This window comes from Bombina bombina, chromosome 3, assembly GCF_027579735.1.
Source record: "Bombina bombina isolate aBomBom1 chromosome 3, aBomBom1.pri, whole genome shotgun sequence".
NCBI lineage: Eukaryota > Metazoa > Chordata > Amphibia > Anura > Bombinatoridae > Bombina > Bombina bombina.
In genome coordinates this window covers 1,122,358,045-1,122,502,223 of record NC_069501.1, presented here as the reverse complement: position 1 = coordinate 1,122,502,223, position 144,179 = coordinate 1,122,358,045, and the positions used below count along the sequence as shown (strand labels likewise).

The 144,179-nt window shown below is 39.1% G+C and overlaps 1 protein-coding gene across 2 annotated transcripts; it reads left to right on the top strand.

The window, feature by feature from the left end:
- Window positions 1-28,473: 28,473 nt before the first annotated feature.
- Window positions 28,474-93,489, top strand: POLR1D (RNA polymerase I and III subunit D). Of its 2 annotated transcripts, XM_053708489.1 has the most exons (4): window positions 28,474-28,582; window positions 40,766-40,840; window positions 89,865-90,061; window positions 92,475-93,489. In XM_053708489.1, the coding sequence occupies exons 1-4, from the start codon at window positions 28,560-28,562 to the stop codon at window positions 92,480-92,482; spliced, it is 303 nt and encodes a 100-aa protein (XP_053564464.1). In that variant the 5' UTR covers window positions 28,474-28,559; the 3' UTR covers window positions 92,483-93,489. The 2 variants fall into 2 exon arrangements, with proteins under 2 accessions (XP_053564464.1, XP_053564463.1); XM_053708488.1 differs by lacking the exon at window positions 92,475-93,489 and having other exon boundaries at window positions 89,865-90,414.
- The last annotated feature ends 50,690 nt before the right edge of the window (window positions 93,490-144,179 follow it).

The window sequence follows — 144,179 nt, the reverse complement described above, 5'->3', positions numbered from 1 at the left end:
ATGCATATTGATTATTTTATTCAAATACAAAAGCGCATCTTTAGGAATTATATAAATTCAATACAACATATTAATTATTTTGTAAATTTGTTGACAAACATATTAAACAAGATGGAATATATTCATGGATTTGCACTTGCCTCAAAATTTATTCTGCATGAAAAACATATTGCCTTCATTTCAACGAGACAGCCATCAAAAGATATTTTTGTGTTCTTTATCAGCTATGGTTCAGCAATGTACATGATTGACACAATGCATAATCCAAGAAAGTCATGGTTTTAAACATGTGTTCACATTCATAAACGTGGGTTACGTGGAAATTCAAATATTGCAGGAGAATGTAATCCAATCAGACAGATTTAACACCTTGGCATGTGGCATGTGACGTCTTAAGCAACATGGCGCATCTGAGATCGCGTAAAAATGTCATCCTATCAAAGGACGCATTTTACAGCTTTGCATGTGACGTCTTAAGCAACATGGCGCATCCGAGATCGCGTAAAAACGTCATCCTATCAAAGGACGCATTTTACAGCTTTGCATGTGATGTCAAGCAACATGGCGCATCCGAGATCACGTAAAAACGTCATCCAATCAAAGGACGCATTTTACAGCTTTGCATGTCAATAAGAAACGTATTTATATTTTAAAAACTAGTATGTGCTATATTGTTATCTATGAAGTTTGTTTGTTTCATGCAATGCAAAGCTTCACATAATGTCACGCTAGATAACGTAATACTGTGATATATGAAATATAATACATTGTTGGTAATAAGTATATATTTCATTAGAATAGGAGTATTCAGAGCTATTTAGGAAGCAGCAGGGTTTAAATGGACATGAAACCCACATTTTATGTTACACGATTATGTAAGAGATTGCAATTTTAACTACCTTTAAAATTTACTGATATTATTTAAATTTGCTTCTTTCTCTTGTTATCTTTTGATGAAATGTGTTTCAAGGTAATCTCAAGAGCAGAAAATAACCTATGTTCTAACTGCTGATTGGTGGCTGCATATATATACCGATTGTCATTGGTTCACCTATGTGTTCAGTTAGAAAGCAGTAGTGCACTGCTGCTCCTTAATAAAATGATACCAAGAGACTGAATCAAATTTGAGAATTGAAGTAAATTTTAAATTTGTTTAAAATAGAATGTTATACCTAAATGAGAAAATACATTATTGGGTTTCATGTCCCTTTAACTGAGAAAGAATGCTACAAGATACATTATGAAAATGTGGATTGGTTATACATTATATGTTACCTATAGCTCTGGTGACCATCTTTCTGCTTTAAAAAAGGGACACATGAGAAATACATATGTCAGGGATGTTTTCAGAGCTGTTGAAATATTTTTTGGAATAAGAATAATGACAGATGTATTTATCATATGTGTCACTTATTCAAGCGGAAATATGGTCAGCCTACCTATAGCAATATATCGTTGGATAATTAAAGATAATCAATAATAATACAAAGATATTAATCATCTAAAATATGTGCATTACACACAGGGATTTCTTTTGTTATACTACTACAATAAGCTGTAAGTGAAATTGGAATACATGTGCTGTCAACATTCAACTAATAGTCTGTTTTAAACATATTATATGTGTATGTTGATGTCAAAAGAAAAGAAATACATTAGAAAGGCATATCCATAAATTAATAATTGTGGTAAGCATCACTTAAAGGGACATGAAATACAAATAATTAATTTTAGGATTCACAGAGAGGATACTATTTCCATCAACTTCATAATTTACATCGATTATCTCATTAGTTTAATCATCTTGGGATCATTTGTTAAAGGTGCATCAATTCACTAATGGTTTCAAAATGAACACATGGATGAGCCAATAACAACCAATATATACTGTATATGCAACCAACAATCAACATCTGGAGCTTAGGTTCTCTGCTACTCATGATCTTGCAAAGATAAACCTTTCAGCAAAGTATATCAAGAAAATGAAGCAAATTAAATAATAGATGTAAATATGAAAGTTTGTTAAAATTGTATTATATATCTGAATCATGAAAGACCATTTTTTGGTTTCATGTCCCTTTAAGGATTAACCACATACAATATATTTTGTAATAAATGACATGAATAAATAAAGATGAAAAATAACATATTAATTACTTTATTTTTATTATGATGAATATGATATAGGAATGTCATAAAACATAAAGAAATAAGATAACTTTAAAACAAGTCAGAATGATAAATCAGTCCCATTGGAGCCATCTGACAAAGTGACATAGTGCATCACAGTCCTTGGAGGGAGTTGACAAAGCAGAACAAAGGCCAACACAGCCCCATTGGAGCAATCTGACAAGGTGACATAGTGCATCACAGTCCTTGGAGGGAGTTGACAAAGCAGAACAAAGGTCAACACAGCCCCATTGGAGCCATCTGACAAGGTGATATAGTACATCACAGTCCTTGGAGGGAGTTGACAAGGCAGAACAAAGGCCAACACAGCCCCATTGGAGCCATCTGACAAGGTGACATAGTGCATCATAGTCCTTGGAGGGAGTTGACAAGGCAGAACAAAGGTCAACACAGCCCCATTGGAGCCATCTGACAAGGTGACATAGTGCATCATAGTCCGTGGAGGGAATTGACAAGGGAGCCATTTCAAAATGGCGTCCCTTGCATTACTATTGGCTGATTTGATTTTGGAAATTCAAATCAGCCAATAGGATAAGAGCTACTGAAATCCTATTGGCTGTTCAAAACAGCCAATAGGATGAGAGCTTCTGAAATTCTATTGGCTGTTCAAATCAGGCTTTTCATAAAAGAGCTAAATGCCCTTTTCAGGGCAATGCAAAAGAGCTAAATGCCCTTTTAAGGGCAATGCCCATACAAATGCCCTTTTCAGGGCAATGGTTAGCTTAGTTTTTTTTTAGTTAGTGGGTCTTTGTATTTTTTTTCTGGTAAAAGAGCTGTTTAACTTAGGGCAATGCCCTACAAAATGCCCTTTTAAGGGCTATTGGTAGTTTATTCTAGATTAGCTTTTTTGTTTTGGGATTTTTTTTATTTTTTATTTTTTTTTTAGTTTTCAAAAGAACTTTATTGACCATCGTACTGGGTATACAAATAACAGTAGAAAGTATACCGAGCATAAAAATCACCCATGTAACATTAATGGTCTGGAGACCCAGATAGGTGGTTTAACAAAACAAGGTAATCATAAGTACTAATCAGGTCATTATAAAATAGAATAACAACTAAACTTCTCTGTATTGTAATATGAAGACTTATAAGTAAAATTAAAGTGCAAAGAGGACTTGTAGTTCCTCAGCTTATCATATTCGCTGATTTAAAGGAGGGGGGAGGGAGGGGGAGGAAAAAAGGGGGGGAAGGGGGACAAGAAGTGGTACTATAACGTACATTAGTCTGTAGTGTTACTGCCACACTCTACATCTCTAAACCCAACTAGGGGTCAGAAGTCGATATATTAGGTTTCCACTCAGTATCATGACACTCCTTCCAATCTACCCAGACGAGTTCAAACAAGTCTGAGTTGTTAAGTTTATACAAACTATCCTTACCAATGTTATAAATATACGCCATGGTGTTGCAGACTGCGGACCAACTTGGAGGGGACTCCTTTTTTCATGCACATGCTATAGCGTTTTTAATAGTCGTAAATACAAATGTATGAGAGATGTTTGGGTATGGACCCCTATATGTAGTAAAGCTATGGACGGTGATTTAGGGAGGGGTATGCCCAAATTGGAGAGGACTGTAAAACATTGCTGCCACAAGGGCTGAATTACAGGGCACTCCCACCAGATATGCAACACGTGGCCACTTTTTGTCCGAGAGCAAAAAAGTTGAAGTTAGTAGATGGGTGCGGAGTAGTGTCGGTAGGCCACAGAGGCCGCGTGGTGTGTCCTTGTTTCAGTGCCGGCTAGCACCTGTTGGTCACGGTGGGGAAGATACCCCTCGTCCAGGTCTCCAATCACAAGTGGCGTCTAAGCCTCCGGAGAGCGGGATCCTCCGCAGAGTCACACTCAGATCCACCACTTCAAGCGGAGGTGGATGGCACAAAATCTGTTCAATAAAATCCGCAAATATGGCCAAAAGTCCCCTGGGTGCTTTATACTACTATTAGTAGTTCTTAGTTAGCCAATATTTAGGTTTTAAACACTGAAAAATGGGTAAATAGTGATTCCCAGAGTGGAGCTGGGGTTTTTTAAAATGGGTATTAGAATAGAAATAATTTTTATTATTTTGTTTAATTTCGTTTGTTATTTTGTGTAATGGTAGTTTTTTTTATTTTTTGTAATTTTAGTGGTTTTTTATTTTTTGTAATGGTAGGCTTTTTATTTTTGTAATGTTAGATTTTAGTGTAAGGCAGCTTAGGTTTTATTTCACAGGTAAGTTTGTATTTATTTTAACTAGGTAGTTAGTAAATAGTTAATAACTATGTACTAACTAGTCTACCTAGTTAAAATAAATACAAACTTACCTGTGAAATAAAAAACATAATTTATGTAAGAACTTACCTGATAAATTAATTTATTTCATATTGGCAAGAGTCCATGAGCTAGTGACGTATGGGATATACATTCCTACCAGTAGGGGGCAAAGTTTCCCAAACCTCAAAATGCCTATAAATACACCTCCCACCACACCCACAACTCAGTTTAATGAATAGCCAAGCAGTGAGGTGATAACAAAAAGAGTAAAAAAGCATACAAAAAGAGGAACTGGAAATATAATTGTGCATTTATACAAAAAAAAACATAACCACCATAAAAAGCGTGGGCCTCGTGGACTCTTGCCAATATGAAAGAAATGAATTTATCAGGTAAGTTCTTACATAAATTATGTTTTCTTTCATGTAATTGGAAAGAGTCCATGAGCTAGTGACGTATGGGATAGAAATACCCAAGATGTGGAAGTCCACAGAAGAGTCACTAGAGAGGGAGGGATAAAATAACAACAGCTATTACTACTGAGAAATTAAATCCACACAATAATTAAGTTTTCCTTGAAAAAACCTAAATCAAAAGCAGTAGAATCAAACTGAAACAGCTGCCTGAATAACTTTTTTTTTTTTTACCAAAGACTGCTTTAGAAGAAGCAAAATACATGAAGATGGTAAAAACAATAAAAGTATGCAAAGAAGACCAAATACTGCTTTGCAAATTTGATCACCCGAAGCTTCAATCTGAAAAGACGACTGACTTTAGCAGATTGAGCTGTAAATCTCTTATGCGGAACCTACCCAGCCTCCAAATAAGCTTTGAAAAACAAAAAGCTTTAACGAGGATGCCAAAGAAATGGCAGAGGCTTTCTAACCTTTTCTGAAACCAGAAAAACAACAAATAGACTAGAAGTATTCTGAAATCCTAATAACCTCGATAAAGAATTACAAAGCTCTTACCACATCCAAAGGATGTAAAGAACTCTCAAAGAATTCTGAGGATTAGAAAACAAGGAAGGAACAACAATTTCTCTACTAATGTTGTTCAAATGCACAACCTTAGGAAAAAAAGAAGTCCACAAAACAATGTATCTAGATGAAAAAAATCAGATAAGGAGACGCAGAAGAGTGAGCTGATAAATCAGAAACTTTTCTAGCAGAAGAGATAGCCAAAAGAAACAATACTTTCCAAGAAAGTAGATAATCTTTAAAGAAAATACAGTCTCAAAAGAAAAAGCCTGCAAAATCCTTGAACCAAATTAAGACTCCAAAAAGGAGAATTAACAAATGAACAGGCGTGATACAAACCAAAAAGCCTGAACAAAACAGTGAATATCAGGAAGTTTAAACAATCTTTCTCGGAAATAAAACAGAAAGAACAGATTTTTGTCCCGTTAAACAAATTCATCCAAACCATCCTGAAGAAACTGAAAAACCCTAGGAATTCTAAAAGAATGCCAAGAGAATTTATGAGAACACCATAAAATATAGGTTTTCAAAACCTGATAAAACATGTTCTGTGAGACAGACTTATAAGCCTGCAACATAGTCATAAAAACTGAGTCAGAGAAACGTCTATGACTAAACACTAATCAATTTCCATACCTTCAAATTAGTAATTTGAGATCCTGATGGAAAAATGGCCCCTGAAACAAGAGGGCTGGCAAAAGAAAAAAATGGCCAAGGATGGCAACTGGACATCCGGACAAGATCCACAAACCAAACCTGTGAGGCCATGCTGATGCTAACAGAAACACATGAGACTGTTCCAATAGGATCTTGAAAATCACCCTTGGAAGAAAAAAAACAGAGGCGAAAGTATGTAGCCAGGTTGCAAAACCAAGATACTGCTAATACATCTACCATTTCCGCCTGAGAATCCCTGGACCTGAAAAGGTACCTCGGAAATTAAAAAAACACATCTGTATATAGATACCACTCTCCCGGATGTAAAGACGGCTGAGATAATCCATCTCCCAAATGTCTAAACCTGAGATATAAATCGTAGAAATTAGACAGAAGATGAATTCCACCTAAGAACGTATTCAAGATACTTCTTAACCCCTGAATAAAACGATGATAGTCTAATCACCAAATCAGAGAGAGTTAAGTGTTGGGATTTAAGAATATCAACTGTGATATCTGAAAACAATACCTACACCATTGAAACAGAATGCAAAGCAAAAGAGGTCTCAGATGAAAATGAGCAAAGGGAACCACGTCCAAAGCTGCAGTTATGAGACCTAAAACTTCCATGCATATAGCCACTAAAAGGAATGTTCTAGACTGTAAGTTAGACAGGCTAACGCCAATACAATTGACTTTTGTCCGATAAAGACAAAATCATGAACACAGAATCCATCTAGAAACCCAAAAAGAAGTGACCCTTGTCTGAGAAATCACGAAGCTCTTAGGTAAAATAAATCCTCTAACCATGTCTTGAAGAAACAAAACTAGTTGATTCATGAGAGATTCTAATAAAAGAAAAGATTTAGCTAACACCAGGATACCATCCAAATAAGGAAACACCACAATACCCTACTGTCTTATTACAGAAAGAAGGGCACCCAGAATCTTTCGAAAAGATCCATAAAGCTGTTGCTAGACCAAATGGAAAAGCAACAAATTGGTAAAGTTTATCTAAAAAAGAAAATCTCAGAACCAAAAGTGGTCTGAATGAAATAAAATATGAGGATAAACGTACTGTGAAATTGAGTGGACATGAAATGACCTTGTTGAACAAAAGGCATAATAGTCCTTATAGTCGCCAACTTGAAAGTTGGGACTCTTACAAAACAATATAAAATCTTCAGATCCACGATTTGACTGAATAAACCTTTCTTCTTTGGGACAAAGAATAGAATTGATTAGAAACCCAATCCTGTAAAAGAACTAGTATAAACACTCCTGAAAAATATTCAGAGTGTACTGAGAAAGAAGAATCTTCCCATAGAAGGTCTCATTCTAAAAATCTATTCAGACCCTAAGAATAATAAAGATTTTGGACTGGAAACATCCAAAAACAATTTAATCTGCCCCCCACCAGAACTGGTTTGAGAACCGTACCTTTATGCAGTTGAATAACAAGTAATTATATAGCGTTTTCTCCTAGAAGGATACAAAACAACACTTTTTTCAGTGCTTGCACTCGGAGTTAACCAAATTATCAGCTGAAAAAAATAAATAGTTGTTATTATTACCCAAATAAATGGTACACAATAAATTGACCTCAAAAAGGCCAAAGGACTGCATTAACCATGCCGGGATATGAATCTAAGACCCTTGGATCTAGAACAAACATTTGTAGTCAGGACATTCACCAACTGATCTACATCAGCGGACTAAAAGTAGGGCAGAAAAGACTCTAAACCTCCAGAAATAGTGGAGATAATAGAAATCAAACAAATTATTATAATAAACAAGCTAGAGATAATAAAATATATTTGAAATCATAATAATAGATATAGTAAACATAATAAAATGAATACATCAGAAGTAAATAAACAGAGTTATATACTTGAGAATCTGAAACTGCTTATGTTAACTGTTCAACAACAACAAAAGGTTGGAAGAACAGTAATGTCAGCCACAGATAAAGGCTGAGCTAAAAATATAAACAGTACATGAATATGCTCTACTAAGGTTATACTCAAACTGAAAAGAATCCTAAAAATAAGTACCAATTTCCATAGAAATAATAGTACCGTCCCAAAAGGGAATCAGGATAAACCATTCTTTAGAACATAATACAGATAGTATCTTGAATAGGAAAAACCTTCAGAAGCAAATTAAAATCTTAAAAATCACACTTTTTCCTTAACTTAGAACAAAGAATGTTCAAATGAAAAATAAGGATAATTTTTAATAAAACTGTCTCTGATACAGGATTCTTTGAGCCAAAGAAAACCTTCATCAGTAGAATAAACTTAAGTATGCTGTCGGTCAGAACAAAATTAAATTAAATCTCAACAATTTTGAAAAGACCTTGTAAGTTTACTTAAAGGCATAATAGCAGTCATAACCTTTATGATAAAAGCAATAACATGTGATGTTTGCAAATGAAATCAAGTACATGAACTGAATAAGTAAAAACAGTAAATGTCATTGTACATGTAGAAACATTTTAAGCATAAAATAAATAAATAAATAAATGCCACAAAATTGAGCTGAAGAAAATAACAACAGCTTAATAATAAAAAGAACACACTTAGCTTTGTAGAATTGTGTTTCAGTGGATCATAGTTTCTACAGTAACATCAGAGTCAGGATCAGAATGAAACATCTCGCAAAATGTAACAAAAAAAAATAAAAAATAACGTTAGACAAAACATTCAATTTCCACAATGTAACAGTTTCAGTAGATAGGAAAATAAAGATAGTATTTTTTAAACAAAAAATAGAATAAAAAAGCAGGCATAATAGTTTCCAAAAATTCATGAAAACAGCGAGCAAAAGAGGGAGAGGAGTAAAATAAATAAATTTTGGCGCCAAAAATGAAGCATTACGCAAAAGGAAGTTAAACAATTTTTTGGTACAAAACTAACACCAGAAAATGACGCAACTCGCGTCATAACAAACACAACTTCAAAACAACTAACATCAACAAAGACACAGGAAATTATGAAATTTGTGCCATCAAAGGCGCAACTTTGCGGCAAAAAAATTTTGCACCAAGAATGACGCGATAAATAACAGCATTTTGCGTCCTCGCAAGCCTAGAATTGCCCACAAAAATAATTGAGAAACAAGTTGCTCTGGTAGCATCTTCCGTCAGTAGGTTATCTAACTCTTTGCTTTTTTGTTTTAATAATTGGGCTGTCTTCCTACACGGGTGGTCAATTTCGCTACGTCTTAAATCTTCAATCTCTCTTTTTAGTGTCTCTAGTCTATGTCTGTGAGCTTTATTGAGTTTGAATGACTCATCTATAAGGTTTCCTCTGATTGAGGCCTTTAAGGCTCCACATGTGAATAGTGGATTAGTAGTGGTACCTGTGTTGGTTTCTAGAAACTGGGTTATATTTTTATGAATGTTTTGGACAATCAACTGATTCCCAAGTAGCCTGGGGTTGAGGACCCAATTTCGTGTTCTATTGTGGTCAGTGAAACCATTTAAGGTCGCTCCACTAATGCGTGATCAGACCAAGTACAAGTATGAATGTTTGCTGTAGTTAATAATGGGATTAGGATTTGGCTTATGAGGATGTAATCAATACTAGAATAGGATTTATGAACTGGTGAATAAAATGTATAATCACGTGTGTGTTTGTTGGTCGTTTGATTGTGAATTGGTGTCTGTGAGGCTTGTGCTGCATTTCTAGCCCTATCAACTTGATTGTTAAGAGTTGAAATCGCCTCCTATGATCATTTTATATTTTTTTCATAATGTTAGTTGCTTACAGACTTTAGACATGAAAGAGGATTGGTTTTCATTCAGAGCATATACGTTACCTAGGATTACTGGAGTATTGTTAATAAGTCCTCTGACTATTAAGTACCTACCCTCAGTATCAGTAATTACTTCCTCTTCCTTAAAGTTAAGAGATGCATAGAAAAGGATGGAGACACCCCTGGTTTTTTTTTTAGGGGTAATGGCATGAAATTGTTGTGGATATGATTTGTCCCAGTATTTGGGGGTACTGGCCCTGGTAAAGTGTGTTTCCTGTAACATTATGATTTGTGCGTTTAGATATTTGTACTCTGATAGTGCCTTTTTCCTCTTAATGTTAGAGTGGAGACTCCGTACATTGTGAGAAATTATTTTAATTGGTGACATAATGTATTCGTAAGGTTTGTTTTGCTAACAAATTTCTGATAAACCTAGATAGTTTGATACCTCCTGCGGGAATCAAAGGCTCAGAATGAACTCTCGCTAGGGCCTGCAATGGAAAATAATTAGTGTTGTAGTATAGGACCCGGGCATAAGGCTCAGGAAATGGGTGTAAAGATACCTTTCTCTCTGTTTTTCCTGGAGTAATCAGGCGAAATGGGTTGTAGAGCAAAAACGCAATGTTTATATTGCAATTGAGATAAAATATGACAATATTCCATATAATAAACATATATATATATAAACAATCTAACCATATTAAACAGGTATGTGAACAGTCGGACAGCAGCAATATACCATTTGCTATTAACTTAGTAACCAAAGATAGTAGGAATAGTTAGGGAGGGGGTAGGGGTTTAGTGAGGGGGGGGGATTAGAAACTATGATAGAGGTCTCCCACAAGCAATAAACCTATGGCCTAGAAAGAAAGTATAAGGTTAGTGAGGTGCAGTTTTGATCCTTACCATTTAACATAAGAAGAAGGTATAGGATTGGTGAGGTGAGATTGTGGCTCTAAACATATAACTCTTAACTAACTGTCAATTTTCCCTAAAAGGAATTCAATGTTACATCACAACAGATTTATCTAACTATAGATATTACTTTAACAGTAGTGATAACATTTATATCTAGCCTCAGAGAGGCAATTAAGAGTATCTTAAGCTAGTCTTTTAATACTCAGATCAGGTAACCTGTGCTTCAGCTTCTAGTGTTTGAGCTTCCCAGTCCATGGTTGTGGGATCTCTCAAGTCTTTATTAGTCTTCTTCTGTTTCCCAACTTGAGTCAAATCTCGTTGGAACAATTTTCGTTGTGGCTTTGGCTGGGGGTTTGGACTTTGCTGGTCCGGTAGTAGTCGTAGTCTTTGGAGGATGTGCTGGCCTTCTTCCAGGGTGGAACAGGACTGGTCCTTGATATGAAAATAGTGAAGTTTCACTATGACATCTCTGGCCAGAGATGATTGTGGAGGTTTAGATAAGGCCCTATGTGCTCTGTCCATAAGAAACAGGGAGGCGTCTGTGGCAGGAAATAGGTGTTGGAAAATCTTCTTAAGGGTGTCTGGTAGATTAGAGTAACTTTCTGGCAGGTTTCTGATGCGCAGGTTCGCTCTTCTGAATCTATTTTCAAGATCCTCTAATTGATCCTTCAATCTCTTAATCTGTGCAGATTGATCCTGGATGGCAGTATGGATATTGGTGATCTCCTCCACTATGTCATCAAACTTCTCCTCGATCTCAGTGGTGTGCCGTCCTATCTCTAGTATATCTTGTTTCAGCTCGGCTAACGCTGTTTTAAGCTCTTCTTGAAAAAGTGCTTTTATTTGTACAAGTAATTCTTTATTTGGAGTGGTTAGTTGAGTAGGCTCATTAGATTCTTCAGTTGTCGGGGAAGAGTGGGTTCCCGCAGGTGATAGCGAGGCTTCCAGTGTCCTCTGCTTCAGTTCGGAGCAGGAGAGGCATTCCTTCACCGATTGTGATTTATTTATATTGACGATATCGATAAACCCAGTAGTTGGGATAGTATTGGAGGAGGAGATCTGCTCACGTTGCCTGGAGGAGTCCTCAACTTTTTCTTGTTAGTGCATTAAGTAGTCAGGATGGGTTATATTGGAAGGTTACATTAGGTTCAGATTTTACATCTTATTGCCGCTGATCCTATGCTGCCACCTTTAGAACAAAATATATATTGTACCATGGTGACTTTGACCTCACTTATGCTTTCAGTGAGGAGTATTGTCTACTGTGCTTCTTCACTTGAAGTCGGAGCAGCTACTAAGAGCTAGTTGTCCTTTTCCAATGTCTCTTCTCCTAAGTTCCCACCCCTATCACTTAATGTTTCAGTAGCGGGGCAGGGGGAGCAGTATTTATTTCCCAAAAGGACAACCCTGGGGGCTGCTGATCTAGCAGAGCATATTCTCTAATAAACTGTAGGTTATGTATCAATCACTTATTTCCTTTCCAACAGATACATTTCAATGAGGTACAGTTTCTACAATCCATTCAAAGGCTTTTGTGTCTATTGGTATTAAAGATGCCACTTTTCCCGCCTCTCCAAGTCTCTCCTGTGTGTGGGCACAGATAATGCTATAAATGACTGATTCCTTTCTGCTTGTTAATCTTCCCCCTGCTTTCATGCAATATTATTTCCTCTAAATCTGCTTAACAGAGAGGGATTAATGCTGGGCCTCAAGTGACACTAAGCTTACTGCTTCCTTTAGGCTGCCTAGATTTGCAAGTAGTGGATGTTCTGCTTAAATGGAGATCCTGGCCTGCCTCTGTGAATTCGTTATATTCCCTGCAATCTGGTGTTTTGCTGTGCTTATCCCTTGTAATCTGTTGTGCTCCGGGTGGTGCTGGGTGCTATCCTGAGGTTTTGCAGAGTCTAGGCCCACTTTCGAGTTCCGGTGTAGGCCGCAGCCAGGGTCTTTCCTAAGGCTGTATCCGCCTTGCAGTACCAGGAGTTTTCGTAGCGCTTTTCCCCCCACAAATATCGCTACCAGATCGTCCAGCCTGGTAATAAGTGTAGCTGCCACCAATTTCTCCTATTTACAATTGTTTTTCGTCGCCTATAAAAGGTTTTTATATATTTTTTTTGTAGAGCTCTGTCTCCTTGCTGCTATTCACTCTGACAGTTAGCTCCGCCCCATTGAGAAACAAGTCAATTTAGAAAAATACTGAACCCCAGGTAAGAAAAAAGTTTAAATAAACATCCCAAACATTATTCCTATACTGAAACTGTTTAGACTACAAAAGGGAAATATACATAGACCTGACTCATGGCAAATATAAGTAAAAAATATATATTTAAAACTTTATATTAATACATAAAGCGCCAAACCATAGCTGAGAGTGTCTTAAATAATGATACATACTTCCGGAAAGACACCCATCCACATATAGCAGATAGCCAAACCAGTACTGAAAACTATTGTAATGGTATATAACAGTATATCGTCGATCTGAAAAGGGAGGTAGGAGATAAATCCCTACGACCGATAACAGAGAACCCTTGAAAAGATTTCCCATGAGAGAAACCATAAAATCAATAGGCGATACTCCCTTCACATCCCTCTGACAAACACTGTACTCTGAGAGGAATTGGGCTTCAGAATGCTTAGAAGCCCTTATCATAGAAAGAAATCATAAAAACTAAGCACAAACTTACTTCACCACTTCCATAGGAGACAAAGTTTGTAAAACTGAGTTGTGGGTGTGGTGGGAGGTGTATTTATAGGCATTTTGAGGTTTGGGAAACTTTACCCCCTCCTGGTAGGAATGTATATCCCATAAGTCACTAGCTCATGGACTCTTGCCAATTACATGAAAGAAATAAAACCTAAGCTAGCTACAATATAACTATTAGTTATATTGTAGCTAGCTTAGGTTTTATTTCACAGGTAAGTATGTTATTAGTTTTAAATAGGTATTATTTAGTTAATAATTGTAAGTTTAAATTAGCTCTATTTTAACCCCTTAATGACAACACCACTTTTCCATTTTCTGTCCGTTTGGGACCAAGGCTATTTTTACATTTTTGAGGTGTTTGTGTTTAGCTGTAATTTTCCTCTTACTCATTTACTGTACCCACACATATTATATACCGTTTTTCTCGCCATTAAATGGACTTTCTAAAGATACCATTATTTTCATCATATCTTATAATTTACTATAAAAAATATATAAAATATGAGGAAAAAATGGAAAAAAAACTCACTTTTTCTAACTTTGACCCCCAAAATCTGTTACACATCTACAACCACCAAAAATTACCCATGCTAAATAGTTTCTACATTTTGTCCTGAGTTTAGAAATACCCAATGTTTACATGTTCTTTGCTTTTTTTGCAAGTTATAGGGCAATAAATAAAAGTAGCACTTTGCTATTTCCAAACCACTTTTTTCCAAAATTAGCGCTAGTTACATTGGGACACTGATATCTTTCAGGAATCCCTGATTATCTCTTGACATGTATATAATTTTTTTTAGAAGACATCCCAAAGTATTGATCTAGGCCCATTTTGGTATATTTCATGCCACCATTTCACCGCCAAATGAGATCAAATAAAAAAATTGTTCACTTTTTACAATTTTTTTTCACAAACTTTAGGTTTCTCACTGAAATTATTTGCAAACAACTTGTGCAATTATGGCTCAAATGGTTGTAAAAGCTTCTCTGGGATCCCCTTTGTTCAGAAATAGCAGACATATATGGCTTTGGCATTGCTTTTTGGTAATTAGAAGGCCGCTAAATGCCACTGCGCACCACACGTGTATTATGCCCAGCAGTGGAGGGATTAATTAGGGAGCCTCTAGGGTTAATTTTAGCTTTAGTTTAGTGTAGTAGACAACCCCAAGAATTGATCTAGGCCCATCTTGGTATATTTCATGCCACCATTTCACCACCAAATGCGATCAAATAAAAAAAAAATCGTTCACTTTTTCACAATTTTAGGCTTCTCACTGAAATTATTTACAAACAGCCTGTGCAATTATGGCACAAATGGTTGTAAAAGCTTCTCTGGGATCCCCTTGTTCAGAAATAGCAGACATATATGGCTTTGGCGTTGCTTTTTGGTAATTAGAAGGCCACTAAATGCCGCTGCGCATCACACTTGTATTATGGCTAGCAGTGAAGGCGTTAATTAGGTAGCTTGTAGGGAGCTTGCAGGGTTAATTTAAGCTTTAGTGTAGAGATCAGCCTCCCACCTGACACATCAGACCCCCCTGATCCCTCCCAAACAGCGCTCTTCCCTGCCCCACCCCACAATTGTCACCGCCATCTTAAGTACTGGCAGAAAGTCTGCCAGTACTAAAATAAAAGATATCTTTTAAAAAAATATATATATTTTTTAGCATATTTACATATGCTGATGTGTAGGATCCCCCCTTAGCCCCCAACCTCCCTGATCCCCTCCAAAACAGCTCTCTAACCCTCACTCTATACCTTACTAGGAGCCATCTTGGGTACTGGCAGCTGTCTGCCAGTACCCAGTTTGCCAAATAAAATGCTTATTTTTTTCCCTTTTTCTTTTTTTCTGTAGTGTAGCTTCCCCCCCAAAGAACAACCCCCCTCCATCTCCCCGATCACTTATATTTTTTTAAAAAAAAATGTTTTAACCCTGTTTTTCTTTTTACAATTTTTACATTTTTTCTGTAGTGTAGCCGTTCCCACCCGCTTCCACCCCGTGCGCGCTCCCCGGCAATCCCGTCCACCTTTACTCCACACAGCCCATCGATGGCCGCCCACCCGTCTCCCAGACTGGCTCCCACCCACCAACGATACCGGCCATCGATGTCCGGTGCAGAGAGGGCCAATTACATGAAAGAAATAAAACCTAAGCTAGCTACAATATAACTATTAGTTATATTGTAGCTAGCTTAGGTTTTATTTCACAGGTAAGTATGTTATTAATTTTAAATAGGTATTATTTAGTTAATAATTGTAAGTTTAAATTAGCTCTATTTTAACCCCTTAATGACAACACCACTTTTCCATTTTCTGTCCGTTTGGGACCAAGGCTATTTTTACATTTTTGAGGTGTTTGTGTTTAGCTGTAATTTTCCTCTTACTCATTTACTGTACCCACACATATTATATACCGTTTTTCTCGCCATTAAATGGACTTTCTAAAGATACCATTATTTTCATCATATCTTATAATTTACTATAAAAAATATATAAAATATGAGGAAAAAATGGAAAAAAAACTCACTTTTTCTAACTTTGACCCCCAAAATCTGTTACACATCTACAACCACCAAAAATTACCCATGCTAAATAGTTTCTACATTTTGTCCTGAGTTTAGAAATACCCAATGTTTACATGTTCTTTGCTTTTTTTGCAAGTTATAGGGCAATAAATAAAAGTAGCACTTTGCTATTTCCAAACCACTTTTTTCCAAAATTAGCGCTAGTTACATTGGGACACTGATATCTAAATGCCACTGCGCACCACACGTGTATTATGCCCAGCAGTGGAGGGATTAATTAGGGAGCCTCTAGGGTTAATTTTAGCTTTAGTTTAGTGTAGTAGACAACCCCAAGAATTGATCTAGGCCTATCTTGGTATATTTCATGCCACCATTTCACCACCAAATGCGATCAAATAAAAAAAAAAATCGTTCACTTTTTCACAATTTTAGGCTTCTCACTGAAATTATTTACAAACAGCCTGTGCAATTATGGCACAAATGGTTGTAAAAGCTTCTCTGGGATCCCCTTTGTTCAGAAATAGCAGACATATATGGCTTTGGCGTTGCTTTTTGGTAATTAGAAGGCCACTAAATGCCGCTGCGCATCACACGTGTATTATGGCTAGCAGTGAAGGCGTTAATTAGGTAGCTTGTAGGGAGCTTGCAGGGTTAATTTAAGCTTTAGTGTAGAGATCAGCCTCCCACCTGACACATCAGACCCCCCTGATCCCTCCCAAACAGCGCTCTTCCCTGCCCCACCCCACAATTGTCACCGCCATCTTAAGTACTGGCAGAAAGTCTACTAAAATAAAAGATATCTTTTAAAAATATATATATATTTTTTAGCATATTTACATATGCTGATGTGTAGGATCCCCCCTTAGCCCCCAACCTCCCTGATCCCCCCCAAAACAGCTCTCTAACCCTCACTCTATACCTTACTAGGAGCCATCTTGGGTACTGGCAGCTGTCTGCCAGTACCCAGTTTGCCAAATAAAATGCTTATTTTTTTCCTTTTTTCTTTTTTTCTGTAGTGTAGCTTCCCCCCCAAAGAACAACCCCCCTCCATCTCCCCTATCACTTATATTTTTTTTTAAAAAAATGTTTTAACCCTGTTTTTCTTTTTACAATTTTTACATTTTTTCTGTAGTGTAGCCGTTCCCACCCGCTTCCACCCCGTGCGCGCTCCCCGGCAATCCCGCCCACCTTTACTCCACACAGCCCATCGATGGCCGCCCACCCGCCTCCCAGACTGGCTCACACCCACCAACGATACCGGCCATCGATGTCCGGTGCAGAGAGGGCCACAGAGTGGCTCTCTTTGCATCGGATGGCCAAGGGGGGTTATTGCAGGATGCCTTCATATCGAGGCATCACTGCAATAACCGGAAAGCGGCTGGAAGCGATCAGGATCGCTTCCACCGTTTTCCAAGACCAAGGACGTACGCCATACGTCCTTGGTGATTAACTGCATTTTTTTTGAGGACGTATAGCGTACGTGCTTGGCCGTTAAGGGGTTAATTATGTTAAAGTTAGGGGGTGTTAGGTAGGGTTGCCACCTCAGCTTTGTTTCCTGGACACTTATTAGTTACACATACTGCAGGGTGTGCAGGGAGGAACATGTATTGTGTTTCTGGACAGCACTATTCATATTCCTCCCTGCACACCCTGCCGCATGTGTAACTTATATAAGTGTTCTGTATTTTAATGGACGGGTGGCAACCCTAGTGTTATGGTTACATTAGGGTCAGGTTTAGGGTTAGGTTTAGGGGTTACTAGTTTAAATTAGTTTATTGCGATGTGGGGGGCTTTCGGTTTAGGAGTTAATAGGTTCATTTAGTATATTTCGTTGTGGGGGGCTTGCCGTTTAGGGGTTAATAGGTTTATTATAGTGGCAGCGGAATTAGGAGTTAATAACTTTAGTATAGTGGGGCGATGTGGGTGGACGGCAGATTAGGGGATAATAATATTTAAATAGTGTTTGCGATGTGGGAGGGCGGCGGTTTAGGGGTTAATAACTTTAGTGTAGTGGCGGTGATGTTGGGGAGTGGCCGAATAAGGGTTAATAATTTTTAATAGTAGCGGCGATGTCGGGAGCAGCAGATTAGGGGTTAATAACTTTAAAATAGTGTTTTGCGATGCGGGAGGGCCTCGGTTAGGGGTTAATAGGTAGTTTATGGGTGTTAGTGTACTTTGTAACACTTTAGTTATGTGTTTTATGTAACAGTTTTGTTGCATAAAACTCATAACTACTGCTCTCAGATGGCGGTACGGATCGTGTCGGTACAAGCTGCAACGCAAGCTTTTTAGCCTCACCACAAAACTCATAATGGCAGCGTTATGGAAGTCCCATGAAAAAACGTCATTTTTATGTGTGCGGGACTGACTTTTCGTTACAGGCTAAAAGGCTTGCGGTACAGCTATACCAACATGACTTGTAATGGCTGTGGTGCTGTTTTAATGCTGAAATGGCCATTTTTTCAGCGTTAAAACACGAACGCAAAACTTGTTATCTAAGTGTTTATCTCTCTTTCTCTTACACCAACTAGGATATTAATCAGTACTATTGTTTCCTGTTTACATATCTTTTCTACAAAAATAAATTTGTTATTCATATTTTCACTGTAGGCGGTGTTTTCTAAAGGCAAATTCAGCCATTACAATTAACAAAATAAAGGTAAATAAATTATTTTCAAACAACTAAATACACTCTGCAGGTAAAGCAGAATACATTGTCTCTTTAAAGTGGACTAGAAGGCAGACCTGCTATGTTCTTGATTAATCTGCATATTGTTTAGGCACTCAAATTCTCAATTTATGTGCTTTGTTTTCTTAAACAATATTATATGTGTCTAGGTGTGTGTGTTTGTGTATGTACAGGCATGTGTGTTAGTGTGTACTGATCTGTGTATGTTACTGACAACCAAGAAAAGGTGTAAAATACTGATCTGTGTGTTTTACTGACAACCAAGAAAAGGTGTAAAATACTGATCTGTGTGTTTTACTGACAACCAAGAAAAGGTGTAAAATACTGATCTGTGTGTTTTACTGACAACCAAGAAAAGGTGTAAAATACTGATCTGTGTGTTTTACTGACAACCAAAAGTAAAATTCTGTATCCAGCGGTTTATGTGGGCTTGTAGAGCCTTACAGATATTTCCTTCTACCCTTGTCTGGAGTTTTACTTTTTAAAGTGATATGCATTAGTCTACATCAGGTTATTTCTACCACTCTGCCTATAACAAAAGCTAAAGACTACAAAGAAATATTTTCATTCACCAACATACAGTAAAATTGTTATTGTTTAAAAAGTTATATAATGCATTTACTACACTTTCCCCAACTTTGCACAACCAACATTGTTATATATTAATATACTTTATAACATTTAAACCTCTAAATGTCTGCCTGTTTCTAAGCCACTAAAGACAGCCTCTTATCTCATGCTTTTTTATTAGCTTTTCTCAACATGAGACTGCTAGTTCATAGATAATATTGTGTTCATGCCCGTGGAGTTATTTAAGAGTCAGCACAACACAGCACTAATTGGCTAAAATGCAAGTCAATAGATAATAAATAAAGTCATGTGATCAGGGGGCTGTCAGAAGATTCTTAGATACAAGGTAATCACAGAGGTAAAACGTATATTAATATAACTGTTGGTTATGCAAAACTGAGAAATGGGTAATAAAGGGATTATCTATCCTTTAAAACAATAAAAATTCTATTGTAGACTGTCCCTTTAAATTTCTAGAGCTGTGCAATTAATCGCATAAAACAATTAATTGATTGAGGCTATGCAATATCTAAATAATCACAGGTAGCTGCATTTTTTTTTATCAGGGGAGCAGACCATGAAGTCTTAAATGATGCAATGGGGTAACTTTCACTTAGTATAGCAGAACTGCCCAAATTCTCAAAATTGAAAGCCAAAACTATATATATTTTTAAAGCCGACAACTAAAGGTACTGATCTAGTCCCATTTTGGAATATTTCATGAAACTATTTGGCAGTCAGATGTATGCAAAATACAATCATATAAAAAAATCATTAACCTTTTTTATAGACACTTATGGGTTTACCATTGATTTTGGTGATCAGGAGGCCGCTAATTGCACCTGCACACCACACTTCTGAAAGAGAATTTTTACACAGGTTATGGCAAAGGGTGCAGGGCCCCTTTGGAATGACATAACGGCTGGAATTCTCAAAATTGAACCTCAAAATGGTAGGTAGGGCCACCAACCAAACGTTTTCTTTATGTAGGGTCCCTTCCACCCAAGCATCAGTGTATTAAGGGTCACTGCCTCCCATCCAAACATCAGTGTGAGGGGCAATCCCTGTAATACATCAGAGTGAGAGTCCCTCCCTCCCTCCCTCCCACACAAGCATCACTGTGAGGGCCGGTCCCTTCCACCCAAACATCACTGTGAGGAGCTGGTCCCTTCCACCAAAGCATTATATGAGACATTGTTCCCTCCCTTCCTCCCAAGCATCATATGAGGGCATGGTCCCTTCCTCCCCCTTCCAAGCATAATATGAGGGCATGGTCCTTCCTTTGCAAGAATATGAGGGCATAGTCCCTCCCTCCCAAGCATCAGAATATGGCATGGTCACTCCCTTGACAGCATTATATGAGAGGATGGCCCCTCTCAAGCATCATATGAGGATATGGTCCCTCAACCCTTCTTAAGCATCCTATTAGGGCATGGTCCCTCCCCCAACCAAGCATCCTATGAGGGCATGGTCCCTCCCTCCTATATATCATATGAGGGCAGGGTCCCTCCCAACCATCATATGAGGGCATTGTCCCTCCCTCCCCCCAAGCATAATATAAGGACATAGTCCCTCCCTCCCCCTGCCAAGCATCATGAGGGCATTGTCCCTCCCTCCCCCTTCCCAAGCATAATTTAAGGGCATGGTCCCTCTCTCCCAAGCATATGAGGTCATGATCCCTTCCTCCCTCCCCCCTCCAAAGCATCATAATAGGGCATTGTCCCTCCCTCTCCAGCATCATATGAGGGTATGGTCCCTCCCTCCCCCTCCCAAGCTTCATACCAGGGAATGGTTCCTCCTTCCAAAGCATCATATGAGGGCATGGTCCCTCCCCCTCCCAAGCATCATATGAGGGCATGGTCTCTCCCTCTTCCAAGCATCATATGAGGGCATTGTCGGTCGCTCCCTCCCCCATACCAAGCATCATAAAAGGGCATGGTTCCACCCCCATCCCAAGCATCATAAAAGGGCATGGTCCCTCCCTCTCCATCCCAAACATCATATGAGGGCTAACCCTCCTTCACACCACCTAAGCATCATAATAGGGCATGGTCCCTCCCTCACACCTCCCAAGCATCTCTCAGTATATGGCCGGGTTATAACACAATATATTTAATAATTATCCTTTAAAACCAACTCCGATAAAATGCATATACTAAGACAATAAAATTAATATAAATTCCTAAGTTCTTTTTATTAGTTAATATTTATAGACACATTAAAATACATTTGTAGGAACCAGGATATGAGTCACTATATTTTAAACTATACACGTTTAAAACTATTAAAATATGCTATGCAAAGTTCATAAAAGTTGCCTTATTCACAATAACCTCCCAAATCAGAGTTGCATTTAAAATATCACAATGAGACTAAGATATAAGCTACTAACATTCAGCAATACAATCAGCTATTAGCTACAATTGATTCTAATACAATTCTAATTAGGACACTAAAAGTAAATATATTCTTAATGTAAACAGTCACTTTAAATGCCCATTTATCTAAGCTGAAATAAATTCTTAGATACTTACAATTAAAACCAATTCTGAGTTATAAATCTATATTTGCAAAGATAAACTACTTAGTATTAAGAATATATGTTTTAAAATACACAGACTATGAATGTAAGCTAATATACAAACGGTTCTCTTTAATCTATTACCTACAGCAACAATGAATGTTTGTTTTAAAATATTACTTATAATTAGTAGCCTTTTATACTTTACCAAAATGACCAAAAATCGATAATTCAGTTTCCAAAAACTTCTTAATTCATCTCAGAAGACAAATAAGTATATTTTGCAATCAATGAGAAACGGTAGTCAGCTTTGCTTATAATAACTGTATTTCAAACGCCCAGCAATCAGTTATCAGTAAAGGTCAGCAGCATCTATTTAAAATGTTACTATTAGTCATTGCTTTTTAGGTCCACTAAATATCCATTAACCATTTCTATGCTTAAAAATACAGAGACTCTAAGTGCCAATTTGTCTGGGATCTTCACATGGGAAACTCCACAGGGGATCATTTAACTTGTGGTTGTTAAAAGTTACAGTTATTTGAAGATGTTTGTATTTTCAAACATTCTCCCAGACGGAGCGGCTCCTTCCGTGGGCAGGAAACCCATATATGGGCACGCACCCCTGAGGCTCCATCATGCCAATATTACTTTCAAATGGTTCACTGATATTATCTATACAACAGTTTTAAGCTTTTGTTCTTTTCTTTGAAATGACTGTTTAAGTTAAGTAGACCAAATGTTTTATTGCCCTCACTTGGTTGTATTGTAATTTTGCAAACTGAATGGGTGAGGATTGAATTTTGGTCAGTCAAAGCATTTAATGTCTTATAAATGAATGAATCATTTGGTGCTGATAGCCAAATATATAATAATATATATATTAATCTTTACATATACCTTGACACATTATATGAGGGCATGGTCCCCCCCCCCCCAGCATCATATGTCACTGTGTGTAACAATCTGGCATCTGCCTTCATATGGAAACAGAGCACCAATCAAGCTCAGTTTCCATTTATAGACAGATGCCTGCAGCTTCAGCAACAGCAGTCTCGGATGTCAGCTTACAGCCTAGGCTGCTCTAAGCTCCTGAAGCTGTGATATATATACAGTATACTAGTCCTAAAGCCCGTTTACACGGGCCATTTTTTGCAGTACAGCGGTCCCACCCCTTACTCTCTCTCCCTCCCCCTCTCTTTTGCTCTCTCTCCCCCTCTCTTTTGTGCTCTCTCCCCTCTCTTTTGTGCTCTCTCTCGCTCCACCTCTCTTTTGCTCTCTCTACCCCCTCTCTTTTTTCTCTCTCTATCCCCCCTCTCTTTTGCTCTCCCTACCCTTTCTTTTGCTCTTTCCCCTCTCTTTTGCTCTCTTTCCACCCTCTCTTTTGCTTTCTCTCCCCCCTCTCTTTTGCTCTCTCCCCCTCTCTTTTGCGCTCTCTCTCCCCCCTCTCTTTTGCGCTCTCTCCCTCCCTCTCTTTTGCGCTCTCTCTCTCCCCCTCTCTTTTGTGCTCTCTCTCCCCCTCTCTTTTGCGCTCTCTCTCTCCCCCTCTCTTTTGTGCTCTCTCTCCTCTCTTTTGTGCTCTCTCTCCCCCCTCTCTTTTGCACTCTCTCTCCCCCCCTCTATTTTGCGCTCTCCCCCTCTCTTTTGCACTCTCTCTCCCCCTTCTCTTTTGCACTCTCTCCCCCTCTCTTTTGCGCTCTCTCCTTCCCCTCTCTTTTTGTGCTCTTTCTCCCCCCCTCTCTTTTGCTCTCTCTCTCCATCCCTCTCTTTTGCTCTTTCTCTCCATCCCTCTCTTTTGCTCCCTCTCTTTTGCTCTCTCTCTCCCCTCTCTTTTGCTCTCTCTCTCCCCTCTTTTTTGCTCGCTCTCTCCCCTCTCTTTTGCTCTCTCTATCCATTCCTCTCTTTTGCTCTCTCTCTCCATCCCTCTCTATTGCTCTCTCCCCTCTCTTTTGCTCTCTCTCCCCCCTCTCTTTTGCTCTCTCTCCCCCTCTCTATTGCTCTCTCCCCCCTCTCTTTTGCTCTCTCTCCCCCCTCTCTCTCCCCATCTCCCCCCTTTCCTTTTGCTCTCTCTCCCCCCTCTCTTTTGCTCTCTCTCTTCCCCTCTTTTGCTCTCTCTCTTCCCCTCTTTTGCTCTCTCTCCTTCCCCTCTTATTTTCTCTCTTCCCCTCTCTCTTCCCCTCTCTCTTCCCTCTATTTTGCTCTTTCCCCTCTACTTTGCTCTCTCTCTCTCCTCTCTTTTGCTCTTTCCCCTATCTTTTGCTGTCTCTTCCCTTCTATTTAGCACTTTCCCATCTCTTTTTGTCTCTCCCCCGCTCTTTCTATCTCTCTCCCCTCTCTCTTGCGCCGACCGCACCTGCCCCTGCCCCACCACGCCCCCACAACACACGGCCACGCCACGCCTGGCCATGCCCACATTCGCTGCACCGTGCCACAAACAGAAGATCAGCTAAGGCCAGGTGTGTTTGTCCTGTGCTGTCTCTACTGCGCATGACAGCTTTGGACAAACATACTTGGCCTTTTATATTATAGGATATATATATGCACGTCATGCAGTACGATGGGCATGACCTATATATACGTCATATTGGGTGAAGGGGTTAAAGGAACATAAAACCCAAAAATGTTCTTTCATCAGTCATGCAGAGAATGTAATTTTAATGAACTTTTAAATGTATTTCTATTATCATATTGTCTTCATTCTCTTGATATCCTTTGTTGAAAAGTAGGAATGTAAGCTTAGGAGCGTGCATGTGTCAGCAGCTCTATATGGCAGAAGTTTTGCAAGTAGGTTATACATTTACTAGAGCATTAGATGGCAGCACCTTTTGCCATGTAGTGCTCCAGACGTGCATATTACCTACCTAGTTATCTGTTCTACAAGGAATACCATGAGAATGAAGCAAATCTGATAAAAAATGGGTTTCATGTCCCTTTAAGCAATTTGCAGCATTCTTAAAACCTAGAAAACAGTGTTTAGCATTTTGGCCTCTCTGGAGAGCATCAGACAAAGCACATTTGTTTACATAAAAGCAAGAGGTGTTTAATGTCCCCAACATCTTTATTTCATGATTCAGATAGAGCATGCAGTTTTAAACAACTTTCTAAATTACTTCTTTTATCAAATTGTCTTTGTTTTCTTGGTATCTTTTGTTGAAAACCAGCTCAGGAGCGTGCACATCTGGAGCACTATATGGCAGCAGTTTTGCAAGAGCGTTTTTCATTTGCAAGAGCACTAGATGGCAACACTATTTAAAGGGACAGTCAACACAAAAACTGTTATTGTTTAAAAAGTTTGCTCAACATAATTAAGTTTAAGATTGCAATTCATTAGGACTTTCATTCATCAAATTTCTTAATTTTTTTTCAAAACGAAGTTTTACCGGTTTTAAAATCCCAATATCGTCTTCGGTAATAACAACCCGTTTTTCTATCATGTTCCTACTTCCTTATTACGTATTTCTCTTGGCCAATTGAAATCCTGGCCGTTAGGCGGCCGTGACACTACGTCATCTTCATATTTGCCCATCTGCGCATGCGTCCCATCTAATCTGCATATTCTAAATCACTAAGCTCGTGGCCGATTCGCGCATGGCAAATAGCATAGTAATGAATGAATACAATATCGTGATTCATTCATTACTATGTTGCGAAGTGAGGGAGATGCATGCGCATTGGAGCCCAGCAGTATTAACAATCGCATGCGCATTGCGGATATAATCCTTAAATCGCGCATGCGCAATTGTTATGGCTTGTTGTGAACGCGCATATATGATACGTATAGAGCGGGTGGGACGGCTCTATACGTAAAGACTGACAAAGCAAGGAAGTATAGGATGGGAGGAGTCAGGACGAAAACGCTTCCATAAAAACGTTAGTAAAAAAATGCAGATATTAATATTTTTAATAAAAAAAAATATGACGATTATGTTTATATAGATGGGGATAATGAGTTAATGCGTTTTAACTGTGATAAATTTACTTTCACTTTAACTCCTTTACTACCCATTCCCCAGCTTTGTACAAAAAACATGGTTATATTAACATATTTTATAACATTTAAACCTCTAAATTTCTGTCTGTTTCTAAGTCACTAAAGACAGCCTCATGATCACGTTTTGTATTAGCTTTTCACACAAGGGGATAGCTAGTTCATGTGAACCATATAGATAACATTGAGCTCATGCCCGTGGATTCTAACAACACAGCACTAATTGGCCTAAATGCAAGTCAATAGATAGTCATGTGATCAGGGGGCTGTCAGAAGATGCTTAGATACAAGGTAATCACAGAGGTAAAAAGTATATTAATATAACTGTGTTTTCTGTGCAAAACTGGGGAATGGGTAATAAAGGGATTATTTATCTTTTTAAACTATAATTTTGTTTGCGTTGACTGTCCATTTTATTCTATGTAGTGCTCCAGACACCTACCTAAGTATCCCTTCTACAAAGACTACCATTTGATTCTATGTAGTGCTCCAGACACCTACCTAAGTATCCCTTCTACAAAGACTACCATTTGATTCTATGTAGTGCTCCAGACACCTACCTAAGTATCCCTTCTACAAAGACTACCATTTTATTCTATGTAGTGCTCCAGACACCTACCTAAGTATCCCTTCTACAAAGACTACCATTTTATTCTATGTAGTGCTCCAGACACCTACCTAAGTATCCCTTCTACAAAGACTACCATTTTATTCTATGTAGTGCTCCAGACACCTACCTAAGTATCCCTTCTACAAAGACTACCATTTTATTCTATGTAGTGCTCCAGACACCTACCTAAGTATCCCTTCTACAAAGACTACCATTTTATTCTATGTAGTGCTCCAGACACCTACCTAAGTATCCCTTCTACAAAGACTACCATTTGATTCTATGTAGTGCTCCAGACACCTACCTAAGTATCCCTTCTACAAAGACTACCATTTTATTCTATGTAGTGCTCCAGACACCTACCTAAGTATCCCTTCTACAGACTACCATTTTATTCTATGTAGTGCTCCAGACACCTACCTAAGTATCCCTTCTACAAAGACTACCATTTTATTCTATGTAGTGCTCCAGACACCTACCTAAGTATCCCTTCTACAAAGACTACCATTTTATTCTATGTAGTGCTCCAGACACCTACCTAAGTATCCCTTCTACAAAGACTACCATTTGATTCTATGTAGTGCTCCAGACACCTACCTAAGTATCCCTTCTACAAAGACTACCATTTTATTCTATGTAGTGCTCCAGACACCTACCTAAGTATCCCTTCTACAAAGACTACCATTTGATTCTATGTAGTGCTCCAGACACCTACCTAAGTATCCCTTCTACAAAGACTACCATTTTATTCTATGTAGTGCTCCAGACACCTACCTAAGTATCCCTTCTACAAAGACTACCATTTTATTCTATGAGCATTAGCAGGAAATGCCAAAGGGTCAATGAGTATAAGTACAAAGAACAAAATTGCGACACTGAACCCAAATTTTTTCTTTCGTGATTCAGATAGAGCATGCAATTTTAAGCAACTTTGTAATTTACTCCTATTATCAATTTTTCTTCGTTCTCTTGCTATCTTTATTTAAAAAGAAGGCATCTAAGCTTTTTTTTGTTTCAGACTCTGGACAGCACTTTTTAATTGGTGGATGAATTTATCCACCAATCAGCAAGAACAACCTAGGTTGTTCACCAAAAATGGGTCGGCATCTAAACTTACATCTTGCATTTCAAATAAAGATACCAAGAGAATGAACAAAATTTTATAATAGGAGTAAATTAGAAAGTTGTTTAAAATTGCATGCTCTATCTGAATCACGAAAGAAAAAAATTGGGTTCAGTGTCCCTTTAATGGAAATAAAAATATAAGGTAAAGGTGTAGTTTGGCGTCCCAAATTCGTAAGGTACCAAATCCCGCTGGGGGTGTGTGTGTTGTAATTTTACAGTGGGAATTACTTCAGAAAGGTAACATGAGGGGGGGGGGGGGGGGGTTCCATGGATAGATGGTTGCGGCGCCCGGGGCAGACATTGGAACAGACCGCTATTTTCCAATATTGTTCCCGGGCGCCGCAACGCTCTGTTCCAATATTGTTACCGGGCGCCGCAACTGCCACTGGGAACCTTTTCATGGTGTATCCCCACCCGCAACGGGATGTGGACTTCCAGATTTGGGACGCTAACCTAACCTAACAGAACACATCTGGTGAGCCAATGAGAAGAGGCATAGGTAAGCCGCCACCAGTAATGCATTTAATCTACCTAGGTATGCTTTTAACAGTCTTCCAAGAGAACTAAATACATTTTATAATAGAAGTAAACAGAAAAGTCTCTACAAATTGCATACTTTCATGTTATCTTTTTTCAACTTAATTTTTTTTTAATAGAAAGTTTGCCCACGTGTTTGTTTTACTCATATTTGTTTTTTTATTCTGGTAACTAGTTTAATTTAGTAGTAAAACGCAGTTGTTTTTCTATGCTGTCGCTTCTAATTTGGATAACATAGTTTTTTTCGCTACTAGCCAGTATTCTTGTTTGCTTTAATCTGCAGTCACTATGTAAAGTATCAAATCAATATTTATTACGACATATTCTATATCAGTCCGCCGCCTCGTAAACATACAAAAACACACAAGCGAAGCACAAGAAGCTGGATATCAATCAAAGCAAGTATGACGTCACGCGTTTTTATACGCAACTCGCTTGGATCCCGGAAGTTGGCGTTGCGTGAAATATCAAGTGGTTGGCAGTATCTAGTTTCAAACCTACCCGTGACCGGATTCTAAAGAATACAACATGGCAGAGGCTGATTTGGAAAGGTAAACGGTATTTGGGTTTATGGGATCGCTTTAGAGTATTCGGCGTATTATTTGTTAATGAACGGTTTGACGCTGTTTGTAGTCTTTGAGTTGTAGCGAGCTCGAGCATATATTTTGTTATTGAGGCCTACTAAAATATATCCGTGGCACCCCTGGAAATTAACCTTGCGTTTAGATTTTGTACTTCGACATTTCTAATAGGTCAATTCAATTATGTTAGTCATTGTCCTAATAGCACTGTTTTGCTCTTCCCCCTTTTTTTTTTTTTTTAATTTTTATTATAGTTACGTTTACAGCTGTTTGATTCAGTAGCCAGATTAGGCGTTTATCTAGATTTAAACAGTTTCTGCTTTTTTATATCAATGTGCATTTCAGTGAAATATGTGTGAAACAGTATCCATCAAATATGAGTTCCGTAGTTACAGCGGTTATAATTATTTATAATTTAAGCGAGTATATACTGTATTAAATACTCCTAATGGGATTTGCTACATATTTTCCTGGTTCCTTGTTCAATATGGCAATTTACAATGTATATTTTATTGTAAAAACAAATATTCGTGTGCTTAATAAACCGAAATGCCATATACTTTTATAAGCTTGTCCCAACCAATACATAAGTATTTCTATTTTAAAATTAAACCAGTCAATCATAGGCAAGATTTAAATAGTTCTGTAAACAAATGCACAACAGGAACAATGAAACAGAAGATAAGTGTGTGTGTGTATATACAGGTGACCCTCGTTTTACAACGGTTCAATTTACACCATTTCAGAATAACCTTTTTTTTCCAGTCATGTGACTGCTATTGAAAAGCATTGAGAAGCAGTGCATTGATTAAAATAGCCAGTAGGTGGAGCTGTCCACTTGTGTTGCAGCAAAGCCAAGCAAGCTGAAATTAATCAGTTTAACCAGACCTGAGCTATCGAGCAGATTTTAAAGGAACAAGATCTTCCTGTCTATAAATCAGTCCAGATTGGAATGCATAGAAAGAACTGTTTGCAGAAAAATGCAAGTGAAGTCTGTGTTGTGATTATTTTATTAGGTTTAAAATGCTGTTTAGCAAATGTTTTTTTCATTTAACTTAGTTTAATTATATATTCTGTGTTGTGTGATTATTTTATTAGGTTTATAATGCTGTTTAGCATTTAAAGTCTTCATTTCAAAGCTTTAAAAATAATGTTATAGGTGTTACTTATGACAATTTTGAGAGGGGCCTGGAACCTAACTCCCTCACTTAACATTGACTTACATTATAAACTGGGTTTCGATTTACAACCATTCCTTCTGGAACCTAACCCCGGCGTAAACTGAGGGCTACCTGTATATGTGTAGAAAACAAGGTAACAGCACCACAGTACACAGTCTTCTTTTAAAAGGTGAAAAATCTTTATTTGAGGTTTAGCAACCAATAAAAAGCGACGTTTCGGACCTACATAGTCCTTAATCATGCATGATTAAGGACTATGTAGGTCCGAAACGTCGCTTTTTATTGGTTGCTAAACCTCAAATAAAGATTTTTCACCTTTTTAAAAGAAGACTGTGTACTGTGGTGCTGTTACCTTGTTTTCTACATGGACTGTATATGCTGGAGTTTGGCTGATACTCTTTGGTAACGTGCACACAGGTGGGAAAGAAATCTTACTAAAACCTGGTGCTGGATTCAACTCACTATAAAAAATATATATATACATATACACACACGCAAATACTTTATAATAGATCTCAACCCAAGAGAAAGTATTCAGAACATGGAGAAATCTGCTCCATAATATATCTATCTTGTCTTTAAAGAGAAAATATCTTGCAGTAATGGTATGATTGATATATATATATATATATATATATATATATATATATATATATATATATCAAACATTTTATCTCTGGCTTTGGTTTGGCTTTAGTCATGGAAAATGTCAAGGCAGCACTGGCACAGTGGCATAAGGTTGTGAGGTTGTAATAGAAATTGTCACTTGCTTTCTGAGACCTGCACTTGGATTTCAAGGCTGCATGGGCAGGTTGCTGGTGGAGCAGGATGCTCTGGTATACATTGCTGAATACCAAATCACATGAAAAAGACATACAAGTAAGGAGGAGGATTTGGGATATTATCTTCTACCTTTTTATTTTTTTATCCTACGTTATTAAAGGGCCAATATACACCAATTTTCATTTAAAATGAATGTACATTTTCAGCAATGAGTGCCCTTTCATTGCACTGAATTTGTAGAAATACTTGCCAAATACTTCTCCAAAGCCGGATTGCCGATCCCAGCCTCAGTTCCTCTGTACTGACGTCAGAAATGACAAAACCGGCTTTCTCCGAACATGGCTTCTCCCCCCCAGAACGTCCATCTGGGGATTCCCGGCTGTGATTGGAGGGAGACGGTTTTGTCATTGCTGTGTTTGTACAGCAGGAAGAAGAAGGCGGGGGATCAGCGATTCGGTTTTGGAGAAGTAAAAGGTAAGTATTTCTACAAATTCCGTGCAATGTAAACTTTCATCAATGAAAGTGCCCCTGTTTTTAAAAGTAGCTGAAAATTGACATTCACTTTAACTGCATGTAATATACACTGATATAAAAATCCAGTATAAAACCTTTTAAAAACTTACTTAGAAGCTCCCATTGTAAGCACTGTTGATGAGATTAGCCTGGGACACCCACTGAAAGGGGCTGACAGCAGAACCTCCCCTTTCTCCTGCATATGAAAAGACCCATTATACAAACAGAAGAAATCTGTATACATCAGTATACATCTAATATTTTGGGGCTTGGTTATGAGTCTGAAAATCAGCACAATGTTTTAAAAATAAGCAAAACTAATTTTTTATAAAACACCCACATAGGCTATAAAAAATGGATGAGCGTGTGATGTCACGTTGTGGGCGGAGACCAACCTTCTGAACTGCAAACCGTAATCATAGACATTTGTTTACAATATACAGTCTGTGTAATATACGGATGTTCTAGCTGTGGTTGTTCTCTGTAAACCCCTGTGATTTTTAACATTCATCTGAGTTCACTTCTATCTGTTCCTGCTGGAGTCTCCCATTGCTTTTATATCTAGAGCTTGATGTGAAGCTCTGCAGTATGTGAGTATACAACTTACATGTCAATTAACCCTGTACTTTCACAGGACTTCACCATTGGCAGAATTGATCTGTTTTTATTTGAGGTTAACCCTTGGAGTTTGACTGCAGCATTCATTTCCACTGAGAAGTAATCCCTGGGATCACTTATGCACATTTTGAGTTGGTATTTAGTCTCCAATTGACTTTTTTGGACATATCCTTTTTTTTTTTTTTTTACACAATAAAATATAATCCGGTTATATATTTATTTAACACCAGCTATCAAAGGCCAGCAATTAGGGTACAGATTAGAAATTGCATACAATAAATACCAATTAACTGTGGTAACATTAGACTGTTTGCTTTGATCTGGCTGCACTTTATAAGTTTTTCTTAAAGTGAAAGTCTAGTCCAAAATCTTTCATGATTCAGTTAGGGCATGTGATTTTAAACAATTTTCCAATTTACTTTTATCACCAATTTTGCTTTGGTCTCTTGGTATTCGTAGTTGAAAGCTAAACCTAGGAGGTTCATATGCTAATTTCTAAGCCCTTGATGGCCGCCTCTTCTCTCAGGACATTTTGACAGTTGTTTTTCATCACTAGAGGGTGTTAGTTCATGTGTATCATATAGATAACACTGCTCACGCACGTGAAGTTCCAGGGAGCCAGCACTGATTGACTAAAATGCATGTCTGTCAAAAGATCTGAAATAAGGGGGCAGTTTGCAGAGGCTTAGATACAAGATAATCACAGAGGTAAAAAGTGTATTTATATAACTGTTGGTTTCACAGAGGTAAAAAGTGTATGTAACTGTGTTGGTTATGCAAAACTAGGAAATGGGTAATAAAAGATAGATAATCCCTTTAAAACAATAATAATTCTGATGTAGACTGTCCCTTTAACATTGCATCCAGAGCAAAGTGCCATTTGAAGAGAACAGCCAAATAAGGAGCAGCTCTGCAAAGCAGCAGTGCATTTATCGTTGACTGGCTCTCAGGGATTTTTTGGACCCCCCACCTCCTAGCCTTTGCCAGTCTGCTAAGCTGTGTCTTCTGAATGTAAGATGTTCGTGCAAGCAATTCACTTTTTTTTTTTTTTTTTTTTTTTTTTTTTCTACATATCTACCTTGTGATGTTAGACAAAGAATGTAATGTTAGACCAAGAGAAAATGATAATTCACTTATTTGGGAAACATTCAGCCTCTGATGTACACACACACATTTATTAAAGAACAAAACAAAAAATCTGGCTCCTAGACTTAAAAGAAATTTGTTAAAGGGACAGTCAACTCAAAAATTGTTGTTTTAAAAGATAGATAATCCCTTTATTACCCATTCCCCAGTTTTGCACAGAGACATGGTTATATTTATACACTTCTGTGATTACCTTGTTATCTAAGCATCTTCTGACTGCCCCCTGATCACATGACTTTATCTATTGACTTGCGTTTAAGCCAATTAGTGCTTTGTTAGAATCCATGGGCGTCAGCACAATGTTATCTATGTGGCTCACATGAACTAGCTTCCCCTGATGTGAAAAGCAAATACAAAAGTATGTGATCATGGGGCTGTCTTTAGGGACTTCGAAACAGACACACATTTAGAGGTTTAAAGGTTATAAAGTGTGTTAATAAAACCATGGGGTTTTTTTTTGTGCAAATCTGGGGAATGGGTAGTAAAGGCATTATCTATCTTTTTAAACAAAAACAATTTTTGTGTTGACTGTCTCTTTAAGCCCTGACTTACTTTTTCAGCCATTGCTGTTACCATGCACCGCACTGGAGTTCAGTAAGGGGGAGGAAATTGAAGAGAGAGTAACTTAGTAAATATTTACATTGAGAGAGAGAACGGAACAGTGACACCTACAGGTAGAAATGACAAGTGCTGGCACACTTTTTTATTTTAACTGCCACCGCTTTGTTCTTTCTGCAGACATGCTGCATTTTCTGACATATTGCAGCATATTCTGCCTTGGGGGATTAGCATCTCTCACATATGTAGGATCATCAAAGTCAAAGGAATCCTTTTCTTAAAGGGAAAGTCAAGACCAAAAAAAAACTTTCATGATTCAGATAGGGCAAGTAATTTTAAACAACTTTCCAATTTTACTTTTATCACCATTTTTGCTTTATTCTCTTGGTATTTTTAGTTGAAAGCTAAACCTTGGAGCTTCATATGATAATTTTAGACCTTGAAGGCCACTTCTAACCTGAAAGCATTTGGACAGTTTTTCACCACTAGAGTGCATTAGTTCATGTGTTTCACATAGATAACATTGAGCTCACACACATAAAGTTACCGTGGAGTGAGAATGGATTGGCTAAAATGCAAGTCTATCAAATGAACTGACATAAGGGGGCAGTCTGCAGAGGCTTAGATACAAGGTAATTACAGAGGTAAAACATGTATTATAACTGTGTTGGTTATGCAAAACTGGAGAATGGGTAATAAAGGGACTATCTGTCTCTTTCTGGTTTTGACTATTCCTTATTTTTATTTTTTTTAACCTTTTTGTGTTGAGAGAGCAGGAAATAGTGCTGCCATCTAGTGCTCTTGTAAAACGTTCCCATTCTTGCAAACTGCTGCCATATAAGTCTCCAGAAATGGTCTGGCTCCTAAGCATATGTCCCTGCTTTTCAAAAAAAGATATAAAAAGACAAATTGATAATAGAAGTAAATTAGAAAGTTGTTGAAAATTGCATGCTCTATTTGAATCCTGAACAAAATTGGGTTTCATATCCCTTTTTAAATTCAAATGCATCCATGCACTTTCAATTTTGACCTTTTTATCCCTTTAATGTTGAGTAAATTTAAACTAAATAAGAGAGGACACAAACAATTTCCGTTGCTTTATGGCAACATATTTTATATCATCCTGAACCTCACTGTGTTCCCAATTTCATGTACAGCTGTACTTCACAATTATTTACTACAGTGTTTTAAATTTGTTTAACAAATAGGAGCCAGTAATTTTATAATTACAGGTGGCCCTCGGTTTACACCAGTTCAATTTGTGCCGTTTTAGAATAACAAACTCTTTTTTTTTTTTTCAGTCATGTGACTGCTATTGAAAAGCAGTGCACTAATTAAAATAGCCAGTAGGTGGAGCTGTCCGCTTGTGTTGCAGCAAAGTTATGCAAGCTTAGCAGACTGAAATGAATCTGTGTACACAGATCACAGATCTGAGCTCTCGAGCAACAAGATCTAGCAGCCACTTCCCTATTATCTTCCTGTCCAGCTGCTGGAGGCGAGGGTGCCTAACTGCTTATTAATTACTCCAGATTGAAATGCATAGAATAGGTGCAGACCCAATATTATCTAAGACGCCAACAATGCAGAGAACTGTTTGCAGAAAAATGCAAGTAAAAAAATGTTTTTGTTCATTAAACTTAGTTTGATTATGTTTTCTGTATTGTGTGATTATTTTATTAGGTTATAATGCTGTTTAGCATTTAAAGTCTTAATTTCAAAGCTTTAAAAATGTATTAGGTGTTACTTATGTCAATTTTGAGAGGGGCCTGGAACCTAACTTCCTCACTTCCTATTGACTTACATTATAAACTGGGTTTCGATTTACAACCATTCCTGCTGGAACCTAACCCCGGCGTAAACTGAGGGTTACCTGTATTGGGCAGCAGCATGATAAATAGATGAATATACATCTATACATTTTTAAACAAATTTCTAATTTACTTCTGTTATCAAATTTGATTCTCTTGATATCCTTTAAAGGGACATTATACACTCATTTTTTCTTTGCATAAATGTTTTGTAGATGATCTATTTATATAGCCCATAAAGTTTGTTTTTTAAAAAAATGTTTAGTTTTGCTTATTTTTAAATAACATTGCTCAGATTTTCAGACTCCTAACCAAGCCCCAAAGTTTTTTGTGAGTACTGATGTATACCTTCTCCAGCTTGCTCCTGTTTGTGTAAAGGGTCTTTTCATATGCAAAAGATGGGGGAGGGGGGCAGTGTCTTATTTGTCACTTGCAGTGTGCTTTCCAGCTACCTTTTCAACAAAGCTAAACCGACAGCTTCTAAGTACGTTTTTAAACCATTTTATACTGGATTTTTATATCGGTATCTGTGCATCTTGTTCTTTATAGTAGTGTCTATTACATGCAGTTGTATGAAAATGAGTGTATACTGTCCCTTTAATGAAGGAGCAGCAATCGACTGCTGGGAGGTAACTGAACAAATCCAGTGATCCAATCACAACTGAAAGTCGGTACACTGTAGAATCTGACAGCCACTGCTGAGACGCACTTTGGTCAATTAACCTTCTTCAGGAAATCAAAATCCAGCTTATAAACGTGGAGATCCTTGCTCTGTTAATGCTTGATATTAGCGACTGCACCACCTCCTCCTAGGTGGGTCTCCAGAAAGAGTATTCTCCACATCAACTACATGTGCTTCTCTGGCTCTGTGATCTATTGAAGTGAGCCATAATTTGAAGGTCTCATGGTACTAGAGCAGGAGTTTTCAAAGTCTTAGGTGGTGGGCCTCCCCTCTGACGAAATTTACTAGAGACTAAAATAATCACTGTACAGGGCAGAATGACTGCTCTCATTCTGCTGACCCAATGTTACTCTTTAGAAAAACAGCAGAAAAATGTACCTAAAAAGGTGATTACTCTCCCTTTTAAATCTTGCAGGGAAATAATTGTAAGTTATATGGTGATTTGCCTTAACTAATTTTACAACTGATATATAAACAAATAATGACATAAATCAAATGGCACTATTGTAATAGTCACTGGGAAGGGGTACCATTTTAATAATGTAAGAACAGAGAAAAGCGCAATTGGGATTGTAATGACCATCATCTATTGTCCTGGACAGGTCTAGCTGCAGTAGAGGATAAATAATTGTCCAGAGCTTCAGAAAGTTAAAAATACATTATCAAGTCGATATACATTACACACAGGCAAAACGCAGTGGAATCATTTAATAAGAAATGGAATTATATCTTTGTTGAAAGCCAAGAGAGTTGTGTGTTTGAGCCTTTTAGGCAATGGTAGATCCAGTCAAAATAAGAGCAGTGTCCATTTACATTAATTTGGGATAAATGAACATAAACAAGATGAAGGCCGTATAACTTCTAAATCACAGGCTTTAACCAATGAGTCAACAAATGCGTTTAGCAAGGCTCTGATCAAGGATACCACACATGGAAATTTTTCAAATCTAGTGTCCTCTACATGTTCTCACGCCTTATGAGTATTAATAATCTATGAGAATTTGTAAGAGATATAGAATATCAATAATAAAATCCTGTTATGTGCTAGATAATTTTTCTTATTGCTCTGTTGCTTAAACAGTACCATTAGTTTAGCCCACTTCACTTTAAAAGCACAATTTACTGATAAATTGAATTTCTTTTTTTTTTTTTTTTTTTTTTTGAAGTTGTGGTGAAAATTAACTAACAAGATTCTTCCTTGAACAATCATTACATCAGAATGATATACACATTGTCTATAAACCAATAGACCACAAAACAAAATGAATATGCAGAAATAAAATTACATATTGTGTCTTAAAATGGCATTAGACAGGGATTTGGACGAGATAGGATGGAACTTCAGTTTATATTATGTGATGAATGATCCCCACAATGAGAGAGAAAATACTCTTTAAACTATCTAATTCATTGGTGCCAACATGTGGTGAGTTGGCTTATGTATCGGCCGCTCTTGGACCAAATTATATAGGGGGAGAGGGAAAGTCAGCGGGCAAGAGCCGCTCAAAATGTAAGGGGGTGGTGGTGGGACGGAGCCTTCTAATGGGGTAGGTGAAGCTTATAATGTAGTTAAATATTAAATGTTTTCCTCGGCTGTTAACTACTGAGGATAATAACAGGGTTATTAGATTCCATATCGGAGTTAACTAAACTTATTCCCACACATGTAGGGTAGGAGTATATACTGTAGTTTGACGGGCATATTAGGAGGTTGATATATTGTATAGTTATACAGCCTATGTGCATTATGGAGGTCTGATATAGCCACTTCAGTTGGAAATTTGGCAAGAGCCTTTGGCCAGTCCACCCTATATCAGGGGGAGATCTAACATTACATACGGTGTATACTATCATGGTTAGGTCTGATTACCCAACTTATAGAATATGAGTATATATTGTAATGAAAATGGCTCATCTTCTGTAGGGAATTTGTTATAATATGAACCCCCGTCATAATACACAGTGTTATGTGTCGACCACTCGTATATAAACAAAGATATACTACCAACTAGGTCTAGAATGGTGGACTATCCTTGTAAAGGTAATTGGATAGGCTCCTTAGAAAGGATTGTGCTTTCCTGTACAGTACTAGGAGTGCGCAGCCCCGGCCGTTGGCCGCACACCCCATCCCGCATAAAACCACGGGACGGGTCAATAATACATTTTAAAAATAATTTAAACAGCTACCTTAAGAGGTCAAGGGAGTTAAAGCAATAGTACCGGTGCCCGTTAGATATTAGCGTATCAACTGAGAGTCTCCTATGCAGTGTGCAGTCATAACATGTCAGGTTTCTGCTAGTAGTTGAGTGACAGTATTCAGCTAGTTGTATGCAGATTTTCTATTTTATTATAAAAAAACCCCATGTGAAGTGTTGAAATAGGGTTGGTAAGAATGCATATACCTGTCTAATGTATAGCTATAAAGTGAGTCCGGGGGGGCTTTATTTCTACTCATAGCGGGCATAAATTGTATATAGTCGATATATATACTCTGATTTGGGTCATAGAAGTACTGATAGAGGCTCCTCTTAAAGTGAGTAACTCCCAACTGGGCCATGAGTCAATTTCTACCAGTATATGACCAGATTAGTGTTGCTTTAAATTTACAAACATGCGAATCAGAGGTGTGTTATCAGGACCCACTATTAAAGCGAGTGCCATGACCCAACTATCTTTCTGTCAGCAGCTCATTAACAATATTTGTAAATATTGAGGTAAAGTTTTGTTTAACATAGTAATTGGCTATATTTAAATAGGGTTGTAGATATGGAAATCAGAAAAGGCTATTAGGCTCTAAGAAATGAGGCTGACTGAGGTGGCTGAAGGGTTCTCAATGAATGCCTTCCACTGTTACATGTGAGGAATATAGTAATGTGGGGACATATTTGTTCTAATAGGGAAGCAAGTTAAAGGGCATGTGTAGGAAAAGCTTGTGGTAATATTATCTGTGGGCATGTTTAATGGGGTCTATTAGTGAGAATAAGAACTAATATTGTCATATATAAACTTTTGAGCGCAGCAGGAAGAATAAGACAAAAACAAGAAATCAACTCTCCTATAACAAAACATATATAGAAAACAAAGTTAGCTGCAAACATATGAAAACTGACTGACTGCTCTATGTTGTAGGCCAATAAACTGAGCTAGAAACTAGACCATTAACCAATAACTGCCCCAACAAGGTAGGAGATCAATAGGTGTCAGACATTATCCTATGCCTGCTCTGGTACCCGCAAGCTTGAACCCTTGCTGAGTGTCCCTAAAAGCCGAAATAAGGGTAAAGGAGCTACTTGTAAACAATTTAATACATTCCAGCAGGTAAAATGGATAATTGGGAACAAATTAAAGGGGAGAAAATGTTTGGGTAAACTGTCCCTTTTTAAATATATAGTTAAAGGGAAAGTCTTTTTGATGAATATTTGTATAAAATATAGATAATTCCTTTTATTACCAATTCCCCAGTTCTGCATAACCAACACTCTCATAATATACTTTTTACCTCTATGGTTTACCCCTATCTAAGCCTCTGCAGACATCTCAGTACATTTTGCATTTTAGCCAATCAGTGCTAGTTATTGTATAACAACATTGTGCTCACTTCGTGGATAATTATCTATATGACACACATGAACTAGCACTGTCTGGCTGTTGTGCAAAATTTAAAAAGTAGTGAAATAAGAGGTGGCCTACAGGGGCTTAGAAACAGGCAAACTTAGAGGTTTATAAAGTAAATTAATTTAACAATATTGTTTAAAGTTGGGGAAGGGTTAGTAAAGGCGCTATCTTTTTAAACGATAAAAAAAATCAAGTAGCTGTCCCTTTTTAAAGTGAACTCTGGAACGGCAATGCACTACTGGCTGAAGCTGAACACTGCCAGGTATGGTGGTTACAGGTTTGTCACTCCTGGTTTACTTATTGACCTTTTTCAGTTCTGAACCAGAAGTGTGTTGCCATTCTGGAGTTTACTTTAAAGGGACAGTCGACTCCAAAATGTTTATTATTTAAAAATATAGATAATCCCTTTTATTACCCATTCCCCAGTTTTCTATAGCTAACATGGTTATATTAATACTTTTTACCTCTGTGATTACCTTTATCTAAACCTCTTTCGACAGCCCCTTGATCACATGGCTATTATCTATTGACTTGCATTTTAATCAATTAGTGCAGTGTCAGCCACAACTCCATGGGAGAGAGCACAATGTTATCTATTTGGCCACATGGATTAGCAGTCTCTTGTGAAAAGCTAATATAGCTGTCTATAGTGGCTTAGAAACAGGTAGAAATTTAGAGGTTTAAATGTTATAAAGTATATAAATATAAATTTTTTTTATATTTCATGTTTGTACCTTTTAAAAAACAAACAAAAAAAAAACTGTTCGTGGTCCGCAGGATTCAAAATTGTGAGTTTAGCGGTCCCTGAGGTCCGAAAAGGTTGGCAACCCCTGCATTAAAGGGACATTATTCACTCGCTTTTTCTTTGCATACATGTTTTGTAGATGATCCATTTGTATAGCCCATACATGTTTTTTTTTTTTTTTTTAAATAACATTGCTCTGATTTTCAGACTCCTGAGACCTCATATCTTTGAGCTCTTATAACTTTTTTGTGTGCAACATTTTTTGTAATATTTTTTTACTAGTGTTATAAATGTAAATGTACTTTGTGTTTTGTAACTTTTGTGCAACTTTTTTTTGTTTGTCAAAACATCCAGAGTTTTGAGGACGCGTAAATCGCAGTTGCGCTCGTGCTCCGCTTGTATTCAGGCCCTAAGTGGGCAAACATGTTATGGTACATTTTTATTAGCTAGTAACCTCCGAAATACTTGCTTAATATAATGCATACCCTTTTGTTTTTAACACAGGAAGGCAATAGAGGAGCTTCTCAATGAGGCAGAGCGTGGAAAGACTCGAGTTGAGACCATGGGACCAATGGGATGGTATGTTCTTCATGTTTGTTTGCGTCTGATCTTCTAAATAAAGTTGAGTTTACAAATTATATTCCTTCTTTGGGTTATGGTTAAATGGGCACTAAAGTCAAAATTAAACTTTCATAAACTCAGTTTAAGAGCATGCAATTTTAAGCAACTTTTTAATTTACTTCTATTATCACATTTTCTTCTTTCTTTTTGTATCTTTATTTGAAAAGCAAGAATGTAAGCTTAGGAGCCGGGCCATTTTTGGCTACATTTGGACACCAATCGGCAAGCTTTACCCAGGTGCTGAACCAAAAATGGGCCGGCTCCTTTGGGGTGTACAATAAAAAAAGTGGGGAAAAATATTTTAAAAAGTGGGGAAAAAAGGAGACCCCCCCCCCCCCCCCCATTACATTTTATAAAAATAAATATCCAGTTTAAGTATTATAGCTAAATGATCACTATGGTAATGATCGTTACCACAGTGATATAGCTGAGAAATGTTGCATTCCCTTTTACAATACAGACTGATTTTATATTTGTAATCCCATGATCACCTGGATAATGTGGTTACAAATTAATAAATGGTAGAGGAATAATATATATATATATATATATATATATATATATATATATATATATATATATATATATATATATATATATATATATATATATAAATAATTATTTTTTTTTTTTTTTTTTTTTTTTTTAATCAGTCTTGGCTTGCACAGCTCTCACCATTTTTCAAAACTTCTGTATTTTTATGTTTAAATCTTTTTAGTATCATTAACAGATTTAGTGATACAAATACATCAAGGGTTGTGTAATAAATTCCAGAATATATAAAAGGTACAACATGTTCCCAGAGATGCCAGATCTCAAATTCATTGAACTTAAATATTCCTAATTCTGACAACAGTATTTTGTAACTATGATTTAATACAGTACAATTGTCATTACTAACCATCGTCATAAACCTATCGGATATTAAGGCATTGTTGAGGGGGAGGGAAAGGAACATTAAAGGGGATAGTGACAACAAAATCAAATCAAATAGTTCGCTCGTCAGGAAGATAGTCCGCAATAATAAGGTCAAAACTTCTGTATTTTTAAAGAGACCGTTAACACCAAAATTTTTGTTGTTTTAAAAGATGGATAATCCCTTAATTACCCATTCCCCAGTTTTGCATAACCAACACCGTTATAATACACATTTTTCCTCTGTAATTACCTTGTATCTAAGCTTCTGCAGACTGCCCCCTTATTTCAGTTCTTTTGACAGACATCCATTTTAGCCAGTCAGTGCTCACTCCATGATAAATTCATATGCACAAGCTCAATGTTATCTATATGGAACTAATGCACTCCAGTGGTGAAAAACTGTCAAAATGCATTAAGATTAGAGACGGCCTTCAAGGTCTAAGAAATTAGCATATGAACCTCCTAGGTTTAGCTTTCAACTAAGAATACCAAGAGAAAAAAGCAAAATTGGTGAAAAAAGTAAATCGTAAAGTTGTTTAAAATTATACGCCCTATCTGAGTCATGAAAGTTTTTAATTTGGACTTGACTGTCCCTTTAATTCAAAGAAGCTGATTTTTTGCAATAAAAATTTTATATTTTCTAGCGACATAATTCCTTTAAAAATATATATCTATTTCTCCAACATTGGTGTGTCCGGTCCACGGCGTCATCCTTACTTGTGGGAATATCTCTTCCCCAACAGGAAATGGCAAAGAGTCCCGGCAAAGCTGGCCATATAGTCCCTCCTAGGCTCCGCCCACTCCAGTCATTCTCTTTGCCGTTGCACAGGCAACATCTCCACGGAGATGGTTAAGAGTTTTTGGTGTTTAAATGTAGTTTTTTTATTCTTCTATCAAGTGTTTGTTATTTTAAAATAGTGCTGGTATGTACTATTTACTCTGAAACAGAAAAAGATGAAGATTTCTGTTTGTGAGAGGAAGATGATTTTGGCAGACAGTAACTAAAATCGATTGCTGTTTCCACATAGGACTGTTGAGATGAAGTAACTTCAGTTGGGGGAAACAGTTAGCAGACTTTTCTGCTTAAGGTATGACTAGCCATATTTCTAACAAGACTGTGTAATGCTGGAAGGCTGTCATTTCCCCTCATGGGGATAGGTAAGCCATTTTCTTAGTGTCAAACAGAATAAAGGGCTTAATATGGGCTATAAAACTGGTAGACACTTTTATGGGCTAAATCGATTGCTTTATTTGGGCATTTTATACATGTTTATGCTGATATTTCACATTTATAAGCTTGGGGAACGTTTTTTAACGGCAGGCACTATGTTAGACACCTTTTCCAGTCAGGGAGGGCCTTCCCAGTTGTAGGCTGAGCCTCATTTTCGCGCCATTACTGCGCAGTTGTTTTTGAGAGCAAGACATGCAGATGCATGTGTGAGGACCTGAAAATAGCTGGAAAAGTTTCTAGAAGGCGTCATTTGGTATCGTATTCCCCTCTGGGCTTGGTTGGGTCTCAGCAAAAGCTGTAGCTGGGACTGTATAGGGGTTAAATTTGTAAACGGTTCCGTTATTTTAAGGGTTAAAGCTCTGAAATTTGGTGTGCAATACTCTTAATGCTTTAAGACACTGTGGTGAAATTTTGGTAATTTTTGTACAATTCCTTCATAGTTTTTCACATATTCAGTAATAAAATGTTTCTGTTTAAAATTTAAAGAGACAGTAACGGTTTTGTTTTAAAACGGTTTTTGTGCTTTATTAACAAGTTTAAGCCTGTTTAACATGTCTGTGCCTTCGGATAAGCTATGTTCTATATGTATGAAAGCCAATGTCTCCCCATTTAAATTTGTGTGTTAATTGTGCCACAGCGTCAAAACAAAGTAAGGACAGTACTGCCACAGATAATGAAATTGCCCAAGATGATTCCTCAGATGAGGGGAGTAGACATGATACTACATCATCTCCTACTGTGTCTACACCAGTTTTGCCCACGCAGGAGGCCCCTAGTACATCTAGCGCGCCAATGCTTATTACCATGCAACAATTGACGGCTGTAATGGATAACTCCATAGCAAATATTTTATCCAAAATGCCTGCATATCAGAGAAGGCGCGATTGCTCTGTTTTAAACACTGAAGAGCAGGAGGGCGCTGATGATAATTGTTCTGTCATACCCTCACACCAATCTGAAGTGGCCATGAGGGAGGTTTTGTCAGATGGGGAAATTTCAGATTCAGGAAAAATTTCTCAACAAGCTGAACCTGATGTTGTGACATTTAAATTTTAAATTAGAACATCTCCGCGCACTGCTTAAGGAGGTGTTATCTACTCTGGATGATTGTGACAACTTGGTCATTCCAGAGAAATTATGCAAAATGGACAAGTTTCTAGAGGTTCCGGTGCACCCCGACGCTTTTCCTATACCCAAGCGGGTGGCGGACATAGTGAATAAAGAGTGGGAGAAGCCCGGCATACCTTTTTGTTCCCCCTCCTATATTTAAGAAATTATTTCCTATGGTTGACCCCAGAAAGGACTTATGGCAGACAGTCCCTAAGGTCGAGGGGGCAGTTTCTACTTTAAACAAGCGCACTACTATTCCTATCGAGGATAGTTGTGCTTTCAAAGATCCTATGGATAAAAAATTGGAAGGTTTGCTTAAAAAGATTTTTGTACAGCAAGGTTACCTTCTACAACCCATTTTGTGCATTGTTCCTGTCACTACTGCAGCGTGGTTCTGGTTCGAGGAACTAGAAAAGTCGCTCGGTAGAGAGACTCCATATGAGGAGGTTATGGACAGAGTTCACGCACTTAAATTGGCTAACTCTTTTATTTTAGATGCCGCCTTACAATTAGCTAAATTAGCGTAGAGCGCTTTGGCTAAAGTCTTGGTCAGCGGATGTATCATCCAAGACAAAATTGCTTAACATCCCTTTCAAAGGTAAAACTCTCTTCGGACCAGAATTGAAAGAGATTATCTCAGACATCTCTGGGGGAAAGGGCCACGCCCTTCCACAAGATAGGCCGTTCAAGGCCAAGAATAAGTCTAATTTTCGTTCCTTTCGCAATTTCAGGAACGGACCGGCCTCTAATTCTGCATCCTCTAAGCAAGAGGGTAATGCCTCACAGCCCAAACCAGCCTGGAAACCTATGCAAGGGTAAGCAGGTCAAGAAGCCTGCTGCTGCTAACAAGACAGCATGAAGGAGTAGCCCCCGATCCGGGACCGGATCTAGTAGGGGGCAGACTCTCTCTCTTTGCTCAGGCTTGGGCAAGAGATGTTCAGGATCCCTGGGCACTAGAAATAGTTTCTCAGGGTTATCTTCTGGAATTCAGGGAACTACCCCCAAGGGGAAGGTTCCACATGTCTCACTTATGCTTAAACCAAATAAAGAGACAGGCGTTCTTACATTGTGTAGAAGACCTGTTAAAAATGGGAGTGATACACCCTGTCCCAATAAAAGAACAGGGAATGGGATTTTATTCAAATCTGTTCGTAGTTCCCAAAAAAGAGGGAACATTCAGACCAATTTTGGATCTGAAGATCCTAAACAAATTTCTCAGGGTACCATCGTTTAAAATGGAAACCATTCGAACGATTCTACCCACTATCCAGGAAGGTCAATTTATGACTACCGTGGATCTAAAGGATGCGTACCTGCATATTCCTATCCACAAAGAACATCATCAGTTCCTAAGGTTCGCCTTTCTGGACAAACATTACCAGTTTGTGGCCCTCCCATTCGGGTTAGCCACTGCTCCAAGGATTTTCACAAAGGTACTCGGGTCCCTTCAAGCGGTTCTAAGGCCGAGGGGCATTGCAGTAGTACCATACCTGGACGACATTCTAATACAAGCGTCGTCCCTGTCAAAAGCAAAGGCTCATACATTGTTCTGGCCTTTCTCAGATCGCACGGATGGAAGGTGAACGTAGAAAAAAGTTCTCTGTCTCCGTCAACAAGAGTTCCCTTCTTGGGAACAATAATAGATTCCTTAGAAATGAGGATTTTTCTGACAGAGGTCAGAAAATCAAAGCTTCTAAGCGCTTGTCAAGTTCTTCATTCTGTTCCACGTCCTTCCATAGCTCAGTGCATGGAAGTAGTAGGGTTGATGGTTGCAGCAATGGACATAGTTCCTTTTGCATCTAAGACCATTACAACTGTGCATGCTCAAACAGTGGAATGGGGACTATACAGACTTGTCTCCAATGATTCAAGTAGATCAGAAGACCAGAGATTCACTCCGTTGGTGGCTGACCCTGGACCATCTATCCCAGGGAATGAGCTTCCGCAGACCAGAGTGGGTCATTGTCACGACCGACGCCAGTCTAGTGGGCTGGGGCGCGGTCTGGGAATCCCTGAAGACTCAGGGACTATGGTCTCGGGAAGAGTCTCTTCTCCCGATAAACATTCTGGAACTAAGAGCGATTTTCAATGCTCACAGGGCTTGGCCTCAACTAGCAAAGGCCAGATTCATAAGATTCCAATCAGACAACATGACGACCGTTGCGTATATCAATCAGGGGGGAACAAGGAGTTCCCTGGCGATGAAAGAAGTGACCAAAATAATACAATGGGCGGAGGAACACTCCTGCCATCTATCTGCGATCCACATCCCAGGTGTGGAAAACTGGGAAGCGGATTATCTGAGTCGTCAGACTTTCCATCCGGGGGAGTGGGAACTCCATCCGGAGATCTTTGCCCAACTGACTCAATTATGGGGCATTTCAGACATGGATCTGATGGCGTCTCGTCAGAACTTCAAGGTTCCGTGTTACGGGTCCAGATCCAGGGATCCCAAGGCGACTCTAGTAGATGCACTAGTAGCACCTTGGACCTTCAACCTAGCTTATGTATTTCCACCGTTTCCTCTCATTCCCAGGCTGGTATCCAGGATCAAACAGGAGAGGGCCTCGGTGATCTTGATAGCTCCTGCGTGGCCACGCAGGACTTGGTATGCAGACCTGGTGAATGTCATCGGTTCCACCATGGAAGCTACCTTTGAGACAGGACCTTCTTGTTCAGGGTCCATTCGTACATCCGAATCTGGTCTCCCTCCAGCTGACGGCTTGGAGATTGAACGCTTGATTCTTTCAAAGCGTGGGTTTTCAGATTCTGTGATAGATACTCTGGTTCAGGCCAGAAAACCAGTAACTAGAAAGATTTACCATAAGATATGGAAAAAATATATCTGTTGGTGTGAATCCAAAGGATTCCCATGGAATAAGATAAAAATCCCTAAGATTCTCTCCTTTCTACAAGAAGGTTTGGAGAAAGGATTATCTGCAAGTTCTCTAAAGGGACAGATCTCTGCCTTATCTGTCTTACTACAAAAGACTGGCAGCTGTGCCAGATGTTCAAGCATTTGTTCAGGCTCTGGTTAGGATCAAGCCTGTTTACAGACCTTTGACTCATCCCTGGAGTCTAAATCTAGTTCTTTCAGTTCTTCAAGGGGTTCCGTTTGAACCCTTACAATCCGTAGATATTAAGTTACTATCTTGGAAAGTTTTGTTTTTAGTTGCTGTTTCTTCTGCTAGAAGAGTTTCAGAGTTATCTGCTTTGCAGTGTTCTCCGCCTTATCTGGTGTTCCATGCAGATAAGGTGGTTTTGCGTACTAAGCCTGGTTTTCTTCCTAAGGTTGTTTCTAACAAGAATATTAACCAGGAGATAGTTGTTCCTTCTTTATGTCCGAATCCAGTTTCAAAGAAGGAACGTTTGTTACACAATTTGGACGTGGTCCGTGCTCTAAAATTCTATTTAGAGGCTACATAAGATTTCAGACAAACATCTTCTTTGTTTGTTGCCTATTCTGGTAAAAGGAGAGGTCAAAAAGCGACTGCTACCTCTCTTTCCTTTTGGCTTAAAGCATCATCTGATTGGCTTACGAGACTGCCGGACGGCAGCCTCCTGAAAGAATCACAGCTCACTCCACTAGGGCTGTGGCTTCCACATGGGCCTTCAAGAACGAGGCTTCTGTTGACCAGATATGTAAGGCAACGACTTGGTCTTCACTGCACACTTTTGCCAAATTTTACAAATTTGATACTTTTGCTTCTTCGGAGGCTATTTTTGGGAGAAAGGTTTTGCAAGCCGTGGTGCCTTCCGTTTAGGTAACCTGATTTGCTCCCTTCATCCGTGTCCTAAAGCTTTGGTATTGGTTCCCACAAGTAAGGATGACGCCGTGGACCGGACACACCAATGTTGGAGAAAACAGAATTTATGCTTGCCTGATAAATTACTTTCTCCAACGGTGTGTCCGGTCCACGGCCCGCCCTGGTTTTTAATCAGGTCTGATGAATTATTTTCTCTAACTACAGTCACCACGGTACCATATGGTTTCTCCTATATATTTTCCTCCTGTCCGTCGGTCGAATGACTGGGGTGGGCGGAGCCTATGAGGGGCTATATGGCCAGCTTTGCTGGGACTCTTTGCCATTTCCTGTTGGGGAAGAGATATTCCCACAAGTAAGGATGACGCCGTGGACCGGACACACCGTTGGAGAAAGTAATTTATCAGGTAAGCATAAATTCTGTTTTTGTAAAGAGAATTATGGCGAAGCGGCTGAGCTCTCTATGAACTCAGACTCTGATTCCTTTACTGATGATGCATATGGTGTAAACACTAAATTATTTCTAGAATGTACACACAAAGCCACATCAAATGAAGGGCCACATGTATTGCTAGCACAAAAATAGGCAATGTAATAAGTGGAATATGGCTCTTTGCTAAAAAAAAATAAAATCCACTAATTGTTGTGCACCTCAATTATGTGCTAGAGGTACTTGTAGCCCCTCATTTGATGCGCCAAAGGGTGTACTTTCTACAAAAGTGTGCTTTGTGTGCGGTATTTTAATTTTCCAAGTGGCTAGAACTGTTTAATTGCAGACATGGTAATCTTGAAATCGTCTTAAAAAAAAAAAAAAGTTGAAAGGCTTTTTTTTTTTTTTTTTTTTTTTTTTAATGGGTTATGTCTGCAATCAGACAGCTGTAGAAACTTGGGAAACTAAGATACATTAAATTTAAGTGCACATTTTTGGAAAGTTCACCACTTGGCGCGCGCATCAAATGAGGGGCTACATGTTTTGCTAGCACAAAAATAGACAATGTAATATTAAGTGGAATATGGCTCTTTGATTTAGAATTATTATTTTTTTTTTTTTTTTTTTTTAAATGCAACTTATTCCATTAATTGCTGTGCTCACCCCAAATTCATACTAGGAATACTCGTAGCCCCTCATTTGATGCACCAATGGGTGTACTTTCTGCAAATGTGTGCTTTGTGTACCCCCATTTTAATTTCTCAGGTGGCTAGAACTGTTTAATTGCTGAACAGTACAGTACATTTTAAGATGCTGATTTTGAGAATTTATTAAATTGACATGCCTGCAATAAAACAGTGGGGGAAAAAACAATGAAATGTTCTTAATTTCTGCTTATTTCAGACAGGTTACCTTCTAAACTATTTATCCACACATGTTTTGATGATAGAGCTTAGACAATTAAAATTACTTATTTATTGTCGGGAGTAAAAAAAAAAATCCTTTTTTTTTTTTTTTCACATTGTATGCAGTATTTTTATTAAATCTGATACATACATAGAGTGCAGAATTATTAGGCAAGTTGTATTTTTGAGGATTAATTTTATTATTGAACAACCATGTTCTCAATGAACCCAAAAAACTCATTAATATCAAAGCTGAATAGTTTTGGAAGTAGTTTTTAGTTTGTTTTTAGTTATAGCTATTTTAGGGGGATATCTGTGTGTGCAGGTGACTATTACTGTGCATAATTATTAGGCAACTTAACAAAAAACAAATATATACCCATTTCAATTATTTATTTTTACCAGTGAAACCAATATAACATCTCAACATTCACAAATATACATTTCTGACATTCAAAAACAAATCAGTGACCAATATAGCCACCTTTCTTTGCAAGGACACTCAAAAGCCTGCCATCCACGGATTCTGTCAGTGTTTTGATCTGTTCACCATCAACATTGCGTGCAGCAGCAACCACAGCCTCCCAGACACTGTTCAGAGAGGTGTACTGTTTCTTCTGTTAAGTGTGATCAGTCCACGGGTCATCATTACTTCTGGGATATTACTCCTCCCCAATAGGAAGTGCAAGAGGATTCACCCAGCAGAGCTGCATATAGCTCCTCCCCTCTACGTCACTCCCAGTCATTCTCTTGCACCCAACGACTAGATAGGATGTGTGAGAGGACTATGGTGATTATACTTAGTTTTATATCTTCAATCAAAAGTTTGTTATTTTAAAATAGCACCGGAGTGTGTTATTACCTCTCTGGCAGAGTTTGAAGAAGAATCTACCAGAGTTTTGCTATGATTTTAGCCGGAGTAGTTAAGATCATATTGCTGTTCTCGGCCATCTGAGGAGTGAGGTAAACTTCAGATCAGGGGACAGCGGGCAGATGAATCTGCATAGAGGTATGTAGCAGTTTTTATTTTCTGACAATGGAATTGATGAGAAAATCCTGCCATACCGATATAATGTCATGTATGTATACTTTACACTTCAGTATTCTGGGGAATGGTACTTCACTAGAATTACACTGTAAGAAATACATAAAGCTGTTTAATAACTAGAGATTATGTTTAACGTTTTTGCTCGAATGTAAAATCGTTTTCATTTGCTGAGGTACTGTGTGAATAAATGTTTGGGCACTATTTTTCCACTTGGCAGTTGCTTAATCTGTTTTTCTGACAGTTTCTGTTCTCCCTCACTGCTGTGTGTGAGGGGGAGGGGCCGTTTTTTGGCGCTTTTTCTATGCATCAAATATTTCAGTCAGCAACTCGTATTCCCTGCATGATCCGGTTCATCTCTACAGAGCTCAGGGGTCTTCAAAACTTATTTTGAGGGAGGTAATTTCTCTCAGCAGAGCTGTGAGAATTATAGTTTGACTGAGATAAAAAACGTTTATTCTGTAATTTGTTTCCTGCTTTCAGAATTTGTTATCTTTGCTAATGGGATTAAACCTTTGCTAAAGTTGTGTTGTTTACAAGGATTGAGGCTATAACTGTTTCAATTTATTAATTTTCAACTGTCATAGATCTTCTGTGCTTCTTAAAGGCACAGTACATTTTAATATTATTCTAATTGAATTGTATTTCCAAGTTGCAAGTTTATTTGCTAGTGTGTTAAACATGTCTGATTCAGAGGATGATACCTGTGTCATTTGTTGCAATGCCAAAGTGGAGCCCAATAGAAATTTATGTACTAACTGTATTGATGCTACTTTAAATAAAAGTCAATCTGTACAAATTGAACAAATTTCACCAAACAACGAGGGGAGAGTTATGCCGACTAACTCGCCTCACGTGTCAGTACCTACATCTCCCGCTCAGAGGGAGGTGCGTGATATTGTAGCGCCGAGTACATCTGGGTGGCCATTACAAATCACATTACAGGATATGGCTACTGTTATGACTGGGGTTTTGGCTAAATTACCAGAACTAAGAGGTAAGCGTGATCACTCTGGGGTGAGAACAGAGTGCGCTGATAATATTAGGGCCATGTCAGACACTGCGTCACAGGTGGCAGAACATGAGGACGGAGAACTTCATTCTGTGGGTGACGGTTCTGATCCAAACAGACTGGATTCAGATATTTCAAATTTTAAAGTTAAACTGGAAAACCTCCGTGTATTACTAGGGGAGGTGTTAGCGGCTCTGAATGATTGTAACACAGTTGCAATACCAGAGAAAATGTGTAGGTTGGATAAATATTTTGCGGTACCGACGAGTACTGAGGTTTTTCCTATACCTAAGAGACTTACTGAAATTGTTACTAAGGAGTGGGATAGACCCGGTGTGCCGTTCTCACCCCCTCCGATATTTAGAAAAATGTTTCCAATAGACGCCACCACAAGGGACTTATGGCAAACGGTCCCTAAGGTGGAGGGAGCAGTTTCTACCTTAGCTAAGCGTACCACTATCCCGGTGGAGGATAGCTGTGCTTTTTCAGATCCAATGGATAAAAAGTTAGAGGGTTACCTTAAGAAAATGTTTGTTCAACAAGGTTTTATATTGCAACCCCTTGCATGCATTGCGCTGATCACGGCTGCAGCGGCATTCTGGATTGAGTCTCTGGAAGAGAACATTGGTTCAGCTACTCTGGACGACATTACAGACAGGCTTAGAGTCCTTAAACTAGCTAATTCATTCATTTCGGAGGCCGTAGTACATCTTACTAAACTTACGGCGAAGAATTCAGGATTCGCCATTCAGGCACGCAGGGCGCTGTGGCTAAAATCCTGGTCAGCTGATGTTACTTCTAAGTCTAAATTGCTTAATATACCTTTCAAAGGGCAGACCTTATTCGGGCCCGGGTTGAAAGAGATTATCGCTGACATTACAGGAGGTAAAGGCCATGCCCTGCCTCAGGACAAGGCCAAAGCCAAGACTAGACAGTCTAATTTTCGTTCCTTTCGTAATTTCAAAGCAGGAGCAGCATCAACTTCCTCTGCACCAAAACAGGAAGGAGCTGTTGCTCGCTACAGACAAGGCTGGAAACCTAACCAGTCCTGGAACAAGGGCAAGCAGACTAGGAAACCTGCTGCTGCCCCTAAAACAGCATGAATTGAGGGCCCCCGATCCGGGATCGGATCTAGTGGGGGGCAGACTTTCTCTCTTCGCCCAGGCTTGGGCAAGAGATGTTCAGGATCACTGGGCGCTAGAGATAATATCTCAGGGATACCTTCTGGACTTCAAATACTCTCCTCCAAGAGAGAGATTTCATCTGTCAAGATTGTCAACAATCCAGACAAAGAAAGAGGCGTTTCTACGCTGCGTACAAGAGCTCTTGTTAATGGGAGTAATCCATCCAGTTCCACGATCGGTACAGGGACAGGGGTTTTACTCAAATCTGTTTGTGGTTCCCAAAAAAGAGGGAACTTTCAGACCAATCCTGGACTTAAAGATCCTAAACAAATTCCTAAGAGTTCCATCGTTCAAGATGGAGACTATTCGGACAATTTTACCTATGATCCAAGAGGGTCAATACATGACCACTGTAGATTTAAAAGATGCTTACCTTCACATACGATTCACAAAGATCATTACCGGTACCTAAGGTTTGCCTTCCTAGACAGGCATTACCAGTTTGTGGCTCTTCCATTCGGATTGGCTACAGCTCCAAGAATCTTCACAAAGGTTCTGGGTGCTCTTCTGGCGGTACTAAGACCGCGGGGAATCTCGGTAGCTCCATACCTAGACGACATTCTGATACAAGCTTCAAGCTTTCAAACTGCCAAGTCTCATACAGAGTTAGTGCTGGCATTTCTAAGGTCACATGGATGGAAGGTGAACGAAAAGAAAAGTTCACTCTTGTTACACTCACAAGAGTTCCCTTCCTGGGGACTCTTATAGATTCTGTAGAAATGAAGATTTACCTGACAGAGGACAGGCTAACAAGACTTCAAAGTGCTTGCCGCACCCTTCATTCCATTCAACACCCGTCAGTGGCTCAATGCATGGAGGTAATCGGCTTAATGGTAGCGGCAATGGACATAGTACCCTTTGCACGCTTACACCTCAGACCACTGCAACTGTGCATGCTAAGTCAGTGGAATGGGGATTACTCAGACTTATCCCCTTCTCTGAATCTGGATCAAGAGACCAGAAATTCTCTTCTATGGTGGCTTTCTCGGCCACATCTGTCCAGGGGGATGCCATTCAGCAGACCAGACTGGACAATTGTAACAACAGACGCCAGCCTTCTAGGTTGGGGTGCCGTCTGGAATTCTCTGAAGGCTCAGGGACAATGGAGTCAGGAGGAGAGTCTCCTGCCAATAAACATTCTGGAATTGAGAGCAGTTCTCAATGCCCTCCTGGCTTGGCCCCAGTTGACAACTCGGGGGTTCATCAGGTTTCAGTCGGACAACATCACGACTGTAGCTTACATCAACCATCAGGGAGGGACAAGAAGCTCCCTAGCTATGATGGAAGTATCAAAGATAATTTGCTGGGCAGAGTCTCACTCTTGCCACCTGTCAGCAATCCACATCCCGGGAGTGGAGAACTGGGAGGCGGATTTCTTAAGTCGTCAGACTTTTCATCCGGGGGAGTGGGAACTTCATCCGGAGGTCTTTGCCCAAATACTTCGACGTTGGGGCAAACCAGAGATAGATCTCATGGCGTCTCGACAGAACGCCAAGCTTCCTCGTTATGGGAAATGCAAACAGACAGCTCGGGCTGTGCAATTCAATACAAGGATCAAAAGCACAAAATAATGTTAAGTAAGCAGCACATTATATTCGTGTGTGCTAGCTGAGACAATGTATCGCTTTGTCCAATTATGAAACAATTGTAGTAAACCTGTGTTGGTTGTTGCAATTGATTACCAAGACCGTTAACCCCTTACATTCGCAAGACTCATCGTTATAAATAAAACATAAGCTAGACAGTTCTAGCAATAACAAACTCACTTGATTCTGAGAATGATATCTAATGTCAGATGAGATCCAGGAAAACGGAACTGTTATATTCACTATTAGTAGCGCAATTTGTAGCAACAGTCACAGATACTGCCTGTGTTCATAGCAGCATCACGGCTTGTTCCACAGGTGTTGAGAAGGGCTCCCCTGCTAAGCCCTCATTTGTAATAAGTAAACAGAAATTAGTTCAACACCTCTGAGTGAAACAAAAATAGAACCCAATAACTCTTAGTGATAAACTATCCAAGTTTGGTCACCCGGAGAGCAGGCAGTTTATGTCTTTTGAATGTGTTTATACTTTATAGCATTTGACTTTTATATGATGTAATACACATTAGTACACTTAACTGCTTATGCTCTCTGTGTGTCACCTAATACATGTTTATACAATGTACATTTTACATCGTTCATTTACCAAGGTTGATTAGAATATCAGAACCCTCTGTATATTTCCATATTATATGTTTTCAACATGTTTAAATTAACTTCAGTAAACTGGGAACTTATTAATTGACGAATATTCATGTATTTAGTTATAGTAAGAATCGTCATCCCCCACACATTGAATTGTACTATCGTTTTTAATGTGCCTACTGAATGATACAATTTTATATGAAAACATAGTCTTAGTGTATAATAATGTATATATTTTTTTGTTTATGATCGATATTTTCAAGTTTATTTATTATGCATAATGTTTATTATTGTTTTACACGTTTGATTGGATGTTTATTTCACAATACACACAATTTCCATTTTTTGTTATAATTAATTATGCAGCAGGTGTGCAGGGCTTATATCCTGTTTTTAAGGAGTCCTTACACACCTGTTAGGTAGCTCTGATGAAGTGCCCAATAGGGCAGGAAACGCGTCAGCGGTAGTCAGGTCTGTGTGCTGTGCCTTTGTTTTTTACTCACGGAATTTCAATAAAAGGTGAAGTTTTAACACTTATTTCATCAGCCTTACTGTTTTTTCGATTATTGGGTTCTATTTTTGTTTCACTCAGAGGTGTTGAACTAATTTCTGTTTACTTATCATTACAAATGAGGGCTTAGCAGGGGAGCCCTTCTCAACACCTGTGGAACAAGCCGTGATGCTGCTATGAACACAGGCAGTATCTGTGACTGTTGCTACAAATTGCGCTACTAATAGTGAATATAACAGTTCCGTTTTCCTGGATCTCATCTGACATTAGATATCATTCTCAGAATCAAGTGAGTTTGTTATTGCTAGAACTGTCTAGCTTATGTTTTATTTATAACGATGAGTCTTGCGAATGTAAGGGGTTAACGGTCTTGGTAATCAATTGCAACAATCAACACAGGTTTACTACAATTGTTTCATAATTGGACAAAGCGATACATTGTCTCAGCTAGCACACACGAATATAATGTGCTGCTTACTTAACATTATTTTGTGCTTTTGATCCTTGTATTGAATTGCACAGCCCGAGCTGTCTGTTTGCATTTCTGATTTCGATATACACCTGCAGGGACTGTGATTCAACTGATTTAAGGCTTTAAATTGAAACAATTGTTATCTGCATATTCTTATTTTTGGAGACTGATACATTTTCCAATAAGATATGGCTGCCCAGGATGAAAATAACAGAAAAAGACTGTTTGATAACTTATTTAAAGGCACAGCGCCAGACATTGATTTTAAAGTAGACTTGGGATCATTGTTTTCAAAAAAAGAAAAATTGCACATTAAAGAGCTAAAATTGTGGTGGGACATTGAATTTTTAAGTCTGTATATCAAAGAGAAAAAAATTCCCAGAGGACTGAGGTTAAAAAAATTTCCGGCATTTCATAAAGAGTTTCCTCTATTCATGATGGAATGGAGCCAAGCTCTTTCAGATTGTTCTATCATCTTAATGGAAAAACTAGTTACCTTTAAAAGAGAACAAAGGGACACAACACTGGGAGAACTGGATCAGCTGCATTTACAGCTAGATGTATTTAAGGAGGATTCGAAATATACTCCATTTGAAGAACAACTGAAAGAAACTGTGGACAAGACTGCAGAAGAATTATCCACTAATAAATATAAGAAGTATGGCAGAGATTGCAAAGATTATGATTTGGAAGTTGTTTATAATTGGAACACCACAAACAGAAATTCTAACAATAAATCCAGTAATAATGGCAAAAAGAAGAATGGCAAAAAGGATAAAGGAAAGAACAAAAAGGTTACTTTTACAAGTCTGGATACCATGGACTCACATAGTGAAAGCACAAATAGTGTGGCTCCTAGTACACCTAAGTTGACATCTACACCTATTAAAACAAAATCGAGATCTGAAGAAGAGATGGGAGCACGGTCAAAAAACGGGGAGGTGATATCACTATCAACAGAAGACAAGAGCAAAGTGCCTATCCCTTCACAGGCACCAAGGTATCCAAGCCGTCAGAAATTCAAGAAGAACAAAAATTACAAGAACTAAAGATCATTAACCTTTCGGACCATCCATTAAATGAGTTTGAGAAAGTAGTGTTATCTAAAGGTCTGGGCTTTTCACCTACACAAGACTTTAATCTTTTTGACACCATTATGGATTTGAACAAATTTGTCCGTAAGATAACACTAAAGAAACACTTTAGCAAGGACCCAACATTGGGTAATGATGAGAGTCCACTAGATCCTCCTGTAACTATGTCTTTGAATGAAAAATGTAATTTCTCAGTTATGTGACATTGCTTCATTATGTGATCTTAATATGGATAATGAGAATGAGACAAATAAAACTAAACAACAGGTAGTTAAAAATTTAAAAAAAAAAGTACCTTTTATCCAGTAAATTCTCGTACAGACCTCATAGAGGTCTTTCATGCCATAGTGGAACAAGATTTAACAGAACTAGCTGAGAAGAATTTAAAAAGTAGTTCAAACAAACATAGAAACTTAAATAAGAGGGAATGGAATGCTCTAAAAAAAATATCAGAATCCACTATCACCAGATCTTTATTATTAGTTAAGGGAGGTTCAATTGTTTTAAATAAAGAACAATATCTTAAGGAAGCTATGAGACAGCTGAGTGACACCGATACTTATAAAAAATTAACCTTTAATCCTACAGTCAAATTTCAAAGGGAACTTTCTTCTTTGTTAGATGATGGTATAGAAAAAAACATTTTTACTAACAGTATATGTGATACATTATATGTAGAACACCCTAGAATCCCAATTTTCAAGTTCTTGCCTAAAGTACATAAAAGCTTAACCAATCCCCCAGGGAGACCTATTATATCTGCTATTGGCTCTCTGGGGGAGAGGTTGGGGGAATGGTTGGATGCACAATTACAGCCAGTTGTCCAATCTTTACCAGGTTTCTTACGTGACACCAAACACCTGATCAGGTCTTTGCATGAATACAAATGTGATACAGATTGTAACTTTGTAACAATAGATGCTGTGTCCTTATATTCTTGTATACCACATGATCAAGGTTTATTGGCTATGAAAGCTATGCTGTCTAAATACTCGAACTATGAGTCAGGCCTAATTGAATTTATGTTGCAAGTAACCAGCTTCTTGCTACATCATAACTATTTCATTTTTGATGGCATGTATTTTCTACAGCAGAGAGGCACTGCGATGGGGGCTAAATTTGCCCCCTCGTATGCTAATCTCTATCTAGCTGAATTTGAGGACAAAAAATTGTTCAATGTTGCAAATCCATTTAAAAAGCATATCACCTATTATACACGTTTTATAGATGATATGCTTTTATTATGGAGTGGAGACGATAAAATCTTAGTTGAATTTGTGCAATATCTAAATCAGAATGATGCTAACTTAAGTTTTACATTTAGTCACTCTAAGGATGCCATACCATATTTAGATGTTAAACTTAGTCACAGTGCAGAGGGCATTATTACTGAGGTCTTTAGGAAAGAGATCTCGGGTAATACTATTCTTAGAGCAGATTCTTGCCATCCATTTCACTTAAAAAAGGGGATACCAAAAGGTCAATATATCAGATTACGGAGGAATTGTAGCAACATAGAGAGTTATAAGAAACATGCAGAAGATCTAACTATTAGACTGAAAGAGAGAGGCTATGATGAACAAAGTTTGTTGAAGATATCGGAACAAGTGAGTAATTTTGATAGAAATAGTCTACTGAAAGATAAGGTTAAAGATATTGGATTAAAAGATGGTGTGAATTTTATTACATCTTACAGCAGACAATTTGATGACATCAGTAGAATTATTAGGAATAGATTACCAATCCTAGATAGGGATTCAGATCTAAAACGCATCTCTAGTAAATGTAATTTTATCTCTCGAAAAGCTAAAACCATTGGTGATATGGTTAGAAAGGATTTTAGCAAGAAGAGCTTACATACCACACAGTCAACAAATTGGTTAACATCTAAACCAGGTTTCTATAAATGCAATGTCAGACCTTGTAAGAGTTGCAGCTATGTCACATGTGGCGATACTTTTACCTCGACTTGTACAGGTCAAACATTTAAGATTAAAGAGCATATTACTTGCACTTCCACTTTTGTCATATATCTTTTGACCTGCAAGTCTTGTAATTATCAATATACAGGGTTAACATCTAGAATGCTCAAAGATCGCATAAGAGAGCATTTACTTTCCCTGGAAGCAGAAATTCCCAAAACCCCTGTGGCCAAGCACTTTGCTTTACATGGAAGTAGTTCAGCTGGTTTTACATTTCAAGGGATTGAGGTAGTTAAACTAGGACCCAGAGGTGGTAATAGATATGCAGCACTGAGTAAACGAGAAGTTTACTGGATTCACACTTTAAAAACTGGTGCTCCTTTTGGTATTAATAAAATAAGTGACATCAAATTGTTTATTGACAATACATAGACCTAGGATCTGGATCTTATAATAGATATAAATTCTGATTTCGCCCAGATTAAATAAACTCTTAGTGATAAACTATCCAAGTTTGGTCACCCGGAGAGCAGGCAGTTTATGTCTTTTGAATGTGTTTATACTTTATAGCATTTGACTTTTATATGATGTAATACACATTAGTACACTTAACTGCTTATGCTCTCTGTGTGTCACCTAATACATGTTTATACAATGTACATTTTACATCGTTCATTTACCAAAGTTGATTAGAATATCAGAACCCTCTGTATATTTCCATATTATATGTTTTCAACATGTTTAAATTAACTTCAGTAAACTGGGAACTTATTAATTGACGAATATTCATGTATTTAGTTATAGTAAGAATCGTCATCCCCCACACATTGAATTGTACTATCGTTTTTAATGTGCCTACTGAATGATACAATTTTATATGAAAGCATAGTCTTAGTGTATAATAATGTATATATTTTTTTGTTTATGATCGATATTTTCAAGTTTATTTATTATGCATAATGTTTATTATTGTTTTACACGTTTGATTGGATGTTTATTTCACAATACACACAAAATTTCCATTTTTTGTTATAATTAATTATGCAGCAGGTGTGCAGGGCTTATATCCTGTTTTTAAGGAGTCCTTACACACCTGTTAGGTAGCTCTGATGAAGTGCCCAATAGGGCAGGAAACGCGTCAGCGGTAGTCAGGTCTGTGTGCTGTGCCTTTGTTTTTTACTCACGGAATTTCAATAAAAGGTGAAGTTTTAACACTTATTTCATCAGCCTTACTGTTTTTTCGATTATTGGGTTCTATTTTTGTTTCACTCAGAGGTGTTGAACTAATTTCTGTTTCCTCGTTATGGGTCCAGATCCAGGGATCCAGGAGCAGTCCTGATAGATGCTCTGACAGCACCTTGGGACTTCAGGATGGCTTACGTGTTTCCACCCTTCCCGTTGCTTCCTCGATTGATTGCCAGAATCAAACAAGAGAGAGCATCAGTGATTCTAATAGCACCTGCGTGGCCACGCAGGACTTGGTATGCAGACCTGGTGGACATGTCATCCTGTCCACCTTGGTCTCTACCTCTGAAACAGGACCTTCTGATACAGGGTCCCTTCAAACATCAAAATCTAACTTCTCTGAAGCTGACTGCTTGGAAATTGAACGCTTGATTTTATCAAGACGTGGATTTTCTGAGTCAGTTATTGATACCTTAATACAGGCTAGGAAACCTGTTACCAGAAAGATTTACCATAAGATATGGCGTAAATACCTATATTGGTGTGAATCCAAAGGTTACTCTTGGAGTAAGGTTAGGATTCCTAGGATATTGTCTTTTCTACAAGAAGGTTTAGAAAAGGGTTTATCTGCTAGTTCATTAAAGGGACAGATCTCAGCTCTGTCCATTCTGTTACACAAACGTCTGTCAGAAGTTCCTGACGTCCAGGCTTTTTGTCAGGCTTTGGCCAGAATTAAGCCTGTGTTTAAAACTGTTGCTCCACCATGGAGTTTAAACCTTGTTCTTAATGTTTTACAGGGCGTTCCGTTTGAACCCCTTTATTCCATTGATATAAAGTTGTTATCTTGGAAAGTTCTATTTTTAATGGCTATTTCCTCGGCTCGAAGAGTCTCTGAATTATCAGCCTTACATTGTGATTCTCCTTATTTGATTTTTCATTCGGATAAGGTAGTCCTGCGTACTAAACCTGGGTTCTTACCTAAGGTAGTTACTAACAGGAATATCAATCAAGAGATTGTTGTTCCTTCTTTATGCCCAAATCCTTCTTCAAAGAAGGAACGTCTACTGCACAACCTGGATGTAGTCCGTGCTCTAAAATTTTACTTACAGGCAACTAAGGAATTTCGACAAACGTCTTCTCTGTTTGTCATTTACTCTGGGCAGAGGAGAGGTCAAAAAGCTTCCGCTACCTCTCTTTCTTTTTGGCTTCGTAGCATAATTCGTTTAGCTTATGAGACTGCTGGACAGCAGCCTCCTGAAAGAATTACAGCTCATTCTACTAGAGCTGTGGCTTCCACTTGGGCCTTCAAGAATGAGGCCTCTGTTGAACAGATTTGCAAGGCTGCAACTTGGTCTTCGCTTCATACTTTTTCCAAATTTTACAAATTTGACACTTTTGCTTCCTCGGAGGCTATTTTTGGGAGAAAGGTTCTTCAGGCAGTGGTTCCTTCTGTATAAAGAGCCTGCCTATCCCTCCCGTCATCCGTGTACTTTTGCTTTGGTATTGGTATCCCAGAAGTAATGATGACCCGTGGACTGATCACACTTAACAGAAGAAAACATAATTTATGCTTACCTGATAAATTCCTTTCTTCTGTAGTGTGATCAGTCCACGGCCCGCCCTGTTTTTAAGGCAGGTAAATATTTTTTAATTTATACTCCAGTCACCACTTCACCCTTGGCTTTTCCTTTCTCGTTGGTCCTTGGTCGAATGACTGGGAGTGACGTAGAGGGGAGGAGCTATATGCAGCTCTGCTGGGTGAATCCTCTTGCACTTCCTGTTGGGGAGGAGTAATATCCCAGAAGTAATGATGACCCGTGGACTGATCACACTACAGAAGAAAGGAATTTATCAGGTAAGCATAAATTATGTTTTTCCCTCCTTGTAAATCTCACATTTGATGATGGACCACAGGTTCTCAATGGGGTTCAGATCAGGTGAACAAGGAGGCCATGTCATTAGATTTTCTTCTTTTATACCCTTTCTTGCCAGCCACGCTGTGGAGTACTTGGACGCGTGTGATGGAGCATTGTCCTGCATGAAAATCATGTTTTTCTTGAAGGATGCAGACTTCTTCCTGTACCACTGCTTGAAGAAGGTGTCTTCCAGAAACTGGCAGTAGGACTGGGAGTTGAGCTTGACTCCATCCTCAACCCGAAAAGGCCCCACAAGCTCATCTTTGATGATACCAGCCCAAACCAGTACTCCACCTCCACCTTGCTGGCGTCTGAGTCGGACTGGAGCTCTCTGCCCTTTACCAATCCAGCCACGGGCCCATCCATCTGGCCCATCAAGACTCACTTTCATTTCATCAGTCCATAAAACCTTAGAAAAATCAGTCTTGAGATATTTCTTGGCCCAGTCTTGACGTTTCAGCTTGTGTGTCTTGTTCAGTGGTGGTAGTCTTTCAGCCTTTCTTACCTTGGCCATGTCTCTGAGTATTGCACACCTTGTGCTTTTGGGCACTCCAGTGATGTTGCAGCTCTGAAATATGGCCAAACTGGTGGCAAGTGGCATCTTGGCATCTGCACGCTTGACTTTTCTCAGTTCATGGGCAGTTATTTCTTTCATGTAATTAACAAGAGTCCATGAGCTAGTGACGTATGGGATATACATTCCTACCAGGAGGGGCAAAGTTTCCCAAACCTTAAAATGCCTATAAATACACCCCTCACCACACCCACAAATCAGTTTTACAAACTTTGCCTCCAAGGGAGGTGGTGAAGTAAGTTTGTGCTAGATTCTACGTTGATATGCGCTCCGCAGCAAGCTGGAGCCCGGTTTTCCTCTCAGCGTGCAGTGAATGTCAGAGGGATGTGAGGAGAGTATTGCCTATTGAATGCAGTGATCTCCTTCTACGGGGTCTATTTCATAAGGTTCTCTGTTATCGGTCGTAGAGATTCATCTCTTACCTCCCTTTTCAGATCGACGATATACTCTTATATTTACCATTTCCTCTACTGATTCTCGTTTCAGTACTGGTTTGGCTTTCTACAAACATGTAGATGAGTGTCCTGGGGTAAGTAAGTCTTATTTTCTGTGACACTCTAAGCTATGGTTGGGCACTTTATTTATAAAGTTCTAAATATATGTATTCAAACATTTATTTGCCTTGACTCAGAATGTTCAACTTTCCTTATTTCCAGACAGTCAGTTTCATATTTGGGATTATGCTTTAATTATCATATTTTTTCTTACCTCAAAAATTTGACTTTTTCCCTGTGGGCTGTTAGGCTCGCGGGGGCTGAAAATGCTTCATTTTATTGCGTCATTTTTGGCGCGGACTTTTTTGGCGCAAAAATTCATTTCCGTTTCCGGCGTCATACGTGTCGCCGGAAGTTGCGTCATTTTTTGACGTTATTTTGCGCCAAAAATGTCGGCGTTCCGGATGTTGCGTCATTTTTGGCGCAAAAAGCATTTAGGCGCCAAATAATGTGGGCGTCTTTTTTGGCGCCAAAAAATATGGGCGTCGCTTTTGTCTCCACATTATTTCAGTCTCATTTTTCATTTGCTTCTGGTTGCTAGAAGCTTGATGTTTGGCATTTTTTTCCCATTCCTGAAACTGTCTTATAAGGAATTTGATCTATTTTGCTTTATATGTTGTTTTTTCTCTTACATATTGCAAGATGTCTCACGTTGCATCTGAGCCAGAAGATACTACAGGAAAACCTCTGCCTGCTGGATCTACCAAAGCTAAGTGTATCTGCTGTAAACTTTTGGTAGCTATTCCTCCAGCTGTTGTTTGTATTAAATGTCATGACAAACTTGTTAATGCAGATAATATTTCCTTTAGTGATGTACCATTGCCTGTTGCAGTTCCCTCAACATCTAAGGTGCAGAATGTTCCTGATAACATAAGAGATTTTGTTTCTGAATCCATAAAGAAGGCTTTGTCTGTTATTTCTCCTTCTAGTAAACGTAAAAAGTCTTTTAAATCTTCTCTTTCTACAGATGAATTTTTAAATGAACACCATCATTCTGATTCTTTGGACTCTTCTGGTTCAGAGGATTCTATCTCAGAGATTGATGCTGATAAATCTTCATATTTATTTAAGATGGAATTTATTCGCTCTTTACTTAAAGAAGTACTAATTGCTTTAGAAATAGAGGATTCTAGTCCTCTTGATACTAATTCTATACGTTTAGATAAGGTTTTTAAAGCTCCTGCGGTTATTCCAGAAGTCTTTCCTGTTCCTAATGCTATTTCTGCAGTAATTGCTAAGGAATGGGATAGATTGGGTAATTCATTTACTCCTTCTAAACGTTTTAAGCAATTATATCCTGTTCCGCCTGACAGGTTAGAATTTTGGGACAAAATCCCTAAAGTTGATGGGGCTATTTCTACCCTTGCTAAACGTACTACCATTCCTACATCAGATGGTACCTCGTTTAAGGATCCTTTAGATAGAAAAATTGAATCTTTTCTAAGAAAAGCTTATCTATGTTCAGGTAATCTTCTTAGACCTGCTATATCATTGGCTGATGTTGCTGCAGCTTCAACTTTTTGGTTGGAAACTCTAGCGCAACAAGTAACAAATCGTGATTCTCATGATATTATTCTTCTCCAGCATGCTAATAATTTCATCTGTGATGCCATTTTTGATATTATTAGAGTTGATGTTAGATTTATGTCTCTGGCTATCTTAGCCAGAAGAGCTTTATGGCTTAAGACTTGGAATGCTGATATGGCTTCTAAATCAACTCTACTTTCCATTTCTTTCCAGGGAAACAAATTATTTGGTTCTCAGTTGGATTCTATTATTTCAACTGTTACTGGTGGGAAAGGAACTTTTTTACCACAGGATAAAAAGTCTAAAGGTAAAAACAGGGCTAACAATCGTTTTCGATCCTTTCGTTTCAACAAAGAACAAAAGCCTGATCCTTCGTCCTCAGGAGCAGTTTCAGTTTGGAAACCATCTCCAGTCTGGAATAAATCCAAGCCTGCTAGAAAGGCAAAGCCTGCTTCTAAGTTCACATGAAGGTACGGCCCTCATTCCAGTTCAGCTGGTAGGGGGCAGGTTACGTTTTTTCAAAGAAATTTGGATCAATTCTGTTCACAATCTTTGGATTCAGAACATTGTTTCAGAAGGGTACAGAATTGGTTTCAAGATGAGACCTCCTGCAAAGAGATTTTTTCTTTCCCATGTCCCAGTAAATCCAGTGAAAGCTCAAGCATTTCTGAATTGTGTTTCAGATCTAGAGTTGGCTGGAGTAATTATGCCAGTTCCAGTTCCGGAACAGGGGATGGGGTTTTATTCAAATCTCTTCATTGTACCAAAGAAGGAGAATTCCTTCAGACCAGTTCTGGATCTAAAATTATTGAATCGCTATGTAAGGATACCAACGTTCAAGATGGTAACTGTAAGGACTATATTGCCTTTTGTTCAGCAAGGGAATTATATGTCCACAATAGATTTACAGGATGCATATCTGCATATTCCGATTCATCCAGATCATTATCAGTTCCTGAGATTCTCTTTTCTAGACAAGCATTACCAATTTGTGGCTCTACCGTTTGGCCTTGCTACAGCTCCAAGAATTTTCACAAAGATTCTCGGTGCCCTTCTGTCTGTAATCAGAGAACAGGGTATTGTGGTATTTCCTTATTTGGACGATATCTTGGTACTTGCTCCGTCTTTACATTTAGCAGAGTCTCATACGAATCGACTTGTGTTGTTTCTTCAAGATCATGGTTGGAGGATCAATTTACTAAAAAGTTCTTTGATTCCTCAAACAAGGGTAACCTTTCTGGGTTTCCAGATAGATTCAGTGTCCATGACTCTGTCTTTAACAGACAAGAGACGTCTAAAATTGATTACAGCTTGTCGAAACCTTCAGTCACAATCATTCCCTTCGGTAGCCTTATGCATGGAAATTCTAGGTCTTATGACTGCTGCATCGGACGCGATCCCCTTTGCTCGTTTTCACATGCGACCTCTTCAGCTCTGTATGCTGAACCAATGGTGCAGGGATTACACGAAGATATCTCAATTAATATCTTTAAAACCGATTGTTCGACACTCTCTAACGTGGTGGACAGATCACCATCGTTTAATTCAGGGGGCTTCTTTTGTTCTTCCGACCTGGACTGTAATTTCAACAGATGCAAGTCTCTCAGGTTGGGGAGCTGTGTGGGGATCTCTGACGGCACAAGGAGTTTGGGAATCTCAGGAGGTGAGATTACCGATCAATATTTTGGAACTCCGTGCAATTTTCAGAGCTCTTCAGTTTTGGCCTCTTCTGAAGAGAGAATCGTTCATTTGTTTTCAGACAGACAATGTCACAACTGTGGCATACATCAATCATCAAGGAGGGACTCACAGTCCTCTGGCTATGAAAGAAGTATCTCGAATTTTGGTTTGGGCGGAATCCAGCTCCTGTCTAATCTCTGCGGTTCATATCCCAGGTGTAGACAATTGGGAAGCGGATTATCTCAGTCGCCAAACGTTGCATCCGGGCGAATGGTCTCTTCACCCAGAGGTATTTCTTCAGATTGTTCAATTGTGGGGGCTCCCAGAGATAGATCTGATGGCCTCTCATCTAAACAAGAAACTTCCCAGGTATCTGTCCAGATCCCGGGATCCTCAGGCGGAGGCAGTGGATGCATTATCACTTCCTTGGAAGTATCATCCTGCCTATATCTTTCCGCCTCTAGTTCTTCTTCCAAGAGTAATCTCCAAGATTCTGAGGGAATGCTCGTTTGTTCTGCTAATAGCTCCGGCATGGCCTCACAGGTTTTGGTATGCGGATCTTGTCCGGATGGCATCTTGCCAGCCATGGACTCTTCCGTTAAGACCAGACCTTCTGTCACAAGGTCCTTTTTTCCATCCGGATCTGAAATCCTTAAATTTAAAGGTATGGAGATTGAACGCTTGATTCTTGGTCATAGAGGTTTCTCTGACTCCGTGATTAATACTATGTTACAGGCTCGTAAATCTGTATCTCGAGAGATATATTATAGAGTCTGGAAGACTTATATTTCTTGGTGTCTTTCTCATCATTTTTCTTGGCATTCTTTTAGAATACCGAGAATTTTACAATTTCTTCAGGATGGTTTGGATAAGGGTTTGTCCGCAAGTTCTTTGAAAGGACAAATCTCTGCTCTTTCTGTTCTTTTTCACAGAAAGATTGCTATTCTTCCTGATATTCATTGTTTTGTACAAGCTTTGGTTCGTATAAAACCTGTCATTAAGTCAATTTCTCCTCCTTGGAGTTTGAATTTGGTTCTGGGAGCTCTTCAAGCTCCTCCGTTTGAACCTATGCATTCATTGGACATTAAATTACTTTCTTGGAAAGTTTTGTTCCTTTTGGCCATCTCTTCTGCTAGAAGAGTTTCTGAATTATCTGCTCTTTCATGTGAGTCTCCTTTTCTGATTTTTCATCAGGATAAGGCGGTGTTGCGAACTTCTTTTGAATTTTTACCTAAAGTTGTGAATTCCAACAACATTAGTAGAGAAATTGTGGTTCCTTCATTATGTCCTAATCCTAAGAATTCTAAGGAGAAATCATTGCATTCTTTGGATGTTGTTAGAGCTTTGAAATATTATGTTGAAGCTACGAAATCTTTCCGTAAGACTTCTAGTCTATTTGTTATCTTTTCCGGTTCTAGGAAAGGCCAGAAAGCTTCTGCCATTTCTTTGGCATCTTGGTTGAAATCTTTAATTCATCTTGTCTATGTTGAGTCGGGTAAAACTCCGCCTCAAAGAATTACAGTTCATTCTACTAGGTCAGTATCTACTTCCTGGGCGTTTAGGAATGAAGCTTCGGTTGACCAGATCTGCAAAGCAGCAACTTGGTCTTCTTTGCATACTTTTACTAAATTCTACCATTTTGATGTATTTTCTTCTTCTGAAGCAGTTTTTGGTAGAAAAGTTCTTCAGGCAGCGGTTTCAGTTTGAATCTTCTGCTTATGTTTTTTGTTAAACTTTATTTTGGGTGTGGATTATTTTCAGCAGGAATTGGCTGTCTTTATTTTATCCCTCCCTCTCTAGTGACTCTTGTGTGGAAAGATCCACATCTTGGGTAGTCATTATCCCATACGTCACTAGCTCATGGACTCTTGTTAATTACATGAAAGAAAACATAATTTATGTAAGAACTTACCTGATAAATTCATTTCTTTCATATTAACAAGAGTCCATGAGGCCCACCCTTTTTTGTGGTGGTTATGATTTTTTTGTATAAAGCACAATTATTCCAATTCCTTATTTTATATGCTTCGCACTTTTTCTTATCACCCCACTTCTTGGCTATTCGTTAAACTGATTTGTGGGTGTGGTGAGGGGTGTATTTATAGGCATTTTAAGGTTTGGGAAACTTTGCCCCTCCTGGTAGGAATGTATATCCCATACGTCACTAGCTCATGGACTCTTGTTAATATGAAAGAAATGAATTTATCAGGTAAGTTCTTACATAAATTATGTTTTTGCGCCTTGGTTTTTCCACACGCTTCTTGCGACCCTGTTGACTATTTTGAATGAAACGCTTGATTGTTCGATGATCACGCTTCAGAAGCTTTGCAATTTTAAGAGTGCTGCATCCCTCTGCAAGATATCTCACTATTTTTGACTTTTCTGAGCCTGTCAAGTCCTTCTTTTGACCCATTTTGCCAAAGGAAAGGAAGTTGCTTAATAATTATGCACACCTGATATAGGGTGTTGATGTCATTAGACCACACCCCTTCTCATTACAGAGATGCACATCACCTAATATGCTTAATTGGTAGTAGGCTTTCGAGCCTATACAGCTTGGAGTAAGACAACATGCATAAAGAGGATGATGTGGTCAAAATACTCATTTGCCTAATAATTCTGCACTCCCTATATGTATATATATGTATATGTGTGTGTATATATATATATTTTATTCATACAAACTTCTAAAAGTGTTTAAACGTGAATTGCAGGAAAAAGCTCAAAACCGGCTTAGCAGCCAAAGGGTTAAAGGGGCACTAAACTCCTCTTCTTCTTTTGTCTAAAAATTGTGCTTTGTTCCACTGGCTAGAAAGACTGCAAAGAGAAAAAAGCCAGTTTAGGCACTTTGTAGCATTTTGAACATCTTTTTCATTTATAGCATTTGCGGGTACAGAATTTGCTTTTTGGCTTCTAGGGAGTGTAATGATGCAAGTAAACGCCTTAAGATTTGCATATAACATGTTTAGATATGTATAATGAAACCACTTTGCTATATACTTTAGTTATTTATTTTCCCCCTTTTCATGAAATTTAGCTCTGAAAATTGAGCAATTTCTAATTCCCAGAACTTAAAGGGACACTCAAGTCAAAATTTAAAGGGACAGTATACCCCAATTTTCATATAACTGCATGTAATAGACACTACTATAAAGAATAGTATGCACAGATACTGATATAAAAATACAGTATAAAACCATTTAAAAACTTACTTAGAAGCTTCCAGTTTAGTTCTGTTTAAAAGGTTACTGTAACACCCACTGCAAGTGGGAGATATTCAAGTACCCCCTCCCCCTTCCTTTGCATATGAAGAGACTTTATACAAACAGGAGCAAACTGGAGGAGGTATACATCAGTATTCTACTAAAACTTTGGGGCTTGGTTAAGAGTCTGAAAATCCGAGCAGTGTTATTTAAAAATAATAAAAACTTTGTATAGGAGACTACGAACAATTAGTATAGAATTTATACATGACATACCTGTGTAATTATTGATTCAGTGTGATCGTATTCTTCCCTAATAAAAATTATTTCAACATAAAAATAAGCAAAACTATCAATTTTAAACAAACCAAGCTGTATAGGCTATATAAATGGATCATCTACAATACATTTATGACAAGAAATATCTAGTGTATAATATCACATTATACACTAGATATTGCAAAGGGAGGGGGTACTGTCTGGTATTTCCCACTTGCAGTGGGTGTTCCAGTAACCTTTGAAACGGCAAAACTGGAAGATTCGTAGTAGTAGTTTTTTTTTTTTTTAATTAATGGTTTTATACAGTATTTTTCTATCAGTATCTCTGCATACTATTCTTTATAGTAGTGTCTATTACATGCAGTTATATGAAAATTGGGGTATATTGTCACGATGAGTCCACGGATCATATAATTACTATTGAGAATATCAATCCTGCCCAGCAGGAGGTGGCAAAGAGCACCACAGCAAAGCTGTTAAATATCACCTCCCTTCCCTCCAACCCCAATCATTCTCTTTGCCTACGTTAGAGCAAGGAAGTGGTAAAGTTAGGTGTTAGTAAAAGATTCTTCAAGCAAGATTTTTTTTTTTTTTTTAAGTAGTACAAGATTGTGCTGCTTTGTTCTGGGGTGTAGCCGTAGTCCATATCAGTCTCCCTTCAATAGCGCAGTGGTGGCTTTAGCGCAATGGGAACTTGTGAGACATAATTCTCACTGAGCCTCCCATGTAATTTATGCTGCCCTAACTCTGAAAGCCTGAGTAAGATTACAAAGTCTTTATCTCTTTTTTTCCACAGGTCTATGTGAGGGAGAGGACCTCTCAAACCTGGTGAGCTGCCTTGCTGTCTGGAAGATTTATTAGGTAAGTGCTGACTTTATTTTTTCTCGGTCTGGGAAAAAAAAAAAATTAGGTGTGGGCACTTTATTCACATGGGACACATACATTCTCCTATTGAGGGAGTGTTGTAGACATTGTTTTATGCAGGCACTGGGACTGAGGAGGTATATTAGGCTCAGTTTTTTCTGTGGTTTCACTGCTCCCGGCAGCTTAACTTTAGAATAAGATGCCGACCGGGAGATTCTTTTTTGAGATGCCCATGATGGGCGGAGCTATGTGAGGCAGCATTTTGGGTTGCGCGCTCCACTTTTTCCTCACTTCCTGTTACCGGACAGAATGAAAGAGTTATCTCGGTCAGGATTATGCATGTTTGGCTAAAGGCATGCGTTTCTAGGACCGGACAACGGTTCATTGTTGACTACAGCAGAGTCCCGGATCTTTTGCTGAGGGGATTTGTAGCCGGTGTCAGCAGGGCAGGTAGGCACCTCAGCAAAGTTAAGCTGAGGTGTAGAGGTGATTGACAGTACTTGTGTGGCTATTTAGTCTTTCTTACATAGAAAAAATAAAGTTAAGTTTTAAAATTTAAAGAGACAGTAACGTATTTTTTTTTTATTTGATAATTTGATCCATTGTGAGTCAGAATGGACCAAGAGGCCCTGCAAAATGTCACTTGTTCTTTGTTTTGATGCCAATGTGGAACCACCAATCCCTTTCTGTTCCTCATGTATTGAGTGAACTATTAAATTATAGGGATAGACTTTTTTTTTTTTTTTTCTGAGCCAACATTTTCTCAAGCGTCCCAACTTTTACCGCCCACACATGCAGTGCCCTGCGCTTTCTCTCTAACTCCTGGAGTTACGTTGCAAGACATCTCTTCTATCATGTCCTCTGCAGTTTCTGATGCGTTGTCTGCCTTTCCCATGCTCCAGGGAAAGTGCAAGAGGAAAAATAATCATTCAGTAAACAAGGTTACTGATGCAGTTGTTGCTATTTCGAATGCCCCTTCCCAGAAGCCTGAGGGGGAGGATACTTCGGTAGCATCTGAGGGTGAAATCTCAGATTCCGACAGTGTAATTCCTCCTGCTGATACTGAAGTTGTATCTTTCAGGTTTAAGCTAGAACACCTCCGTCTGTTACTCAAGGTTTTAGCTTAATTGGACGACAGCGACACCATGGTCGTAGTTAATCCTAAGAAATCCAGTAAGCTAAACAAATATTTTGATGTACCTTCCTTGGTGGAGGTTCTTCCTGTACCAGATCGAGCTACTGAAATCATTGCTAAGGAATGGTAGAGACCGGGTATCCCTTTTTCTCCATCCCCCTATATTTAAAAAGATATTTCCCATAGCGGAATCTATCAAGGAGTCTTGGCAAACAGTACCCAAGGTGGAAGGGGCAATTTCCACCCTGGCTAAGAGGAATACTATCCCCATAGAGTATAGTTGTGCCTTAAAGGATCCTATGGACAAAAAAATGGAGGGGTTACTCAAAAAGATGTATGTACACCAGGGTTTACAATGGCAACCTGCAGTGTGCATTGCTACCGTCACTAGTGCGGCAGCATACTGTTTTGATGCGTTGTCTGATTCTATTAGGACAGACACTCCCCTTGAAGAGATCCAGGATAGGTAAAGGACCTTAAGTTGGCCAATTCCTTTATTATGGATGCTTCCCTACAGGTTATTAAACTGGGAGCAAAGATTTCATGTTTTGCTGTGCTAGCCCGCAGAGCTTTATGGCTAAAATCTTGCTCTCCGGACGTGTCATCTAAGTCTAAACTTTTGGCGATTCCTTACAAGGGAAAGACCTTGTTTGGACCAGGTTTGACGGAAATAATTTCTAACATTACGGGAGGAAAGGGCCATTTCCTTCCTCAGGATAAGAGAAACAAACAAAAGGGACGGCAGAGTAATTTTCATTCCTTTTGAAATTTCAGGGGAAATCCTTCCTCTTCCAAGCAGGAACAGTCCAAACCTTCCTGCAGACCCAATCAGTCTTGGAATAAGGGAAAACCATCCAAAAAGCCTGCTATTGAATCAAAGACAGCATGAAGGGCCTGCCCCCGATCCGGGACCGGATCTTGTGGCGGGCAGACTTTCCTTCTTCACTCAGGCTCGGGTTCGAAATGTTCAGGATCCCTGGGCGGTGGACATCTTGTCCCAGGGATACAAACTAGAGTTCAAGAACTTTCCTCCCAGGGGCAGGTTTCTGCTTTCAAGATTATCTGTAGACCAGACAAAAAGAGGCGTTCTTACAATGTGTAAGGGACCTCTCCGACCTGGGAGTGATTAGTTCCTGTTCCGAGGCAGGAACGGGGTCTGGGGTTCTATTCCATTCTGTTCGTGGTTCCCAAAAAGGAGGGAACCTTTTAGACAAATTTTAGATCTCAGGAGTATAAACAAATTCCTCAGAGTACTGTCCTTGAAGATGGAAACTATACGTTCCATTCTTCCTTTGATCCAAGAGGGTCAATTTATGACAACTGTGGATTTAAAGGACTCGTACCTGCATATTCCCATCCAGAGGGACCATCACAAGTTTCTAAGGTTTGCATTTCTAGACAAACACTTCCAGTTCATGGCTCTTCCATTCAGCCTTGCCACAGCTCCCAGCATTTTCTCAAAGGTTCTGGCATCCCTGTTGGCGGTGCTCCGATTGCGGGCATTGCAGTGGCGCCTTATCTGGATGACATTCTGGTCCAGGCGCCATCCTTTCAACAAGCAAGATCCCACACGGAAATGTTATCTTTCCTGCGATCTCACGGATGGAGTTCCTTAGTTCCAAATACAAGAGTAATTTTCTTAGGAACCATAATAGATTCCTTATCAATGAAGATTTTTCTGACAGAAGTCAGGAAATCAAAGATTTTCGATTCTTGCCTAGCGCTTCAGTCCTCTCCTCGGCCATCAGTGGCTCAGTGTATGGAGGTAATCGGTCTGATGGTAGCGGCAATGGACATCATCCTGTTGGCCCGTTTCCACCTCAGACCTCTGCAGTTAGACATGCTCAGTCAGTGGAACGGAGATTATGTGGATCTGTCTCTGCGAATACAGCTGGAGCAGGAGACAAGGGATTCTCTTCTTTGGTGGTTGTCTCAGGATCATCTCTCCCAGGGAACCTGCTTTCGCAGACCTTCTTGGGTGATGGGTGATTGTGACAACAGACGCTGGGATTGGGAGCAGTCTGGTGCTCTCTAAAGGCTCAGGGAACTTGGACTCGGTACGAGTCTGTTCTGCCCATAAATATTCTTGAGCTGAGAGCAATCTTAAAAGCTCTTCTGGCCTGGCCCCAGTTAGCCTTGGCCCGGTTCATTAGGTTCCAGTCTGACAACATAACTTCAATGGCGTTCCTTGGCCATGACCTAGATAGCCAAGATAATTTGGTGGGCGAAGACCCACAATTGCTGTCTGTCGGCGATCCACATCCCAGGGGTGGACAACTGGGAGGCAGACTTCCTGAGCAGGCAGACCTTTCATCCGGGGGAGTGGGAACTCCATCCGGAAGTGCTTACCAGCCTGATTCTCAAATGGGGTCAGCCGGAATTGGATCTCATAGCATCTCGGCAGAATGCAAGCTTCCGAGGTATGGGTCAAGGGACCCTCAGGCTGTACTGATAGATGCCCTGGCGGTACCTTGGACCTTCAGTCTTGCATAACTTTTTCCTCCGTTCACTCTTCTTCCTCCGGTCATTGCTTTAATCAAGCAGGAGAGGGCGTCAGTGATCCTTATTGCACCGGCGTGGCCTCGCAGGATTTTGTATGCAGACCTGGTGGACATGTCATCTCTTCCACCTTGGATACTTCCATTGAGGAAGGACCTTCTACTTCAAGGGCCCTTCCTTCATCCAAATCTTGTTTCTCTGAAGCTGACTGCTTGGAGATTGAACGCTTAATTTTATCCAAGCTGAGATTTTCAGAATGGGTCATAGAGACCATGATTCAGGCTTGTAAACCTATGACTAGAAAGATTTACAGCAAGATATGGCGTAAATATCTATATTGGTGTGAATCCAAGAGCTACTCTTGGAGTAGTGTTAGGATTCCTAGAATTCGTCCTTTCTCAAAGAAGGTTTGGAGAAGGGATTATCTGCAAGTTCCCTAAAGGGTCAAATATCTGCCTTGTCTGTTTTGTTACATAAACGTCTGGCGGATGTACCAGACGTGCAATCGTTTTGTCAGGCCTTGGTCGGGATCAGGCCTGTGTTCAAACCAGTTACTCCTCCCTGCAGTCTTAATTTAGTTATTAAGGTTCTTCAAGGGGCTCCGTTTGAGCCTATGCATTTCTTAGATATTCAGTTGTTATCTTGGAAAGTTTTTTTGTTTCTTGTTGCTATTTCATCTGCTAGTAGAGTGTCAAGAGCTCTCGGCATTACAGTATGAGTCTCCCTTACCTTATTTTTCATTCAGATAAGGTAGTTTTACGTACCAAATTAGGGTTTCTCCCTAAAGTAGTTTCTGACCGGGACATTAATCAGGAAATTGTTGTTCCTTCCTTGTGTCCTAATCCTTCTTCTCAGAAGGAACGGCTTCTACACAATCTGGACGTGGTACATGCTCTAAAATTCTATTTACAGGTGACTAAGGATTTTCGTTAATCTTCTGCTCTGTTTGTGATATTCTCTGGTAAACGTAAGGGGCAGAAAGCTAAGGCTACTTCTCTTTCTTTGTGGCTGAAGAGTATCATTAGGTTTGCTTATGAAACTGCTGGACAGCAGCCTCCCGAGAGAGTTATGGCTCATTCTACGAGGACTGTTTCCTCTTCCTGGGCATTCAAAAATGAAGCTTCTGTGGAACAGATTTGCAAGGCTGCAACTTGGTCCTCTCTTCACACTTTTTCAAAGTTCTACAAGTTTGACACTTTTGCCTCAGCTGAGGCTGCTTTTGGGAGAAAGGTTCTTCAAGCAGTGGTGCCTTCCGTTTAGGTTCCCTGTCTTGTCCCTCCCTTATCTGTGTCCCCTAGCTTGGGTATTGATTCCCAATAGTAATTAGATGATCCGTGGACTCATTAGAAAGAAAACAAAAGTTATGCTTACCTGATAAATTTATTTCTTGACACGATGAGTCCACGGCCCGCCCTGTTCTTTAGACAGGTTGTTGGTATGTTATATACTTCAGACACCTCTGCACCTTGTTGCTTCCTTTCTCTCCGTTACTTCGGTCGAATGACTGGGGTTGGAGAGAAGGGAGGTGATATTTAACAGCTTTGCTGTGGTGCTCTTTGCCACCTCCTGCTGTGCAGGAGTGATATTCCCAATAGTAATTAGATGATCCGTGGACTCATCGTGTCAACAAAGAAATAAATTTATCAGGTAAGCATACATTTAGTTTTTTTTTTAACTATTTATACAACAATAAATATAAATGTGTTTAAACTGGGTTCTGGCAGAAAACTGCCAGTGCCTAAGATGGTGGTGACTATTAGGAGGGGGAGGGTTAGAGAGCTGTTTGGAAGGTATCAGGGCGGTGGGAAGGTAAGGGGGTCTTACACCCAGAAAATATAATAATCCCTAACTCTTTATACTGACAGACTGTCTGCCAGTACCTAAGATGGAGGGGTAAGGGGGATCAGTGAAGTGTGAGGCGTCAGTTGGGAGGGTAATGCCTATTAGTATAAAATGTATTACCCTTACCAGCTAACTAACCCCTTCACTGCCTGAAATTTCTGAAGTGTGATGTGCAGCCTTCTAATTACCAAAGCCATTTATGTCTATTTCCCAGAGAAGCTTTTATACCTATTTGTGTTATGACTGCCCACACAGTATGTAATGAATTTCAGTGAGAAACCCATAATTTGTGAAAAAGTTAATATTTTTTTTAAATGATCACAGTTGGTGGTTAAATGGTGGTATGAAATACACCAAATTGGGCCTAGAATCAATACATTGGGTTGTCTACTAAAAAGAAATAGTTTTGATAGTTAAATAAATAAAAAAAAAAAAACCAAGGCTCTATTTCTGTTTAAATGGAGTAATAGCAAAAATGCTAACTATTCTCTTGGGCAAGTTTTTCTCTGAAATTCCTTGTCCTTAAGTGGTTAATATTGAAAAAATAACATTAAAGGGCCATAAAACACTGCCATTTTGTAGTTTGGTTTTTTTTGTTTTTTTTTTAAATTAACATACCAACTGGGTGTATTTTCTGAATACATTTACACACTTCTGCAGGTTTTGTTTTTCAATCGAGAAATCACCCCCACCCCACACTAATGTCCTTTTTTTCAGGATAAAATTGGTACTATAGACAAGGCCTGTCACTTTATTAAAACTTGCAATGTTTTGCAGTATTTCATCTTATCACCTTTGCTGAAGTCAGTTATGCACAGAAAACTGGCAGCGGGCACTTCTAAAATTGTCAGAGATGCATTCCTGGAAAAGGGAGCAAAAATAACACACACACCCTTATGGTTTACTAGTCAGGGGTCAGGTCAAAAGCTACTAGCCCAGAAGGAAAAGGTTACTTGTCCACGCCATGTTAAAGATAGGAAAAAGTCACATTTCTATAAAGGTGCGTTATATTGTAATATTTAAATGTTTAACTATGTAGAATAAATGTGTTTCTTAAAGTGAAAGTAAATCCTAGCATTTTACAAACGCTAGGATTCACTATTGAAACAAAGGGCACTTTCATTCATGAAGTATAAGATACATCATGTAGAAAGCTCCTTTATTTGATTCAATCGATCACCGTTTTTAGCTGCTTCAGCAGCCCACGGCTAAAAATAGTTTTGGCTAAGAGGTGATGTTTTCACCACTTAGCCAATAGCCGTGCGTTATATACGGCTCCCATGGGCGCCAAGCCAGATTTACCGCACGGCTATTGGCTAAGAGGTGAAAACGTCACCTCTTAGCCAAAATTTCTTTTAGCCGTGGGCTGCTGTAGGAGCTAAGAGCGGTGATCGATTGAATCAAATAAAGGAGCTTTCTACATGAAAGTTCCCTTTATTTGTTTCAATAGTAAATCCTAGCGTTTGTAAAACGCTAAGATTTACTTTCACTTTAAAGTGATCTAATTTATGAAGATATAAAATCATTCCAGATAACTGGTGTTTGTATGACTTAGTCTGGCTCATTTATGAGGGTCTGGTTTTTTGTTTTGTTTTTTACAAGTCTAACAAGACAGTGCATCAGATTCTTTGAGGGCGTGTTCTAAAGGGAATTGAATTTAGAGCTATCTTTGTACAGTATACATCCAGTCAATTTGTAAAGCTTTCACTTGCTCACTGAAGCTTGGATTAGCTGGTACTAGCTCACAGCAATTGTGATTGTGGCACACTTCAGCGAACTCTTTCCTATAATTCAAGTCAAGAAGCAAAGGAGAAAAATCTGCTCTTAAAGATACATAGAAGAAACCATATCATAGAATCTATATGTCCTCCTTAACTTCTTACAATATATTTTGTCATCCCCCCCCCCCTTTTTGTTTACTTGCAGATATGTGCACAAGCAAATAATCAACACAGGTGAATTGTTTGTCATGAGCAATGTTTTTGCTTTGTCCACTATACTCATGGGGGTGGTTTGGATTTGACTTTTATGAATTGACTCCGTAAAGGGCTGTAAATATACAGGTTTTATTGGTGCTTGACCCAACACAACGCCATAGTGAGAACCCTAACACTGTAGGGAGCACTTATAGAACAACTTATAAATAGTAATAAAGTTTGTGAAACGCTAGTATTTACCATTGGAACAAATAAAGGTGACTTTCATTCAAGTATGAAATACTAAATCCTGAAAGCTCCTTTATTTGTTAGATGCATTTGCCGCACTGAGCTGCTCAGGCAGCCCACTGCAGAGCGCTATTATGCTGAGACGTAATATTTCCACCTTTTCGGCAAACAGCTGTGCGGGCCAGCCAGCTTCAAGATGTGATAGCCTGCACGGCTATGAATGAAAGTCCCCTTTATTTGTTCTAATTGTAAATCTTAGCGTTTCACAAACACTAGGCTTTACAATCCCTTTAAATCGATTTCTGTTAAATTATGCACAACAGAAAATTTTATAATATTTCATAGTATTAACCTGCCTGCACCCGACTACTTCATAATGCCACCTGGCTGGCAACATTTTCTGTAGAGAACACTGCAGAATGTTTGTGCGCACAATATTAATAGAAACCTAAATATTATAGAAACCTAAATATTAGTATATTATACAATACAAAATTAAATATTTACATAGTGTGTATGCAAATGATATCTAGGTTTCTATATTATTTTAGCATTGTGTGTGTGTATATATATATATATATATATATATATATATATATGTATGTGTATGTATATGTATATGTGTGTGTATATCTATATCCCTCGTTTTACAACGGTTCAATTTACACCGTTTCAGAATAACAACCTTTTTTTCCAGTCATGTGACTGCTATTGAAAAGCATTGAGAAGCAGTGCATTTATTAAAATAGCCAGTAGGTGGAGCTGTCCGCTTGTGTTGCAGCAAAGCCAAGCAAGCTGAATTTAATCAGTTTAACCAGACCTGATCTATCGAGCAGATTTCAAAGGAACAAGATCTTCCTGTCTATAAATTAGTCCAGATTGGAATGCATAGAAAAAACTGTTTGCAGAAAAATCCAAGTGAAGAGTGTGTTGTGTGATTATTTTATTAGGTTTATAATGCAGTTTAGCAAATGATTTTGTTCATTTAACTTAGTTTAATTATATATTCTGTATTGTGTGATTATTTTATTAGGTTTATAATGCAGTTTAGGATTTAAAGTCTTTATTTCAAATCTTTAAAAATAATGTATTGTTACTTATGACAATTTTGAGAGGGGCCTGGAACCTATCACCCTCACTTCCCATTGACTTACATTATAAACTGGGTTTCAATTTACAACGTTTTCGATTTACAACCATTCCTTCTGGAACCTAACCCGGCGTATGTATGTATGTATGTATGTATGTATGTATGTATGTATGTATGTATGTATGTATGTATGTATGTATGTATGTATGTATGTATGTATGTATGTATGTATGTATGTATGTATGTATGTATGTATGTATGTATGTATGTATGTATGTATGTATGTATGTATGTATGTATGTATGTATGTATGTATGTATGTATGTATGTATGTATGTATGTATGTATGTATGTATGTATGTATGTATGTATGTATGTATGTATGTATGTATGTATGTATGTATGTATGTATGTATGTATGTATGTATGTATGTATGTATGTATGTATGTATGTATGTATGTATGTATGTATGTATGTATGTATGTATGTATGTATGTATGTATGTATGTATGTATGTATGTATGTATGTATGTATGTATGTATGTATGTATGTATGTATGTATGTATGTATGTATGTATGTATGTATGTATGTTACATCTTATGTAAATATTCATGTTCATATTGTCAAATAATAGATTACAAATCACCTCAAACAAGACCATACCCCATGGAGGTAAAATAGATATGCAGTTGCAGTACTGTTTTTAATCGAGATGATGCATATCTTTTTAAAGGATCCATTTTAGGTGTTTTATTATGCACATGTTTTCTCCTACATTGGTGTGTCCGGTCCACGGCTTCATCCTTACTTGTGAGATATTCTCTTCCCCTACAGGAAATGGCAAAGAGAGCTCACAGCAAGAGCTGTCCATATAGCACCCCCTCTGGCTCCGCCCCCCAGTCATTCTCTTTGCCGCTCTGAACAAGTAGCATCTCCACGGGGATGGTAAAGAGTATGTGGTGTTAGTTGTAGTTTTTATTTCTTCTATCAAGAGTTTATTTGATGTACTCTTTACTCTACAACAGAAAGTGATGAACAGTTCTGTTAAAAGAGGAGTATGATTTTAGCACCAGTAACTAAAATCCATTGCTGTTCCCACGCAGGACTGTTGAAACCAGAGAACTTCAGTTGGGGGGAACAGTTTGCAGACTTTTCTGCTCCAGGTATGACCAGTCTATTTTCTAACAAGACATAGTAATGCTAGAAGACTGTCAGTTTTCCCTTATGGGATCGGTAAGCCATTTTCTTAGACTCATAACAGAATTAAGGCTTATAAAATGGGCTCTATGCTGGTTTGACACTATTGTGGGCTAAATCGATTGGTTTATATCTTATTTATATGTCATTTGGAGAGTTTTGTGTATTTGAAAACACTTTTTGGGAATGTTTTTATTCGCCTGGCAGTTGTTTAGACGCCTAATCTAGTCAGGAAGGCCCCTTCACTCTGGTATGCAGAGGGAGGAGGCCTCATTTTCGTGCCTCAGTTGCGCAGTTACTTCCAGAGGCAGTGCATGCAGCTTCATGTGAGAGGGTCCTGTGGCTAAAAAACGGACTCAGGAAGGCTTATTTCTGTGGTGAATAACCCATAAGGAAGGTAAAAGCCGCAGCAAAGTCTGTGGCAGGGACTGTAGTGTGTTTAAACTGGTAAATTGAACAAATAGCTCATTTAAGGGTTTAGAGGGTTTTGGAATTTGGTGTGCAATACTTTCAAAGCATTAAGACACTGGGGTGTAAATTTTGTAAAGATCGGATATTTCCTTCATAGTTTTTCAAACATTCAGAAATAAAGTGTGCTCTTTTTATTATTTAAAGAGACAGTAACGGTTTTGTTTAAAAACGTTTTTATTGCATTAATAGCCTACCAAATTCTGTCTAACATGTCTGTACCTTCAGATAGCATATGTTCTGTGTGTATGGAGGCCAAGGTGGTTCCCCCTTTAAATGTATGTACAAATTGTGCCATGGCGTCCAAACAAAGTAAGGACAGTACTGTCACATTTAATAAGATTGCCCAAGATGATTCTTCAAATGAAGGTAGTGGGGATAGCTCATCATCCTCTCCTTCTGTGTCAACACCAGTTTTGCCCGTGCAGGCGATACCTAGTACATCTAGCGCGCCAATGCTTGTTACTATGCAGCAATTAACTGCAGTAATGGATAATTCTATAGCAAATCTTTTATCCAAACTGCCAGCATTTCCCAGAAAGCGTGATTGCTCAGTTTTAAACACAGAGGATGAGAAAGTTGGCGCTGACGATAATTTATCTGTTATACCCTCACATCAATCTGAATTTGCAGTGAGGGAGGGTCTGTCTGAGGGAGAAATTTCTGATTCAAGAAAGGTTTCTCAGCAGGCAGAACCTGATATCGTGGCATTTAAATTTAAGTTAGAACATCTCCGCGCCCTGCTTAAGGAGGTGCTAACTACTCTCGATGATTGTGACTCTTTGGTGATTCCAGAGAAGTTGTGCAAAATGGACAAATTCTTAGCGATCCCTGTGCACGCTGATGCCTTTCCGATACCCAAGAGGGTGGCGGACATAGTGACTAAGGAGTGGGAGAAGCCAGGTATACCTTTTTGTTCCACCTCCTATATTTAAGAAAATGTTCCCCATTGTCGACCCCAGAAGGGACGCATGGCAAACGGTCCCTAAGGTTGAGGGGGCAGTTTCAACGTTAGCCAAGCGCACAACTATTCCTTTTGAGGACAGTTGCGCTTTCAAAGATCCTATGGATAAAAAATTGGAAGGATTACTTAAAAAGATATTTGTTCAAGGTTTCCTTCTTCAACCAATTTCGTGCATTATTCCTGTCACCACGGCAGCGTCTTTTTGGTTCGAGGAACTAGAAAATTCGCTCCAAAAGGAGACTCCATATGATGAAGTCATGGACAGAATTCACGCACTAAAGTTGGCTAATTCCTTTGTTTTGGATGCCGCTTTTCAATTGGACTAAGTTAGCGGTGAAAAATTCAGGTTTTGCAATAGTGGCGCGCAGAGCGCTTTGGCTAAAATCTTGGTCGGCGGATGTGTCGTCCAAAACAAAATTGCTTAATATTCCTTTCAAGGGTAAGACCCTTTTCGGGCCGGAATTGAAAGAGATTTTCAGACATCACTGGGGGAAAGGGCCATGCCCTCCCACAGGATAGGCCTTTCAAGGCTAAGAACAAATCTAATTTTCGTTCCTTTCGCAATTTCAGGAACGGACCGACTCCTAACTCTGCAGCCTCTAGACAAGAGGGTAACGCTTCCCAGCCTAAACCAGCATGGAAACCATTGCAAGGCTGGAACAAGGGTAAACAGGCCAAGAAGCCTGCTGCTGCTACCAAGACAGCATGAAGGGGTAGCCCCCGATCCGGGACCGGATCTAGTAGGGGGCAGATTCTCTCTTTTTGCTCAGGCTTGGGCAAGAGATGTTCCGGATCCCTGGGCACTAGAAATAGTCTCTCAGGGGTATCTTCTAGAGTTCAAGGAACTTCCTCCAAGGGGAAGGTTCCACATGTCTTGCTTATCTTCAGACCAGATAAAGAGACAGGCATTCTTACATTGCGTAGGAGACCTTTTAAAGATGGGAGTGATACACCCAGTTCCAACAGCGGAACAAGGTCTGGGGTTTTACTCAAACCTGTTTGTAGTTCCCAAAAAAGAGGGAACTTTCAGGCCAATTCTGGATCTAAAAATTCTAAACAAATTCCTCAGAGTTCCATCATTCAAAATGGAAACCATTCAGACAATTTTACCAACAATCCAGGAGGGTCAATATGACTACCGTGGACTTAAAGGATGCGTACCTGCATATTCTTATCCACAAAGATCATCAGTTCCTGAGGTTCGCCTTTCTGGACAAACATTACTAGTTCGTGGCTCTTCCATTCGGTTTAGCCACTGCTCCCAGAATTTTCACAAAGGTGCTAGGGTCCCTTCTAGCGGTTCTAAGACCGAGGGGCATTGCTGTAGCACCTTACCTAGACGACATTCTAATCCAAGCGTCGTCCCTTTCCAAAGCAAGGGCTCATACAGACATTGTTTTAGCCTTTCTCAGGTCTTACGGGTGGAAGGTGAACGTAGAAAAGAGTTCCCTGTCCCCGTCCACAAGGGTTCCCTTTCTGGGAACAATAGTAGAAATGAAGATTTTGCTGACAGAGGTCAGAAAATTAAGGCTTCTAAGCGCTTGTCAAGTTCTTCAATCTATTCCTCAGCTTTCCATAGCTCAGTGCATGGAGGTAATAGGATTAATGGTTGCAGCAATGGACGTGGTTCCTTTTGCTCGAATTCATCTAAGACCATTACAACTGTGCATGCTCAAACAGTGGAATGGGGATTATGCAGACTTGTCTCCCCAGATTCAAGTAGACCAGGTAACCAGAGACTCACTCCGCTGGTGGTTGATTCAGGATCACCTGTCTCAGGGAATGAGTTTCCGCAGACCAGAATGGGTCATCGTCACGACCGACGCCAGTCTCTTAGGCTGGGGTGCGGTCTGAGGCTCCCTGAAAGCTCAGGGTCTTTGGTCTCGGGAAGAGTCTCTCCTCCCGATAAACATTTTGGAACTGAGAGCGATATTCAATGCGCTCCTGGCCTGGCCTCACCTAGCGAAGGCCAGATTCATAAGATTTCAGTCGGACAACATGACGACTGTAGCGTACATCAATCATCAGGGGGGAACAAAGAGTTCCTTGGCGATGAGAGAGGTATCCAAGATCATCAAATGGGCGGAGGATCACTCCTGCCACCTATCTGCAATTCACATCCCAGGAGTAGACAACTGGGAGGCGGATTATTTAAGTCGTCAGACTTTCCATCCGGGGGAGTGGGAACTCCACCCGGAGGTCTTTGCCCAGTTAACTCAACTATGGGGCACTCCAGATATGGATCTGATGGCGTCTCGTCAGAACTCCAAGGTTCCTCGATACGGGTCCAGATCCAGGGATCCCAAGGCGACACTAGTGGATGCATTGGTGGCGCCTTGGTCGTTCAATCTAGCTTATGTGTTTCCACCGTTCCCTCTCCTTCCCAGGCTTGTAGCCAGGATCAAACTGGAGAAGGCCTCGGTGATTCTAATAGCTCCTGCATGGCCACGCAGGACTTGGTATGCAGACCTGGTGAATATGTCATCGGCTCCACCATGGAAGCTACCTTTGAGACAGGATCTTCTAGTACAAGGTCCATTTGAACATCCAAATCTAGTCTCTCTGCAACTGACTGCTTGGAAATTGAATGCTTGATTCTATCTAAGCGTGGGTTTTCAGATTCAGTTATAGATACTCTGGTTCAAGCCAGAAAACCTGTAACTAGGAAAATTTACCATAAGATATGGCAAAAATATATCTGTTGGTGTGAATCCAAGGGATTCTCTTGGAGTAAAATTAAAATTCCTAGGATACTTTCCTTTCTCCAAGAAGGTTTGGATAAAGGTTTGTCAGCTAGTTCTTTAAAGGGACAAATATCTGCTCTGTCTGTTTTGTTACACAAACGTCTGGCAGCCGTGCCAGATGTACAGGCGTTTGTACAGGCGTTAGAATCAAGCCTGTCTACAGACCCATGACTCCTCCTTGGAGTCTAAACTTAGTTCTTTCAGTTCTTCAGGGGGTTCCGTTTGAACCCATGCATTCCATAGATATTAAGTTACTATCTTGGAAAGTTCTGTTTTTGGTTGCTATTTCTTCTGCTAGAAGAGTTTCTGAATTATCTGCTTTGCAGTGTACTTCTCCCTATCTGGTGTTCCATACAGATAAGGTAGTTTTACGTACCAAGCCTGGTTTTCTTCCAAAAGTGGTTCCCAACAGGAATATTAACCAGGAAATAGTTGTTCCTTCTCTGTGTCCGAATCCAGTTTCAAAGAAGGAATGTTTGTTACACAACCTAGATGTGGTCCGTGCTTTAAAATTCTATTTAGAAGCAACAAAGGATTTCAGACAGACATCACCCTTGTTTGTCGTTTATTCTGGTAAGAGGAGAGGGCAGAAAGCTACTGCTACCTCTTTCTTTTTGGCTGAAAAGCATCATCCGATTGGCTTATGAGACTGCTGGACGGCAGCCTCCTGAACGAATTACAGCTCACTCTACTAGAGCTGTGGCTTCCACATGGGCCTTCAAGAACGAGGCTTCTGTTGATCAGATCTGTAAGGTAGCGACTTGGTCTTCTCTGCATACTTTTGCCAAATTTTACAAATTCGATACTTATGCTTCTTCGGAGGCTGTTTTTGGGAGAAAGGTTTTGCAAGTCGTGGTGCCTTCCGTTTAGGTAACCTGACTTGCTCCCTCCCTTCATCCGTGTCCTAAAGCTTTGGTATTGGTTCCCACAAGTAAGGATGAAGCCGTGGACCGGACACACCAATGTAGGAGAAAACAGAATTTATGTTTACCTGATAAATTTCTTTCTCCTACGGTGTGTCCGGTCCACGGCCCGCCCTGGCTTAGTCAGGTTTCAAAATTTTTATTCTATACACTAGTCACCACGGCACCCTATAGTTTCTCCTTTTTCTCCTAACCGTCGGTCGAATGACTGGGGGGCGGAGCCAGAGGGGGGGCTGTGTGCTCTCTTTGCCATTTCCTGTAGGGGAAGAGAATATCCCACAAGTAAGGATGAAGCCGTGGACCGGACACACCGTAGGAGAAAGAAATTTATCAGGTAAAGCTAAATTCTGTTTTTGCTATATGAGCACATTGCTTATTATTGTCACTTTTATATATATATATATATATATATATATATGTATGTATGTTACAATAAGTCACATGTTGCACATTATGCCAGTGATGATTTTTTGAATATACACCATCACTATGGCAACCATTTTGGCACAATTTTGTGTTGGGGGTGGGGCTTATGAAGGTATTTCTAGTTTGTCTGAAGAAGGGGCATTCTTGCTCCAAAACGTCACTATAATTATCACAATAGACACAAGTCCAGTGAGTGCGGATCTTTACTATTTGATACTATTTCTTTTTCCTGGAAGTTGGTGTTTCTTTTGAGATATGAGTGCAAATCCACCCAGACTGATAGATGTGTGTATATATACAGGTGGCCCTCGGTTTACGCCAGTTCAATTTGCGCCGTTTCAGAATAACAACCTTTTTTTTTTCCAGTCATGTGACTGCTATTGAAAAGCTTTTGAAAGCAAAGTGCACTAATTAAAATAGCCAGTTGGTGGAGCTGTCCGCTTGTTTTGCAGCAAACTTATGCAACTTAAAGGGACAGTAAACCCAAAAGTTTTCTTTCATGATTCAGATAGAGAATACAATTTTAAACAACATTCCAATTCACTTCTATTATCTAATTTGCTTCATTCTTTAGATATTGTTTGTTGAAGAAATAGCAATGCATATGGGTGAGCCAATCACACAAGGCATCTATGTGCAGCCACCACTCAGCAGCTACTGAGCCTATCTAGATATGCTTTTCGGCAAAGGATATAAAGTGAATGAAGCAAATTAGATAATAGAAGTAAATTAGAAAGTTGTTTAAAATTGCATGTTCTTTATAAATCATGAAAGAAAACATTTGGGTTTCATGTCCCTTTAACACCTTGAAATTGATCTGTGTACACAGAGCAGACATTGCCTATTGAGCAACAGGTTTTAGCAGGCACTTCCCTATTATCTTTCTGTCCAGCTGCTTGAGGTGAGGGTGCCTAACTGCTTATTAATCACTGCAGATTGAAATGCATAGAATAGGTGCAGACCCAATATTATCTAACATGCTAAAAATGCAGAGAACTGTTTTCAGAAAAATGCAAGTAAAAAAACTTTTTTGTTTTTTTAACTTAGTTTGATGATGATGCAGTCTGTCATTATTTAAATAGGTGCTGTTAGCAAATGTTTTTGTTCATTAAACTTTGATTATACAATCTATATTATCAGGTTTATAATGCTGTTTAGCATTTAAAGTCTTCATTTCAAAGCTTTACAAATAATGTATTAGGTGTTACTTATGACAATTTTGAGAGGGGCCTGGAACCTAACCCCCTCACTTCCCATTGAGTTACATTATAAACTGGGTTTCGATTTACAACTATTCCTCCTGGAACATGACCCCGGTGTATATGTGTATATCTATATCAGCAACTAACAATATTACCAATAAAGGGCTAGTAACAATAGCCTGTTAAAGTATTGACAGGCCATTGGTGCAGGAGAAAAGATTCTATAAATCTTCAACAAGAAGAAGATTATAAAGCAATTCCTGTCCAGCACTAACTAATACCTTGAAATTAATGGATATAATACCTAGGTCTAAGAGACCTCAACGTACCAGTAAAAACGTTACCAATGTCTAATACATTTAAAATCACTGCTAACAAAAGGGGAGCATATATAAGGCATTTATTGGAGCTACCACAAGGCATACAATATCACAAACATTGCAACTTCTTATCATAGTGCACTATGAATCCCTAAACATAAATTAATAAATAAAAATGTATAATTAAAGAGCTCTCAAACCCATAAAGAATAATACTAATAATAAAAAAGTTGAATGTTCCTGTTTAAAGTCACAGAAATATTTTTTCTAATTTCCAGCACTACAATGAAGAAGTTCAATGTGTGTGTATGTATATATGTGCATACATACATACATACATACATACATACATACATACATACATACATACATACATACGATATAAAAAGTCTACACACCCCTGTTAAAATGTCAGGTTTCTGTGATGTGAAAAAATGAGACAAAGATAAATCATTTCAGAACTTTTTTTCCACCTTTTTAATGTGACCTATAAACTACAACTCAATTGAAAAACAAACTGAAATCTTTTAGGTAAAGGGAAATAAAAAAACTAAAATAATATGGTTGCATAAGTGTGAAGACCCTTTTAAAACTGGGGATGTAGCGGTGTTCAGAATTAAGCAATCACATTCAAAATCATGTTACATAGGAGTCAGTACACATCTGCTATCATTTAAAGTGCCTCCGATTAACCCCAAATAAAGTTCAGCTGTTCTAGTTGGTCTTTCCTGACATTTTGTTAGTCGCATACTACAGCAAAAGCCATGGTCCGCAGAGAGCGTCTAAAGCATTAGAGGGATCTCATTGTTAAAAGGTATCAGTCAGGAGAAGGGTACAAAAGAATTTCCAAGGCATTAGATATACCATGGAACACAGTGAAAACAGTCATCATCAAGTGTAGAAAATATGGCGCAACAGTGACATTACCAAGAACTGGATGTCCCTCCAAAATTGATGAAAAGACGAGAAGAAAACTGGTCTGGGAGGCTGCCAAGAGGCCTACAGCAACATTAAAGGAGCTGCAGGAATATCTGGCAAGTACTGGCTGTGTGGTACATGTGACAACAATCGCCCGTATTCTTCACATGTCTGGGCTATGGGGTAGAGTGGCAAGACGGAAGCCTTTTCTTACAAAAATAACATCCAAGCCCGGCTAAATTTTGCAAAAACACATCTGAAGTTTCCCAAAAGCATGTTGCAAAAGGTGTTCTGGTCTGATGAAACCAAAGTTGAACTTTTTGGTCATAATGCCAAAAGATATGTTTGGTGCAAAAACACTGCATATCACCAAAAGAACACCATGCCCACAGCGAAGCATGGTGGTGGCAGCATCATGCTTTGGGGCTGTTTTTTCAGCTGTAACTGGGGCCTTAGTCAAGGAAGAGGGAACAATGAACAGTTACAAATACCAGACAATATTGGCACAAAACCTTCATGCTTCTGCTAGAAAGCTGAACATGAAGAGGAACTTCATCTTTCAGAATGACAACGACCCAAAGCTTACATCCAAATCGACAAAGGAATGGCTTCACCAGAAGAAGATTAAAGTTTTGGGATGGCCCAGCCAGAGCCCAGACCTGAATCCAATTCAGAATCGGTGAGGTTATCTGAAGAGGGCTGTGCACAGGAGATTCCCTCGCATTTTGACAGATTTAGAGTGTTTTTGCAAAGAAGAGTGGGCAAAAAGATTTCAGTTTGTTTTTCAATTGAGTTGTACAGTTTATAGGTCATATTAAAGATGGAAAAAGTTCAGAAATGATTTATCTTTGTCATTTTTTTACATCACAGAAACCTGACACACTAACAGGGGTGGTTATATCCACTGTGTGTGTGTATGTATATAATATAATAATATATATACACACACACACACACACACACTGTGTGTGTGTGTGTGTGTGTGTATATATATATATATATATATATATATATATATATATATATATATATATATATATATATATATATATATATATATATATATATATATATATTATAGCGTTATTTAATAAGAGTAAGTCAAAACACAGCCCATAAACCTTCTCATATAATCTTAAAGGATGTTGTGTGCCCAATTAGAACATGTTGAATAACGTAAACTAGAGTAATCCATTAGCCCTAAATGTCAGCAATTAGTGCACATTATCAGTGGTTGTTCTATCATTACTCTTCTTCTTGGAGCATATAAAATGAAAAGTGGCATTTCTTATATATTTTGTTTATCATAAAAAAAGTCTCCTCCACTTCCTCTTACAAAAAGATTTAAAAAAAAATTTAGAACGTCGAAATAATTCTGTATTTAAATTTAGTCTGGTATCAGTATTTGTGTTTTCACAAGACAATAAAGTGCATGTTTGATCCTTACTCTAATTGAACACAAGGGGGCATACAAGGAAAGCTTAATGTAAAATCTTGAGGATGCTTTAGTATCGTTGCTTTCTCTGGGAGAAACCAGTGTCTAATGAAAATGTTATTCTGCTTTATACTTTTTATAGGATGAAGTGTCCTGTAGCCCCTACCAACAAACGATTCCTGATGAACACTATACGGAACACGTTGCCGCAAAAGGGGAAAAAAGACCTTAAGGAAAATGACAAGAAGAAAACAGATGATTATAGCAAAGAGAAAACTCGTTCTTCAAGAAAGGGCAGAACACACCCATATAGAAGTGACCGCTCAGAAAAGGAAAAAAGTAACTCTCCTCATCAGAGTAGGAGCTCAGAGTCTAAGCACGAGAAGAGCAGATCTAAACACAGATAGCCTGCTACGCTCTTTGCAGTAGGCATTGACTGTTTATTGTACAAACTTCTCAGACGTTAGGGGACAACCACTAAAGATTTTTGTTCACTAGTTAGATACTTAAAGCATTTGACTGTTGAATTTTAATATTGTCACAGCTAGATCTGTAAACACCTGACAATAAAAGTGGGGAAAATAATCATCATGGTGCACCTAGGATTTTTATCTTGTTAACTTTAAAGGCAAATGAAACACCTCAAGATATAAATTGTTTAATTACATTTAGTAAAATAACTTTGCAATATACTTTCATTATTTATTTTGTTCTCCTTTCCTGTAATTTAATTCTGAAATTTTGCAGGCTTTCCCATTCTTGTTAAAAATGGAAGTGCAGACACGGCTATATTCCACACAGTCATTGGTTGCACACTCTAGTAAGTCATTTATAACCAATCCTTTTTGGCCTAAGCAGTAAAGGTAACCTAAGTTACAGTATGGCGGCACCTACTGCTTTATGGACATTAACATTACCTTTATTTTTTCAATATTTAAACAACTAATTTTTAAAAATACACGTACATTACGCACACAGGTATGTGTATCTCCAATTATCACATTGTATACACCATAATGTTAACAGACCTCATTTTGTTAGACCACTAACGCCCTTTGAGATGATATGCCAAACGCACTACCAGCATATACCAAGTCAAGGCAACATGAGCTCAACCTGATCATTACACCTAGGGAATTGGTAAACAATCTTGAGACATATGGGGAAAGCTCCCTCTTCTATGAACATCACAGGAACCAATATAAAATTACTAACTAGATGGTTCTTAAACCCAAGTAGACGATCTCTAAAATATTCCCAAATGCAGATAAGATGTGTTGGAGGGGATGTTGACCGGAAGGCACTCTTTCACACACATGGTGGGATTGCCCCTTAATGTTTCTATTCAACAAACAACCTAAACTGAAATGTAAATTTAAACTCTCACTGCTCTATATTATGATCAGCGGTGGTAAACAGCTGATTCCAAAATTATGGAAAAGTTTCATAATCTCTCATATCCAGGAATGGAAGACAAGTCACCTGGTTTTTAACCCTTGAAAAATATCTCTTCTAACCGTGTTAATTATTATTACTCGGTGAAATTGTTGTGGGAAGACTACGTTGCTTTTGTACCAAACTCCTAAAGTATGGTGTATTTGTTAAGGTGATGTATATCTTACGTTGTTACTATAACAATTTAATGGTATCGTCTCTAAATACCTGTATAATTAGAATATTTCATCACAAACTTGTATTGTACTGCACTACAAATAGACATAGCCTGGTATTCTAGCTATGATTTTAAACTTTCTTGTGTGGAAAGTACCCCAAATGTAATTGTACTATCATACTAAGTTGTTCTTTTTTCCCTTTACCCCCCCCCTTTTTTTTTTTTTTCGTTGTCCTGAAAATCTTAATAAAAATATTTTTAAAAGAAAATACACGTACAAATTGTATTCTCTGGCTAATGTTTGCTCTGAATACATTATTCAAGCAATTATTTATTTAGTGTTTTTAATGTCTCTTTCAAGGGATATGTTACATAAATGCTTAATTATTTTAACATGAACATTTCTGTGTAAAAAAAATATTTTACTTCAAAATTTCCTTAGTAGCCACATCCCATGGTAAAGGGACTTGTCCCAATACCTGCATGGGCGCGTGCATGTGGCATGTGCAGCCACAGTCATTTTATTTCACTTCTCTATCAAAGTGTACTATGAAATCTCCCAAGATTGCAGTGAAATCTCATGAGATCACACTAGTAGTACAAAGTGCAAACTCAGCCCTGATAAAAGTGAATGGCTGTTATTGTTTTCACGATGCAGATGACCGCAAAATTAGTAGCTCTGAATGACAGATCATTTACTCCGGTAAGCTGAGAAATTTTGAGTTAAAATATCTTCCTTGGTTACATTGAGATGTTCATGTGATATTTTCTTGTCCGCTGCACAAGTAATATGGGTAGACTTGATGGGCCTTTTGGTTCTTGTCTACTGTCAAATTCTATGTTTCTACCCATTGCATCCCTTTCAAGTGTTTAAGCATATGGATAATGTGCTTCTTTAATGTTTCACTTCTAGCCTACATATAATAGATTTAATGGCCTTGTTTGGCTGACTTATGAGTCACCAAGTTCATATATATTGGCAAGAAAATTTAATATGGTTGTTTTTTTATATATATATATATATATATATATATATATATATATATATATATATATATATATACACATACATTTTTTTTTATTTTTTTAAATTAAAATATTTTTACTTTGTACTCCTTCCCCTTTTTGTTTTTATGATAGGGCTATAATATGCATGTACATGCAAGAATTATATGCTGAATTAGGGGAATTGAACCATGATTTGGAGCAGCCAATCCGGAGGAGAAGGTTGGGTTTTAACACCAGGTGCTGATGCCAGATTGATGGAGTGCAGAGCTGAGATGCAGGAAGGGTGGATAGGCTGCGGCTGCAAGTCTTTCCCAGTGATTCTCTAATTGTCCGCTAAATCCCAGAGAAAGCGGAAACGCCCCTCAGTATTCTAAACATTACTCACTTGGGTTTCACGTCGGCTCTGCTGACAGTGGGAGTTTGCCAGTAGTAGAAATGCATAGACTTCTAGCAGAAGCCAACCAGGACACAGACTGTACCCAGCAGGGCAGAAATTTGTGATGACATAACGAGGCTTGCAGCACCCATAGATTTAGGATTCAAGTCATAGTACATTTTTTTTTTTTTCTTTTCAAAAACAGATTTATTTGAAGCATTATTTCCTTTCATTATTGGAACTCAGACTATCTTTCATATACCCCTCTTTAGCTAAATTTCCTGACTTTCTATACAAATATGCTTAAAGCAGGGCAACAATGTCAGTTATGCTTGTACCCTTTCAATTTGCTTTTTGTGTGTGTGGTTTGGTTATAATGGCAGCCAGGCAAGCTATTTAAGAACCAGGATAATGGTGGTTGTTTCCTTTGCAGCTCTGTGCAAAGCAGCAGTTATATTTTTCTAATGTATTAGTTTACAAAATACTTAACGGCTGTTATTTTTAGATCATGTCAATGCTTTAAACATTTTGGTACAATGCACATTTAATAGCAGATACCTTTCTTATTAAACTATAATTTCACAGTAATACCATTGAAGAGATTGTTCTCTCTTGCTTGTTATCTTGCCATGCCTGTTTGATTTCCATATGTTTAGTAAACTTTTATGCTGTTACGGATTTTGAGATATAAAAATAAGTTCCGCCAAATGCTTATTTAGTTAGTGAACTATCTTTCCAAAAGTCAATCTAATAAAAATGTTATACACTGCAGTACTTGTTCGTATTTATTTCTTCCTCTGAAAATATGAGCATTGCCTCTATTAGTGTTAAGAACAGGGTACAAGGGCAGCAGATCTGTTTACATCTGAAGCAATACTTGCAAAAAACTAAAGTACTGTAATAACTTTTATTAAAGCGACATAATGCCCATATGCTATAAATAGCTGACAAGAAAATATTCCCTGAACATCTCTATGTAAAAAGAGGAAGATATTTTACTTTAAAATGTATTGAGCTTACAAGAGAAAATGCTCTGTGCTAACACTTATACTTCAGCTACTGTCCAGCTACAAGTTTAAAAGAGAAAAAAAAAAAGCCCATCAGCAGTAATGAGGTCATGTTCATAGTAAACGTCCATAAACTTGATAGAAAAATAACATGACTGTGCTGCACGCTCCCTTGCAAATCCTGGGACTAGTATCCTGATTGGCTGCTTAAAGGACCAATCTAAAAAAAAAAAATCCTAAATATATGTAAAAGGTTATTGAAGCTAATTACATCAAACCGTATCCCAAAGTGGAACGTTAAGAAATGTGTAAGTAAATCAACTTATTTCATCCTCGGCCGTTTAGAGATGGCCGTCTGAGCCCTCCTACATCATCCTGATGTTGTATTAAGTCTCCCAAAATTGAATCCAGTTGAATTTGCGTGTTCCCTTTAAATGCGCAATGAGCCAATTATGCTCAAGGGGGGCTTTTTGTTGCAGGAACTACTACAACCGCTCAGTATCGTAGCGGTTGTTCTCAGCAGATCGACTGTTAGATACAGTATTCCATTTACCTTATTTGAAAGTAGAGGAGTTAATAATAAGCCTTAGTTCAATCACTCCATATCCCAATGATGAATAGCTTTTGGAGCGGTAATGTTAAGGAGCTGCACACTCTGGTCCGCTACGATACTGAGCGTTTGTTAGTAGTTCCTGCAACAAAAAGCCCCCCTTTTGCATAATCGACGCATTGCGAATGCGCAAATAAAAGGAATGCACAAATTCGACTAGATTTAATTTTGGGAGACTGAATACAACATCAGGATGACGTAGGGGTAGAAGGGCTCAGGCGGCCATCTCTAAATAGCTGAGGATTAAATAAGTTGATTTACTTACACATTTCTTAACGTTCCACTTTGGGATACTGTTTGATGTATTTAGCTTCAATTACCTTTTACATATATTTAGGAACATTTTTTTGGGTTGAGTGGCCCCTTAAAGTCCCTTTACAATGGGGTGTGAATACTTAACACGTTTTGAAGTTAAAATCTTCCGTTTTTACATAGAGATGTTCAGGTGATATTTCTTGTCGGCTTTTTACAGCTATGCTGCCTCACTTTCAAGTGCTTCAACATTTGGGTATCCTGTCCCTTTAAACAACAATAAAATCATTTTATATTGTTTTCAGCAATTTTGTAACCTGTGACATTTTATAAACAAGACTGTAAACTGTGACAGACCCTCAAGGTATGGGATGTTTGGAAACCCTGCATGATTAACTAAACAAGCTTAATATGTTAATTTTAATACCGTAATTGTGTGTGTTTGTTTTTTGGCAAAATAAAGCCTTTCACTTAACTCATAATGTGATGGTGTCCTGTTTTTTTTAATGAATGTCACATAGAATAGCATAGATAATGTTGACATTTGGGAGTTTTCAGGAATCTAGCCCAGTCTGTCCTTCACGTTAATGTTATTAAACCCTTTGATATGTTTCTGTGCAAAAGAGAGCGTGTGAACATGATTCAAAATACTTGTAGGTGTGTGTATCTACTTGGGGTACTAGTGCTCGAGATGTTCAGGCAGCTGTAGTTGCAATTGTATTTTTTGTATTTATACAGTTTTCTACGTTTTCTAAAGATAGTAGCAGGTTTACTAGTTTCTTGCTGAATGTTACATTTTGCAAGTCTAATACACTGCATGGACGTGGTACTAAATAATAAGGGCAAGAGTAAAGAGGTTCCTATTTGCCCAAAGATTTTGTAAAGTATAGAATTGTGTAACTTTATTCCAAGTGTAGGTCTTTAGGAAAGGTAAACATAATGACAGATACTGATACATTTAGTATTTTTTTTTTTTTTTTTTTTAAAGAAAAGTTTTTTTATTGAGGCTTTGTACATTGACCAAGTATACCAGGTATTACAAAATGAAGACATAATAAAACATAGTCTTGCTTTGTACACTAGTTTAGATGAATAGTAACCTGTAAGTAAAGTATGGGAATTGGAACATATAATAACAAATAGTCAAGTGTAACGAGATAGAATAACACAAATATAAGTGGAACCTCATTTTTCTGATAAGGTATAGTATTGATGTAACCACTATAATGGCCTTTCCTAGACTAAATAGGTAAGTAATGTTTTGTCTATTGGTGGCTACGTGATGGCCACTTATGGGCCTTGTAAAAATCAGGGGTTTTGGCAGACCAGAGCTGCCTTAAGTCGGGGGAGGGGGGCAGGCGTTGTGGATATGGATATCATTGAAATGGAGGCCAGTAGTCAGTACAGGATTCAAGTTAGAATTCTCTTTCCTCTATCCTGAAGATGTAACTGTCTGGTTTACTGGGTAGCAAATGGGGGTAGTAGCTCTCCTCCAAGAACTAAGGGGTGAAATTATCAGGATCTATATCAGTTATATCAACTATGCTAATTCAATTATAAAAGGGCGATTAACCAAGATAATAGTGATTCCTCCTATATAAAAGACAAGCCAATAAATATTAACAACCTTTTGTGTATGAGATGAGTGAGCTCAATATCTAAATTGTTCATTTTTATATGTGCATGTTAAATGGGTAACTTAATGGGTACGCCATGCCGAAAAGTAAGCAAGTTCTTCTATGCCTCACAGTAAATAATGCATAACATTGATCATAAGGAGAATAGAATGTATCCAGCAAGTAGAGCTAATAACCTGTAGACCTATAAACGCAAATTCGTTTTAAGGGTTTTGTCCCCTCTAATCGTGTGGTTACATTTGGTGTGATTGAAAAAGAAAAAAAAAACACTCTTTATTAAAAGCAACCCGAAAGCGACAGTACCGTTATGTAAGCTATAGCGCAGTACAAGTATAATCAGGAACTTATGTAAGCTAATTGGTTTCAAAGAGTCTTGTACTATGCAGATGTTTCTTATTAGAAATGTTGTAAAGGGGTACCTAGGGTATGGGCAATATCAGCGTACCTCCCTTCCTAACTTGGGAGCGGTGGATCTCTAGAATGACAGTAGTAAATAGCTAATGTTTCTCTTGTTAAGTGTGTTCAGTCCACGGGTCATCCATTACTTATGGGATATATTCTCCTTCCCAACAGGAAGTTGCAAGAGGATCACCCAAGCAGAGCTGCTATATAGCTCCTCCCCTCACATGTCATATCCAGTCATTCTCTTGCAACCCTCAACAAAGAAGGAGGTCGCGAGAGGAGCCGAGTTTTTACTTAACTATTCTTCAATCAAAAGTTTGTTATTTTAAATGGCACCGGAGTGTGCTGTTTTTCTATCTCAGGCAGTATTTGGAAGAAGAAACTGCCTGCGTTTTTTTTCTATGATCTTAGCAGGCGTAACTAAGATCCACTGGCTGTTCTCGACATTCTGAGGAGTGGGGTAACTTCAGAAACTGGGAATAGCATGCGGGGTCCTCCGCAAATGAGGTATGTGCAGTACATTATTTTCTGGGAATGGAATTGACTAAGAAAATACTGCTGTTACCGTATGATGTAAGTACAGCCTTAAATGCAGTAGTGGCGACTGGTATCAGGCTGATAAATGTATGCGCAGTCGAGTTATTTTCTAGGGACTAGCATTTGACTGAGAAAATACTGTTAAAACTGAAATAATACTTAAGCCTTATCTGCAGTGGTAGCGACTGGTAGCAGGCTTAGTGATAAATTTGCATGACATTGGAAAATGTTGTTTTTTAATAAAACGTTTACTGGCATGTTATTCGTTTTTGTGAGGTACTTTGGTGATAAATCTCTTTGGGCATGATTTTTTTCCACATGGCTAACATATATTTTCTGCATGGAAACCGTTATATCAGGGCTCCCACTGTTGTAATAGGAGTGGGAGGGACCTTGTTTTAGCGCCTTGTTGCGCAGTTAAAATTCTAGCACAGTCTTCCTGCTTCTTCCTCCTTGATCCAGGACGTCTCTAGAGAGCTCAGGGGTCTGCAAAATTCATTTTTGAGGGAGGTAATCAGTCACAGCAGATCTGTGACAGTGTGTTTGACTGTGATTAAAAGCGTTAAATCTTAATTGATATCCGTTTTATCCGTTTTGGGTATTGAGGGGTTAATCATCCTTTTGCTAATGGGTGCAATCCTCTGCTAATAATACACTTCTTGTTTAGAATTGTTTAACTATATCTGTATTTTTAAAGCGCTGCAGCATTTTTTATATTGCTTGTAAACTTATTGAAAGTGATTTCCAAGCTTGCTAGTTTCATTGCTAAGTCTGTTTAAACATGTCTGATTCAGAGGAAACTGTTTGTTCATCATGTTCAAAAGCCAATGTGGAGCCCAATAGAACGATGTGTACCAATTGTATTGATATTGCTTTGAATAAAAGTCAATCTGTACCGATAGAGAAACTATCACCAGACAACGAGGGGGAAGTTATGCCGCCTAACTCTCCTCACGTGTCAGTACCTGCGTCTCCCGCTCGGGAGATGCGTAAGATGGAGACGCCAAGTACATCTAGGCCAGGGGTGTCCAAACTTTGCTCTCCAGAGGTTTTGGAACTACATTTCCGATGATGCTCAGCCAGCATTTTATCTAGCTGAGCATCATGGGAAATGTAGTTCCAAAACCTCTGGAGAGCAAAGTTTGGACATCCCTGATCTAGGCCCTTACAAATCACTTTACATGATATGGCTAATGTTATGAAAGAAGTATTATATAATATGCCCGAATTAAGAGGCAAGCGCGATAGCTCTGGGTTAAGCTTCATTCTGTCGGTGACGGTTCTGATCCGGGGAGACCGGATTCAGAAATTTCAGATTTTAAATTTAAGCTTGAGAACCTCCGTGTGTTACTAGGGGAGGTGTTAGCGGCTCTGAATGATTGCGACACGGTGGCAATTCCAGAGAAAATGTGTAGGTTGGATAGATACTATGCGGTACCGGTGTGTACTGACGTCTTTCCTATACCAAAAAGACTTACAGAAATTATTAGCAAGGAGTGGGATAGACCCGGTGTGCCTTTTTCCCCTCCTCCGATATTTAGAAAAATGTTTCCTATAGACGCCACCACACGAGACTTATGGCAGACGGTCCCTAAGGTGGAGGGAGCAGTTTCTACTTTAGCCAAACGTACCACTATCCCGGTGGAGGATAGCTGTGCTTTCTCAGATCAAATGGATAAAAAATTAGAGGGTTATCTTAAGAAAATGTTTGTTCAACAGGGTTTTATATTGCAGCCTCTTGCATGCATTGCGCCTGTCACGGCTGCAGCGGCATTCTGGTTTGAGTCTCTGGAAGAGGCGATTCGCACAGCGCCATTGGATGAGGCTTTGAGCAAAGTTAGAACCCTTAAACAAGCTAATGCGTTTGTTTCAGATGCCGTAGTGCATTTAACCAAACTTACGGCTAAAAATTCCGGATTCGCCATACAGGCGCGCAGGGCGCTCTGGCTTAAATCCTGGTCAGCGGATGTAACTTCCAAATCTAAACTACTTAACATTCCTTTCAAAGGGCAGACCTTATTCGGGCCCAGCTTGAAGGAAATTATTGCTGACATTACGGGAGGTAAGGGCCACGCCCTTCCTCAGGACAGGGCCAAACAGTCTAATTTTCGTGCCTTTCGTAACTTCAAGGCAGGAGCAGCTTCAACTTCCTCCGCTCCAAAACAGGAAGGAACTACTGCTCGTTACAGACAGGGTTGGAAAGGCAACCAGTCATGGAACAAGGGCAAGCAGGCCAGAAAGCCTACTCCCGCCCCTAAGACAGCATGAAGACAGGGCCCCCTATCCGGAGACTGATTTAGTGGGGGGCAGACTTTCTTTCTTCGCCCAGGCTTGGGCAAGAGATGTGCAGGATCCCTGGACGTTGAAGATTATATCTCAGGGATACCTTCTGGATTTCAAAACCTCTCCTCCACAAGGGAGGTTCCATCTGTCGAGGTTATCAACAAACCTAGTAAAGAAAGAGGCATTTCTACAATTTGTACAAGACCTCTTAGTCATGGGAGTGATCCACTCAGTTCCTCGAACGGAACAGGGACAAGGATTTTACTCAAATCTATTTGTGGTTCCCAAAAAAGAGGGAACCTTCAGACCAATCTTGGACTTAAAGATCTTAAACAAATTCCTAAGGGTACCATCGTTCAAGATGGAAACCATTCGAACCATCCTACCCATGATCCAAGAGGGTCAATATATGACCACAGTGGACTTAAAGGATGCTTACCTTCACATACCGATTCACAAAGATCATTATCGGTACCTAAGGTTTGCCTTTCTAGACAGGCATTACCAGTTTGTAGCTCTTCCCTTCAGGTTAGCTACGGCCCCGAGAATTTTTAAGAAGGTTCTGGGCTCACTTCTGGCGGTACTAAGACCACGAGGCATAGCGGTGGCTCCGTACCTAGACGACATTCTGATACAAGCGTCAAGTTTTCAAAATGCAAAGTCTCATACAGAGATAGTTCTAGCATTTCTGAGGTCGCATGGGTGGAAAGTGAACGTGGAAAAGAGTTCTCTGTTACCACTCACAAGGGTTCCTTTTCTAGGGACTCTTATAGATTCTGTAGAGATGAAGATTTACCTGACGGAGTCCAGGTTATCAAAGATTCTCAATGCTTGCCGTGTCCTTCATTCCATTCCAAGCCCATCAGTAGCTCAGTGCATGGAGGTAATCGGCTTAATGGTCGCGGCAATGGACATAGTGCCATTTGCGCGCCTGCATCTCAGACCGCTGCAACTATGCATGCTAAGTCAATGGAACGGGGATTACTCAGATTTGTCCCCTTTGCTAAATCTGGACCAGGAGACCAGAGATTCTCTTCTCTGGTGGTTGTCACCGGTTCATCTGTCCAAAGGAATGACCTTTCGCAGACCAGATTGGACGATTGTAACAACGGATGCCAGCCTTCTAGGCTGGGGAGCAGTCTGGAATTCCCTGAAGGCTCAGGGATCGTGGACTCAGGAGGAGAAACTCCTTCCAATAAACATTCTAGAATTAAGAGCAATATTCAATGCTCTTCTAGCTTGGCCTCAGTTAGCAAAACTGAGGTTCATCAGATTTCAGTCGGACAACATCACGACTGTGGCTTACATCAATCATCAAGGGGGAACCAGGAGTTCCCTAGCGATGTTGGAAGTCTCGAAGATAATTCGCTGGGCAGAGTCTCACTCTTGCCACCTGTCAGCGATTTACATCCCAGGCGTGGAGAACTGGGAGGCGGATTTCCTAAGTCGCCAGACTTTTCATCCGGGAGAGTGGGAACTTCACCCGGAGGTATTTGCTCAACTGATTCGTCGTTGGGGCAAACCGGATCTGGATCTCATGGCATCTCGCCAGAACGCGAAGCTTCCTTGTTACGGATCCAGGGACCCGGGAGCGGTGCTGGTAGATGCATTAGCAGCCCCTTGGGTTTTCAACATAGCTTATGTGTTTCCACCATTTCCGTTGCTACCTCGACTGATTGCCAGGATCAAACAGGAGAGGGCATCGGTAATTCTGATAGCGCCTGCGTGGCCACGCAGGACCTGGTATGCAGACATAGTGGACATGTCGTCCTGTCCACCATGGTCTCTACCTCTGAGGCAGGACCTTCTAATTCAGGGTCCTTTCAACCATCCAAACCTAATTTCTCTGAGGCTGACTGCCTGGAAATTGAACGCTTGATTCTATCAAAGCGTGGGTTTTCGGATTCGGTTATTGATACATTAATACAGGCTCGGAAGCTATAAGATATGGCGTAAATATTTATATTGGTGCGAATCCAAGAGTTACTCATGGAGTAAGGTTAGGATTCCTAGGATATTGGCTTTTCTACAAGAGGGGTTAGAAAAGGGTTTATCCGCTAGTTCGCTAAAGGGACAGATTTCCGCTCTGTCTATTCTTTTACACAAACGTCTGGCAGAGAATCCAGACGTCCAGGCTTTTTGTCAGGCTTTGGCTAGAATTAAGCCTGTGTTTAAAGCTGTTGCTCCTCCGTGGAGCTTAAACTTGGTTCTTAAAGTTCTTCAGGGTGTTCCGTTTGAACCCCTTCATTCCATTGATATTAAGCTTTTATCTTGGAAAGTTTTGTTTTTGATGGCTATTTCCTCGGCTCGAAGAGTCTCTGAGTTATCTGCCTTACATTGTGATTCTCCTTATCTGATCTTTCATTCAGACAAGGTAGTCCTGCGTACTAAACCTGGGTTTTTACCTAAGGTTGTTTCTAACAGGAATATCAATCAAGAGATTGTTGTTCCATCATTATGTCCTAATCCTTCTTCAAAGAAGGAACGTCTTTTGCATAATCTAGACGTGGTCCGTGCTCTGAAGTTCTACTTACAGGCAACTAAAGATTTTCGACAAACTTCTTCTCTGTTTGTCGTTTACTCTGGACAGAGGAGAGGTCAAAAGGCTTCGGCTACCTCTCTCTCTTTTTGGCTTCGTAGCATAATACGTTTAGCCTATGAGACTGCTGGACAGCAGCCTCCTGAAAGAATTACGGCTCATTCCACTAGAGCTGTGGCTTCCACCTGGACCTTTAAGAATGAGGCCTCTGTTGAACAGATTTGCAAGGCTGCAACTTGGTCTTCACTTCATACTTTTTCCAAATTTTACAAATTTGACACTTTTGCTTCTTCGGAGGCTGGTTTTGGGAGAAAGGTTCTACAGGCAGTGGTTCCTTCTGTTTAATGTTCCTGCCTTGTCCCTCCCATCATCCGTGTACTTAGCTTTGGTATTGGTATCCCATAAGTAATGGATGACCCGTGGACTGAACACACTTAACAAGAGAAAACATAATTTATGCTTACCTGATAAATTTATTTCTCTTGTAGTGTGTTCAGTCCACGGCCCGCCCTGTCTTTTTGAGGCAGGTTCTAAATTTTAAAATTGTAACTCCAGTCACCACTGCACCCTATAGTTTCTCCTTTCTCGTCTTGTTTCGGTCGAATGACTGGATATGACATGTGAGGGGAGGAGCTATATAGCAGCTCTGCTTGGGTGATCCTCTTGCAACTTCCTGTTGGGAAGGAGAATATATCCCATAAGTAATGGATGACCCGTGGACTGAACACACTACAAGAGAAATAAATTTATCAGGTAAGCATAAATTATGTTATAATTATATCTAGGATATAAAGGCTTACCCGCCTCTGAACACATATGGAGGGGACCTATCTATTTCTTAAACTATAATAGTGGGCATAGAGTACTTGAAGAAATAAGGGTGGAGAGCTTCATAAGGAGTCATGGAACATATATGCTAGATATATTGTAGGAGACGTCTGGCGATGTAGCTAAGGGTGTGTATAGGGTCTTAGGATCTACTTCATGTGTAAGCATGGGATCAGATCTCTCCATAGAGCAGACCCGGACCAAGAGAGATTTTCACTCTGATGGGGATGGATAAATAGGGGGTTAGTGTTCAGGGGACCCATTTAGTTGTATGTACTAAATATAGTGGAGTGGTCTCTTAGTTCACAAAAAAAAGGGTATGGCGACTAGTGAATATACTGGGTCGTTCGAGCCTGCAGTGTAGCACAATAAGAGCCACCAAAGGGTCTCTAAAATGACAAACTCTCTGTGCATGAAACCGTTCCAATAGTAAATTTTATTAGTACTTCTTAGATTGTTGGACAGGGGACATCTGATAACAGGACCAATAAGTGCTCCTAGAAACCTAGAATGGGATAGTAAAGACCTCTTCCACCTCTGTTGTAACCTAGAATTAACTCTCACCAGAGCAAGATAATGAGGGATAAATGTTCAGGAAATTGAAGTGACCCTCTATAAAGTAGTAATGATTCTGCTAGTGACAGCCAGTCAAATATGTGAGCAACATATATTAGGTTTCAGTTACATTAGCTCATGTTATGGAATAACAAGTAGAAAATAGGTGCATATTACCCTGTATCTCATTCACGCTTCAAGTGAGTACCCCTGTCTGTCTGTTAGGTTATTGAATATATAGTGGCCTTTCAGTTTATACTAGTAAATATAGATAGGTAGCCCTCTTAATATAGTAGATATGTTTTGAGACCTAGCTAAGTCAACTCATTTCACTGCAAATTCACCTAATATTGGGTACTAGATGTGAAAATGTCAAAGTGCCTTTCTACTTCCCAGATTGTGACTCATTAAGTGAAGCATAACGATAAAATAGGATATAGAGAGCAAAAAAACAATAGTTAAAACATCTAATAACAGCTATATGACAAACAGCATCCTTGTATAATTCAGCAATGAACAGCGTTAGGAATAAAGTTCAAACAGTTCTGGAGCATAAACTTTAAGTAAACATTGTCTTTTGAGAACATTTCTTGAGGGCTCTGCGCCAACAATACTAGAAGGGGTGCAGAGGGCTGGATCGTTTATCAAAACTTAACCACACGATCCCATGATTGTCTACCTCACCCTCAGAAAAGTTGCACAGTCATATTAAAAGCTGCTATCCCACTCCGGATCTTATGATGGTACAGCAGTCAGACAAACAATCCACTCCATACCTCTGTGGATAGGCTAGATCAGGAGTAGGGTCCATAAGAATCCATGAAAATTTAAAGAGAAGTCCAGCCCTGTAAGGATCGAATACTTGCAACCAGGTCCAGCAGCCTGCCTGGAAAAACGACTTGTACCTTGCAGAGAGCTGCATTATTGCGCCTCCAAACTCTCTGGATCTCATCAATACCTGCACGTTCTGTCTTCCCCGGATCAGAGCTCTGGCTGCGTCGCCACGTGCAGGAGACTTGGCGTCTCTGAAGCCAAAGGTTGCTGCGCTCGACTCACCACCAGTATTGCGGGGGCAAGGCGCTCCACAGAGATGTGGATGCATCAGTTAGCCATATATATCACGAGGATTGTCAGTAGAGTTAGCAGAGCTTCCGAATTGGGCTGCCGGCCATGATGGATGCTTGGCCACGCCCCCCTGATACATTTAGTATTTAAATGGAAATGAAGCTTAGAATTCTAAATACAAAACTGGAGAAGTTGTTTGTGAAATTCATACACAACTGTGTAATATTCACAGCCCCTGTTCTCATCTTTACATTGAAAGAAACATGATACTCATTAATCTAGTGTTTTATTTACTAAATATTATGATCGACAGTTACCTTAAAATTATTCTGACAGAATACCCTAATATCAGAGATGGACACCCAGTGGTCTGAGGGCTACATGTGGTCCTTGGAACTAGTTTTTACAGCCCTTCAGGAAAAGCAGCTAACTAACAACGTGCTATAGTTTTTATGGCCCTAGGTAAAAGTGTAACTAAAAATGTGTGCTTTGGGTTGACAATAACTCAGAAGAGCCCTCTGGAGGGAAAAACTGCAGACAGAAAAGTACCTTGCAACCTTACTCAAATCTATTATATAATTACTAGTCTTAAAGCCCCTTGTACACGGGCCAAAATCCCCATCCACTTGGAACCCCTCTCCCTCCTTCGCCTTCCCTGCCGCTTTCAACTTTTCTTTTTTATTGTAATGCAGCGGTCCCACCCGCAGATCTACTTATTGATCTGAGGCTCATTTGCTCCTTGCAGTACCCTGTTCGTCAGATGGGTAGACGAGGTGTTATCAGCCAGGCAATATCTAGGTGAAATGTGGACTTCTCCACCAATCTCCTGGTCTACAGTGAGCTGCACCTTGTGCAATCCATAGCCCTTCTCAGGTAAAGATGCAGTTACTTGTTTAGATCCTTGGCATAGTGCCAAGTTCTCAGTTATTCAGCGCTTATTTGACAGTACCTTATTTTTGTTATTGTTTCCTTCTTAGTAGTAGTATGAACATGTACACATACTTCACATAGTCTGGGACATGTATTTGTACACCATACACCTTATGATAGCAGTTTATAGCACCTTTAAAAATTGATTTTGATGGTTACTGTTGCTTTAAATTTAGTGCAGTTGGCTTAGTGTGCTCATAAGTTAGTGTATTTTCCTTCACATGTCTTAAAGGGACATGAAACCCAAAAATTTTCTTTCATGGTTCAGATAGAGAATACAATTTTAAACAGCTTTCTAATTTACTTCTATTATCTAGTTTGTTTCATTCTCTTGGTATTATTTGTTGAAGGAGCAGCAATTCACTACTGGTTTCTAACTGAACACATGGGTGAGCCAATGACAATCAGTATATATATGCAGGCACCAATCAGCAGCTAGAACCTAGGTTCTCTGCTGCTCCTGAACTTGCCTAAACATTTCAGCAAAAGACAACAAGAGAAGAAAAGAAAATTAAATAATAGAAGTAAATTGGAAAGTTGTTTAAAATTGTATTCTCTATCTGAATAACGAAAGAAAAAATTTGGGTTTCATGTCCCTTTAAGTTTACTCTTGTTCAAAGGCAAAACTGCTCCAGCTCCTTCAAGTTGGATGGGTTCCGCTGGTCAACAGCAATCTTTGTCATACCACAGAGCTCTCACCGGTAGCCAAGGTGCGCTAAGGGCAATGTTCCCTCTAAGCAGTGCAGACGCGCACCTTCCCTCTCGGTATAGCGCAGGCAACACATCAGGCCGCGCAACACCAGAGGGATGTGGAAAAGGGGGAAACTGCTTAGCATGACAGTGCGCTCTTTCTGTATTTCTCTGAAGAAGGGTATCCCACTATACCAATTTGAGCTTATAGCCTGTATATGACTGGAAAAAGCTTTTGGGGCCTATTTATCAAGCCCCGTATGATGCCAATACCGTGCAAGCCTTCAGGCTCGCCGGAATCGGGCGTTAAGAAGCGACCGCTGCTCCTTAACTCATCCGCCACCTTTGAGGCCGCGGACAGCGATCAGCCTGATCGGATACAAATGAACTTGATGAACTTTAATAACTTTGATGAACTACATTTTTGTGGTATTGAGTTTTTGCTTACTAAGGGATATTCCTTTATGTTATGTGTTTCTTATTGCTATATTGGAATAATATTGAGGTTAAATCCTCTCTTAGGATAAATGAGATGTTACTTTGATGTATGTTGAATTCACGATCATTAATTGGTTATGTGTTTCTTTCTCTATTAATTGCTAAATATTTAATATTGGGTCTGCAACTGAGTTATAATATATATGAATTTTTTAATCACATTTTGAGCCTCTCTCCATTATCAATAGTGTATGTGTGTGTGTGTATATATATATATATATATATATATATATATATATGTGTGTGTCTGTGTGTGTATTTATAAATAGACATTCTTATATATATATATCCAATATTTGGTTAACTAGACCAGTGATTTTTAACCTTTTTTTTGCCGTGGCACACTTTTTTACATTAAAAAATCCTGTGGCACACCACCATCCCAAAATGTAAAAAAAAATCACACATTGTAGCCTAATACAGCATATATATATATATACACATACACACAAACACACACATACTGTATGTATTGTGCTGTTATGCCATGCCTCCTACAAACTACCCCTGCACTGGGAGTAAAAAACAAGCAAAGTTTAAAAAATATGTCACACTGTTGTCAGTCTGCCGTGGCACACCTGAGGATCTCTCACGGCACACTGGTTGAAAAACACTGAACTAGACAATGTTTTCCTTTCTAACGCTGCTAAGTAACTTAAAGTTTACCAAAAATGTATTCATCTGGTGATTTTGTTGGATTGGAATTTGATTCGAAAGGTTTGGAAAGCTAAAAAAACACCAACTATTGCAAATATTTTAAGTAAATTGTTAGATTTATTGATAATAGAACAATGTGACACTTCAATTAATTAATTCAGGGAAAGAAACAAAGCGTTTTTTTTACAAAATGGAGAGAATTTACCAAGAAGTGAAGTTTTAAAAGCAGATCGTATTTCCTTTTTTGTCTTCCTCTATTTTTTTGACCCAACAGGAGATAGGGTATTGAATGTTTCATTGATTATGTTTGAGATGGGAGGTGGTGTATAGGGGGTAGGGAAGAGGATTAGTTATTTTGTGTTGTGATTTCTTGTATTTGTTCTCTTTTGTCATCATATGGAAATATGTATGATCATTTTTGTTTCTTCTGTTTTTCTTTTCCTTTGTAAAAATGTTAAAAAAAAGAAAGAAAATACATAATATAGGATTCCTAATCATTCACAATTTTGCAATTAACCTGTTTTGGGGGCTGTTTCCAAAATAGTGTGCTTCTGTCAGGTATAATATTCAAGAGTGTAGACCTGCAACTTCATTAAAGGGATGGGAAAGTCCAAATTAAACTTGCACGATTCAGGTAGAGCATGTCATTTTAAAAACTCTCTTAAATTCACTTCTATTTTCAAATGTGCTTCGTTCTCTTGTTATCCCTTGTTCAAAAAGAATACGCACATATCATACACTAGTGGGAGCTAGCTGCTAATTAATGCCTATACACATTTCTCTCCTGTTATTGGCTAACTAGATGTGTTCAGCTTGTTGCCAGTAGTGTTCTTGAGCAAAGGATAACAAGATAATGAAGCAAATTTGATAATAGAAGTAAATTAGAAAGCTGTTTAAAAGTGTATGTTCTATTCAAATCATGAAAGAAAATTTTGGAATTTCCTTTGCCTTTAACTCCTTTAGCCAAAAAGACCTATATATACGTCATGCGGTAGTTTGCCTATCGTACGGCATGACAGGTATATATACATCGAAGCTGCAGGAAGCTCCAGCAGACTTGGCTGTAAAGGAGCTCAAGGCATCTGCCTGCATATGGGACCGGAGCACGATTGGTTGCCAGGTTGTTACAGACGGTGACACTGTGTGCGTCACTGTCTGTAATGATTATCTGCTTGTGCTGGCGGGAAGTGTAGGAGGGAAACTTGGAGGCAGGTGGGTGGTCCAGCAGTGGAGGGGGAGGGAAGGGAGTGGGATAGCTGGCAAAAATAAATAAAGGGAGAAGGAAGGATGAGGAGCTACACTACAGATTATTTATTTTTTTTTGGGGGGGGGGGGGGGTGCTGGAAGGCTCTATCCAACAATTGCCAGGGTGTGGTGGTGGGACCACTACACTACAGAAAATTAAAGGGACACTGAACACAAATTTTTTCTTTCGTGATTCAGAAAGAGCATGCAATTTTAAGCAACTTTCTAATTTACTCCTGTTATCAATTTTTCTTCGTTCTATTGCTATCTTTATTTGAAAAAGAAGGCATCTAAGCTTTTTTCTTGGTTCAGTACTTTGGACAGCACTTTTTTATTGGTGGATGAATTTATCCACCAATCAGCAAGGAAAACCCAGGTTGTTCACCAAAAATGGGCCGGCATCTAAACTTACATTCTTGCATTTCAAATAAAGATACCAAGTGAATAAAGAAAATTTGATAATACTAGTAAATTAGAAAGTTGCTTAAAATTTCATGCTCTATCTGAATCACTAAAGAAAAAAATTGGGTTCAGTGTCCATTTAAAAACAAAAAAAACCAAAACTTCTTTTATAGGTAATGTCAGACAGCTGCCAGTACTAAAGGTGGCCACAAGCAGAGGGATAGAAGGGTTAGAAAGCTTTTTGGGGGGATCACTACTCTGCAGAAAAAATATAAATAACCAGTGGGGGTGAGGGGGGAAGAGAGCTGTTTGGGAGGGATCAGGTGGGTGTCACGTGGGAGGGTAATCTCTTCACTAAGCCTAAAATTAACCTTACAAACTACCAGATTAACCCTTCATTGCTGGGAATAATAGAAGTGTGGTGCTCAGCTGCAATTAGCGACATTCTAATTACCAAAAAGCAATGGCAAAGCCATGTATGTCTGCTATTTTTGAACAAAGGGAATCCCAGAGAAGCTTTTACAATCATTTGTTCCATGACTGCACAAGCGGAATGTAAATAATTTCAATGAGAAACCCAAAGTTTGTGAAAAAGTTAACGATTTTTATATGATCACATTTGGTAGTGAAATGGTGGAATGAAATATACCAAAATTGGCCTAGATCAATACATTGTGTTGTCTACTTTAAAAAAAATATTTTTGACATGTAAATAAAAAAAAACAACTAAGGCTCTATTTCTGTTTAAATGGAATGATAGCAAAAATGCTAAAAATTCTCTGATATTTCGGGCAAGTTCTTCTCTTAAAATCCTGGTAGCGAATGAGTTAATTATTATTAAAACTGTCTCAGAATTAGTTGTCATTTGCAGTTGAGTTATAAAATCTGCCAGACGGCCTCTGTTCACAATTCAACAAATTAGGGCAGGAGTACAGTAGTAGAGAAAGAGGAGACAATTCTTGTTGACCCACTGTCAAGCATAGGCCTTGAAGAGAGCCTTACTTTCACCTCCAAAAGCCATATAATGCAAGAACAAATCAACACTATTATCTTATTTTCATACAGGTAGATTACGAGTTATGCATGCTACAGGTTTTTTAACGAACGCAACAAAAGTTGCGTTATTTCACCCTCCGTAGCGTAGCCATGATTTGAATCAGCCAATAGAATGAGATCTGCTTAAATCCTATTGGCTGATTTGAACAGCCAATAGGATGTTAACAGTCCTAATTCCTATTGGCTGTTTCAAAATTTTCAGCCAATAGAAATGCAATGGTACCCCCCAGTATAAAAGGGGTACCTTGCATTTCAATCCTCAGTGTGGGGCGGACGATCGCATGAAGAGGACCTCCACTTCGGATCGATGGACCTCCGCCTCCACGCATCGACCTCTCCGCCTCCACAGGGATGAAGAAGGTGCCGGTCCCACATTGGATGAAGACCTCTCGCCGCCTGGATGTCCAGACTTCAGGAACTGTAAGCAGATTTTCGAGGTTTAGTGTTAGGATTTTTTTAAACTTTTTTGGGTGTTTTTTTTTTTTTAGTTTAGGGTTTGGGCTTTTCTTAAAAGAGCTAAATGCCCTTTTAAGGGCAATGCCCTTTTAAGGGCAATGCCCATACAAATGCCCTTTTCAGGGCAATGGGTAATTTAGGTTTTTGTTAGAGTTATGTTTTTTTTTATTTTGGGAGTTGGTTGGGTGGTGGGTTTTTCTGTTGGGGGGTCTTTGTGTTTTTTTTTTACAGAGCTGTTTAACAAATGCCCTTTTCAGGGCAATGGGTAATTTAGGTTTTTGTTAGAGTTAGGTTTTTTTTTATTTTGGGAGTTGGTTGGGTGGTGGGTTTTTCTGTTGGGGGGTCTTTGTGTTTTTTTTTTACAGAGCTGTAAAAGAGCTGTTTAATTTAGGGCAATGCCCACAAAAGGCCCTTTTAAGGGTTATTGATAGTTTATTGTAGGCTAGGGTTTTTTTTTTATTTTGGGTGGGCTTTTTTATTTTTATAGGGCTATTAGATTAGGAGTAATTCTTTTTTATTTTTGATAATTTGTTTGCTATTTTTCGTAATTTAGTGTTTGTCATTTTTTGTAATTTAATATATACTATTATATGAGTAGTGTTAGGGTTTTTCAATGTGTATTTTAGTTTTATTTAATTGGTAGATAGTTTAATTTTAGTTTATTAGTTATATTAGTTTAGTTGTTAGTTTAAACTTAGTTTTTTTAATTTGACAGGTACGTTTTAATTCAATTTAAGATAGGGAAATTGTAATTTTAATATAAAGTTAGGGGGGCGTTAGGTTTAGGGGTTAATAGTTTAATTTAGTATATTTCATTGTGGGGGGCTTGCGGTTTAGGGAATAATAGGTTTATTATAGTGGCCGCGGTGTTGGGGAATGGCGGAATAGGGGTTAATATCTTTATTATAGTGTGGGCGATGTTGGGGTGCGGGGGAATAGGGGTTAATAACTTTAGTATAGTGGCAGCGATATCGGGGAGCGGCGGAATAGGGGTTAATAAATTTTATTAGTGGCAGCGATGTCGGGAGCGGCAGATTAGGGGTTAATAACTTTAATATAGTGTTTGCAATGCGGGAGGGCCTCGGTTTAGGGGTTAGTAGGTAGTTTATGGGTGTTTAGTGTACTTTGTAACACTTTAGTTATGAGTTTTATGTAAGTTTTGTAGCGTAAAATTCATAACTACTGCTCTCAGATGGCGGTACGGATCTTGTCGTTATAGGGTGTAACGCAAGCTTTTTAGCCTCACCGCAAAACTCGTAATGGCTGCGCTATGGAAGTCCCATGAAAAACCATCATTTTTATGTGTGCGGGACTGACGTTGCGTTACAGGCTAACAGGCTTGCGATACAGCTATACCGACAAGACTTGTAATGGCTGCAGTGCTGTTTTAACGCTGAAATTACCATTTTTACAGCATTAAAACACTAACACAAAACTTGTAATCTAGGTGATTGTAAGTAAAAGTTAGCAAGTGTGGGATTGTTTGGACAGTGTGATAGATGGGGGCATTGCCTGGAGAAAACTGCAGGAGGGATGTTGAACATAGGAAATTATTGGAACTTCTCACCAGTTCTGAGATGAGCCAGTATCTGTTGTTAGAATTGGTAGCAATACCAGCAGCACTATACCACTAGTGACAGCAGCAGGAGCACTAGTAGCCATGGCAGAGGGCATTTTGAAGTTCAGTGGCACAATGGATTGAACAGCAAGCCAGCACACCTATTGACATTGGATGTGTGGCGACTAATAGGGCAGCAAGCACGGTGAAAAGCACTAAGAGATCATTAATTTTGGTGTGCACCGAGCAACACATATTCTCCATCTAGTGGTAAGGGCTGCTCATCTAATGGAAGACCATTGCAGGCTGGTCAGCATAGTACAGTGTTGTGAGATTGACAGGCAGTTATACATTAGTGTGAAATCAAGGGTAGAGCAAGAGAGGATAGGTCTACTCCAGCACCATGTTTGATAAGAGGTGGTCTAGTAGGGGAATTCCACCTCAAAAATACTGTACCAAATCAACAAAGAGGACATTGGGATTTTGTTCCCACTGATGAGAGATGAATGGGCAAACATTATACTGGTTACACTTTTTGACCCAAGAGTAAAGGACACACCGAAAAACAAGAATAAAAAACTGCCAATTTGCAGTGAGGAATTATTATTCTCAGAGATTATAGCTTCCACAGAAGAGGGGCATGCTAAAGGAGGAAGAATCACAGGAGCTGGACATATCTCTCTGCATCAACAGGAGTAGATGTATTCAGCTGTCTCCCTTTCCATCCATAGCATATGTGCTTGTACACAGGGCCGGACTGGAAATAAAAAGCAGCCCTGGAAAATTTGAAGCCCGGCCCTATTTTCCCGTTGAGTATGTAGAATGCACACTCCCCATTCTTCTCAAGGGGATTACTAGGATACTTCTCTCAAAATGTTATGTTTCCATATTAGCTTGTAATACATTTTTTTTTTATAGGCACCCTACAATTCAAGTTTACCCACGTCTGCCATCCATAAATGGTGTGATCTTAAGAAGACACTCAAAACACTCTTTAGATATTCACTTCTTCTCATTGGTTGCCCAGAAACATATTTCATGTTCATCCATTACCATCCAAAGTAAGAAAATTTTATTTGACACTGATCCTCAAGCCTCAGCAAGGAAAATCAATCTATCTCAGCTAAGATATCCAAGCTTATTGAGCATTTCAACAAAAATAATAGATGAGGTAATTAACTTTCCAGCTTTGTAGCATTTAAGAGGTAAAGTCTGCCTTTTGAAAGCATTGGTTTACACTAGATGCTAGGGTGTTCTGGTTACAGACAAGGAAAATATTGGGACATTGCATAATATGCCATAATGCTACAAAGTCCCTCTCTGTCTCTGAAAGTTTCATACTCTACCTAGCTGAAAAATATAACAATTTGCAATCTGCAGTCTTTGAAATTAGAGGTCATTTTTTTCCTTCTTAATACAGGGAGAATCCACAGCTGCATTCCTTACTTGAGGGAAAATACTGAACCTGGCCACCAGAGGAGGCAAAGACACCCCAGCCAAAGGCTTAAATACCTCCCCCACTTCCCTCATCCTCCAGTCATTCTTTGCCTTTCGTCACAGGAGGTTGGCAGAGAAGTGTCAGAAAATTTTTGGAGTAGTTCCTTAGAAGGGGAATCTGCCCTTTGATATGGGACTGGAGTTTTAAGTAGTTTTGTCAGCCTCTCAGTGAGAGCATTGATGAAAGTTAGAGTCTGGAGATGCAGGGAGAGTCTTTCTGCGAATCCATCCAGACTCAGATTAACAGCTCCTAAGCAATCAGCGTTGATGAGTTTCGCTGCCTAATTTTCTTCACTCAAGTCCATGTCAGAAGCGATGCTACAGTCTGTCAAACTTGAGAAACTGTGTTTTCTGTTCCACGGCATAGATTCCAGTAAGATCGTTTCATTTTTTGCACATAAATGTTAACGTTAGAAGACAGGGTCACAGTGGGACTTCTTTATCTTTATGGAATAAAGGGCTAATATCTCCTGAGGGCGATTGTTGAACGTTGGGTGTTAATCATATTAGTTTATGTGATTTATGCTGCTTATATGTGTAAGATGTTTTGGGCTCGTAGGCTGATATGGAACGTACAGGTTGCTTTTTTACTCTGAGAGCTGCGCAGTTTTATTAAGCTTGGCACACTTTTCCTTTAGCAGGGGCAGTCCTGCATTGCTCACCGTGTGACCGGGAGTGGTCATGGTTTCCATTTCCTATTCCTGACCGAGTGACTACGGAGAGGAGCGAATTTTCTCTGCACTGTCTGGGTCATAGGAGGTGGTGAGGGCCCCAGCCATTGGGGGTTTAGGAGCCGATTGTTTTTCTTGATTATATAAAAGTTCCTAGTTATGGAGGATTCTAATATTTTAGAGGATGATACCTCTACAACAGAATTCGATACCTGTGTATATTGTGAGGAGGCCCGGGTAATTCAGCCCTCTCAATTATGTTTAATATGCTGCAAAAGGGTGTTTTCTATATCCAATGTTGAGATGTTAGATGCCTCTGAGCCTTCCGCCTCTGAGGACTCTTCGTTCCGTGAGGTCTGTCCCCTGTAGTCATCTAATCCTACACATGCAGCTTCCCCTTGTACCTCTATTCCTCCTCCTGGGGGGTCTTTTTCCACCAGGTGTTACTGCACAGTTCTGTATGGTGATGTCTGCGGCCTTAGCCGTTTTGCCTCGTACGGCTACGCACAAACAAAGGGTTCATCCATGCACTCCTGCCCAGGGAGCATCATGTAAATTGACGGTTGTATCCGATCAGTCATCTGAGGATGCGATTCTCTCTGAGGCTTCAGAGTACGGACCTTCTAGGTCGGAGTCTGCTGCTTCTAGTCCTCCCACAGAGGAGGATTTTGCCTATAGATTTAAGGTAGCACGCCTGCGCTTCCTTCTAAGAGAGGTTTTGTCGATATTAGAGATTCCTAGTACTGATCTGCCAGTCGACTCTCAGAGCCCTGAGTCAGAGGGCGAATTTGATTAATGCGGGGAGGAATAGAGATCATTTTCCCTTACGTCTTTATTTATTTTATTTTTTTTATTAAGATTCCCAGTTCCAGGCTTTTTTATGGGGGTTTGGTTGTTGCCCATCCCTACTTAGCTAACAATTGTGCGCTTGCCTATCATTTTTACTATTCCATTTGGTGATAGTTTAATCTTAAGAGCTCTGGATTATTAGAGGAAACTCCTTTTAGGAGGATATTTCCTCACGTGGGATATTTGTATAATGTCCACTTGGAGAATTCCTATTGAAGCATCTCTGTCTCGATTCGAGGTGAGGTTCCCTCGATATTTTCAGGAAAGAATTAAGACATTGGAGCTTCTAATTCTGTTATCTGTGACTTCACAGTTTTCTAGACCCAAAACTAAGGCTTCCAGTTTTTCTGTCCAGGCCTGATTCGCTCTGACAGATATGGCTTCAGAATCTAATTTTTTCTTCTGTGAGAGGGAAAGATTTGTTTTGATTCCGCTATTTTTGTTTTATTCTTTCCTTGCGGTTAAAGCCCAGCATCAGAGTCCTCCGCTTAGCCTGAGCAATCTAAGTGTTTTGGAAGATAACTCAGTCCTGGAATAACTCCAAGCAGAGCAGAGGCCCGCTGAACTTGGGTTGGCAGAAGGGACCAGTCCCGGGTCCTATCTTGGATCGGGTTAGGGAAAGTCTATAACCCCTTTAAATCGCTTGTTTTCGGGGTCGTTCAGGACCCATGGGTTTTGGAGGTCATATCTAGGCTTCGATTCTCAGCCTACCAGGACTCTTTCCTTCTCCTGACCCTGTCTTCCAGACAGAGAGAGGGAAACCTCTTCAGGTGGGTGCCGGTTTTGTTCTCCTTTGGAGTCATTGTCACCAGTGACTACTGCTGAGTGAGGTTTAAGATATTATTCAAACCGTTTTTGTTCGTGGTCCCACAGAGGGGGGGCCAATCCCGTCCTATTTATGCCTTAATGTTCTAAGCAAGCTGTAGTAGCCTGATGGTTAGCTTAGCTGCCTAGCAAGCGGAAGGTTTGAAGTTTTAAACCAGCTGCAACTACTTTCACCTTGGATGTATGCTTGCAAGCTGTTTAATGGTCCACTATACCCTTGGTATGGGAAGAGCAGTGTAGGACCACTGTTGAGGAAGGATTTCATACTTTTTATTCCTCCTCAGGGAACTTTCCGGTTCCTAAGGTGTTGTTTCTATACAGACTCGCTTCTGCTTTGAGAAACTTTTAGGAGTCCAGGGATTCTTTGGCATTGCCAGACTCCAGATCTAGTGGTAACTTCTCTTGTCTAGAGGATTCTGGTTTGAATCGCCTGCGTCTCATCTGATAGGCACCACTAAGGTTTTTCATCTGTCTTCCCCATTCCTCTGGGATGGTAGAATACTGGACCAGAGTTTTTCTGGTGTAGGGCTCCAGGGTAGATTCCTGGATGCTATTTGTGTCTTCATAGTCTTGAGGATTTTTCTATTGGACTTGTGAAATACTAAGTATCTTCACCAGGTAGTGCTCTCCAGACCTCCTTCAGGCATCGCTTGCTCTGTGTTGGTGGTATGGCTTGGTCATATAGACTTCACTTCTTTTGTCAGGAGCCATCTCAGCCGAGGATCGGTGTATTCTGAGGCAGAGGTGAGGCGTTGCTCTTGAATCTGTCTTAACAGATTTTCCTGGACTACTGGTTGAGGGTATCGCTCTCTAGTATTTTTGTCCAGATCCCCTTGTCCTGAGGGTCATCTTTTTGAATGCCTGGATGGTGAGGTCATGCCAGGAAGGCATGGGGTCTGTGGACTCGGGAGGTTCCCTCCCGATTTCTTTACGGATCTTCAGGCAATTCCTTTGTTCTGAAGTTTAGTCTACTGGGTTAGTCCCAGTTTTAGATTTTTAGTCTGTTTTTCTCTTAGTGGCTTAGTGCTCCTTCTGAGGGGAACGAGAGTCTCCCTAGCGATAAGGGTAGTATCTCGGTTTTTAGTAGTGGGCAGTGGTCCACTACTGCTCGCTATCAGCGATCATCTCTCCGGGGGCGGTCATCCGATCCAGATGTCCTTTTTCAGACATTTCCCTTATCTGGGGATAAAGTCTTCACCCGAGGGGTTTTTCGGATGGAAGGGGACGCCGAATGCAGATCTCAGGTCATCCCGTTTTCAATACCAATTTGCCTGCAAGGGATCGTGGATCGGGATCCTCAGATGGGACTAATGAATGCATTAGTGGTCCCTTGGAGGTTCAGTATAATTTTTCCTTTTGCTGCCTTTTCACTCCTTCCTCGAGTGGTGGCTCTAACCTAGCAGGAGCAGGCGTCAGGGATGCTGATTGTTCCGTCGCGACCGCGAAGATCGTGGTTTGCGGTTTAGTGGGAATGTCGTCTTCTTTTCCATGAGGGTTGCCTTGTTGCAGGGATCTGTTGGAACAGGGCCCCTTTGCTTCATCAGACCTTAAATGTCTGAGGTGGACTGCGTGGAGATTGACGCTTAGTCTTAGCCAGGAGAGGGTTTCTGAAAGGTTATGGTCCTCTCCCTCCCGCACATATCTGGTTCCTCTTCAGGAGGACCCCCTTCTTTTGTGAAGAGCGTGGTTCATCCTACCACACTATCTAGTCTGCCAGGCTTATTTTCCTTCCTCCAGGATGATCTGGTGAAGGGCCTCTTAGCTGGTTCCTTGTTCTAACAGTTTGGCCCTGTCTGTTTTTGGTCTGGAGGCTCGCTGAGCTTCTGGATGTACAGTTTCTGTTTCCTTTTGTTAGGGCTCTGTCTACAATCAAGCCAGGACGATTGGATGCTCCTCCGTGGAGCTTACATCGTGTTCTTCCGGCTACATCGGGCTAATTTGAACCTTAGCATTGACTTTAGGTTGTTAATCCTGTAGGATTCTTTTCCATCTAAATTTTGCTTCAGCGTGCAGAGGTCTCTGAGACTGCGACCTTGCGATGCGACCCTCCTTATCTGGTGTTTCTCGATAATAGGGCTGCTCTATGGACTTAGTTAGACTCGCCTTTTAGAGTCGTGTAAAATCTCAAATTCCATCAACAAATTGTGATTTCTTTCTTATGTCCTATTCCTTCTTCCTTGAGGAAAAGTTTCCTTATAGGATGGGTTCGTACCTTGAAGTTCTTTTTTAGACTACTTAGGCATAGACAGGTTTTTTCTCTGTTTGTTTTCTATCTGGGAATCGTAAGGGTCAGATGGCTCTTTGACTTCCTTATCTTTGAGTTGAGGAGTATCTTCCGCTTGGCATAAGAGACAGCGGGACTCGAGGCTCCTCAGAGAATTACGGCTCATTCTATGAGAGCAGTGTCGTCTTTTGGGCCCTTTCAAATAAGGCCTCTATGGATCAGATTTGTAGGGGGGCTACCTGGGCCTCCTTACATTCTTTTTCCTAAATTTAACCACAATTTTTTTTTTGCTTCTGTGGAAGCAACTGTTTGTTGTTCCCTCGGCAGAATGACTGGTGGAGGTATTTAAGCCTTTGGCTGGGGTGTCTTTGCCTCCTCCTGGTGGCCACTGCCAGGTTCAGTATTTTTCCACAAGTAAGGAATGCAGCTGTGGACTCTCCCACAATAGAAGGAAAGGACATTATCAGATAAGCATAATTTATGTTTTTATTAATTTTGTTCCCTCTATTAGTACTTTGCTACTAGTGATTGTCTCTTTTTTTATTGCTAGTATTCTTAAATACATCATATGCTTTATAATTCACTTTGAGAGGTAGTTAGGCTGCTGCTCAAGTGCAAGTTCTTTCTAGCATAATGCTGTGTCAATGGAAAGACACCACTTTTAGTTACAAAAGCATCTCACTAATCTATGGTCTTCTGTGGGGACCCAAAGAGATTGCAAGTAGACCATTCAGCACAGTTGTTTCATGCCAGAGGCCATGTTATCCTGAATACTGGACAGGAATATACTGCTATATATTTTCTAGATGCACACCATCTGCACAATTAAAAATCCTTTAATAAAACAATTATATATTGGCAACTGCTTCCTTATACTATTGCTAATGTTCCTTATTCTATATTTTTTTTCTCATATCTTACGGCATCTTTTCCTATCTTATTTAAAGGGATAGTAAAGTCTAAATGAATCTTTCATGATTCAGATAGGGCATACAATTTTAAACAACTTTTTATTTACTTTTATCATCAAACTTGCTTTGCTCTCTTGCTATTCTTAGTTGAAAGCTAAACCTAGGTAGGCTCATATGCTGATTTCTAAGCCCTTGAAGGCTGCCTCTCATCTGAATGCATTTGCCATTTTTTCACAGCTTGAGGGCGTTAGTTCATGTGTTTCATATAGCTAACACTGTGGTCACGCGCGTGAAGTTATTTAAGAGTCTGCACTAATTGCCTGAAATGCAAGTCTGTCAAAAGATCTGAGATATAAGGAGGCAATCAGCAGAAGCTGATACAAGGTAATTATAGAAATATACTTTTTACCTCTGTAACAGTGTTGGTTATGCAAAATTGGGGAATAAAGGGATTATCTATCTTTTTAAACGATAACATTTTTGGTGTTTACTGTCCCTTTAAGCCCCAATTTGCATGTGTAGCAAAGAGGGGAGAAAATGTTTTGTCTAAACTCATGTATGAAATAAGATTGATGGAGAGGGATATGTGTGTTGTGTGGATAAAGATCTGTGAATATAGGTCTATAAAGCATGTGAATGGGGATATAGAAGTTATTTGAATAGAGATCTGGAAGGTGTTATGGCATGAATGGTGTATGTATGGGCAGTTACATGGTTGAAACGTTCTAATTCATTCAGTTTGTGTGTGTTCCTTTAGTGCTTGTTTAATCAATATGAGTGGTTTGTGTACAGACAGGAGTGTGGCGTGTTTCTTTCATTTCCCAATTACTAATATGGATTATTGATATGGAAATAGTATTTATTTAAATAATGATGCACCATTTACAGTTAGTTGTATAATTTTTGGTCATGCCATTTTGGGGATACTTAAGGCTATTAGCCAATTCCCTGTAAACATCTGTGATATCAATTTAATTTTAATCATCACTAATGCATATCTGTGCCACTTAGAATTCTGTGGGCGACAGGGTGAATGTTATCTATTAGTGGGGCAAGCTTAAGTATTGGTATCACAGTCTTAATACATTTCTTTAATTTATCTGACAATAGAATAAGGCATTAGGCTAGATGCAGGTAGGTGTTGTAGGAGATAAATAATATATATTCATTAATAGCAAGTGAGAACTAGAATGTATTAACCAATAGCAAGTGAAATGGATATATTTTATTTACTAAAAGCAATTAAAAGTTGAGTATATTCTGCAAATAAGAGCAAGAATATTTATGAACAAGTGAGATGAAGAATATACACACCAATAATCACAGATGCCACTTCTTATTCTAGTGGTCAAATCATGTAGCTAAGACTGAATAAAAAAGCCCACAGTTGACTAAACACAGTTTAAATGTGAGCCAGGCCTTCTTATACACATTGCTATTGTAAGACATTTGGTAGGAAAACTTGATGGTCTTATGTTTGCAAGATGGGTCAATTGCAAGACTGCAGCTTCTTCTAGCCTGCTCTCCTTCCTGCTTGTCTCTCCCATGCGACTGCCCTGCCCCCCGCCTACCAGCACAGCGCAGGTAACTCCCTTTGTTAACTTTCTTTATACAGCCACTGCCCTGCCCCCCCCCGCCTCCCAGCCCTCCCACCTCCCAGCACCTATTTAATGGAGGTTGAATCTGCCTTACTCTGAGACTGCAGCTTCTTCTAGCCTGCTCTCCTTCCTGCTTGTTTCTCCCATGCCAAAGCCCCTGCCCTGCCCCAACCACACCCTGGACTCCTCCCAATCCGGTATCAGGAGCAACCACAGCACCAAGACCGCCCTCATCGCCGCCACAGATGACATCCTTGCCCTACTCGACCGAGGAGAGACCGCCGCCCTCATTCTCCTAGACCTCTCAGCAGCATTCGACACTGTCTCGCACCTCAACCTCCGCAACCAACTACACGATGCCGCATACACGAAAAAGCCCTGGAATGGATCACCTCCTTCCTCACCGGCAGAACCCAGAAAATTAGACTCCCACCCTTCACCTCCAAGCCCCCAGAAATCAGCTGCTGTGTACTCCAAGACTCTTTGCTGAGCCCCACCCTATTCAACATCTACATGGCCCCTCTCGCCGCCATCGCCCGACGACACAACCTCAACATTGTCTCCTACGCCGACGACACCCAGCTAATAATCTCACTCACCAGTGACCCCACCACCGCCAAGAGAAACGTCCACAAAGGGCTGACAGCAGTTGCCACCTGAATGAGCTACAACTGCCTAAAGCTTTAACGCAGACAAGATCAAAGTCCTCCTCCTCGGTCCCACCACATCTGCTTGGAATAACTCCTGGTGGCCCACAGTCCTCGGACACCCTCCAACCCCCCCACCATGCATGAAATCTAGGCGTAATTCTGGACTCATCGCTCTCCATGGACCAGCAAATCAACGCCGTCTCTTCTGCATGCTTCCACACACTTCACCTGCTGCGAAAGATCTTCAAATGGATCCCAACCGAGACCAGGAAGACTGTCACTCACGCCCTCGTCAACAGCCGACTTGACTATGGTAATGCACTCTACGCCGGCACCACCATCAAGCTCCAAAAGAGACTACAGCGTATCCAGAATGCCTCGGCCAGACTAATCCTTGACATCCCTCGTCAATGCTACATCACCAAACACCTGCCCTGGCTCCCCATCAACAAAAGAATAACCTTCAAGCTTCTCACCCACACATTCAAGGCCCTCCACAACATCGGTCCTGAATACTTGAACCACCGCGTTACCTTCTACACCCCTGCCAGACAACTTCGATCGGCCGACCAAGCCCTCGCAGTCATCCTCCGCATCAGGAAAACCACAGCGGGAGGAAGAGCCTTCTCTCACCTGGCAGCCAAGACTTGGAACACCCTCCCGCTGCACCTAAGACAAGCTACCGCCCTAACTAAGTTCAGAAAGGACCTCAAGACCTGACTCTTCGACTGAACTGCAACCCTCAGCGCCTTGAGACCCTTATGGGTGAATAGCCGCGCTTTACAAGAACCCAATAGATAGATAGATTGGATTATGTTTTTCTTCCTTGATCAATAATTCATTCAACACACTTAAAGGGACAATAAACCCCAGTTTTCTTCTTAAATGGAAAGAGTCCACAGCTGCATTCATTACTTTTGGGAAATAAGAACATGGCCACCAGGAGGAGGCAAAGACACCCCAGCCAAAGGCTTAAATACTCCTCCCACTCCCCTCATCCCCCAGTCTTTTGTCCCAGGAGGTTGGCAGAGAAGTGTCAGAATTTTTTATTTTAGTTTTTTGTGTCTTATAGAGGGTAATACTCTTCGGTATGGGACAGGAGTTTTAAGTAGTCATGTCAGTCTCTCAGTGAGGGCTTGGATGAAAGTTAGAGTCCGGAGATGCAGTGAGAGTCTTTCTACGAAACCATCCCGACTCAGATTAACAGCTCCTCAAGCAATCAGTGTTGTCGAACTTCGCTCCGCTGCCTGCTTTCTTCTCTCAAGTCCACAGCGGAGGCGATGCTACTATCTGTCACACTTGAAAGGCAGTGTTCCTTTTCCACGGCATACATTCTAGTAAGATCGTTTCATTTTACATTATTCATCAATGTACTGTAATGTGAATGTTTTCCGAAAGGTTACCACCTTGCAGGTCTAACATATCATAAGGGTCTCAGTGAGTCTCTTGTAGTATCTTGTAATCTAGGGTTAATATCTCCTGAGGGGGGTTATTGAACAGGGGGGTTTATAATCATGTTTATGTGATTCAACCTGCTTATGTGTGATGTTTATGGGCTTGTGGTTTTGAACATTGAGGCTGGAAGTGACACAGCCTTTTGGTTGGGCACGCTTTTTTGGACTGTACGGTGCACCTTGTGTTCGGGCATGGTTAAGTTCCATTTTCTATTTCCGCATTCCCGACCGTGTGGCGAAGGAAATTGTCTAGTCCGCATGCAACGCATGCGGGTAGCCCAGTTTCTGATTCCTCCATGCAGGGTGACGTGTTCCCCCCGGAGGTTGCAGCATGTTTTCGCTTCCACATAATGTTGGTAATTGTTCGTCTGCAGAGTCCAGACGTTTATTTGAGAATGTGCTCATGCCCTATTGACCTGGGCCTTCCGCCTTGGGGAGGGAGTTCCCTGCGGGTGTAACTGTCCCTGAGTGTGTGCCTTTCGTTACAGGATTGCGCGCCTTCGCGTATTGCTCAGACATGTTTTTCAATTATTGAATGACCCTAACGTTACCAGATACGGGGATTTTCAGTCTGCTAATTCGATTGGTGCATTGGACATGTGGGGATAAGGTAATCTCCTGATTTGTTTGAGATCTTTCCCAGTTTTTGAAAGATAGGGCTCCGTTTGGCTGGTCCTGTGGGTAGGCCTGTGTCTTTTTGGGCGTTAACCTCCGGGTTGCCTTATATTTTTTTATATCCGATGGGATGTCTTTTATTTGTTTTTGTCTCCTTTGGGAACCTTCTGGGATTGACACTCTTTATTACTTCTTCGGAAGTTGTTTTGGACATGTTAGTCCTATGTTAAAAATGTCTGTTTTTTAATCTTGGATCTCAGGGCTGGTCGGGGTGTTCCACGGTAGTGGGAACTTGGGCTATGTCCTTGCTCCATCTACCTGACCTGGTCATGGTTGGCCAGGTTTTCTGAGTATTTGTTACTCTTTTCCACAGAGTAGCCCATGTCATCTAGTGGTTAGCTGTGTGGCTTGTGTCTCAAGGGTTGTTGGTTCATGCCCAGCTGCTGGCGTTGGATATCCAATTTTTGGTGCGCCTTAGGGTTGCATTCCCCTGGTCAGCTTGCCAGTGTTCCCGTGCATTCCCTGCTCTGCAGGCGAATGGGTTTTCTGTACCTCTGCTTGGCAAGCTACTTGTAGGGGGGTCATTTTCTAGGATATATGTGTTGGGAATTTATCTTCCCATTAGCCAGTGACTTCGGACCTTGAGGACAGTTGTTGCCCTTCCGGCATCATCCCTTTTTCTTTAGGGGATATTCTCCTCCCTATGGAGATGGTGTTCTTGCTTGGGGCTTCTCCTGGATGGGAGGCGGAAAGGTGGGATCGGTTCCCCCTGGGGTTTTGCTGGCTCCAAGTCAGACTTGTTGGGCCTTTATTTTGAAAGATCCTTAGGTCTATGGCCTTGTTGTCTGTTTTCAGAGTCTAGTTGTACTCTGTGGGGTGGCTGTGCTATCCTTACGCTCGTTCCTGTACCTATTTCAGGATTCTTTTGTTCCTCTGTCTTGTATCCCTGAGGCTGGGTTGGGCCAGCTGGGTGTGGGTCTGCAGGTCAGGATGGCCGAGCGGTCTAAGGCGCTGCGTTCAGGCCACGGTCTCCTCTGCATGTGTGAGCTTTGTTGAGTCTATCCTGTTAGCTTAGTCTGCTAGGGTATAGATTTTACTTTCAACTTGCTTCATTGATTTCAGAAGAGGGTTTACTCTTCCTTCGAGTTCTGAGTGTATACTCTCCTTCTCGGGGGACCTCGATTGAGGTTTTTTGTCCCCGTTTTTAGGGACCTGTGTGTAGGTCTGGCGACTTACATTGCCTGGAGCATGCCCTCTGTCTGGGGGTTGCATTTGTGGTCTGTTTCTTGCTTGACTGCTTCTTCCTCGCAAGTACCCTCTGTGTCGTCCTGTTATGGACTCTTTGTTCTCAAACTTGTTTTTTTTACCTGGGTGTATTACACACTTTTTCATGGTCAAATGCTTTGGTATTCTATGGTCAGACACTGGGAGGACTTTGCCTCTTCAGTTGCATTCCGTGCTTGCAGGATGTTGGAGAGATGTCTATTCTGTCTCCTGGCCCGGTCTTATTCCGGGTTTTGCTTGGTATAGGCGTGGCCTCCTTTCCCTGTTTGGGCCCCTTTGGGTCTCTGTGAGCTGGGCTCACTCTTGGAGGTGTTCTTTTTTGTATTAGGGGACCTTTCGGTTTCCTTGGTTCTCCTTTGCCTTGTCCCCTTGGGGGTTTCGGCTGGAGTCTCCTTCATTTGTGGGGGGTGAGCGGTGGGGGACCGTCTGTTGGGCGACGGTGTCTCCTGGAGGACTGTTGGCTCAGTTGAGTCCGTTTGCGGTCTCTAGTTTGGCTTCTGGACTAACTGCGAGTCAGTGTCATTGGGGCTTTTCCTATTAAAAATTTCTTGGCTTCGGACGAAGCAGTTTTTTTTTATTGGGTAAAGGTTCAGGCCTGGTGCCCTCAGTATGGGCCACCTATTGTACCCTCCTGTCTTGGCATTCAGTGTCCTCTATAGCTTGGGTATTGTTTTCCCAAAAGTAATGAATGCAGCTGTGGACTCTTTCCATTTAAGAAGAAAAACATAAATTATGCTTAGCTGATGGAAAGAGTCCAAATCTCCCCACCTGTAATTTTATGTGGGGCGTTCTTCTGGCACCTTTCACTCTGATATTTCTTCTACTGTTCCTTGTTCCTCGGCAGAATGACTGGGGGATGAGGGGAGTGGGAGGAGTATTTAAGCCTTTGGCTGGGGTGTCTTTGCTTCCTCCTGGTGGCCAGGTTCTTACTTCCCAAAAGTAATGAATGCAGCTGTGGTCTCTTTCCATCAGAAGAAAAGGAAATTATCAGGTAAGCATAATTTATGGGTTTTTTCAAGATAGAGCATGCAATTTTAAGCAACTTCCTAATTACTCCTATTATTAATTTTTCTTAGTTCTCTTGCTATCTTTATTTAAAAAGCAGGGATGTAAAGCATTTTTGGTAAATGTAGCCACCATTAACCCCTTAACGACCAAGGACGTACGCCACACGTCCTCAAAAAAAATACAGTTAATGACCGAGGACGTGTGGCGTACGTCCTTGGTCTGGAAAGCAGCTGGAAGCGATCCTGCTCGCTTCCAGCTGCTTTCCGGTTATTGCAGTGATGCCTCAACATCGAGGCATCCTGCAATAACCCCCCTTGGCCATCCGATGCAGAGAGAGCCACTCTGTGGCCCTCTCTGTACCGGACATCGATGGCCGGTTTCGTTGGTGGGAGCCAGTCTGGGAGGCGGGTGGGCGGCCATCGATGGGCCGTATGATGTGGAGGGGGGCGGGATCATGGGCGGGAACGCCGGGTGCGCGCACGGGCGTGCGCGGGGGTAGGAAGCGGGTGGGAACCGCTACACTACAGAAAAATGATGGGAGAAAAGTGGCAGTGATTGCCAAATATATTTAAATATATGGAGATCTGAGAGATCTGGGAGGGGTGGTGGGTTGGTCTTTTGTGGGGGGCAAGCTACACTACAGAAAATTATTTATAAAAAAATAATAAAACATGTTTTACTATAAACTGGGTACTGGCAGACAGCTGCCAGTACCAAAGATAGCTACTAATAAGTTAGAGGGGGATGGGTAAAGAGCTGTTTGGGGGGTATCAGGGAGGTTGGGGGCTAAGGGGGGATCCTCCAGAGCAGCATATGTAAATATGCCTTTTTTTTTTATTTATTTTTTATCAAGGATAGCTTTTTTTTTTAGTACTGGCAGACTTTCTGCCAGTACTTAACATGGCGGGGACAATTGTGGGGTGGGGGAGGGAAGAGAGCTGTTTGGGGGGGATCAGGGGGTGTAATGTGTCAGGTGGGAGGCTGATCTCTACACTAAAGCTAAAATTAACCCTGCAAGCTCCCTACATGCTACCTAATTAACCCCTTCACTGCTAGCCATAATACACGTGTGAAGCGCAGCGGCATTTAGCGGCCTTCTAATTACCAAAAAGCAACGCCAAAGCCATGTATGTCTGCTATTTCTCAACAAAGGGGATCCCAGAGAAGCATTTGCAACCATTTGTGCCATAATTGCACAAGCTGTTTGTAAATGATTTCAGTGAGAAACCTAAAATTGTGAAAAATTTTACTTTTTTTTTTATTTAATCGCATTTGGCGTTGAAATGGTGGCATGAAATATACCAAAATGGGCCTAGATCAATACTTAGGGTTGTCTACTACACTAAAATAAAGCTAAAATTAACCCTACAAGCTCCCTACATGCTCCCTAATTAACCCCTTCATTGCTGGGCATAATACACGTGTGGTGCGCAGTGGCATTTAGCGGCCTTCTAATTACCAAAAAGCAACACCAAATCCATATATGTCTGCTATTTATGAAAAAAGGGGATTCCAGAGAAGCATTTACAACCATTTGTGCCATAATTGCACGAGCTGTTTGTAAATAAATTCAGTGAGAAACCTAAAGTTTGTAACAAAATGTGTGAAAAAGTGAACAATTTTTTTTATTTGATCGCATTTGGCGGTGAAATGGTGGCAGGAAATATACCAAAATGGGCCTAGATCAATACTTTGGGATGTCTTCTAAAAAAAAATATATACATGTCAAGGGATATTCAGGTATTCCTGACAGATATCAGTGTTCCAATGTAACTAGCGCTAAGTTTGAAAAAAAGTGGTTTGGAAATAGCAAAGTGCTTCTTGTATTTATTGCCCTATAACTTGCAAAAAAAGCAAAGAACATGTTAACATTGGGTATTTCTAAACTCAGGACAAAATTTAGAAACTATTTAGCATGAGTGTTTTTTGGTGATTGTAGATGTGTAACAGATTTTGGGGGTCAAAGTTAGAAAAAGTGTGTTTTTTTCCATTTTTTCCTCATATTTTATATTTTTTTTATAGTAAATTATAAGATATGATGAAAATAATGGTATCTTTAGAAAGTCCATTTAATGGCGAGAAAAACGGTATATAATATGTGTGGGTACAGTAAATGAGTAAGAGTAAAATTACAGCTAAACACAAACACTGCAGAAATGTAAAAATAGCCTTGGTCCCAAACGGTCAGAAAATGGAAAAGTGCTGTGGTCATTAAGGGGTTAAGCAAGTGCTATCCAGGGTGTTGAACCTGCAAAGGGCTGGCTCCTAAGCTTTAAATTCTTGCCCTTTTTATAAAGATAGCAAGAGAATTAAGAAAAGTTGATAGTAGGAGTAAATTAGAAAGTTGCTTAAAATTACATGCTCTATCTTAATCATGAAAGAACAAAAATTGGGTTTAGTGTCCCTTCAACTCTAAGTAAATATCAGTCTAAAAAGCTATTTCTGGCAGTAATCTATATTTTTTTCCAGTGCTGCTCATTAGTTTAATGGGTCTCATGTCTGATTGGTTCTCAAATTATATAATGCACGCTGATTGGTTCAGAAGCTCATTCTATGATATGCCTTGTTGCTGGTGTGAAACAAACATATTTGACAAAAAAAATCACCTCTTTTCTTAAAAAAATCAGCTAATAATTATTTGATCACTAAAGGTAAAATAAAATTTATGTTGCCAGAGCACACACATATTTTAAACCTTTTTTTTTTAATTAACCCCATACCCAATAAACATCAGCATGTATACTATCACTATCATTCATCTCATAGGGCTACTTTTTCCATAGTTCAGCATTATAAATGTTACCACATTACTGAAGGATATGTTAGCAAAAAAACAAATATAATTCCAGTTGAGAAAGAATTTGAATAATAAGGTAGATCTCTTTCCCAACAAAGTATACATCCATTTCCTGCAAATTATATAGCAAAGCCTTGTATTTCTTGATTAAAAGTTATTCATGATCCATATAGAATTAACTCAAAAAGTCTGCAACATTCATGAAAATAGCTGTCAGGTTGATATATGACTGTCTAATTTTTTGTTTTCTTCCCCCTCTTTAAAAGACGCTTTTAAACTAAGGAATAAATTGTGTTTGTGCATAGAACAGCTTGAAGGGGTGCAGATGTAATAGATTTGCACAGCGATTATGAAATTTCTACTGAAAACTAGTTAACAAAGAAGATTTAAATGTTGTTAGATCAATAGAATAATGTAACCAGAGGGGGTTTCTTTTTCAGCACAAACAGAGCAGTTTTTTGTATTTAGTCTGCCAGTTTCTGAGAAGAGAATTTCTCATTGCTTCCTTCTAGACTGCCAGCTAATGATAATGATTTTTCAGCTCATGAAAACATACAATACAAAACAGGTCTTTCCTGGACAATTAGCAACAAAACTGCCCCAGCTACCATTCATAAATGTTTGGCTGCGAAAATTAGAAAGATGAATTGAGCTACGGCTCTTGGTTTTTTTATGCTTGCATCAGCTGGCATACTAAAATCCTTGTAAAATATATGACATTGCTGTGCTGTAACCACACAATTCACAAGTGTATAGCAAAAAACACGGAATTGTGGTTTTCTGATTTATTTATTTTTGTTGATTTTGCCAATTATTTAAAAAAAAATGAGGATTTAAAAAAAAAACAAAATTAAAAATTAAAGAGAATAACTTTTGCCTTGCACAAATGTAAAGAAAATGCTAATCATACAACTTGTATAATTGGATAATGACTTTATTAAATTAAACAGTTTATAGCCTTCAGTTTGTAAATATAATTATTTTGGACTATAATAATAAATGTAGAGCTTCTTGACTAGACACCAAGATAAGTATTAACCAAGAGTTGAACATAATGTAAATTGATTACAATCCTGACACAAGAATTTTAAACTTGTATAAAAGAAATGATCTGATGTATCCTCTACCTCTTCTGAAAATAGAACCTCTAATATATGGGGTCTATTTCAGTCGGCTCAGGTTTCTACTGGTTTTCAGTTACAAGGTTATTCTAGGAGTAAAACGTTTTTGCACAAGTGCTAGCCCAATGCACACAAAAAAACAAATTCAAATATTGTGACCACATTAACGTATTCCCCCATAGACTTCAAAGGTTGCTCGAAAAAGTGGAGAGAAAAAAACACCTTTACTTGCGCGCAAACCCGATCGCATTTTCTCAAGTGCGCAAAACCAACATGAAATATTAATATTTCACATGCCAATGCTCTTTACATAGCAGAATATGTTCTATTCTTAAATACACATTTCTATATATATATCTGATGTTTTGTTTGGTGTATATATATATATATATATATATATATATATATATATATATATATACACACATACATACAGTCATGGCCAAAAATATTGGCACCCCTGCATTTCTGTCACAAAATGCACCACTTCACCCAGAAAATTGCTGCAATTACAAATGTTTAGGCATTCTCATGTTTATTTCTTTTGTTTGTATTGGTATGACACAAAAAAAGAGGAGAAAAAAAAGCCAAATCTGACGCATTTCACGCAAAACTCCAAAAATGGACTGGAAAAAAATGATTGCCACCTTCTCAAAATTGTAAGAAATAATTGCATTCCAAGTTTGTGATGCTCCTTTCATTTGTAATAAACTCACCTGTATCAGTTAATAGGTGCTGACAATATAGAAATTAGACTTGTGCACGGCAGAAAAATTTGTTTCTGACCGATTCGGATGTTTTCGAATTTCGTTTTTGGATCGATTCAAATGCGGATACATTCAAATGCATTTGTTTCTGATTCATTCGGATTCAAATAAATTCGGATATATTCGGTTTGGATTCGATTCATAAATTCGGAAGTTCGGTATGTGTTAGGTGGGATGTGCTGTGTATTAGACTAGTATTATGTACTGTAATATTGGGTGTAACCCATAGTAGAGTGATATAACCTAATATACTGTACAATACTAGTGTAATTGTGATTAGTCCATGGCCATCCGAATGTAACGATTAAATCCAAACTAATTCTGATTTTTTTTGTTAGTTTCGTTGCTGTGGTAATTCGGAAATTCGAATCGATCCGAAGCTCCGAATTGGACAAATTCATCCGAATTTCGATTCGGAACAAAACGAAACACACATAGCTAATAGAGATCACACCGGCAACCAGTGAAAATGGTGAAAAATTTACTTAACCTTTCTGTTGTGTGTCTCTGTGTGCCACACTGAGCATGGAGCAGAGAATGAGCAGCAAAGAATTGTCTGAGGATTTGAGAACAAAAATTGTGAAAAAGCATGGACAATCTCAAGGTTACAAGTCCATCTCCAGAGATCTTAATGTTCCTGTGTCCACTGTGCGGAACATTGTCAAGAAGTTGTAGTAGTAGCTAATCTCCCTGGATGTGGACGAAAGATAAAAATTGATCAAAGATTGCAACAAAGGATTGTTCGAATGGCGGATAAAGAACCTTGATCAACTTCCAGACAAAACTTACCTGAGGAAGCCAAAATCCTTTTGAGAGAATGTGCTGTGGACAGATGAAACAAAATTACAACTTTTTGGTAAAGCCCATCATTCTACTGTTTTCAGAAAAACAAATGAGGCTTTTAAACAAAAGAATACAGTCCCTACAGTCAAACATGGTGGAGGGTCACTGATGTTTTGGGGTTAGCTGCTTCAAGCACTGGATGTCTTGACTGTGTGCATCGCATTATGAAATCTGAAGACTACCAAAGAATTCTGTGGTGCAATCTAGAGCCCAATGTCCCTCAGAGGTCATGGGTCTTACAGCAGGACAATGACCCAAAGCACACATCAAAAAGCACCCAGAAATGGTTTAAGACAAAGCGCTGATTTCCAGGCCAGTTTTCAAATGGATTGGAATAGCACTAAAAAGAAAATGTAAAGATGACAAAGTTGAATTTGACGGTTTCGCATATCAGATTCTAATTGATTGCAAAGAACCTCATTATTTAAAGGACCAATAAAGTCATAAGTAAAGTTTCATGATTCAGATAGGGCATGCAATTTAAAAAAACTTTCCATTATAAAAACTTGCACAATCTTTTTATATGCACACATTCTGAGGCTACAGCTCCTACTGAGCATGTGCAAAAGTGTGCAGTGTATACGTATATGCATTTTGTGATTGGTTGATAGCTGTCACTTGGTACAAGGGGAAGGAAAATTGGATTAACTTTGAAATTTGGCAGAAAATATTCTACTGCTCATTTTAAAGTAAAATAAAGTGCTATTGCATTGTCTGTTTAGTGTGTATTTGTCAATTATTCATTTTTTTCTGTATTTAGTGGTCCTTTAAAATAAGGAAGTATACACATGACAGTATAGCCAACACTTGCTAGCTGTGGAAGCAGTGATTGTCTGTTTGCCTTACTGGTCATTTACACTTATTTTTAACAAGAATATACAAACGAAAAAATGAGAATGTAAGAATGTGATCGCTGTCAGGAACTAACTATGACTAAGAAGCTCTGCTTCCAAAATTTTCATTCCTGGATTCTGTATGTGTAATCACTAGAAGATTCAATTATTAAATTGTCACCACGGTTCTGTTAATACCACTTTCTTCATAGAGCATCTGCTGCTCATGGTTCTTGTAGGGCGTTGTATTGTCTCTTTGAATTTAAACATAAAAGGTGAGGAGCTTTACTGCTTAGATCTTAATGCCTTGTAAAATCTCATAATTTTCTTAATAGAGGTCTTGTAGAATTAATTTCCATTAAACGCTTAAGAACCCAAGCATTGTTCCTCCATCCAGCAGTTTTTTGGCTTTTACAAAATTTGATCTCTCAGTTTACCAAACATAAGTCTATGAGACTGAAGAGTGTAGATACATTCTCAGGTTAAGATTCCAATTTGTCTTTTTTATAATGTGACATCAAATTTAACTTTTTAGTGTGAAATTATTATTATTATCATCATCATCAGGTATTTGTAGAGCGCCGACAGATTCCGCAAATTATACTATATCTATTTCAGTAGCCATATTTTGATAATTTGTTCACCCAAAAATTATATCTGAAAATATGAAGCTATTTTAAGGAACTAAGTAATTTTTAAGTGCGAACCATGCACTAAAAGTACTGCCAAGGTTTGTTTATGTATGTTCTATCTAATGTCTGGAATGTGGTGTTTATTAAGATACTTAATACTTATTCAATATTAGACATGTGCATTCGGATTCAAGGCTGTGAGAGTTCAAATTTAGAATATTTAAATATTATTTAGCAATGTCCTCCCAGTTTATTGATTCATGTTAGCTACATCCTTGTTCTTGGTTAATCCTTATTCCATTAAAAAATATGTACAAAAATATTTTTGTTCTTCTTCTTGTAGCAGTATCATTGGCTACTATTTTAACTTTAAGTTTAATGTGCTGTCCACCGGCTCCTCTGTTCCACATAGGAAATAAGGTAGATAAATGAATTAGTGATACTCTATCGGAAAATAGGAGATGTGAGAAATGCCCTCAGATTGGTGTACGCTTCTCGACTAAGAATATATAGATATCAAAATAAACCATATATGCTCTATTTTATAAGCAGCATGTTAAACAGTGGTTATGCTGCTACTTAACCTTTATGCCACATTGGAGGTGTCAGAGTTAAATTACTTTGAACTTGTTCATTCAGGATGATTGACTGGCTTTGCTGTTGTGTACTTTCTTGTGAAATACTAAATGCAAGCAAGGAATGAACCGCATCCTCTATTTGCTCACGGCTAACATGGGTAGACAGGTTTCCTAGATGTGAACCCGTCAAAGGATAATTAGCATCCTATATCTCTATTTAATTTTGTTCTCACACATTTCAAAACTTTCCTTATTATTGTGTAGAATTATGGTTTCTGAATTAGCCAATGATGTTAATTCAGGTGTCACATACTTAATAAAAAGACTACTTGGGAACCTTTTGTATTGCAAAGAGGATTAAAAATATATGCAACATTAAAAGCAACCTTGCAAGTCAATGACTACTTTTACTCTAAGAAAGATAGAGAGGGCATCATTAAGATAACAAGATTACATAAAAATGACTGGAAGTAGTCTCCTTTGAATGCATTGTGCAACATTGTGTCATTGTGATACTTGCTTTAGTTAAAGGTGCTGCTAGGTATTAGTCTCATTGGATGTTCAGTCTTTGACCCTTTGTAGAGCACTTCTTAGTAGTAGCTGTCAAGGTTGCATACCTCGGGGCTTCAGTCTTCCTAGCAACTGGATTAAAGCATAAATGTTATCTTCTAGAGACTCCTGCCTACCAAATGTGTTCTTGGTCTAAAATCTCTTGGTATAATGTGAGAAAAATACCATTTAACCACAGCTTAATATACAATATAAGTGGATGTTGTTTCTTTTTTACCACATAAATTCAGCTCATATTTGAATAAATACAAATATATGGGGATAATGGAAAATCCAGTTTTTACACAAGCATGGACTCATATACATATGCTTACCCTTTGCTCTCTACAAGCTTTGTAATGTATGAATACATTGTCTAATATTGAAAACTCTAGGAATAGCTATATTATCCCTAAACATTTCAGGCAGCGATGTCTACAGTTAAACTATGTAGTCCCTATTGTTCCATATCCTAGTGTTCTAACCATAATAACATGGAAAACATTACTTCAGCTAGTATTGTGCTTCATGTAATCCAGTCTAAAAAACTATTATCAATATTTAACCACTATAGTTTGTGGATCACATATGGTGCCCATCTTTGAGGTTTGAAAGCAATTTGAATTACACAAATAGTCAGATTTATGAATGATCATATTCCATAATGTAATATTTTATGTTATTTCGTTTTAATGAAACAGAGTAGAAAATTCACTTAATCGCCACATTTTTGGAGTTAAATTAATTCTTTTTTTGACAGATTTTTTTTATTTACAAATTTAATGGGTTTTTTTTAACCTTTTTAACTCACTACCATCCTTAAAGTGATGGTAAAAGTCCCCCTTTGTATGAACAGATCTGGAATGTTAGCGATATTTTAGATGAAGTTTCATTTCTCTGTTGTAATGAAGTTGAGCTATAACTTACTTTTTAATGTAACTCTGAAATTCGAATACCCCAAGCTCCAGCCACCCTCTTCAAAAGTAACTTTTTTGGTGAGCTAATTATTTGAAATGTTCTCCAACCAGCGCTCTAGCTACAAAGAAAAAAATGTATGAGTGCCGTATGGCTAAATCACAGATTGGAGAAAATTTCAAACCGTTCCTTAACAAAAAAAAAAAAAAAAAAACTTTTGAAGTAGGGTATTTGAATTTTAGCGCTATTTAAAAAAGTAAGTAAGTCTTCATTAAAAACTGATTAATTAAACTCCATGTATAATATCGCTTACATTTACATTCTGTATCTGTTTATACAAAGGGGAAAGTTTAAAACCACTTTAATTTTAACTGTGTATAATAAAAAAAACAAAAAACTTTTATTTGTGGCTTCTGCTCTCCAGCTCATTATCTTCAGGGAGGATCCTGTAAAATTGCAGCCTCTAATTAGAGCACCGGGAGGTTCTTGGTATCTTGTGAGGTTTTTTTACATTTCAGTTATATACATCTTGTGGTCTGGTTACTGCACTTTGTGGTGTCCCTTTTTTCTCTAACATTTTCACAGTTTTGATCCTACATGGTCCCAGCATATTTAAAGTGATAGTAAACACCAAAAAATGTTATTGTTTAAGAAGATGGATAATGCCTTTATTTACCATTCCCCAGTTTTGCATAACCAACACTGTTATAGAAATATACTTTTTACCTCTGTAATTACCATGAGGCCTATGTATCAAAGGTCTTGCGGACCTGATCCGACAGTGCGGATCAGGTCCGCAAGACCTTGCTGACTGCGGAGAGCAATACGCTCTCCGTATTCAGCATTGCACCAGCAGCTCACAAGAGCTGCTGGTGCAACGCTGCCCCCTGCAGACTCGCGGACACCAGCAGGGAGGTGCCAATCAACCCGATCGTACTCGATCGGGTTGAATTGTGGCCATTCCTGTCCGCTTGCTCAGAGCAGGCAGACAGTGTTATGGAGCAGCGGTCTTTAGACCGCTGCTTCATAACTGCTGTTTCTGGGGAGTTTGAAGACTCGCCAGAAACACGAGCCCACAAGCTCCATACGGAGCTTGATAAATGGGCCTCCATGTATCTAAGCTTCTGCACATTGCCTCTTTATCTCAGATGTTTTGACAGACTTGCATTTCAGTCAATTAGTGCTGACTCTTAAATAGCTTCACGTGCATAAGCAGAATGTTATTTATATGAAACACATGAACTAACGTCCTCTAGCTGGGAAAATCTGTCAAATGCATTCAGATAAGAGGCGGCCTTCAAGGGCTTAGAAATTAGCATATGAGCCTAGCTAGGTTTAGCTTTCAACTAAAAAAACCAAGAGAATAAAGCAAATTTGATGATTAAAGTAAATTAGAAAGTTGTTTAAAATTGCATGTCCTATCTGAATCATGAAAGTTTAATTTGGACTTTACTATCCCTTTAAAGTAGGTACTATCTTGGACTATTGTCTTTGTTATATTTTTTAAGAATGTTCTAAATATATTTCTTCCTTTTATGAAATGTTTATATATATATGGAGTCATTACTTGTCATGGCAAAGGGTTGATGAGTGTCTCCCCTAGTTTGCAAGTGAAAATAAGACATTTACAGGGTTGACAGTGCTGCAGGAGGGACAGTGCTCTGAAACAGTAACAATGCATTCAAATTTTGGGAGCTTCGCTTAAAGGGATAGTCTACTCCAGAATAACTCCCACAAAGGGTTTATACACATAGGTAAAGTTCACTTTGGAGAGGCAATACACTAATGCTCCTAAACAGGACTCAGTAGTGGAATATGTGCATCTCCATCAGTCACATGTCGAACTGGTTTGCTGATTTTGTCCAGCTCAGAAGTATATTCACACTCTAAAGTGGATTTTACGATAAACAGATAGTCATTCATAAGAGTGATAGCAAAATGCTGTAACACATTAGAGAATTTTACTATTTAAACACTAGTACTTCCTCCATCCAATACTTTTGGATCCAACTTTTTATATATACAGTATATTATAGTAGTATATAGGGGGACTAAAAATCCTGTTTTTAACACACTTTCCCTTTGACCCCAGAACGTTTTAAAGGGACGCCAAAATGTCTTGTTTTTTTTTAATCATGACTGTTTACTTATTTCATTATTTATTATATATGCGCAACACTTGAGCTAGTATTATTTTTATGTTCATCGCAGGAATGCAATATCTGCAGCTGTTGGCAGCTCTGCACAAAGGAACTACAATTCCCTGCATGCTGTGGTATTTAAAAGGAGGCGCAAGAAGTCTGCGCACCTTTTGGTGTAAGCTGATTGGGAGTGGGGGCTGGCGGCTTGTGAGCAAAGAGAGAGTTAAACAGAAGAAGCAGAGTTGAGCTGCAGAGAGAGATTTGAACAGCAGAGAGTAAGTAATTAAACATCAGAGAGAGAGAGAGTTGAAAAGCTGAGACAGGGCTGAACAGCAGAGAGATTGTTAAACAGCAGATAAATTGCTCTGTGAGTTTGTGGTTAACAATAACTAACGTATTTTATTGTCAAGTGAAATCTCTTGTGAATATTATATTAATATTAACAGATGTGTTAGGGTGTATGAGAGGTAGAAGGAACGCCCTTCATAATCTAAAAATAACAAGGGTCATACATAGAATGGAGTCTTCTGCCTAACCAATTTAAAAAACACCAGTTAAAGCTGGTATGAATTACACTTGATGTTTACCTGGTATATATTATCTGGGTGTTTTCAGTAATGTTGCATGTTAATTTGTTATTTTAATAACAGTGATAACAGTGGCAGCTATTATTTTCATTCATTAATCTAAATTACGGTTTTAAAATCCCACAACCAAAACCTAATCTAATAATTCATCCCTTTCGTTTTCAGTATGTTGCATGTCGTCGATGAAGTGTCCTTTTTTTTTCTCAGATCTGGTCACCCTATGGTAGAACAACTATTTTTTTCAAATGCTGAACAAATTTGTATGGTCCTCAAGTACCCCCCCCCCCCACCACCACCAACAGTCCTGGTTTTCATTATAGCTGAACTAGAGCACAGGTGAAATAATCAGATGATGGGTGAGAGCAGGTTGGTTCCTGATCAGCTAATTACTTCACCTGTGCACTGGTTCAGCTATAATGAAAACCAGGCCTGTTGGGGATTCTTGAGGACCACGGTTGGAAAACACTGAGATTGAGCATGCGATTTTAAGCAACTTTCTAATTTACTCCTATTATCAATTTTTCTTTGTTCTCTTGCTATCTTTATTTGAAAAAGAAGGCATCTACGCTAGGAAGACAGACAATTTTTGGTTCAGACCCTGGACAGTGCTTGTTTATTGGTGGGTGAATTTATCCACCAATCAGCAAGAACAACACAGGTTGCTCACCAAAAATGGTCCAGCATCTAAACTTACATTCTTGCTTTTCAAATAAAGATACCAAGAGAATGAAGAAAATTTGATTATAGGAGTAAATTAGAAAGTTGCTTAAAATTGAATGCTCTATCTGAATCACGAAAGAAAAAAAAAATGGGGTTCAGTGTCCATTTAAGAACATTGCACAGCAAATTATTTTTTTTGTATGCTATTATTATTTTTTTATGCTAATGAGACTATGTCATATGGATTGTAGAAATCTGAGATCTAAAATCAATTTATCTGCAAAGTTTAAGATCACCTATTTAGGGAAGATCCATTGTACAGATGGCTTCTTTGTTAACACATTACACGTTTCTAAAAAAGACTATATGCAATGTCATTATGAAATAGGAAACTGATTCAGAAACTATAAAGAGTGAAATAGCAAAATAAATACAGAACCTAACTCTTACAATAAGGGTAATTCATTTTTAAAAGTCATGTATCAGAGCTAGATTGCCACAAGCCTACCAAGAGACTTACAGCTCATGTAGCCTATGTGTTTGTTTGGTTTATAGAAATTATCTCAGGGAGGAGCACATAGTTTTAAGGGACATGGTTCCCAAATGTTGAAACACTTGAAAGTGATGCAGCATAGCTGTAAAAGGTTGACTAGAAATTATCACCTGCACATCTCTATGTAAAAAAGAAAGATATTTTACATCAAAGTATTCACACCCCACTTTAAAGAGACTTTAAGCAGCCAATCAGGACGTGCAAGGGAGTATCTGGCATGTGCAGGCACAGTCATTATTTTTCTATTCAGTTTAAGGAAGTTTACTATGATCATAGCAAAGCAAAGCATGACCTCAGCACTGCTGATTTTTAACTTACAGTTGGACAAAAGCTAAAGTATAACTGTTTACACAGCACTTACTCTGGTGAGCTGATTTTTTTCTTTTTTTTTTTAGGTAAAATATCTTCCCTTTTTACATAGAGATGTTTAGGTGATATTTTCATGTCAGCTTTTTACAGTTATCCTGCATGACTTTAAAACATTTAGCATATGAGTTTTATATCCCTTTAAGTTTCAAAATTCAATTCAATAAGTAAGTATACTAGAATGTATAATCCAACTTTGTTTGCAGTTGAGTTTATATATATATATATATATATATATATATATATATATATATATATATATATATATATATATATATACAGGGAGTGCAGAATTATTAGGCAAATGAGTATTTTGACCACATCATCTTCTTTATGCATGTTGTCTTACTCCAAGCTGTATAGGCTCGAAAGCCTACTACCAATTAAGCATATTAGGTGATGTGCATCTCTGTAATGAGAAGGGGTGTGGTCTAATGACATCAACACCCTATATCAGGTGTGCATAATTATTAGGCAACTTCCTTTCCTTTGGCAAAATGGGTCAAGAGAAAGACTTGACAGGCTCAGAAAAGTCAAAAATAGTGAGATATCTTGCAGAGGGATGCAGCACTCTTAAAATTGCAAAGCTTCTGAAGCGTAATCATCGAACAATCAAGCGTTTCATTCAAAATAGTCAACAGGGTCGCAAGAAGCGCGTGGAAAACCCAAGGCGCAAAATAACTGCCCATGAACTGAGAAAAGTCAAGCGTGCAGCTGCCAAGATGCCACTTGCCACCAGTTTGGCCATATTTCAGAGCTGCAACATCACTGGAGTGCCCAAAAGCACAAGGTGTGCAATACTCAGAGACATGGCCAAGTTAAGAAAGGCTGAAAGACGACCACCACTGAACAAGACACACAAGCTGAAACGTCAAGACTGGGCCAAGAAATATCTCAAGACTGATTTTTCTAAGGTTTTATGGACTGATGAAATGAGAGCGAGTCTTGATGGGCCAGATGGATGGGCCCATGGCTGGATTGGTAAAGGCCAGAGAGCTCCAGTCCGACTCAGACGCCAGCAAGGTGGAGGTGGAGTACTGGTTTGGGCTGGTATCATCAAAGATGAGCTTGTGGGGCCTTTTTGGGTTGAGGATGGAGTCAAGCTCAACTCCCAGTCCTACTGCCAGTTTCTGGAAGACACCTTCTTCAAGCAGTGGTACAGGAAGAAGTCTGCATCCTTCAAGAAAAACATGATTTTCATGCAGGACAATGCTCCATCACACGCGTCCAAGTACTCCACAGCGTGGCTGGCAAGAAAGGGTATAAAAGAAGAAAATCTAATGACATGGCCTCCCTGTTCATCTGATCTGAACCCCATTGAGAACCTGTGGTCCATCATCAAATGTGAGATTTACAAGGAGGGAAAACAGTACACCTCTCTGAACAGTGTCTGGGAGGCTGTGGTTGCTGCTGCACGCAATGTTGATGGTGAACAGATCAAAACACTGACAGAATCCATGGATGGCAGGCTTTTGAGTGTCCTTGCAAAGAAAGGTGGCTATATTGGTCACTGATTTGTTTTTGTTTTGTTTTTGAATGTCAGAAATGTATATTTGTGAATGTTGAGATGTTATATTGGTTTCACTGGTAAAAATAAATAATTGAAATGGGTATATATTTGTTTTTTGTTAAGTTGCCTAATAATTATGCACAGTAATAGTTACCTGCACACACAGATATCCCCCTAAAATAGCTATAACTAAAAACAAACTAAAAACTACTTCCCAAACTATTCAGCTTTGATATTAATGAGTTTTTTGGGTTCATTGAGAACATGGTTGTTGTTCAATAATAAAATTAATCCTCAAAAATACAACTTGCCTAATAATTCTGCACTCCCTGTGTATATATATATATATATATATATATATATATATATATATATATATATATATATATATATATATATATATACATATATGTATGTGTGTGTGTGCGCGCCATAACTAGCCCTCCACTTTCATGCTTTTAGCCTAGCTATGTGCATGCAAATGAGTGCTGACTATCTAAATGAGTACTGATTGGGATTTCTCCTATTGGGCTTTGCACCTAGGTGGGTCTGGGGTACACTGCAAGATAGTGAAGTGGAATTCATCACTCCAGAGAACACGTTCCCACTGTTCCAGAGTCCTTTGGTGGCGGGCTTTACACCACTGCAGCCAATGCTTGAGATTGCACATGATGATGTAAGGCTTGTATACAGCTGATCAGTTATGAAAATCCATTTCATGAAGCTCTTGATGCACAGTTCTTGTACTGATGTTGCTTCCAGAGGCATTTCAGAACTCTGCAGTGAGTGATATGACAGATGTTTGTAGATTTTTATGAGCTTCAATACGCAACAGCCACGCTCTGTGAGTTTGCATAGTTCACCATTCCATGACTGGGCTGTTATTTCTCCTAGATGTTTCCACTTCACAATAATAGCACTTACAGTGGACCAGGGCGAATCTAGTAGGTTCAGAAATTTCTAGAAATTTGGCAAAGGTTTCATCCATGACAGTGCAATGTTTAAAGACCCATTATACTGCCAATGTTTGTATAGGGAGATTTCATGGCTATATACTGGATTGTATGCACCTTTTACCAATAGGTGTGACTGAAACACCTGAACTCAATAATTAGTAGGGGTGGTACACACATACACACATATATATATATATATATATATATATATATATATATATATATACACAGTTATGCAACTTATATATATATATATATATATATATATATATATATACAGCTGCATTTAGGCAGGGAAAGGGTTAACATAGTATTTTAGTACCAACATTGAAAGTGTGTAATTGTTTTTAACCAATCACTAACAATATTGTCTCTTAAATGGTTAGCACTGATACACTCAATTAAGCTATGATTACGGCATTCAGCCGAAACATGTCAGCTTGAGTACACAGTGCTCAATGTTCTTCTGCTGTATAGGACCCCTCCAGGGATTTTTAATGGATTCGCAATAAAGACTTTTTAAACTTATCTATCTTGACCTGAGGATCGTGTTTTCTTCATCTTTTTGTATATATATATATATATATACACACACACACAGTATACACACACAGTATACACACACACACACACAGTATACACACACACACACACAGTATACACACACACACACACACACAGTATACACACACACACACACACACAGTATACACACACACACACACACACAGTATACACACAGACACACTAAGTAATGGCAACATTAATTTAGTACACAATTGTAATTTGTAGTATAGACATAGACATTTTGGGGCATATGTATCAAGCTCCGTATTTCTGGCGAGCCTGCAGGTTTGCCAGAAACAGCAGTTATGAAGCAGCGGTCACAAAGACCGCTGCTCCATAACCTGTCCGCCTGCTCTGAGCAGGCGGACAGACATCGCCGCAATTCAACCCGATCGAGTACGATCGGGTTGATTGACACCCCCCTGCTGGCTGCAGGGGGCAGCGTTGCACCAGCAGCTCTTGTGCGTATTGCTCGCCGTATTCAACGATGTCTGTCGGACCTGATCCGCACTGTCGGATCAGGACCGACAGACATTAATAACTAGAGGCCCATATCTCTTACACCTTCTTGGATATATTGGTTCATTTTAAAATAACAAACATATAAGCCTTTTGAAGATGGTAGAAAATAAATATAGCTACAGAAGGTGAACATAAAAAGAAAAATATCCTCAGTTATTTGAAACAAATTACAGGCAGGTGTTTGCCTTCACAGACGGTAAACAAGGAATTTTGCTGTCTGACAAAACTATGTTAATTTTTAAAAAATCAGCTGCTCGTTGAAAAAGAAAATCATTTAAACTTTACTGGCAGTGAGGTACAGCTGTCAAATCAAAAAAGGTAAATGAGTTTTTGACTGAACTGTTTTTTTTTTGTTGGAAAAGTTCTATGTTCTTGGATAAAGAGACGAGATTGAACTATGGCAGCATCAGACTATTGCTTGGTAATGCACCATTTTTGGACTGACTGGGTGGTCTTAAGTCCACAGCCACATTGGCTATATAGCTGATACCAATCAGGACCCCGCAGCTGAGACCCTCAGTGACCTGTCTCAGCAGCTTTTTTTTCAGTCCCTGGCTCATTCATTTGTGTGGGGATACTTTTCTGCAACTTTATTTATGGGATTACATAAACGAGCCATTAAAAATGTAAATCTTCAGAACAGTTGAATAATAAAGGTTTTAAACAATACTTTCACGGCGGTACAGTACAGAGACTCCACTAAACCAACAATATTGCACCCTTGTGACTATAGCAACAATAGAATGTTAAAAGACAAAAAATGAAACATTTCAGTATTGTCGTACTCGCTGGCACCAATAAAAGATTAGGGTCTTCTTTTTATTTAAAACAGTATTAGAACAATAATGAAGATGTGTCATTATAATCTACAAAAGACATCATGCCATCCCTCACATACTGCAGGTGCCAAAAACAATCAGCTATCCATAGAAGGGAGGTTAACTCTTTCAATGCATAAAGCGTCTAGAGTACAGTTTTGTCCTCTCCACCACAGAATTTGTTAACTATGTTATTCCTCATTGATAAAGTGTGAATTATAATTTGCTCTAATGTTTAGTTATGCAACTTAATATATAAACATTATTAGCTGTTGTATTCAATCAAGGCTCATGTTTGCTTGCAAATATTACAAATATGATTATTTTAGTTTGTATTTCTGCATTTCTGTTTGGTAAAATGGAATACAAATAAACTGATATGTGGTTATTTATTTAGCCATAGAATAATGTTGTTTAAATGTTTGCTTTATGCTATAATAAAAAAAAATAACAAACAAACACAAAAAACATTTCAGCATTACAGATATTTGTTATTTTTCATTTAGATTGTGGTTTTCTATGTATTGTAGTATTTCTTTCTTTCCTAACCTGAATAAAAAATAAGACATATTAAACTGATTCTGCTAATGGAAGTCTATGTGCATGTTGCTCAAGTTAATCAACATTTTAAATATGGAAACAAAAGTATATTATTTACACTAAAGTACTCATTCTGAGTTTTTTTTATATAGACCTATAAGCTGTGTTTTAAAGATTTTTTTTATTGAATAGATTTCACAGAAACGTGTCATCCTAAAGATCAGTACTGTAGGTTAATGGTAGACTATAGGAACATCTGAGGTTGCACAAGACCCATTTAATTGAAGCCCTGATTGCTGTTCTCCAGATTATTGTCTTCCCATTATTTATAACATTTTCCATTTTAACTTCCAAAACAATTACATTAATGGAACATTGTACTTAAAAATAAATTCAAATAAAATAATTAAACA

What these genes read in the sequence shown, in the direction of transcription:
- POLR1D (XM_053708488.1), top strand. Translation starts at nt 28,560, where the DNA reads ATGGCAGAGGCTGATTTGGAAAG. An exon ending in GCAGAGGCTGATTTGGAAAG is followed by an intron (nt 28,583 to 40,765) that starts GTAAACGGTATT and finishes TTTTTAACACAG; the next exon opens with GAAGGCAATAGAGGAGCTTC. An exon ending in ACCATGGGACCAATGGGATG is followed by an intron (nt 40,841 to 89,864) that starts GTATGTTCTTCA and finishes TACTTTTTATAG; the next exon opens with GATGAAGTGTCCTGTAGCCC.